Source organism: Gymnogyps californianus, unplaced genomic scaffold, assembly GCF_018139145.2.
Source record: "Gymnogyps californianus isolate 813 unplaced genomic scaffold, ASM1813914v2 HiC_scaffold_110, whole genome shotgun sequence".
NCBI lineage: Eukaryota > Metazoa > Chordata > Aves > Accipitriformes > Cathartidae > Gymnogyps > Gymnogyps californianus.
Window position 1 is genome coordinate 42527 of NW_026113991.1, and position 143907 is coordinate 186433.

The 143907-nt window shown below is 42.9% G+C and overlaps 1 protein-coding gene across 2 annotated transcripts; it reads right to left on the reverse strand.

Moving 5' to 3' along the window:
- Positions 1-29545: 29545 nt before the first annotated feature.
- Positions 29546-120916, reverse strand: LOC127027961 (protein patched homolog 1-like). Of its 2 annotated transcripts, none has more exons than XM_050913805.1 (23): positions 120716-120916; positions 118880-119072; positions 88837-89026; positions 87520-87589; positions 87314-87405; positions 85705-85903; positions 84999-85120; positions 82860-83007; positions 82136-82267; positions 81704-81859; positions 80959-81057; positions 79922-80047; positions 71331-71449; positions 69592-69997; positions 68798-69107; positions 57608-57750; positions 55301-55484; positions 54044-54324; positions 52350-52487; positions 44030-44172; positions 40916-41015; positions 31185-31439; positions 29546-30073 (listed from the first exon to the last, which is right to left on the reverse strand). In XM_050913805.1, the coding sequence occupies exons 1-23, from the start codon at positions 120914-120916 to the stop codon at positions 29546-29548; spliced, it is 4335 nt and encodes a 1444-aa protein (XP_050769762.1). The 2 variants fall into 2 exon arrangements, with proteins under 2 accessions (XP_050769762.1, XP_050769761.1); XM_050913804.1 differs by having other exon boundaries at positions 29546-30100.
- Between the last annotated feature and the right edge of the window lie 22991 nt (positions 120917-143907).

The following is a 143907-nucleotide window of genomic DNA, read 5'->3' on the forward strand; positions in this document are numbered from 1 at the left end:
GATAAAGCAGGATCTATGCTGCACCGTTCCTAAGACAGTTGCTCCTAAAATGTGATCCAGGGATAAAAATTATCCTGACAGGAATAATTTAGCAGGATACAGAAAGAGGGATGAATACTGTCAGAGTGTCCTGGTTTCGGCTGGGACAGAGTTAACTCTCTTCTTAGTAGCTGGTACAGTGCTGGGTTTTGGATTTAGTGTGAGAATAATGTTGATAACACGCTGATGTTTTAGTTGTTGCTAAGTAGCACCTATCTTAAGCCAAGGACTTTTCAGTTTCCCATGCTCTGCCAGCAAGCAGGTATGCAAGAAGCTGGGAGGGAGCATAGCCAGGACAGCTGACCTGAACTAGCCAAAGGGGTATTCCATACCATAGGACGTCATGCCCAGTATATAAACAGGGGGGAGCTGGCCGGGAGGTGCGGATCGCGGCTCTGGCATCGGTCAACGGGTGGTGAGCAATTGCATTGTGCATCACTTGTCTTTTCTTGGGTGTTATTTATCTCTTTTTTTTTTGTTATATTCCTTTTCATCATCATTATTATTATTATTATATTTTTTATTATTATTGTTAGTATTATATTTTATTTTACTTTAGTTATTAAACTGTTCTTATCTCAACCCACGAATTTTACTTTTTTTCGATTCTCCTCCCTATCCCACTGGGAGGGGGAGGAGTGAGGGAGCTGTTGCATGGTGTTTAGTTGCTGACTGGGGTTAAACCATGACAGTCCTTTTTGGCGCCCAACGTGGGGCTCGAAGGGTTGAGATAACAACAGATCTGACCAGTGCATGTTAAAACAAATTTGTTATAAGCATTCATTATATTAGTTTAATAGTCGCTGGTCACAATGTTGGTTTATTGGCTCTTAGAGTTGTGGCGTTCGTTCTTAGAGTTGTGTTATATATCGCCTCACTTGCCGTATATAGTCCCTGTGCTGCTGCTTATCACCCATAAGGTGAGGTGGATTAAGGTTTTTGCTTTGCTGTACTATGTAACACTGGTTTATGGTACAATAAAATTATCGGTCGTGGGACTAATCCGGTATTTGTACTCAGCATTGCCGTTATCTCCGTACTTCGGGAGCTATCTAGCGGAAACTATTAATAATTACACCCTTTACCTTTTCTCCTCGGAGAGCCAATCTATGGGGGAGACACCTTCCTTCACCTTCCCCTCCTCCTCCAGGCTAATTCCAGTAGTGTTTGAGAATTTTGAAAATTTTGAATATCCTTGGAATGTTGAAACCAGCATGGTCCTATTGCTAGGAACTAGCTTGTTCCTGAATGTGGCTAAGGTCTTGTTCAGGGTTAAACAACTATTTCAGAGGATCACCCAGAGATCTGCCCCAAGGTTGGAGAGTTATGAGTGGCGGGGTGTGTGGGGTAGCATGAGTAAATGCCTAGGACGGTGGGCACCTCCAGTGTTTTGGAACTTCACCCTTGAACAAGTGCAGAATCCTGAAAAACAAGTAGAACATTTGGAAAAAGTATGCTGTCACCCCGACAATTCCAGGGAGACACAAATCACTGCAATGTGCTGGGGCCTGGCCCATGCCTACTGAGCCCTGTTCAACACTATTCAGTACCCTCATGGGGAAGCGAAGGTCTCTGGATGTGACAACAAAAGGACAGGCACTGCAGCAACTCTGACCCCCATGACAGGCACTGAAGCAACTCCGACCCCAGCAACAGGGACTGCAGCCACTCCAACCCCAGCGACAGACACTGCAGTCATTCCAATCCCCACAACAGGCACTGCAGCTGAACCAGAGAACCAACCAATGCCGGTATCAGCCGCCCCTATACAGAAGAAGAAATACTCAAAAAAACCAGCTCACTTAGCGAAGGATGAAGGTGAAGCAGGGTCATCATGAGAACAGGAGGAAGAGGCAGAACAGACGATAACACCTGAACCCTATCCCCGAGAGAGCTGCGAGAGATGCGAAAAGACTTCAGCCGTCATCCAGGCAATCACATTATCACCTGGCTGCTCCGATGCTGGGATAATGGAGCCAGTAGCTTGGAATTAGAGGGTAGGAAAGCCAAGCAGCTGGGATCCCTTTCTAGGGAAGGAGGCATTGACAAGGCAATTGGAAAAAAGACACAAGCCCTCAGCCTCCGGAGGTGACTTCTGTCAGGCGTGAGGGCAGGGTATCCCTTCAAGGAAGATGTTGTATGTCATCCAAGCAAGTGGACTACCATGGAGAGAGGTATCCAGTACCTGAGGGAATTAGCCGTGCAGAAGACGGTTTATTATGACCCAGACAATGCACAATTACCCACAGATCCAGATGAAGTCCAATGCACATGACCCATGTGGTGGAAGTTTGTAGGGAGCACACCATCGTCCTATGCCAATGCATTGGAAGTAATGGACTGGAAAGATGAAGAGGGATCAATGGTGGACGAATTGGCTGGCCAACTCTGGCAACATGAAGAAAAAGTCTCACTTCCTCCCTCATCTCGGCTGTGGAGAAACTGCCAGATATACTAGCCGAGAAACTGCCCCGAGAGTTCCAACGATTTGAGGATAAGTTCTGCCTCCCACCTGTACGGACCAATATCTCAGCTATTAGGAATAAGTGTCCCTCTGCTCAAGAGAGAGGAGATAGAAGGTACACACTACGGGGTACCCTGTGGTCTTGCCTGCGTGAACACAGAGAGGACATGAGGAAGTGGGATGGAAAACCTACCTCGGTCCTAGATGCACGGGTGCGGGAATTGCAAGGAAAAACAATCAATCACAAATGAGGGTTCTTCCAGGAAAATTCCTGCTCCAGTCTCTGGTGAGCAGTGTGAGTGGTGTGGCCGACAGAGTGGAAGGGCTGATCTTACTCCTGATCCTATGAGAAGGAATTCTAATCCATTTTTGCAACAAGTGAGTGGAGAATCCTATGACCGGGACTAGAGGGGCCCTGCCTCCAGCCAGGCGGAGGAGAGGGACAACCGGGTTTACTGGACTGTGTGGATTCGATGGCCTGGCACATCAGATCCACAGGAGTATAAGGCTCTAGTAGACACCGGTGCACAGTGTACCCTAATGCCATCAAGCTATAAAGGGGCAGAACCCATTTGTATTTCTGGGGTGACAGGGGGATCTCAACAGCTAACTGTATTGGAGGCTGAAATAAGCCTAACTAGGAATGAGTGGCAGAAACACCCCATTGTGACTGGCCCAGAGGAGAGGGTATTTCAAGGACACAAAGGGGTACAGGTGGGCCTTTGGTATAGCTGCCTTGGAGATGGAGGAAATGGAACAGTTGTCCACCTTGCCCGGTCTCTCAGAGGACCCTTCTGTTGTGGGGTTGCTGAGGGTTGAAGAACAACAGGGGCTGATCGCTACAACAAGGGTGCACCGGCAGCAATATCGCACCAACCGAGACTCCCTGATTCCCATCCATATGCTGATTCGTCGACTGGAGAGCCAAGGGGTGATCAGCAGGACTCGCTCACCCTTTCACAGCCCCATTTGGCCAGTGCAAAAGTCTAATGGAGAATGGAGACTAACAGTAGACTATCGTGGCCTGAATGAAGTCACACCACCGCTGAGTGCTGCCGTGCCAGACATGCTAGAACTTCAATATGAACTGGAGTCAAAGGCAGCCAAGTGGTACGCCACAATTGATATTGCCAATGCATTTTTCTCAATCCCTTTGGCAGCAGAGTGCCGGCCACAGTTTGCTTTCACTTGGAGGGGCGTCCAGTACACCTGGAATCGACTGCCCCAGGGGTGGAAACACAGCCCCACCATTTGCCATGGACTGATCCAAAATGCACTGGAAAAAGGTGAAGCTCCAGAACACCTGCAGTACATTGATGACATCATCGTATGGGGCAACACAGCAGAAGAAGTTTTTGAGAAAGGGGAGAAAATAATCCAAATCCTTCTGAAAGCCGGTTTTGCCATAAAACAGAGTAAGGTGAAGGGACCTGCACAGAAGATTCAGTTTTTAGGAATAAAATGGCAAGATGGATGTCATCACATCCCAATGGATGTGATCAACAAAATAGCAGCTATGTCTCCACCAACTAGTAAACAGGAAACACAAGCTTTCTTAGGTGTTGTAGGTTTTTGGAGAATGCATATTCCAAATTAGAGTCTGATTGTAAGCCCTCTCTATCAAGTGACCCAGAAGAAGAATGATTATTACATGGGGCCCTGAGCAACAACAAGCCTTTGAACAGATTAAACGGGAGATAGTTCATGCAGTAGCCCTTGGGCCAGTCCGGGCAGGACAAGATGTTAAAAATGTGCTCTATACTGCAGCCGGGGAGAATGGCCCTACGTGGAGTCTCTGGCAGAAAGAAACAGGGGAGACCCGAGGTCGACCCCTAGGGTTTTGGAGTCGGGGATACAGAGGATCCGAGGCCCGCTATACTCCACCTGAAAAGGAGATATTAGCAGCATATGAAGGAGTCTGAGCTGCTTCAGAAGTGGTTGGTACTGAAACACAGCTCCTATTAGCACCCTGACTGCCGGTGCTGGGCTGGATGTTCAAAGGGAAGGTCCCTTCTACACATCATGCAACTGATGCTACGTGGAGTAAGTGGGTTGCACTGATCACACAACGAAGTCGAGTAGGAAACCCCAGTCGCCCAGGAATTTTGGAAGTGATCACAGACTGGCCAGAAGGCAAAGATGTTGGAATATCACCGCCAGAGGAGGAGGTGACGGGTGCTGAAGAGGCCCCACTGTATAATAAACTGCCAGAAAATGAGAGGCAATATGCCCTGTTCACTGATGGGTCCTGCCGCATTGTAGGAAAGCATCAAAGGTGGAAGGCAGCTGTATGGAGTCCTATATGACAAGTTGCAAAAACTGCAGAAGGAGAAGGTGAATCGAGTCAGTTTGCAGAGGTGAAAGCCATCCAGCTGGCTTTAGACATTGCTGAACGAGAAAAATGGCCAATACTTTATCTCTCTACTGACTCATGGATGGTGGCAAATGCTCTGTGGGGGTGGGTGCAGCAATGGAAGCAGAGTAACTGGCAACGCAGAGGTAAACCCATCTGGGCTGCCCCATTGTGGCAAGATATTGCTGCCCGGCTAGAGAACCTGGTTGTGAAAGTACATCACGTAGATGCCCACGTACCTAAGAGTTGGGCCACTGAAGAACATCAAAACAACCAGCAGGTGGATCAGGCTGCTGTGATGTGAAGTGGCTCAGGTAGATCTGGACTGGCAGCATAAGGGTGAATTATTCATGGCTTGGTGGGCCCATGACACCTCAGGCCATCAGGGAAGAGATGCAACATATAGATGGGCTCATGATTGAGGGGTGGACCTGACCGTGGACACTATCGCACAGGTCATCCATGAATGTGAAACATGCACTGCAATTAAGCAAGCCAAGCAGTTAAAGCCTCTTTGGTATGGAGGACGATGGCTGAAATACAAATATGGGGAGGCCTGGCAGATTGACTATATCACACTCCCACAAACCCATCAAGGTAAGCACCATGTGCTTACAATGGTGGAAGCAACCACCGGCTGGCTGGAAACATATCCCATGCCCCATGCCACTGCCCGGAACACTATCCTGGGCCTTGAGAAGCAAGTCTTATGGCGACATGGAACCCCAGAAAGAATGGAGTCAGACAATGGGACTCATTTCCGGAACAATCTCATAGACACCTGGGCCAAAGAGCATGGCATTGAGTGGGTGTATCACATCCCCTATCATGCACCAGCCTCTGGGAAAATCGAGCGATACAATGGATTGTTAAAGACTACACTGAGAGCAATGGGTGGTGGGACCTTCAGACATTGGGATACACATCTAGCAAAGGCCACCTGGTTAGTCAACACTAGAGGATCTGTCCATCGAGCTGGCCCTGCCCAATCAGAACTTTTACATACTGTAGAAGGGGATAAAGTTCCTGTGGTGCACATAAAAAATATGCTAGGGAAAACAGTCTGGGTTACTCCTGCCTCAGGCAAAGGCAAATCCTTTGTGGGATTGCTTTTGCTCAAGGGCCTGAGTGCACTTGGTGGGTGATGCGGAAGGACGGGGAAGTCCGATGTGTGCCTCAAGGGGATTTGATTTTAGGTGAGAATAGCCAATGATTTGAATTGTATAATGTTAATTGCTATATAATACTGTATGTCATCACTTTTATGGTGGCTGTATGTCATAGCAAGGGTATTACAGTAAAAATTACTTAGATTAATGAAGAATGAACTTTGATGAAACCAAGCAAAGTGCAGCGATGATAGAACCGGGCAAGCGCAGCAGTGATGGAGCCAGAACTGGCTTCAGCATGGAACAATCTGACACCACACACCATCTCTCCTGCCCTGAAGGACTACTATGACAGATGGAGCCCAAAATCATGGACTAAATGAACTCAACAGACATTTATAGGGATGGGCCATAGACTAAGGGAATGATATCTGTGTGTATATATCAAAAGACAGGAAAGGTGATGGCGATTGTTTGGGATGTATTGGAAAGTGTGGGACCTGGGCATGATGTAGATGGTATAGTTTAAGGGGTGGATACTGTCCTGGTTTCAGCTAGGATAGAGTTAATTTTCTTCCTAGTAGCTGGTATAATGCTGTGTTTTGGATTTAGTATGAGAATAATGTTGATAACACACTGATGTTTTTAGTTGTTGCTAAGTAGTGTTTATACTAAGTCAAGGATTTTTCAGCTTCTCTTGGCCAGCCAGCAAGAAGGCTGGAGGGGCACAAGAAGCTGGGAGGGGACACAGCCAGGACAACTGACCCAAACTGGCCAAAGGGCTATTCCATACCATATGAAATCATGCCCAGTATATAAACTGGGGGGAAAGCTGGCCAGGGACCGCTGCTCAGGAACTGACTGGGCATCAGTTGGCAAGTGGTGAGCAATTGCATTGTGCATCACTTGCTTTGTATATTCTAATTCTTTTATTATTATTATTATTATTTTTATTATCATTATTATTATTTTCTTCCTTTTCTGTCCTATGAAACTGTCTTTATCTCAACCCATGAGTTTTACTTTTTTTTTCCCAATTCTCTCTCCCATCCCACTGGGTGGGGGGGTATGAGCGAGTGGCTGTGTGGTGCTTAGTTGCCAGCTGGGTTTAAACCACGACATTCTTTTGGAAATGAATGAATTCAAAGTTTAATAAATTGAGGGCTAAGTATTCACACATAGGAAAATTGAACCAGATGTTCAAGAGCAATTACCATAACATAAACACTTAAAACATAATTAAATGCAAAGAAATCTTAAGAAGGATAGTAAATCTTTATCAAATTCATCAAGAACTATAGACCATTTCCTAGCTGCCTTCCTGTGAAGATAAATTTTCTTACCACAGACTGTACTAAACTACTTGGTTTTAGTCTGCCAAAACAGAAGCATGCAGTCTTTGACTCTAACTTTTCCACGAAGAAATGTATTTTCTAACTTCTGATCTATTTAGTCTTTATCTCATGAGCTGGCTACCTCCTTTCCTGGTGTATGTCCTCATAAATCTCCCCACCCCAGAAAAATGCCAGGTCTACATTTATTCCAGGAATTCAGGCTTAACAATACCTTCTACTACTGTCCCCTTAGCTATAACCATAAACAGAGAAAGTAAGGTCTGCAGGTTTTTGGTACATCTTATTTGTATCAATTTTTCTAGTTGGTGAATAAAACTAGGGAACAATTTTTTACAAGCCTCTATTCAGAAGTTATGAATATAACTTCCTATATTCTATTCTATGATATCTGACAGTGTAAGGAATGATTATGTGAAGCAGCCAGCTTGACAAGCAATAATATTTCAAACTGTCATTTTATAAAGCAGTAAATCTAGAAAGGATTAGTGTGGCTCAGTATTACTGCTTCCCTTGTTAATTTTAGGATAGTACTTTAAAATTTTTATTCTAGGGAACCTTGACCTACCATGGTAAAAGTCTTGTTTTAATTTTGCTTCACAGACTGGACTTCCTTAGAGATAAGACATTTCACTTGTGTTGCAAATTCCATAAATCCCTGATTCCCTAATTTCATTCAGAAGTGCAATAGTTTTGAATCAGCTTTTTAGACATAGTTTGCATCCAGCATAAATCTGGTTAGCACCACTGTGGGAAGAGAATTATTTTTAAGTTCCATCACAAGCAGAGCAAAACCAAACCTGAAATATATAAAGGCTCATCGGGTGTCCTCATTTTAATTAGATCTATAAGCTGTTTGACAAAAGTGTGACTTAAGGGAGTTGTTCCATTTGTAATTCAACTCTTTTCCCTGTACTCTCAAAGTTACTTGAAGAATGGGTGGATAATTACTGGATTCATCCTCCCTAATGTTAAGCATTTTGCTTGGGTGGGCTGAATCACTCATTGGTGTGCCTCTTTCTCACTACTTATTAGAGGAAGCACCTTAATTAAATGGCTAAAATTAGGCTACTCCAAGTATAAAAGTCCTCTGAATGCCAAGGACTTGAACAAATATCCATTCTGCTCTCTTTTCTTTTCTGGATAGATATTTTAATGTGGCCCTGTATTGGGTTTGCATGGCAAGGTTTTGGTAGCGGGGGGGCTACAGGAGTGGATTCTGTGAGAAGATGCCAGAAGCTTCCCCTATGTCCGATAGAGCCAATGCCAGCCGGCTCCAAGACGGACCCGCTGCTGGCCAAGGCCAAGCCAATCAGTGACGGTGGTAGTGCCTGTGTGATAACATATTTAAGAAGGGGAAAAAAACTGCGCAACAAACTGCAGCCAGAGAGAGGAGTGAGAATATGTGAGAGGAACAACTCTGCAGACACCAAGGTCAGTGAAGAAGGAGGGGGAGGAGGTGCTCCAGGTGCTGGAGCAGAGATTCCCCTGCAGCCCATGGTGAAGACCATGGTGAGGCAGGCTGTCCCCCTGCAGCCCATGGAGGTCCACGGTGGAGCAGATATCCACCTGCAGCCTGTGGAGGACCCCACGCCAGAGCAGGTGGATGCCCGAAGGACACTGTGATCCCATGGGAAGCCCATGCTGGAGCAGGCTCCTGGCAGGACCTGTGGACCCATGGAGAGAGAGGAGCCCACACTGGAGCAGGTTTGCTGGCAGGACTTGTGACCCCATGGGGGACCCACACTGGAGCAGTCTGTTCCTGAAGGACTGCACCCTATGGAAGGGACCCATGCTGGAGCAGTTCATGAAGAACTGCAGCCCATGGGAAGGACTCACATTGGAGAAGTTCGTGGAGGACTGTCTCCCGTGGGAGGGACCCCACGCTGGAGCAGGGGAAGAGTGTGAGGAGTCCTCCCCCTGAGGAGGAAGGAGCAGCAGAAACAACATGTGATGAACTGACAGCAACCCCCATTCCCCGTCCCCCTGTGCCACTTGGGGGGAGGAGATAGAGAACTGAGGAGTAAAGTTAAGTCTGGGAAGAAGGGAGGGGTGGGGGGAAGGTGTTTTAAGATTTGGTTTATTTCTCATTATCCTACTCTGATTTGACTAGTAATAAATTATTTTTTTTTTCCCCAAGTTGAGTCTGTTTTGCCCGTGATGATAATTGATGAGTGATCTCTCCCTGTCCTTATCTCGACCCATGAGCCTTTTGTTATATTTTCTCTCCCCTGTCCAGCTGAGGAGGGGGAGTGATAGAGCGGCTTTGGTGGGCACCTGGCATCCAGCCAGGGTCAACCCACCACAGGCCCTTATAGCAGTGCTACTATTAATGAAATGGGAGTCAAATAGAAATAAGATGCCAAGCTCTTCTTGTCCCAGTGAAAGCTTGGTGATGAACTGCTATTTGTTTACTTTGGAAACTCCCCTACGTAATCTTCACTTATACTAGAAAGATGAATTTAAGAATATTTTTATTTTAACATATATTTTTTTCACAAATTAATGCAAGAGAAATGGTAGGGAATGGAAGTTTCAAATCTTTTTTGACCTTCATTAGGATTTGTCTTGAGTTTTGGGTGAAGGTTTGGGTCACTTGTTGCTTCATTTCAGCTCTCTCTTTGAGTTCTTTTAATCACTTTATGCTGTTGTGGTCTTGTAGGTTGCTAGAGTAAAACTCCTGGAAGTCCATTTCTAAATATCAGTGAGCCACATAATTCTTAGAAGAACATTTAAGACTATTAATTTTAATGCTGCCCTTCTTGTAAAGCATAAAAAAAGACTCAAAAATGGCTGAAATGCTTAGAGAAAATTACCACGCAACTAAGCTATGCATGTTACTGCATATTATGCCTCAGCTTAGATAGCATAGTGTCAGGTTCCCTAAAACGGAAATAGATAGATGTCATTCAGGCTTGACGGAACATGAGTGTAGTAAATGATAATGAGCTTGGCCAGCAGCACCAATGAAGAGATATTACTGTTAAGATGAATGTGGTACTACTAAAGATGTGGTGGGTGTGACCTGTAATAGAAGGACTTTGTGTATGGAAAAGTGAAGAGAGGTTTTGTAAGATCTTTTAGCACAATATGAAGGTGGCTACACTTGCCTTTTACAAGTTTAAACATTGCACAAAATTACTTTACTGTTTGACAACAAAAAACTACCTCTTAGAATTTCCTGATATTTCTCTATAGTTATATTTATCAAGTTATATTTTATAACTTATAAAATATATACCTATGTGTTTATTAAGTTATAGTCCCATAACAGCATCTTTTATTCTGGGCAATATTTGTCCCAAATGTACTTGTATTATACCTTCTTCAGTATTTGCCTGTCTTTTGTGAATTTTGAATGAGAAAACTTCCAGAGCTGATTATGTCTCCAAAACTTTAGCTTTCTAGTGAGTTGCAACACACAGTCCTAGCTTGAATAACAACATAATGTAAATGCCATAACATAGATACCATATATTTAATATTAGTAAATTTTAATGGATTTTGTTCCCAAAAAAGCAAGGGTTAAGAAAATTCATGTTAGGAACAAAAAGAGCCTTTGTTAAAAGGCTCTCAAAAATGCAGTAGATTTTTCTTATTTCCCTATAAACATCTCTGTTGTTCCTAGGTATTTTCCATACAATAGATTAGACTGTGGAAGGTTCATTTAGTAAAGGAGTTTCTCTTCTGATATGCTTGCTGTTCAGACCTTAATTCTGTTCATCACTATATTTAGCCAATGTAAAACATGGGTACTGCATTTTCATGTATATTTTACATTTATTTTTGTAGTGTGTTCAGTGTAACAGAACATAGGAAGGAGCTATTTCGTTTACTAGAGCTCATCACATCTCAGTGGTATTGCAGATGTTATCCTGCCAATTGCTGTTATAAAATGTAAAATATGCCACCACAGAGCACAACAACAACATGACTATTGCCAATTAATGATGCAGCTGTTTTTCTTTAACCTATCTTCAGGAAGGACTATGTCCAGTCAAAGTTGGAACAGGGAAAGATGTAATCAGTTATGTCACCCCATACCTGCACTGTTGTTGGAGCAATTTCTATCTAAATAAAGTAGATTAGTAATAAGTAGAGTTGCTTCTGATGTTTCCGTGAGCATGATCAGCATTGGGTGTTTGTTATATCATTTCCCCAAGTGAAGCCTTAGAGAAACTATGACTCTAAAAGAAGGTAATGCAAATTTCTGTGAATAAGAAACTGATGTTTGCACTGCAGCAGCATTTTCATTTAAGAGTCCATATGGCATTCCATAACCAAAATTAGACAATATCAGGTGCATAATCTTTTAGAAATGTTAAGTGAAATTCACAATATTGCATGCCAAAGGTAATTCATTAACTCATTTAAAAACTTTCAAGTTTCTAAAGACTTATTTTGATAGTAAGAAGCCAGACATATCAGAAATGCCCTACATCTCCTCTCTATTTCGGACTGTTGTGAGTTAACCCCGGTCAGCAGCAAAACACCACACAGCCACTCGCTCACTCCCAACCACCACCCCAGCGGGACAGGGGATATAATAGGAAGAGCTAAAGAAAGAAAACTCATGGGTCGAGATAAAGATAGTTTAATAAGTTGTTGTGGTTTAACCCCAGCTCACAACTAAGCACCACACAGCTGCTCACTCACTTCCCTCACCCAGTGGGATGGGGGAGAGAATTGGAAGGGTAAAAGTGAGAAAACTCGTGGGTTGAGATTGTCCTGGTTTCAGCTAGGACAGAGTTAATTTTCTTCCTAGTAGCTGGTATAGTGCAGTGGTTTGGATTTAGTAGGAAAATAATGTTGATAACACACTGATGTTTTTAGTTGTTGCTAAGTAGTGTTTATACTAAGTCAAGGATTTTTCAGCTTCTCATGCCCAGCCAGCAAGAAGGCTGGAGGGGCACAAGAAGCTGGGAGGGGACACAGTCAGGACAGCTGACCCAAACTGGCCAAAGGGCTATTCCATACCATATGACATCATGCCCAGTATATAAACTGGGGGAGCTGGCTGGGAGGGGTGGATCGCGGCTCGGGAACTAACTGGGCATCGGTCAACGAGTGGTGAGCAATTGCATTGTGCACCACTTGCTTTGTATAGTTTAATTCTTTTAGTATTGCTATTGTCATATTATTATTATCATTATCATTGTTTTTCCTTCCTTTCTGTCCTATTAAACTGTCTTTATCTGAACTCACGAGGTTTTTTTCCTGATTCTCTCCCCCATCCCAGGGGTGGGGGGCAGTGAGCGAGCGGCTGCGTGGTGCTTAGCTGCCGGCTGGGGTTAAACCACGACAGTCCTTTTTGGCGACCAACGTGGGGCAGTACGGGTTGAGATAACGACAAATCTGACTGGAATGTGTTAGAACAAATTTGTTATAAACATACATTATATTAGTTCAATAGTTGCTGGTCACAATGTTGATGTATTTGCTCTCAAAGTTGGTGCACTTGTTCTTAAAGGTGCGTTATGTAATACCTTACTTGCAGTATATGCTCCCTGTTGTGCTGTTTATCACCCGTGGGAACTGGGCCAGAGTTATCATGTTGTTGTACTTTGTAACACTGGCTTATGATACGATAGAGTTGCTGGTCATGAAACTAATCTGGTATTTGTACTCAGCATTGCCGTCACCTCCGTACTTCGGGAGCCGTCTATCAGAAACTCTTAATAATTACACCTTGTACCTTTTCTCCTCGGAGAGCCACTCCATGGGGGAGACACATTTCTTCACCTTCCCCTTCTCCTCCAGGCAAATTACAGTGGCTCTTGAGAATTTTGAATATCCTTGGGATGTTCAAACCAGCATGTTCCTATTGCTATGTCTCCTGAATGTGTTCCAGGTCTTGTTTAAGGTGAAACAACTGTTTAAGAATACCTTTTGGAAATCTGCCCCGAGGCTTAATAGCCATGGGTGGCATGGCATGTGGGAGAATATGGGCAGGTATCTAGAGAACTTCTCACCTCCAATGGTTTGGAACTTCACTCCCGAACAACTACAGGACCCTGATAAAGTGACAGAATATGTGAAAGGAAAATGCTGTGGCTATTCCAAAGAGGCACAACTTATCGCACTGTGCTGGGCCCTGGCTAGTATCTACCAAACACTGCTCGATACTGTGCAGCACCCTCAGGGGAAGGGAGGGAAAACAGACTGACAGATACTGCAGCTACTCCAACCCCTGCAACAGACACAGCGGTTACTCCAACCCCTGTGACAGGCACTGCGGCTACTCCAACCCCTGCGACAGGCACTGCAGCTAAACCAGAGAACCAACCTGTGCTGGTATCAGTCGCCCCTATACAGAAGAAGAAATATACAAAAAAATCAGTTCGCTTAGTGAAGGATGAAGATGAACCAGGGTCATCATGAGAACAGGAGGAAGAGGCAGAACCAGAGGTAATAACCCAATCTCTATCCCTGAGTGAGCTGCAGGATATGCGAAAAGATTTCAGCCGCCGTCCAGGTGAGCACATTATCACCTGGCTGCTCCGATGCTGGGACAATGGGGCTAGTAGCCTGGAATTAGAGGGTAGGGAAGCCAAGCAGCTGGGATCACTTGCTAGGGAAGGGGGCATTGACAAGGCAATTGGAAAAGGGACACAAGCCCTCAGCCTCTGGAGGCGACTCCTGTCAAGTGTGAAGGAAAGGTATCCCTTCAAGGAAGATGTTGTATGTCACCCAGGCAAGTGGACCACCATGGAAAGAGGTATTCAGTACCTGAGGGAATTAGCCATGCTAGAGATGATTTAGTATGACCCGGATGGTGCACAATTACCCAGAGATCCAGATGAAGTTCAATGCACAGGACCCATGTGGTGGAAGTTTGTACGGAGCGCATCATCATCGTATGCCAACCCATTGGCAGTAGTTACATGGAAAGATGAAGAGGCACCGACAGTGGATGAAATGGCTCGCCAACTCCGGCAATATGAAGAAAATCTCTCTTCATCCCTACGAGCCTGTGTCTCGGCTGTGGAAAAACTGTCCGAGAAGTCCGAAAAACTGATCGAACTGATCAAAAACTACTACTCCCCACCTGTACGGACCAATATCTCAGCTATTAGGAGTGAGCGTTCCTCTGATCAAGAGAGAGAATACAGAAGGTATACACCACGGGGTACCCTGTGGTCTTACCTGCGTGACCACGGAGAGGACATGAGGAAGTGGGATGGAAAACCTACCTTGGTCTTAGATGCACGGGTCCGCGAAATGAAAGGAAAAACAACCAGAAAAGGGGATTCGTCCAGGAAAGATGCCGCTCCGGTTTCCAGCAGACAATTCCCCAGACAGAGTAGAAGGGCTTCTGACCCTCTTGAAGGCACCTCTAAGTCATTTTTACAAGAAGTGAGTAACAAATACTCTGACCAGGATTAGAGGGGCCCTGCCTCCAGCCAGGTGGAGGAAAGGGACAACCGGGTTTATTGGACTGTGTGGATTCAACGGCCTGGCACATCAGACCCACAGGAGTATAAGGCTCTAGTAGACACTGGTGCACAGTGTACTCTAATGCCATCAAGTTAGAAAGGGGCAGAACCCATTTGTATTTCTGGGGTGACAGGGGGATCCCAACAGCTAGCTGTATTGGAGGCTGAAGTAAGCCTAACTGGGAATGAGTGGCAGAAACACCCCATTGTGACTGGCCCAGAGGAGAGGGTATTTCAAGGACCCAAAGGGGTACCGGTGGACCTTTGGTATAGCTGCCTTGGAGATGGAGGAAATTGAACAGTTGTCCACCTTGCCCAGACTCTCTGAGGACCCTTCTGTTGTGGGGTTGCTGAGGGTCGAAGAACAACAGGTGCCAATCGCTACCACAAGGGTGCACCGGCGGCAATATCGCACCAACCGAGACTCCCTGATTCCCATCCATATGCTGATTCATCGACTGGAGAGCCAAGGGGTGATCAGCAGGACTCGCTCACCCTTTAACAGCCCCATATGGCCAGTGCAAAAGTCTAATGGAGAATGGAGACTAACAGTAGAACTGGAGTCAAAAGCAGCCAAGTGGTAGGCCTCTTGGTACGCCACTATTAATAATAATAATAATAAAAAAATGACAATAATAATACTAAAAGAATTAGACTATAGAAAAAAAGTGATGCACAATGCAATTGCTCACCTCTCGCCAACCGATGCCAATAAAATGGCAAGATGGACGTCGTCACATCCCAATGGATGTGATCAACAAAATAGCAGCTATGTCTCCACCGACTAGTAAACAGGAAACGCAAGCTTTCTTAGGTGTTGTAGGTTTTTGGAGAATGCATATTCCAAATTACAGTCTCATTGTAAGCCCTCTCTATCAAGTGACCCAGAAGAAGAATGATTATTACATGGGGCCCTGAGCAACAACAAGCCTTTGAACAGATTAAACGGGAGATAGTTCATGCAGTAGCCCTTGGGCCAGTCTGGGCAGGACCAGATGTTAAAAATGTGCTCTACACCGCAGCCGGGGAGAATGGCCCTACGTGGAGTCTCTGGCAGAAAGCACCTGGGGAGACCCGAGGTCGACCTCTAGGGTTTTGGAGTCGGGGATATCGAGGATCCAAGGCCCACTATACTCCAACTGAAAAGGAGATATTGGCAGCATATGAAGGAGTTCGAGCTGCTTCAGAAGTGGTTGGTACTGAAACACAGCTCCTATTAGCACCCCGACTGCCGGTGCTGGGCTGGATGTTCAAAGGGAAGGTCCCTTCTACACATCATGCAACTGATGCTACATGGAGTAAGTGGGTTGCACTGATCACACAATGAAGTCGAATAGGAAATCCCAGTCGCCCAGGAATTTTGGAAGTGATCACGGACTGGCCAGAAGGCAAAGATTTTGGAATATCGCCAGAGCAGGTGGTGACAGGTGCTGAAGAGGCCCCACTGTATAATAAACTGCCAGAAAATGAGAGGCAATATGCCCTGTTCACTGATGGGTCCTGTCGCATTGTAGGAAAGCATCGAAGGTGGAAGGCGGCTGTATGGAGTCCTATACGACAAGTTGCAGAAACTGCAGAAGGAGAAGGTGAATCGAGTCAGTTTGCAGAGGTGAAAGCCATCCAGCTGGCTTTAGACATTGCTGAACGAGAAAAATGGCCAATACTTTATCTCTATACTGACTCATGGATGGTGGCAAATGCTCTGTGGGGGTGGGTGCAGCAATGGAAGCGGAGTAACTGGCAACACAGAGGTAAACCCCTCCTTTTTTTTTGTTTTATTGCTTTTCATTACTTTTATCATTATTATTATATTTCATTATTACTATTGTTAGTATTATATTTTACTTTAGTTATTAAACTGTTCTTATCTCAACCCACGAGTTCTGCCTTCTTTCCCAATTCTCCTCCCCATCCCACCTGGAGCGGGGGGGCAGGGGGGGCAGGGAGTGAGGGAGTGGCTGTGTGGTGCTTGGCTGCTGACTGGGGTTAAACCACGACAATGATACAAGTGACTTCTGATAGAAGTTTTGCTACTTACAACACTGGTACCTGCAATAGTCCCTCCTCTTTCCCAAACATGGGGGAACTGCATGCTGGCTTGCAGTTGCTGGCACATTTCCTGGAAGAGGTTTTGTCAAGACCCTCCCTTCTTAGACTCTATAGTTTTCAGAAGTCAGTTTTTTTTTTTGTTCTACAAAGTAGGAACAAATAGGCTATTTCTCTAATCCAATTTAAGGAACAACCACAGAGAAGGAAACAGGCAAAAAATTTCTACCCACCTCTAAGCAGAAGTAACCTGTATGATAAACTGCCTTACCCAAGTGCTAAATGTTTACACAAAATGCTTCATTCAGAAAGGGAATGAAATGTATAATCCAGCCCTATACCTATCCCCCAGAGACATAAAAAGGGTAATAGAATGAACAGACAAGCACCTATATTTTACAATTTATCTATGATTTTAGAATTTGCTCCTTCTCCAAAATAGTTCAAATCTCAATGTTCCAAAAATCTCCAATTCATGCTCCAAATTATGGAAGTTCCAGATTTGGGGTTGAGTTTACTGAACTAAGAAATAAGACTTTATGTTTCCAGTTGGATTTAGGCTCAACTCCGACTATGAAAGTGCAAACTGACATATGATACAACAGCTATTTGACTATAGCATGTAGCAGACTTACCAATAATATAGCATGAGCCCTGAAGGATGATTGCTACTCCATAGCAATCAGTATAATTGCATGATTGTATCTGTACAGTTGAGCAGTACATAAAAAACCCCATTCTATAAACAACAAAATCCATAACCAATAAGTTATAATATTTTTATTCATATTAGAATTTCTATCAGTGTTTGAACATTAATATTTAGAGTTTGTACAATTTCTTTTTAAGGTTTAAAATGAGAACCACACTAGATCACAAATGGTAACTAAAACACAGTCCAGAATTGTATGAATATTCACACTCTCTTTCACTCTTAACACTGTTTAACACTTTCTTTTCTGTCATGGGGTTTTCAAGGAAAAGTATGCACCATAATCACATTTCAGCAGTGTTCTAAAACATAATGCTATCATCATTGCATATAAACTCTTTAAAAATATACTTCTGTCAAAAGACTTAATGACTACTATGTACACTACAAAAATAAATTTTCACATAAATAAATTATATGGCATAATTTTATCTTTGTAACTGAAATGACACAAACCCACTCCTACCAAAATAGACAGGTGATGAGACCCAGTTTGAATGTTTTTTCCTTTTAACTCCTTATGCTAAAAGCTATGATGAGTCTTTAATGTGTTATATACTCTTTCCTATTTAACATTAGTAAGCACTCTATACAAATAAAAATACATTAAAAAGGAAAAACATAGCTGTAATAGTGTTTCCAATAGAAATACAATCCCTGCATTTTGTTTGGTATAAACTGGCATGACAAATACTGTAAGAAAACAGTCTTATGATACAAAAATATAAATATCACCCACAATTAAAAAAGGTTTTAAAAAACCCCAAACCAAACCAAAATAAATGTTGCCAGCCACCGAGTTCTCCCTTTGCCAGTGTGACTATTCAAGTGTGAAGCAGCAGACAGGTCACCTGCGCATAACATGCAGAACAAGGAATCAGGCAGGGGCAGATGGGAGACATCACAGCTCTTCCTTGTCCCCTTCCCTCCTGTTGTCACCTCAGAGGAAGAGGAGGGAGAAAGGGAGCACATGCCTGTGGGCTGCACCAGCTGTGTCAGCGGGAGGTCTGCCGACCTCTGACACAGGAGCACACACCCTTGGCAGTTGAAGGTAGCTTCCAATTAGTATCATACAGTTTTGTTGCAGAGTTTTTATGACCTGAGGTCACTATGCTGCTAGTACTAAATTGGGGCCCCTCATCTTTTTGTCATTAAGAGTTTTCATGTTAGACAGTGAACTGGACCAGTAGGCAATTACAACATTATTCCCTAGTGTACATCGAAACAGTAGCTTATGTATCACGGGAACGTCAGGCTCTCACCGTCTCTTCAAATGTTCACATTGGAGATCTGTAAACAAGTGCCTCATATCAAAGTGTTTTCAAGTGAGTGAAAAAGGCATGAAAATTTGTGCGTTCTAGTTATCCCCGTTCACTGTGCTGGGAAGGTCTGTGGGCAAAGATAGACTCCCTGAAGCCACTGGAGAAATACACCTTCCCATCAAAGAATTTGCAGCTGCTGTTCAGGCACTGTATTTAAAGAAAAGCCCCACCATCACTGTGTTGAAAAATTGAATGTTGATTGTGTGTGTTTGGCTCTGAATACATATTTGATCATCTACCTGCTCTAAAAAACAGCTTGGAGAAGGGCAGAAAAAAGATGGAGAAAGATGAAGAGAGAGAGAATGAGAACTTTTGTTCTAGTATTTTAAATTAAGGTTCTTCATTCTTAGGGTTTGGTTTCAACCAGAACACAGAGATTGTAGCATTTTTCCAGGCCCTTCACCTGCAGCAATCCATCTTTAGTTTAAAAATAACAAAAAAAAAGCTAAATTAGTTTCACAAAGAAGAGATCCCAATTTAGCTGTTTTAATTAAAAGTGCCAATGCAGCATGGGAAAAAACGATCAAAACAACAGAGAAAAAACATATCAGGTCTTAAGTGTCATTCATTACAGTTCTGGATCCAACAGAAAGTAATTTATATTTAATAAGTAAAAATATAAGATTTTTTTTTTAATTTCTTCTATTTGATTTTTCTCACTTACTATTAACTTCTTTCCTGCCATTAAAATAAGGTGACAGAGGATACTGCTTTGAATGCTATAAGGACACAGCTGAGCTGTGGCTTACCAACAAAAAACTAGATTATTTAGCTTCTAATGCCACTCATAGTTAACAGTATCAATATCAAAATAAGGCATATGCTCATTGAATTTCTATAACCACCAGCACCTCTCAATATCCAGCACCTTTTGAAGTGAAAAAAGAATGGTTATAGTGTTTGCACTTACTTGGCACTGTTTATGAAAAATGTCAAAACACTTTCGCAAACAGTAATTAAGCCTCACAACTCTCCTGGGAGGTAGATAAGTACAGTTATACCCATTTTACAGATTGAGAAACTGAGGCACAGGGCAGTTACGTGACTTGCCCAAAATCATGTGTATCAAGTCATTAATAGAGTGGGAAACTGAACCACACTCCCAAACTCTGACTTCCTGTCTTCTATTTTATCTTGGCCCTTTGATGATGGTAGTCTATGGTACATGTTGGTAAACACCAATGTGGTTTTCACTAGTGCCTACTAACAGGAGAAGCCAGACTCACATCAGCATCAGTGGGTTCATAAGTCCATTAAGGGCTACCATACAGTAAAAGAGAAACTACAGTACACTGGGAACATACACACACTGACATGCACACTTCCAGATGCACACATCAATACACACAGCAAAACAAAACTTGCACACAGCTAAATCTATTTGTCTCCAAGATTAACATGCTTTTCTTCATATCAGCTTATTTTAAAAAATTATCACGCATAGCGTGTTTGAAAGTTAACAGTAACATTTCATACTACCACAGGGTTGTGATATGCAGATTTAAAATATTTTAAAAAAACATGTACCTTTACAGAAAAAACCCTATTACATAAGCAATATTTGCATAGAACTATACAAGTAAATCATACATTATTTAAGCAGCAGCAACTTATACTGAAATTTAGTAACTAGATTAAGTTTACTTGCGGCAAAGAGATGAATATACAATAAGTACAGAGCAAAACCAATATTGTCCCCACTTTATTAACTGGAGGCAAATGACTCCAGATTATACTACTTTACAATGTTCTTTTGTATATTACATATGTGTACATCTTTAAATATTTATAGAAATATTTAACAAAATAATACAAGTTACAGTAACAGTGAATTGTTGTCCTGATGCAGCATGTCCTTTTCCACAACTTTGAGCAGTTCTACTCTTCAAGCAGTTCTGGAAATACAGTTTTCCATCCTTGGCCTCTTCTTTGCTTCAGTTATTACCCTTTACAAATACAGAGGAAAAAAATACAAACATTAATTAAAGTTCAAGAAAAAGAAACAAATCAAGCTAATCCAACACTCATTTCATGATTCTTGTGGCTACAGTTAGCAGTCAGGCAATGTGGACTGTTTTTCCATCTGTCATGGACTTCTTGGTAAAGAAATCCTGATGCCAATTAAAAAAATGTGGATGCCTTGATTTCTGAATGCCACAAATTCAGTCAAAACCAATGGACACTTCAAAGAGAAAAAAGCTGTATCTGATACTGGACACAATTAAGATTCTCATATTAGCCTGCTGTTCAGCTTGGAAAATCTGAGCCCAAACGTTTCCTTATTCTGAGGATACTATTACTTACTATATTCCTAGACTTTGAGTATAAATGCATTCAGGTTTATTTGCACTTTGAGATGTTTGGAGAGAAGTTTTATAAATCAGAAGGTGATTTTATCAGGAATCATCAAAAAATTTCCATCAAAATTCTGCACATATATGTGTGTGTGTGTGTATGTGCATGTGTGTGTGTGTAAAATATTTCCCCAACCAAAATAAAATGGCTTGCTTTGGTCAAACTAGTGTCTGCCACTGAAAAGCTGTGAAAAGCAGAGCAAGAAAATAGGGACCAAGAGCTAAGTAAGGATTTAACGCTTCTGGTTTTTTCCCCCAAATGAGGAAAAAAAAAGGAGTTAAAATAATTAAATTGGTTTTCAACCACAAGCCCCAAAAAGCTTTAGGAGTAAAAAACTCAATTTATTCCTCCCCTTCAAAGCATTCCCCATAAAATTAATGGATTTTTTTCAAGAAAATAAACAGCTTTAGTCTTCCCCAAACATCTAAAATATCCCATCTGTTCTGAACAGCACTACATCCTGTAACTTTCTATTGCTAGCCTAAGGAGAGATAATGATTTAAGTTTCAAAACGCACAAATTCTTGGATGAACCAACAGAATATTATTTCACAGGAACATCTTAAATGCCCTGTTAAGTCAGCTTTGACCTATATGAATCTGCGATAGCCACTGCAACTGCCCCTGGCAAAACAGAGTGCTTGGCCCAGGGACTCCTCCAATCTGGGAGCTTGCTGGGCAGATCTCCGAATACAGCGCCGCATCCCCAAAGCGCAGGGGACACCCCACAACGCAACACCGCACTAGGCAAGGTGGAGCTTTCCCATCTCTCCCACTCAGTCCATCTCTCAGAGGGATTTAGTCCTCACTATGGACTTCAAATTCTTTTGATGAATTTTATTCGAAAAAGGACAATTCTTGAAGTAACTGGCAATTTTACACTTTCACTGTCATTGCTGTGTGATGTTTTAGAAGATAGCCTGATTCAGTGATCAGAGCACAGGGAAACAACTGAAAGTTCGCTTTCCTAAGGTTTAGAGTCTTGACTATACTTTTCACCTGGCCTATATCCCTCAAGATCATGAATTCCACCAGGGCATGATCACTGCAGCCCAGGCTACCTACCAATCTTGACCTCTCCAATAAGTTCCTCTGCGTTGGTGAGCAACAGGCCCAGTAACGCATCTCCTCTGGTTGGGCTTTCTATCACCTGGATTAGGAAGTTATCCTCAATGCACTCCAAGAGTCTCCTAGATTGCTTGCAGCTTGCTGTGCCACTTTTCCAGCGGATGTCAGGGTGGTTGAAGTCCCCCAGCAGGATCAGAGCCTGCGAGCGTGATGCTTCCTGTAGTTGAAGCAAGAACGCTTCATCAACATCCTCCCCTTGATAAGGCGGCCTGTAGTAAACACCAGCCACGAGGTTTCCTTTGTTGGCTTGGTCTCTAATTTTCACCCATAAGCTCTCAACCTGTGTACTGCTGTTTTTCAAAGACAGCTTTGTGCAATCAATCCATTTTTTTTACATAGAGGGCAACCCACCCTCCCCCACCCCTCCTTCCTTGCCTGGCCCTCCTGAACAGTTTATAGCCATCGATTGCAGCGCTCCAATCATGTGATTCATCCCACCAAGTTTCAGTGACAGCAATCAGATCATAGCTTTCCAGCTGCACAGTGGCTTCCAGCTCCTCCTGTTTGTTACCCATGCTGCGTGCATTGGTATAGCGACACTTCAGTTGGACTGTCGACTGTCTCACCTTTTTGGCGGAACCTTTTTGGAGGGTTGGGGGGCATTCCTCACTACTCCGGTAGGTGCGCTCATCCACCCTGTTGCTTGTGAGTACACAAGTGTCACGGCTTTGGACCCCGCCCCCCAAGTTCCTTAGTTTAAAGCGCGATTCACTAAAAGTCAGCCAATCTGCCAGCGAAGATTCTCCTTCCTCTTCTAGATAGGTGGATCCCATCTCTCCCCAATAGGCTGTATTCATCGAAGAACGTCCCGTGATCATAGAAACCAAAGCCCTGGCAATGACACCGGCCACGAAGCCAGGTGTTGATCTGCATGATGCGTCGACTTCTGCTTGCACCCCTATCCCTGACTCGCAAGATAGAGGAGAAGATCACTTGGGCCCCTGTCCCCTTCACTTGTGCCCCAGGGCTCTGAAGTCCTGCTTGATCTTGTCCAGGTTATGCTTTACAGTGTCATTGGTGCCCACATGGAAAAGAAATAGGGGATAGTAGTCTGTGCTTTTAACCAGTTGTGGCAGTCTCTCTGTGACAACCTGGATCTTGGCTCCTGGCAAGCAGCAAACTTCCCTTGACTGTATATCAGGCTGGCTGATGGGTGTGCCTCGGTGCCTCTCAGCAGAGAGTCGCCTACTACTAGCACTTGCCGCTTCCTTTTGCAGTTTTTAGTGTGTGCAACTGGTGTGGTTTCTCCCTGTGAGTCTTGTTCATTGGCTTCACCCACTGCCAAGACTTTGTATCTGTTGCTGGTTGGTACATACAAGGAAATGGGGGGGAAGTGATATCCTGTTGCCACGAGTCACCAGAGACCATGGCGCCTCCTTCTCCAAGGTGCTGTCTGTTCGCTGTTGACACTCTTTGTCTGGTAGTCCTTGGAGGTCAGTGCCACAGGGCCCTAGTATTTCTTCTTGCAAAGTCTCGAATAATACTCTATCTATTTCTTGTTCACCCTCCCTAATACAGCGTAACCTGCTGACTTCCTCCTGCAGCTCCTCCACCCGCTGCCTGAGTGACTCCACCAGAGCACACCTTGCACAGGTGGAGCTTGCACCCTCCTCCACCCAGAAGCGTGGGGTACAGACTTCACAGCCCTCCACCTGGACAGCAGCTTCCCTGATAGAAGCTCTGTCTGGGTGGCTGCCTCCACTCGTCCCAGGCTAGCCTGGCTAGGTAGATGGTTCCCGGCTGCTGCAGAGCGCAGCCCTCGCCGGGTCTCTGCCACCATGCTTCCGATGATCCCAAGCACTGCCTAATAAGCCCTTCTAATTCCCTGGAGACCTCAAGCTGCTGGGTAGGTTTGCACAGCCAACAGCTAGCTGGAGTGACCGTCGGGGCCGCAGCCAAAGCCTGTGGGTGAGCAGAGCAGGCAGCAGCCTGACAACTGGTAGAGTGCGCCGCCCTTCTCACGTGCCCTTCCACGCAAACTTCCGCACTGCTCCTCTCAGATGACGCTCCCTGTTTGCACGCCCTGTTTGCGGTGCTCCTGGTCGCTGGAGCTCCCTAGGGGCTGGTTATATGCGGCTTCCCAAGGTTTGAACTGGCCGCGGGGACAGCCGGCACCACCCGGCATCTACATGTTGTAGATGAGGTACAGAGTTGGGCATATATAGTGCTGCTAGCTAGTATGCTATATAGTTGGGTGTAGTATAGTGCTGCTAGGTTTGAAGTAGAAAAAGTTGCAAAAACATTCATCTTGAGTGAAATAGGAATGTAAAAAAAGCAGCACACAACTTAGTAGTGTTACTTTATACTGGCCCTGTTGAATACACTGGCAACTTTCCATCAGTTGAGTGCTTACTGTGTATAATATCTGATAGTGTGGATCCTCAGACCTGTGAGGAGAAATGCACTGTATCAGTGGACACTTCTGTGTAAAGTGACAGAAAGACCTGATCCACTAGTAAATGCTACCGTGGATGTGACTGTGTGCGTGAGCAAAAGTTGCAAGTCCTTGGTCTGTTCCAAGCGTATTCAGGAAAACCTGAATCAGTATTGGCTAGTTTTACAGCAAACTTCCCATGACAGTCATGGAAGCTATGCCCTCGTGAGAGTGACAAAGAATAGCCCTATAATTTTTACACCCGAAGTGCTTTTACTATAAAAAGGATTCTTTGCGTGTGGAAACAAGCAAACCGAGAAACAAATGAAAAGCCTACTGGCACAGGCATGCATTGTTTCCAAAATTATTACTATGACTCTGACTCTGTAATCAATGCTTACTCTGGTCATGTGACTTCAGCAGCGGCTATATGGTATGACTGCAGGATCAGACCTTGTCTTGAAGTCTAGCCAGCTATAGAGGTACTTTAATGGACTGTAAATTGAAGTAATTCACTGGTGAAAAACTGCATACTAAGAGAGAGGTTGTTTGAAAGGCTGTACGTCTCTCTCTAATGAAATGGATTTCATTGTTTTACAGGCATTTTTAACTGCCGTAGGAGACAAGAACCGTAGGGCCGTCCTTGCATTGGAACATATGTTTGCACCAGTGTTGGATGGAGCTGTGTCCACTCTGTTTGGAGTGTTAATGCTCGCAGGATCGGAGTTTGATTTTATTGTCAGGTAAAGCATTTGTGTGTCTTGAGGTTTTTTTTTTTAATAAAAATAAGTATGCTTTTAATATTTAGACATTTCAGTGTATCTGTCATTTTATTACTATGTATGGTGCGTCAAGCATGCTTACGTCATGGTCCTGTTTTCCCTATGTTTTATTAACTCCTTGTCACATGCTAGACATAGTAGTATTTTCATTGCTGGTATTAAAATCTGTTCCAGGAAAATCTGACTCCCAGCATGAAAGGAAACAAAAATGGCCCTCTTTAGCAAAGTTTGCTAATTCTGGAATTAAGTCAGTTTGAAGCAGCTAGTATTGTCCAATATTAGCTGGGTTTTACCTTTAACCTTCCAGATATAGGTTTCCAGATTTTTCATATGCACAACGATTTGCCTGGAAAGGACACATGGAGCTACAAACATGCTGCAATTACACTGCAACTGATGCTCTCTGGGCCTTCTCCTGCTATCTTTATATGAGGTTTACAGCAATTTATAAATGGGTGAGGAAAAAAGCCCTGTTTGGGAGCTAGGGAACCATAAGTATGAACACAGAACTTCATATTAAAATTTTGTAAAGCAAAGTCCGAAGGCTCTTCTGTTTAGAACTACAGGCACAGTTTCTTGTGGATTTAATTAAGAGCGTGAATTTTTCAAGTATGAGAGGAGAGCAAGTTTTTCTTTTGAGGGGAATTTGAGAAGTACAATGAAACAGATCCTAATCCATTCCAAACAACCTGTGGAGCTCTGCAAAATCGCTAATCTTAGAAGTAACACAGGTTCTTTGTGGCAAACTGCAGCACAAAAAAAACCCCCAAAAAACTAGCCCTAAACCAGAACTGAGGTAGAATTGGGCCGAATAAAAATGCTCTGAAAGATGACTTAACTGCTTAGGTAAACATAAACTGGATAGGTGATCAGACTTAGCTGATATCCATTTGACAACAACAACAACAACAACAACAAAATGTCGGAGGCAGGAACTGAGAGAATGATTGCTAAATCTCATCAGGATTTTTTGTTTATGTATGTAAGAGATTTGCAGAAAGCAGGGAGTAGGAGGTTTACACTTAGGTCTAAATACATTAAACCTACATGGGGATTATTACTATACAGATATTGCATGCCCTGAAATAGAACTTGTATTTTTTTCAGATCAGTATATTTTTTATTTTATTGGTGGTGAAGAAATAAGGTAGAATTATTCTTTTAGGACCTGATCTTGTAAGGGATGGAACACACTGACATATAGGTTGCTCATAGATTTAGCCTAAATTTACAGGGGTATATTTGCTGTGCTACTTTCCTACTTAACAGACAAAAGATTTGGCAAGCATATTTTTTGTATCGTGGCAAATGGAAGACTGTAGCAGCCCTTCATTCAAAATTTGGAGTGGATATTCTCTTAGTATATAAAGTGAGCATTTCAACTTTTCAGCTTCTTTTATTTTACCTTTTTTATCCATCAGTTTCTTGTTTTCTAGCACAATCTGACTTTAGTTCACCTTGTTTAAAAAATAAAAATAAAATAAAATAAAATAAAATAAAATAAAATAAACTATCAGAGCCTGAGCATTGTTATAGTGGGTGAAGATGACCCCAAACTTCCAGAAAGGGATAGATTAGTCCAACAGTGTGGAATATTAAGTAAATTAACAGACATTGTATACACCAAGTGGTCAGAGCTATAATCTTCTTGTTTATCCTAATGTTAGATGGATGAGATGCAAATGTTTTAATGCCTGTTGTTGATCTCTGTCCCAGTATAAAGTTCTGGTGGTTTATCTTAGTGGAGTAGATTGGTTCACTGATTTTTGCTAATGCAGATCAGGAATTCCAAAATGTTTACAGTAGCAGGATATATGTAGTTTTACAGGAGTCTGATATATTTGATCAGATGTAGAAACATGGAGGCAGTAAGGTTTGTTGCCAGCTAATGTCAGCAGAGCCATTAGTAGCAAACTTGTCCTCAGTTCTTCTCCTACCCCTTCTCCTCCAGGAATTTACCCAAGACTGAGTTCTTGAAATCATTAGTTATAATGCAGCCTTAAATTTAGTCTGAGCTCCAGCTGTGCTGAATACCAACTAGCAAGGCTTTCCTTTTACTGACAGGTTTACCTTGGTATTCATGAAGGATCCCAGACCTTAGCCCTCAGTGGTGGGAAAGGACAAACACTTGTGCGCTTTCCCCTTCTTCCATAGTACTTCAGCCTTTATGTTTGAATTGGCTGATGCAAAACAACAGTATTCAGAGGTGTTAAATTGTTCAACAAAAGATTAGCCTGCAATGCAATTCTGCTATTGTGGAGTGCTATTACTCAGTAGGATGCTGAAGCTTACTATAGAATGGGCAGCATTTTCTTTGCAGAAAGATGGTTCCTGTGTTGTAAAAAGGCTGCAATTTGAGCTATTTGGTAAAACTGGAACTCACAGAATTCTAGGTGGAAAGTTGTGATTAATGAATGGCAAGGGAAAGCCTTAACTTACGCTGGAGATTTAATTAGAGATTCCACTGTAAGATGCAGAAGTATTTCACGCTGGATTAGCTGCTGGGAGAAGTGGGCTTCTTTCCCTTCTAGGCTAAATTGTTTAACTTCTACACCCTTCACTTCATTTGTTTGCCAGCTGTTTCTAGCTGGAAGCTATGTCAAGGCATATGGATGACAGGGAGGTGATTCGAGACAGCCAACATGGCTTCACCAAGGGCAAATCGTGCCTGACTAATCTGGTGGCCTTCTATGATGGAGTGACTGCCTTGGTGGATAAGGGAAGAGCAACTGATGTCATCTATCTTGACTTCTGTAAGGCCTTTGACATGGTCCCCCCACAACATCCTTGTCGCTAACTTGGAGACATATGGGTTTGATGGATGGACTGTTCAATCAATAAGGAATTGGCTGGATGGCCATGTCCAAAGAGTTACAGTCAATGGCTCAATGTTCAAATGGAGATCAGTAACAAGCGGTGTCCCTCAAGGGTCTGTATTGGGACCAGTACTGTTCAATATCTTTATTACTGACATAGACAGTGGGATTGAGTGCACCCTCAGCAAGTTTGCAGATGACACCAAGCTGAGTGGTGCAGCTGATGATACGCTTGAGGGAAGGGATGGCATCCAGAGGGACCTTGAGAGGCTTGAGAAGTGGGCCCATGGGAACCTCATGAAGTTCCACAAGGCCAAGTGCAAGGTCCTGCACCTGGGTTGGGGCAACCCCCAGTATCAATACAGGCTGGGGGATGAAATGATTGAGAGCAGTCCTGCTGGAGTCCCCAGTACAAGAAAGACATGGACCTGTTAGAGTGGGTCCAGAGGAGGACCACGAAAATGATCAGAGAGCTGGAACACCTCTCCTCTGAAGAAAGGCTGAGAGTTGGGGTTATTCAGCCTGGAGAAGAGAAGGCTCCAGGGAGACCTTATTGTGGCCTTTCAATATATAAAGAGGGCTTATAAGAAACACGGAGAGAGACTTTTTACCAAGGCCTGTAGTGACAGGACAAGGGGTAATGGTTTTAAACTGAAAGAGGGTAGATTTGGATTGGATATAAGGAAGAAACTTTTTACGATGAGGATGGTGAGACACTGGAACGGGTTGCCCAGCGAAGTTGTGGATGCCCCATCCCTGGAAGTGTTCAAGGCCAGGTTGGATGGGGCTTTGAGCAACCTTATCTAGTGGAAGATGTCCCTGCTCATGGCAGGGGGGTTGGACTAGATGATCTTTAAAGGTCCCTTCCAACCCAAACCATTCTGTAATTCTATGATTCTATGATCTATCAACAGGAAATGCAATCACACAGCTTTGAATGTGCTACATAACATCTCTGCTTCATTTTCCTCTTCTGTTAAACTGGGATCACAATATGTACTCACCCACTTTGCAAGGCTCTTGGAGTAGTTTATGTTTGGATCATTGTAACTTCTTAGCACTGGATAGCACTATCTTATCCAACCTAACTTCTAGTACAAAATGTACTATATTCGTGGTCAGCTGATTCCAGATGATCAGGGACTAAGAAGTAAACCTACCTGAAGGTACTTCAGAGAATTCTTATCTTTCCCTTTTCTTCTGATCACAGCATTACTCAAGACAGGCAAATCTACTGGCTACAGGAGACAGATCTACCTTATTCTGAGTTGTTGCCAGGTATCCTTTCTTCACATTCAACATCTTGCAGTTCTATAACTTCTACTTTAGAATTTCTTCTTTCATACCACATATCAAAAGGCACGTGGGGGTCCTCAAATGGCCCATGGTCAGCTTCATAGTATCCCTTGTAGGACGGAATGCTCCCTCCCCAAGAGTTGTGGTTGTGCATGACAGGGTGGACAGCAACAGTCACTGAAGCTGAGGCAGTCACAGTAGTGATAGGCTGGCAGTAGGCTGGTCCTGAGGCACTCATGGCACCAAACACTGGGCTTCTCATGTTATAAGAATGAGCCTTGTGGCCCAAGCAACCTCTATTGCTAGGTCCTGAATGCCGTTCAGCAGAAATTTCAAAAGCATCCCTCCGAGGGCAGTAAGGAGGTGGTCGCAGCCCTTCCCTTGTTTCCCATTTTGGTTGTCTGCCCTGATGCCGTGCCTGCTGAGTGCCAGCCTCTGGATTTGATTGCAATCTGGGACTCGACTGATACCTTGTCTCTGGCTGAACCACCTGAAAGGGAGACACATGGTTATGCCTCTGACAAAGCGGGGCAAACAAATACTACACTTTTATATTTTATCCCAGGAACAACGTTTATAATGGTATTGTCCTGGTTCTAACTCTATAAAGGTAGTGTTCTGGAGTTTTAGAACTGTTGATTTTTCCAGACATTTTTTGTCTGAAGTTGTTAAAACCTGGAAAGCATAACTTCAGATAAACACAGGACTACAGCTGAAAATATATGCACTTCCTACATACTGCTCCATCTTTTCAAAGGGATGGATAGCAAGCACTTGATCTTAACTGGTTCAACAAGCAGAACTGCAGGCATTTGGAAAAGGCTCTACCCAGGGTACATACACAGGATGTTAGTGAGGTAGTTTGTACAGACTGTAGGAATCTGTTTCTGGATTTCTTTAAAAAGCATGAAGCACAGCGGCCACATCAGTCAATAAACCATGACCAATTTCAAATGTGGCTGTGCTTGTACCTATTTTTAGGCCTCTGCTGAACAAAAAGAGATCCACATTGCAGCTCAGCATGCAGCATCATGGGGAGCAGGAGACAGAGCTTTTTCACTTTCCTTTGAAATCGCAGTTATGCCAACCCAGTAGCAAGATGGAACAGACCCAAGATTTGATACAACCCTGAAACTTCTTTTTTTCTGGGCTCTATCACTCTTTCTCCCCAAGTGAGCTGTCCAGAGAAGAGCTATATGAGATGGTGACCCACAGGGAGCTGTGTGGAAGAGGTTTGGATCTTTTAAACCTCTCCCCACTTTCTTTCCTGGAGGTCACCCAGAACAGTCATTGAACAGACTGAGAGCTCTCTCTTGTGGCTGGTGCTAATATGATATAACAGCACTTACACATGCTGAAGACCTCAGCTTTGGTACCATAATTTTACCCCCAACTTGATTCTAAAGGAAAGCCTTCATGTCCTGTCTACAAGTGCTCCAAATTTTGGCACAGTCACAAAGCATAATCAGCCAGACACATGAAAGAAATATTACAGCCTTCCCACAGAAATAGATTTAAATTAAAAAAACTCAACCAAACAAAAAACAAAACAAAACAAAAATATTCTTGCTCTCCCTCCAGTCAATATGTGAACTACTTACAATGGATCTTGCAAAGACAGGATTCTCAGTGGCTTCCACTATTACTTGATGGACTGGTGCCCCAGAGCCTTGAGTAGCCTCATATTGATGGAGCTCTTCACTGATGCCTGAAACTGCAGTTTGAGAGCTGTACTCAGAATCAGAGGAATCCGACCCATTATTTGTGTGCCCGGGTGGCAGTGCACACCTCATGATGCTGGGGGGTGGCTCAGAAGATGGAGTAGGTAATCTGTTTCGTCCACTGGCTGGAGAAACCTGATAATGACAATGACAATTATAAATACAAGCATTCAGTATCATTCAATTAGCATTACACTTATGTCGTGGTTTAACTCCAGCCGGCAACTAAGCACCACGCAGCCGCTCGCTCACTTCCCCTCCACCCTATGGGACGGGGGAGAGAATCAGGAAAAAAAAACCCTCGTGGGTTGAGATAAAGACAGTTTAATAGGACAGAAAGGAAGGAAAAATAATGATAATGATAATAATAATAATAATATTAAAATGACAATAATAATACTAAAAGAATTAGAATATACAGAACAAGTGATGCACAATGCAATTGCTCACCGCTCGCCGACCGATGCCCAGTTAGTTCCCAAGCAGCAATCTGCCCCTCCCAGCCAACTCCCCCCAATTTATATACTGGTCATGATGTCATATGGTATGGAATAGCTCTTTGGCCAGTTTGGGTCAGCTGTCCTGGCGGTGTCCCCTCCCAGCTTCTTGTGCCCCTCCAGCCTTCTTGCTGGCTGGGCAGGAGAAGCTGAAAAATCCTTGACTTAGTATAAACACTACTTAGCAACAACTAAAACCATCAGTGTGTTATCAACGTTATTTTCCTACTAAATCCAAAACATAACACTACACCAGCTACTAGGAAGAAAATTAACTCTGTCCTAGCTGAAACCAGGACAGTATCCACCCCTTATTCTATATCATCTACATCATGTCCAGGTCCCACACTTTCCAATGCATTTTCAATTAATCACCACCACTTTTCCTGTCTTTTGATACATATACACACAGATATCATTCCCTTAATCTATAGGCCTTTAAAATGTCCATTTAAATGTCCCTTTAAAATGTTTGTTGAGTTCATTCAGTCCATGACTTTGGGCTCCATCTGTCATAACAGTCTCTCTGGACAGGAGGGATGGTGTAAAGTCCACTCAGTCAGAAGAACAGGATCAGGCTTTGGTGCGGTGCGGCGGGCGGGTGACATTGGGCGCAGCAGGAGGATGGTGTGTGGTGTCGGATTGTTGCATGCTGCAGTCAGTCCTGGTTCCATCACTACTGCACTTCACTCAGTTTTGTCAAAGTTCATTCTTCATTAATTTGGTTCATTCTTACAGTAATACCATTGATATAGCACATAACAAATATTGTAGCGATGACATACAGTGTCAGGGTTATATAGCAGTTAAAAACATACAATTTAATTCACTGGCTATTCTCACCTAAAATCAAATCCCCTTGAGGCACACATCGGACTTCCCCATCCTTCCGCATCACCCACCAAGTGCACCCAGGCCCTTGAGCAAAAGCAATCCCACAAAGGATTTGCCTTTGCCTGAGGCAGGAGTAACCCAGACTGTTTTTCCTAGCATATTTTTTATGTGCACCACAGGAACTTTATCCCCTTCTACAGTACGTAAAAGTTCTGATTGGGCAGGGCCAGCTTGATGGACAGATCCTCTAGTGTTGACTAACCAGGTGGCCTTTGCTAGATGTGTATCCCAATGTTTGAAGGTCCCACCACCCATTGCTCTCAATGTAGTCTTTAACAATCCATTGTATTGCTCAATTTTCCCAGAGGCTGGTGCATGATAGGGGATGTGATACACCCACTCAATGCCATGCTCTTTGGCCCAGGTGTCTATGAGATTGTTCCGGAAATGAGTCCCGTTGTCTGACTCAATTCTTTCTGGGGTTCCGTGTTGCCATAAGATTTGCTTCTCAAGGCCCAGGATAGTGTTCCGGGCAGTGGCATGGGGCATGGGATATGTTTCCAGCCAGCGGTGGTTGCTTCCACCATTGTAAGCCCATGGCGCTTGCCTTGGCGGGTTTGTGGGAGTGTGATATAGTCAATCTGCCAGGCCTCCCCATATTTATATTTCAGCCATCGTCCTCCATACCAAAGAGGCTTTAACCACTTGGCTTGCTTAATTGCAGCGCATGTTTCATATTCATGGATAACCTGTGTGATAGTGTCCATGGTCAAGTCCACCCCTCGATCATGAGCCCATCTATATGTTGCATCTCTTCCCTGATGGCCTGAGGTGTCATGGGCTCACCAAGCCATGAATAATTCACCCTTATATTGCCAGTTCAAATCCACCTGAGCCACTTCAATCCTAGCAACCTGATCCACCTGCTGCTCGTTTTGATGTTCTTCAGTGGCCCAACTCTTAGGTACATGAGCATCTACATGATGTACTTTCACAACCAGGTTCTCTAGCCGGGCAGCAATATCTTGCCACAATGGGGCAGCCCAGATGGGTTTACCTCTGCGTTGCCAGTTACTCTGCTTCCATTGCTGCACCCACCCCCACAGAGCATTTGCCACCATCCATGAGTCAGTACAGAGATAAAGTATTGGCCATTTTTCTCGTTCAGCCATGTCTAAAGCCAGCTGGATGGCTTTCACCTCTGCAAATTGAATCAATTCACCTTCTCCTTCTGCAGTTTTTGCAACTTGTCGTATAGGACTCCATACAGCTGCCTTCCACCTCCGATGCTTTCCTACAATGCGACAGGACCCATCAGTGAACAGGGCATATTGCCTCTCATTTTCTGGCAGTTTATTATACAGTGGGGCCTCTTCAGCACCTGTCACCACCTGCTCTGGCGATATTCCAAAATCTTTGCCTTCTGGCCAGTCCGTGATCACTTCCAAAATTCCTGGGCGACTGGGATTTCCTATTCGACTTCATTGTGTGATCAGTGTGACCCACTTACTCCATGTAGCATCAGTTGCATGATACGTAGAAAGGGACCTTCCCTTTGAACATCCAGCCCAGCACCGCCAGTCGGGGTGCTAATAGGAGCTGTGTTTCAGTACCAACCACTTCTGAGGCAGCTCAGACTCCTTCATATGCTGCTAATATCTCCTTTTCAGTTGGAGTATAGCGGGCCTCGGATCCTCGATATCCCCGACTCCAAAACCCTAGGGGTCGACCTCGGGTCTCCCCGGGTGCTTTCTGCCAGAGACTCCAGGTCGGGCCATTCTCCCCGACTGCGGTTGTCGTGGTTTAACCCCAGCAGCAACTAAGCACCATGCAGCTGCTTCCCCCTCCCCCTTCCCAGTGGGATGGGGAGGAGGAAAAAAAAAAAAAGGTAAAACTCGTGGGTTCAGATAACAACAGTTTAATAACTAAAGTAAAATAAAATATACTATTAAGAATAATAATAATATAATAATAATTGTAATGAAAAGGAATATAACAAAAAAGAGAGAGAAATAAAACCCAAGAAAAGACAAGTGATGCACAATGCAATTGCTCACCACCCGCTGACTGATGCCCGAGCCGCGATCCGCCCCTCCTGGCCAACTCCCCCCTGTTTATATACTGGGCATGATGTTCCATGGTATGGAATACCCCTTTGGCTAGTTCAGGTCAGCTGTCCTGGCCATGCTCCCTCCCAGCTTCTTGCACACCTGCTTGCTGGCAGAGCATGGGAAACTGAAAAGTCCTTGGCTTAAGATAAGCGCTACTTAGCAACAACTCAAACACCAGCATGTTATCAACATTATTCTCACACTAAATCCAAAACACAGCACTGTGCCAGCTACTAAGAAGAAAATTAACTCTGTCCCAGCCGAAACCAGGACAGTGGTATAGAGCATATTTTTAACATCTGGTCCTGCCCAGACTGGCCCAAGGGCTACTGCATGAACTATCTCCCGTTTAATCTATTTAAAGGCTTGTTGTTGCTCAGGGCCCCATGTAATAATCATTCTTCTTCTGGGTCACTTGATAGAGAGGGCTTACAATGAGACTGTAATTTGGAATATGCATTCTCCAAAAACCTACAACACCTAAGAAAGCTTGCGTTTCCTGTTTACTAGTCGGTGGAGACATAGCTGCTATTTTGTTGATCACATCCATTGGGATGTGACGACGTCCATCTTGCCATTTTATTGGCATCGGTTGGCGAGAGGTGAGCAATTGCATTGTGCATCACTTTTTTTCTATAGTCTAATTCTTTTAGTATTATTATTGTCATTTTTTTATTATTATTATTATTAATAGTGGCGTACCAAGAGGCCTACCACTTGGCTGCTTTTGACTCCAGTTCTACTGTTAGTCTCCATTCTCCATTAGACTTTTGCACTGGCCATATGGGGCTGTTAAAGGGTGAGCGAGTCCTGCTGATCACCCCTTGGCTCTCCAGTCGACGAATCAGCATATGGATGGGAATCAGGGAGTCTCGGTTGGTGCGATATTGCCGCCGGTGCACCCTTGTGGTAGCGATTGGCACCTGTTGTTCTTCGACCCTCAGCAACCCCACAACAGAAGGGTCCTCTGAGAGACCGGGCAAGGTGGACAACTGTTCAATTGCCTCCATCTCCAAGGCAGCTATACCAAAGGTCCACCGGTACCCCTTTGGGTCCTTGAAATACCCTCTCCTCTGGGCCAGTCACAATGGGGTGTTTCTGCCACTCATTCCCAGTTAGGCTTACTTCAGCCTCCAATACAGCTAGCTGTTGGGATCCCCCTGTCACCCCAGAAATACAAATGGGTTCTGCCCCTTTCTAACTTGATGGCATTAGAGTACACTGTGCACCAGTGTCTACTAGAGCCTTATACTCCTGTGGATCTGATGTGCCAGGCCGTTGAATCCACACAGTCCAATAAACCCGGTTGTCCCTTTCCTCCACCTGGCTGGAGGCAGGGCCCCTCTAATCCTGGTCAGAGTATTTGTTACTCACTTCTTGTAAAAATGACTTAGAGGTCCCTTCAAGAGGGTCAGAAGCCCTTCTACTCTGTCTGGGGAATTGTCTGCTGGAAACCGGAGCGGCATCTTTCCTGGACGAATCCCCTTTTCTGGTTGTTTTTCCTTTCATTTCGCGGACCCGTGCATCTAAGACCAAGGTAGGTTTTCTATCCCACTTCCTCATGTCCTCTCCGTGGTCACGCAGGTAAAACCACAGGGTACCCCGTGGTGTATACCTTCTGTATTCTCTCTCTTGATCAGAGGAATGCTCACTCCTAATAGCTGAGATATTGGTCCGTACAGGTGGGGAGTAGTAGTTTTTGATCAGTTCGATCAGTTTTTCGGACTTCTCGGACAGTTTTTCCACAGCCGAGACACAGGCTCGTAGGGATGAAGAGAGATTTTCTTCATATTGCCGGAGTTGGCGAGCCATTTCATCCACTGTCGGTGCCTCTTCATCTTTCCATGTAACTACTGCCAATGGGTTGGCATACGATGATGATGCGCTCCGTACAAACTTCCACCACATGGGTCCTGTGCATTGAACTTCATCTGGATCTCTGGGTAATTGTGCACCATCCGGGTCATACTAAATCATCTCTAGCATGGCTAATTCCCTCAGGTACTGAATACCTCTTTCCATGGTGGTCCACTTGCCTGGGTGACATACAACATCTTCCTTGAAGGGATACCTTTCCTTCACACTTGACAGGAGTCGCCTCCAGAGGCTGAGGGCTTGTGTCCCTTTTCCAATTGCCTTGTCAATGCCCCCTTCCCTAGCAAGTGATCCCAGCTGCTTGGCTTCCCTACCCTCTAATTCCAGGCTACTAGCCCCATTGTCCCAGCATCGGAGCAGCCAGGTGATAATGTGCTCACCTGGACGGCGGCTGAAATCTTTTCGCATATCCTGCAGCTCACTCAGGGATAGAGATTGGGTTATTACCTCTGGTTCTGCCTCTTCCTCCTGTTCTCATGATGACCCTGGTTCATCTTCATCCTTCACTAAGCGAACTGATTTTTTTGTATATTTCTTCTTCTGTATAGGGGCGACTGATACCAGCACAGGTTGGTTCTCTGGTTTAGCTGCAGTGCCTGTCGCAGGGGTTGGAGTAGCCGCAGTGCCTGTCACAGGGGTTGGAGTAACCGCTGTGTCTGTTGCAGGGGTTGGAGTAGCTGCAGTATCTGTCAGTCTGTTTTCCCTCCCTTCCCCTGAGGGTGCTGCACAGTATCGAGCAGTGTTTGGTAGATACTAGCCAGGGCCCAGCACAGTGCGATAAGTTGTGCCTCTTTGGAATAGCCACAGCATTTTCCTTTCACATATTCTGTCACTTTATCAGGGTCCTGTAGTTGTTCGGGAGTGAAGTTCCAAACCATTGGAGGTGAGAAGTTCTCTAGATACCTGCCCATATTCTCCCACATGCCATGCCACCCATGGCTATTAAGCCTCGGGGCAGATTTCCAAAAGGTATTCTTAAACAGTTGTTTCACCTTAAACAAGACCTGGAACACATTCAGGAGACATAGCAATAGGAACATGCTGGTTTGAACATCCCAAGGATATTCAAAATTCTCAAGAGCCACTGTAATTTGCCTGGAGGAGAAGGGGAAGGTGAAGAAATGTGTCTCCCCCATGGAGTGGCTCTCCGAGGAGAAAAGGTACAAGGTGTAATTATTAAGAGTTTCTGATAGACGGCTCCCGAAGTACGGAGGTGACGGCAATGCTGAGTACAAATACCAGATTAGTTTCATGACCAGCAACTCTATCGTATCATAAGCCAGTGTTACAAAGTACAACAACATGATAACTCTGGCCCAGTTCCCACGGGTGATAAACAGCACAACAGGGAGCATATACTGCAAGTAAGGTATTACATAACGCACCTTTAAGAACAAGTGCACCAACTTTGAGAGCAAATACATCAACATTGTGACCAGCAACTATTGAACTAATATAATGAATGTTTATAACAAATTTGTTCTAACACATTCCAGTCAGATTTGTCGTTATCTCAACCCGTACTGCCCCACGTTGGTCGCCAAAAAGGACTGTCGTGGTTTAACCCCAGCCGGCAACTAAGCACCATGCAGCTGCTCACTCACTCCCCCTCCACCCAGTGGGATGGGGGAGAGAATCGAAAAAAACAACCTTGTGGGTTGAGATAAAGACAGTTTAATAGGACAGAAAGGAAGGAAAAATAATGATAATGATAATAATAATAATAATAATATTAAAATGACAATAATAATACTAAAAGAATTAGAATATACAAAACAAGTGATGCACAATGCAATTGCTCACCGCTCGCCGACCCATGCCCAGTTAGTTCCCGAGCAGCGATCCCCCCTCCCAGTTAACTCCCCCCAGTTTATATACTGGGCATGATGTCATATGGTATGGAATAGCCCTTTGGCCAGTTTGGGTCAGCTGTCCTGACTGTGTCCCCTCCCAGCTTCTTGTGCCCCTCCAGCCTTCTTGCTGGCTGGGCACGAGAAGCTGAAAAATCCTTGACTTAGTATAAACACTACTTAGCAACAACTAAAAACATCAGTGTGTTATCAACATTATTTTCCTACTAAATCCAAAACACAGCACTATACCAGCTACTAGGAAGAAAATTAACTCTATCCCAGCCGAAACCAGGACACCTTATTATTATTAGCACTTGATAGAAATATTCTTTAGCCAAATACACCTTTCCATGCCATGAGAACCTTAGCACTAGTTTTCTGATCAACACCTGTATTACACTGCAAAAATGCATGAAAGAAAAAGAGACATGGTCTCCATCTCTGGAGATGTATGCAAATAGGATTATACCTCTTCCTCTATGTATCATTATCTCAGCAAGTGCATATATGTACATGAACATGCACACTTACACTTATAAATATACAAATACTTACACTTATAAATATACAAATAATTCCTGGACTTGCCTCCCCCCTCAGCATACATTAAGTGTGATTTCATAAATCATCTCAAATGTGTATGTATAGTATGGTTCAGTCTCTAGTTGCAAAGAGAGATGGACACACATAATTGCAATATATGCACATATATACATATATATTGTTTGAATAAGGGACAGGCCATGTATACTGTTAGGAATATAAGAGATTATGCACTTATGTCAAAACTGTTTTATTAATACTGTATTGGGTGTATGTGGCAAGGTTTTGGTAGCAGGAGGGGGGGTCTTCAGGGGTGGCCTCTGTGGGAAGAGGTGAGGGGCTGCCCTGTGCTGGACAGAGCCAATTCCAGCTGGCTCCACAACAGCCCCACTGCAGGCCACAGCCGAGCCAATCAATGAAGCTGGTAGTGCCTCTGTGAAAACATATCTAAGAAAGGGCAGAAATCACTAGACAGAGAGGAAAACAGCAGAGGGAACACCAAGGTCAGAGAAGGAAGAGGAGGTGCTCCATGGCACCAGAGCAGATATTCATTGCAGCCTATGGAAGACCTATGCTGGAGCAGTTATTTTTTTCCTGAAGGACTGCAGCCTGTGGGAGAGCCCACACCGGAGCAGGGGAAAAGTGTGAGAGGGGAGAAGCAGCAGAGAGAAACCACTATGTACTGTCAGTAATCCCCATCTCCCATCTTCCCCTGTGCCGCTTGGGTGGGGATAGAGGAGTCGAGTGAAGGAGTGAAGTTGGGCATGGGAAAGGGGGGAGAAAAGGTGCAGTTTTAATGTTTGTTTTTGTTTCTCACTACCTGAATCTATTTTAATTGGCAATAAATTAAATGAATTTTTCCCAAGTTGAGTCTGTTTTGCCCAAAACAGTAATTGGTAAGCAATCTCCCTGTCTTTATCTCAACCCACGAGCTTTTTTATCCCTTGTCCCACTGAGGAGGGGGAGTGAGTGAGTGGCTGAGTGGGCATTTGGCTGTTAGCCAAAGTTAACTCACCACAAATACTAAGACCCAAAATAGATACATCTCAAATATTACTAGCACTGTATACGTACCTTGTGTTTTATTTTTATACACATGCACACACATACACACATATATATAAACATGCAGCATAGCATTACTGATTCTAATAATGCATGATAAAGATATCCATACATAACACAATAATTGTGTTAACTGAAGTGTAGGTAATGAATAATCAAATACAAATTTGATAGCTATGAATCCTTTTTTGCTGGACTTGGGCTTTATACTGTAAAGTCCTCAACATCCAGGTGGAGCCTTCCACCCACCAAGATCTTTGCTTGAGCCAAGAGGGTACCACAGGGAGGGATGACTGGACTGGGGGGTGGGGGCACATTTTGGCAAACTTCTGGCCATGGTTATCAGGGTGTGGTCTATGGACCACCACTGGTGTAATATTGGTCCACACAGGCCTCCTTGGTGGTCTGATGAGTTAAATATTTTGAGGAAAGCAACAGAGGCAGTGGGGTGGGAAAGGAGAAGGTGTGTGTACAAAAGGAACTGTCTTTTGCAAAGTCTTGGGGAAAAGCCTGATTTTATATTTGCATATGACATTCTGCTTTTAAAAGCTTAACTAATACCTACATTTGTATCAAGCTTGTTGATTGCAGCCTCTAAAACAATACTTATTAATGAACATACTTTAAAAGTATAAGTAAGTAGAAGAATATCAAATAAATAACAGACATAACATTTAATACAGATTTAAATTAAAACAAGAGCAAGAAACTTAAAGTAAAAAATTAAAAAATCCAAGAGAATTTTAAAAATAAAGAGTTTCTAGAGAAGGGGGTTGGTTGCAGGAGGAGAAATAATATTATAATTTCTTCTGTTCACCATTAGTTTTACTGACCTCAGGGTACGGTCCAAAGAGTGAAAGAAGAACAGGAAGCAGCACCAATCCATTGAGAACTCCCAAAATGGTTAAGATTGCCAAAACAGCAAAAAAATACCTGAAGCAGGGTTTAAGGGGGTAGGAGGGGGAAGAGAAGAGGCACAAATATTGTTAGAAATAAGGGATTACATACTACTGCTAAATATACTAAAAAATACATATACAAAATTAAATCTCAAATATTACTAATATTGTACTAAATAATTATATCACTTTATATATAGTTTTTTGGTTGTTTTTTTTTTCCCTTTGGATTAGAGAATGTACATCACACAACCCAAAGTATTAGTTGATAAAAGAAAGAAAGAAAATTAAATTTCTTAATTTCCCAGAATCTGGCAGCACGTAATGTTATTTATGAATGTGTAACACATAAAAAAATATGGAATGTGCAGTGAATGGCTGAATGGATTGAAAGCACAAATACAATGAAAAGGGGCCCCCATTAGGGAAAACCCAGCAGAAGCAAACAAATGAAGTGAAGGGTGTAGAAGTTAAACAATTTAGCCTAGAAGGGAAAGAAGCCCACTTCTCCCAGCAGCTAATCCAGCGTGAAATACTTCTGCATCTTACAGTGGAATCTCTAATTAAATCTCCAGCGTAAGTTAAGGCTTTCCCTTGCCATTCATTAATCACAACTTTCCACCTAGAATTCTGTGAGTTCCAGTTTTACCAAATAGCTCAAATTGCAGCCTTTTTACAACACAGGAACCATCTTTCTGCAAAGAAAATGCTGCCCATTCTATAGTAAGCTTCAGCATCCTACTGAGTAATAGCACTCCACAATAGCAGAATTGCATTGCAGGCTAATCTTTTGTTGAACAATTTAACACCTCTGAATACTGTTGTTTTGCATCAGCCAATTCAAACATAAAGGCTGAAGTACTATGGAAGAAGGGGAAAGCGCACAAGTGTTTGTCCTTTCCCACCACTGAGGGCTAAGGTCTGGGATCCTTCATGAATACCAAGGTAAACCTGTCAGTAAAAGGAAAGCCTTGCTAGTTGGTATTCAGCACAGCTGGAGCTCAGACTAAATTTAAGGCTGCATTATAACTAATGATTTCAAGAACTCAGTCTTGGGTAAATTCCTGGAGGAGAAGGGGTAGGAGAAGAACTGAGGACAAGTTTGCTACTAATGGCTCTGCTGACATTAGCTGGCAACAAACCTTACTGCCTCCATGTTTCTACATCTGATCAAATATATCAGACTCCTGTAAAACTACATATATCCTGCTACTGTAAACATTTTGGAATTCCTGATCTGCATTAGCAAAAATCAGTGAACCAATCTACTCCACTAAGATAAACCACCAGAACTTTATACTGGGACAGAGATCAACAACAGGCATTAAAACATTTGCATCTCATCCATCTAACATTAGGATAAACAAGAAGATTATAGCTCTGACCACTTGGTGTATACAATGTCTGTTAATTTACTTAATATTCCACACTGTTGGACTAATCTATCCCTTTCTGGAAGTTTGGGGTCATCTTCACCCACTATAACAATGCTCAGGCTCTGATAGTTTATTTTATTTTATTTTATTTTATTTTATTTTTATTTTTTAAACAAGGTGAACTAAAGTCAGATTGTGCTAGAAAACAAGAAACTGATGGATAAAAAAGGTAAAATAAAAGAAGCTGAAAAGTTGAAATGCTCACTTTATATACTAAGAGAATATCCACTCCAAATTTTGAATGAAGGGCTGCTACAGTCTTCCATTTGCCACGATACAAAAAATATGCTTGCCAAATCTTTTGTCTGTTAAGTAGGAAAGTAGCACAGCAAATATACCCCTGTAAATTTAGGCTAAATCTATGAGCAACCTATATGTCAGTGTGTTCCATCCCTTACAAGATCAGGTCCTAAAAGAATAATTCTACCTTATTTCTTCACCACCAATAAAATAAAAAATATACTGATCTGAAAAAAATACAAGTTCTATTTCAGGGCATGCAATATCTGTATAGTAATAATCCCCATGTAGGTTTAATGTATTTAGACCTAAGTGTAAACCTCCTACTCCCTGCTTTCTGCAAATCTCTTACATACATAAACAAAAAATCCTGATGAGATTTAGCAATCATTCTCTCAGTTCCTGCCTCCGACATTTTGTTGTTGTTGTTGTTGTTGTTGTCAAATGGATATCAGCTAAGTCTGATCACCTATCCAGTTTATGTTTACCTAAGCAGTTAAGTCATCTTTCAGAGCATTTTTATTCGGCCCAATTCTACCTCAGTTCTGGTTTAGGGCTAGTTTTTTGGGGGGTTTTTTTGTGCTGCAGTTTGCCACAAAGAACCTGTGTTACTTCTAAGATTAGCGATTTTGCAGAGCTCCACAGGTTGTTTGGAATGGATTAGGATCTGTTTCATTGTACTTCTCAAATTCCCCTCAAAAGAAAAACTTGCTCTCCTCTCATACTTGAAAAATTCACGCTCTTAATTAAATCCACAAGAAACTGTGCCTGTAGTTCTAAACAGAAGAGCCTTCGGACTTTGCTTTACAAAATTTTAATATGAAGTTCTGTGTTCATACTTATGGTTCCCTAGCTCCCAAACAGGGCTTTTTTCCTCACCCATTTATAAATTGCTGTAAACCTCATATAAAGATAGCAGGAGAAGGCCCAGAGAGCATCAGTTGCAGTGTAATTGCAGCATGTTTGTAGCTCCATGTGTCCTTTCCAGGCAAATCGTTGTGCATATGAAAAATCTGGAAACCTATATCTGGAAGGTTAAAGGTAAAACCCAGCTAATATTGGACAATACTAGCTGCTTCAAACTGACTTAATTCCAGAATTAGCAAACTTTGCTAAAGAGGGCCATTTTTGTTTCCTTTCATGCTGGGAGTCAGATTTTCCTGGAACAGATTTTAATACCAGCAATGAAAATACTACTATGTCTAGCATGTGACAAGGAGTTAATAAAACATAGGGAAAACAGGACCATGACGTAAGCATGCTTGACGCACCATACATAGTAATAAAATGACAGATACACTGAAATGTCTAAATATTAAAAGCATACTTATTTTTATTAAAAAAAAAACCTCAAGACACACAAATGCTTTACCTGACAATAAAATCAAACTCCGATCCTGCGAGCATTAACACTCCAAACAGAGTGGACACAGCTCCATCCAACACTGGTGCAAACATATGTTCCAATGCAAGGACGGCCCTACGGTTCTTGTCTCCTACGGCAGTTAAAAATGCCTGTAAAACAATGAAATCCATTTCATTAGAGAGAGACGTACAGCCTTTCAAACAACCTCTCTCTTAGTATGCAGTTTTTCACCAGTGAATTACTTCAATTTACAGTCCATTAAAGTACCTCTATAGCTGGCTAGACTTCAAGACAAGGTCTGATCCTGCAGTCATACCATATAGCCGCTGCTGAAGTCACATGACCAGAGTAAGCATTGATTACAGAGTCAGAGTCATAGTAATAATTTTGGAAACAATGCATGCCTGTGCCAGTAGGCTTTTCATTTGTTTCTCGGTTTGCTTGTTTCCACACGCAAAGAATCCTTTTTATAGTAAAAGCACTTCGGGTGTAAAAATTATAGGGCTATTCTTTGTCACTCTCACGAGGGCATAGCTTCCATGACTGTCATGGGAAGTTTGCTGTAAAACTAGCCAATACTGATTCAGGTTTTCCTGAATACGCTTGGAACAGACCAAGGACTTGCAACTTTTGCTCACGCACACAGTCACATCCACGGTAGCATTTACTAGTGGATCAGGTCTTTCTGTCACTTTACACAGAAGTGTCCACTGATACAGTGCATTTCTCCTCACAGGTCTGAGGATCCACACTATCAGATATTATACACAGTAAGCACTCAACTGATGGAAAGTTGCCAGTGTATTCAACAGGGCCAGTATAAAGTAACACTACTAAGTTGTGTGCTGCTTTTTTTACATTCCTATTTCACTCAAGATGAATGTTTTTGCAACTTTTTCTACTTCAAACCTAGCAGCACTATACTACACCCAACTATATAGCATACTAGCTAGCAGCACTATATATGCCCAACTCTGTACCTCATCTACAACATGTAGATGCCGGGTGGTGCCGGCTGTCCCCGCGGCCAGTTCAAACCTTGGGAAGCCGCATATAACCAGCCCCTAGGGAGCTCCAGCGACCAGGAGCACCGCAAACAGGGCGTGCAAACAGGGAGCGTCATCTGAGAGGAGCAGTGCGGAAGTTTGCGTGGAAGGGCACGTGAGAAGGGCGGCGCACTCTACCAGTTGTCAGGCTGCTGCCTGCTCTGCTCACCCACAGGCTTTGGCTGCGGCCCCGACGGTCACTCCAGCTAGCTGTTGGCTGTGCAAACCTACCCAGCAGCTTGAGGTCTCCAGGGAATTAGAAGGGCTTATTAGGCAGTGCTTGGGATCATCGGAAGCATGGTGGCAGAGACCCGGCGAGGGCTGCGCTCTGCAGCAGCCGGGAACCATCTACCTAGCCAGGCTAGCCTGGGACGAGTGGAGGCAGCCACCCAGACAGAGCTTCTATCAGGGAAGCTGCTGTCCAGGTGGAGGGCTGTGAAGTCTGTACCCACGCTTCTGGGTGGAGGAGGGTGCAAGCTCCACCTGTGCAAGGTGTGCTCTGGTGGAGTCACTCAGGCAGCGGGTGGAGGAGCTGCAGGAGGAAGTCAGCAGGTTACGCTGTATTAGGGAGGGTGAACAAGAAATAGATAGAGTATTATTCGAGACTTTGCAAGAAGAAATACTAGGGCCCTGTGGCACTGACCTCCAAGGACTACCAGACAAAGAGTGTCAACAGCGAACAGACAGCACCTTGGAGAAGGAGGCGCCATGGTCTCTGGTGACTCGTGGCAACAGGATATCACTTCCCCCCCATTTCCTTGTATGTACCAACCAGCAACAGATACAAAGTCTTGGCAGTGGGTGAAGCCAATGAACAAGACTCACAGGGAGAAACCACACCAGTTGCACACACTAAAAACTGCAAAAGGAAGCGGCAAGTGCTAGTAGTAGGCGACTCTCTGCTGAGAGGCACCGAGGCACACCCATCAGCCAGCCTGATATACAGTCAAGGGAAGTTTGCTGCTTGCCAGGAGCCAAGATCCAGGTTGTCACAGAGAGACTGCCACAACTGGTTAAAAGCACAGACTACTATCCCCTATTTCTTTTCCATGTGGGCACCAATGACACTGTAAAGCATAACCTGGACAAGATCAAGCAGGACTTCAGAGCCCTGGGGGCACAAGTGAAGGGGACAGGGGCCCAAGTGATCTTCTCCTCTATCTTGCGAGTCAGGGATAGGGGTGCAAGCAGAAGTCGACGCATCATGCAGATCAACACCTGGCTTCGTGGCCGGTGTCATTGCCAGGGCTTTGGTTTCTATGATCACGGGACGTTCTTCGATGAATACAGCCTATTGGGGAGAGATGGGATCCACCTATCTAGAAGAGGAAGGAGAATCTTCGCTGGCAGATTGGCTGACTTTTAGTGAATCGCGCTTTAAACTAAGGAACTTGGGGGGCGGGGTCCAAAGCCGTGACACTTGTGTACTCACAAGCAACAGGGTGGATGAGCGCACCTACCGGAGTAGTGAGGAATGCCCCCCAACCCTCCAAAAAGGTTCCGCCAAAAAGGTGAGACAGTCGACAGTCCAACTGAAGTGTCGCTATACCAATGCACGCAGCATGGGTAACAAACAGGAGGAGCTGGAAGCCACTGTGCAGCTGGAAAGCTATGATCTGATTGCTGTCACTGAAACTTGGTGGGATGAATCACATGATTGGAGCGCTGCAATCGATGGCTATAAACTGTTCAGGAGGGCCAGGCAAGGAAGGAGGGGTGGGGGAGGGTGGGTTGCCCTCTATGTAAAAAAAATGGATTGATTGCACAAAGCTGTCTTTGAAAAACAGCAGTACACAGGTTGAGAGCTTATGGGTGAAAATTAGAGACCAAGCCAACAAAGGAAACCTCGTGGCTGGTGTTTACTACAGGCCGCCTTATCAAGGGGAGGATGTTGATGAAGCGTTCTTGCTTCAACTACAGGAAGCATCACGCTCGCAGGCTCTGATCCTGCTGGGGGACTTCAACCACCCTGACATCCGCTGGAAAAGTGGCACAGCAAGCTGCAAGCAATCTAGGAGACTCTTGGAGTGCATTGAGGATAACTTCCTAATCCAGGTGATAGAAAGCCCAACCAGAGGAGATGCGTTACTGGGCCTGTTGCTCACCAACGCAGAGGAACTTATTGGAGAGGTCAAGATTGGTAGGTAGCCTGGGCTGCAGTGATCATGCCCTGGTGGAATTCATGATCTTGAGGGATATAGGCCAGGTGAAAAGTATAGTCAAGACTCTAAACCTTAGGAAAGCGAACTTTCAGTTGTTTCCCTGTGCTCTGATCACTGAATCAGGCTATCTTCTAAAACATCACACAGCAATGACAGTGAAAGTGTAAAATTGCCAGTTACTTCAAGAATTGTCCTTTTTCGAATAAAATTCATCAAAAGAATTTGAAGTCCATAGTGAGGACTAAATCCCTCTGAGAGATGGACTGAGTGGGAGAGATGGGAAAGCTCCACCTTGCCTAGTGCGGTGTTGCGTTGTGGGGTGTCCCTGCGCTTTGGGGATGCGGCGCTGTATTCGGAGATCTGCCCAGCAAGCTCCCAGATTGGAGGAGTCCCTGGGCCAAGCGCTCTGTTTTGCCAGGGGCAGTTGCAGTGGCTATCGCAGATTCATATAGGTCAAAGCTGACTTAACAGGGCATTTAAGATGTTCCTGTGAAATAATATTCTGTTGGTTCATCCAAGAATTTGTGCGTTTTGAAACTTAAATCATTATCTCTCCTTAGGCTAGCAATAGAAAGTTACAGGATGTAGTGCTGTTCAGAACAGATGGGATATTTTAGATGTTTGGGGAAGACTAAAGCTGTTTATTTTCTTGAAAAAAATCCATTAATTTTATGGGGAATGCTTTGAAGGGGAGGAATAAATTGAGTTTTTTACTCCTAAAGCTTTTTGGGGCTTGTGGTTGAAAACCAATTTAATTATTTTAACTCCTTTTTTTTTCCTCATTTGGGGGAAAAAACCAGAAGCGTTAAATCCTTACTTAGCTCTTGGTCCCTATTTTCTTGCTCTGCTTTTCACAGCTTTTCAGTGGCAGACACTAGTTTGACCAAAGCAAGCCATTTTATTTTGGTTGGGGAAATATTTTACACACACACACATGCACATACACACACACACACATATATGTGCAGAATTTTGATGGAAATTTTTTGATGATTCCTGATAAAATCACCTTCTGATTTATAAAACTTCTCTCCAAACATCTCAAAGTGCAAATAAACCTGAATGCATTTATACTCAAAGTCTAGGAATATAGTAAGTAATAGTATCCTCAGAATAAGGAAACGTTTGGGCTCAGATTTTCCAAGCTGAACAGCAGGCTAATATGAGAATCTTAATTGTGTCCAGTATCAGATACAGCTTTTTTCTCTTTGAAGTGTCCATTGGTTTTGACTGAATTTGTGGCATTCAGAAATCAAGGCATCCACATTTTTTTAATTGGCATCAGGATTTCTTTACCAAGAAGTCCATGACAGATGGAAAAACAGTCCACATTGCCTGACTGCTAACTGTAGCCACAAGAATCATGAAATGAGTGTTGGATTAGCTTGATTTGTTTCTTTTTCTTGAACTTTAATTAATGTTTGTATTTTTTTCAGTCGTTCAAGGGACTGGTGGATGGGACCCCCTGGGAAACTGCCCTCAGGGATAAAAGAGCTGAACAGAGCTGGCAGCTATTTAATGACATTTTTCTTAGAGCACAAGAATTATCAATTCCCATGTGCAAGAAATCAGGCAAGGAAGGCAGGAGACCAGCATGGCTGAGTAAGGACCTCCTGGTCAAAATGAAACAGAAGAGGGAAATGCATAGGCAGGGGAAGCAGGGGCACGCATCCTGGGAAGAATATAGGGATACTGTCCATATGTGTAGGGATGGGATCAAGAAAGCTAAGGCACAGCTGGAGCTAAATTTGGCAAGGGATGTGAAGAATAATAAGAAGGGCTTCTACAGGTACGTTAGTCAGAAAAGGAAGGCAAAATAAATTGTATCAATCCCCCTTGATAAATAGGACAGGGGATCTAGTGACAACCTACATGGAGAAGGCTGAGGTACTCAACAGCTTTTTTGCTTCAGTTTTCAATGGTAATCTCTCTTCCCACATCTCTTGAGTCCCTGAATCTCAAGGCAGGGACTGAGGGAATGAAGTCCCACCCATCGTAGGAGAAGATCAGGTTCGAGACCACCTGAGGAACCTGAACATACACAAGTCCATGGGACTCAATGAGATGCATCCCAGGGTCCTGAGGGAATTGGCAGATGTAGTCACTAAGACACTATCCATCATATTTGAAAAGTCATGGCAGTAAAACCCCAGTGACTGGAAAAAGGGAAACATCATGTCCATTTTTAAAAAGGAGGAACCTGGGAACTACTGACCACTCAGACTCACCTCTGTGCCCAGTAAGATCATGGAGCAGGTCCTCCTGGAAGCTATGTCAAGGCATATGGATGACAGGGAGGTGATTCGAGACAGCCAACATGGCTTCACCAAGGGCAAATCGTGCCTGACTAATCTGGTGGCCTTCTATGATGGAGTGACTGCCTTGGTGGATAAGGGAAGAGCAACTGATGTCATCTATCTTGACTTCTGTAAGGCCTTTGACATGGTCCCCCCACAACATCCTTGTCGCTAACTTGGAGACATATGGGTTTGATGGATGGACTGTTCAATCAATAAGGAATTGGCTGGATGGCCATGTCCAAAGAGTTACAGTCAATGGCTCAATGTTCAAATGGAGATCAGTAACAAGCGGTGTCCCTCAAGGGTCTGTATTGGGACCAGTACTGTTCAATATCTTTATTACTGACATAGACAGTGGGATTGAGTGCACCCTCAGCAAGTTTGCAGATGACACCAAGCTGAGTGGTGCAGCTGATGATACACTTGAGGGAAGGGATGGCATCCAGAGGGACCTTGAGAGGCTTGAGAAGTGGGCCCATGGGAACCTCATGAAGTTCCACAAGGCCAAGTGCAAGGTCCTGCACCTGGGTCGGAGCAATCCCCAGTATCAATACAGACTGGGGTATGAATGGATTGAGAGCAGCCCTGCAGAGAAAGACTTGGGGATATTGGTAGATGAAAAATTAGATATGCACTGGCAACGTGCGCTTGCAGCCCCGAAAGCCAACCATATCCTGGGCTGCATCAAAAGAAGTGTGGCCAGCAGGTTGAGGGAGGTGATTCTGCCCCTCTACTCCACTCTTGTGAGACCCCACCTGGAGTACTGCATCCAGTTCTGGAGCCCTCAGCACAGGAAAGACATGGACCTGTTAGAGCGGGTCCAGAGGAGGACCACGAAAATGATCAGAGAGCTGGAACACCTCTCCTATGAGGAAAGGCTGAGAGAGTTGGGGTTGTTCAGCCTGGAGAAGAGAAGGCTCCAGGGAGACCTTATTGTGGCCTTTCAATATATAAAGAGGGCTTACAAGAAAGATGGAGAGAGACTTTTTACCAAGGCCTGTAGTGACAGGACAAGGGGCAATGGTTTTAAACTGAAAGAGGGTAGATTTGGATTGGATATAAGGAAGAAACTTTTTACGATGAGGATGGTGAGACACTGGAACAGGTTTCCCAGAGAAGTTGTGGATGCCCCATCATTGGAAGTGTTCAAGGTCAGGTTGGACAGGGCTTTGAGCAACCTGATCTAGTGGAAGATGTCCCTGCTCATGGCAGGGGGGTTGGACTAGATGATCTTTAAAGGTCCCTTCCAACCAAAACCATCCTATGATTCTATGTTCCCAATATTTGGCCATCTCCAGTGTGCTAGGATCCCCTTTAGTTCTCAGCTCCTTTTCACTGTCACCAGATCCTCTCAATAGTCTACCAGTCCTCCTGTTGAGTCTAAAAGGTCTATTAAATCTGCATCCAATTTCTCTCCATCTCTCGCCCCATTTTCCAGTCCCCTCCTTTAATGTCTTTTTTGATTGCTATGGTACTAATATACTAGAGATTATAGTAGGCTACAAACATCTTTTTCCTGAGATGATATTATATTGGCCAGACTCACCCATTCTTACTTTTTAATACAGTAAGATTCAAATCCATGAAGACAATGATATTCTTAAAATAACGTTCTTCTGAAAAATGGATTAGAATAGTCTTATAGGAAAATGATTTATGCTGAGTGTGTGAAGAGACCTTTCCGTATGTAATGTTGAGAGTTCTGAGATACAACACTACTAAGAACAGGTAAATGGAAAATGTTTTAAAACATGGGTAGCTTTTCATTTGTAGTATATAAACATTTAAATTCTGAAATTCCCCAATTTCTAAGAAAATATCTAAGAACTCCAACTTAGTATCAAAATTGCTTAATTGGCAGAAAGTAGAAATCAGGCCTTTGTCTAAGCTTATCCTTAACATTGCATAGATCAGCACTGCCACTGTCAAATGCGAATACAGAAAAATAGCCCTTTACTCCAGTCTTGGTCACCAAATAAAGCAGGATGAGTTTTGCATAACGAGCATCCACAACTGCTCCCTTGCAAGAGAACTGTCATTTCTCTACTCTTCTGTACATCAGGTTGACTAAGCTGGATGATTAGGTGCACTCTAGATTTGGACACCTAACTTTGAAAATGTTGAAAATGTTTATATAAAACATTCAAACATTTTTTCCTCTCTGCTTCTCTTTATTACATTGGAAAACTCTTTCCCTACAGATTGCACGTTTGAGCCCATTATTAATAGCTGATGGGTTTTGAAAAGAAGGTGGAGATTTTTCACATGAAGAATTCAAATAATTCAAATTTTGGTGGTCCAGAGAGATTAAATGACATTATATGATTTTTAATAACTCCCTTCAATGGTTTCTTTACCACAAGATACAGAATCTACATACAAGAGGGCATAAACAGCTACATAGCACTGAGAGTCAACAACAGCGAGGCTGCAGATAATGAGTGGGAGCGTGGCCTAAAATAATGAATATTAAGAGCTCTGCTTTGTCTATGTATTTGTATGGCTCACACAACCAGATACCACATTTACCCATGATCTTAATCAGAGTCTTCAAAAAGCATTATTAAATACTAAAATACTGTTATGTATTCCCTCTTATCTTCTAGGAGACTGACTTAATAGTTAGGAACTATTTCATCAGATCAGATGTACTCTACCATGACAATCCAAATGGCACACAAAACTTTGTGTGAGGTTCATGACTGATACTCTTCTAAGAATCATGTCACTGACTTAGGAGTCTAAGTAAGGATTTGGAATCATAACAGTCACCATTTTATTTTAAAATACTTTGAAAATGCTTTCTAGTTTTACATACCAAAGCAATATGAACAGTGAATTCCACACCAATGCCAACAGAAGCAACCAGGATAACCACAGGCACTGCACTCAGCTTTATTCCAATTAGACCCATCATGCCAAACAGCTCCACAGTCATCAGAGCCAGCACCACCACCTAGATGATTTCAAACAGCCGTTAGTAACTTCTCATACTCTAGACAAACGAAGAGGAAGGATATTTCAAAACAACATGGGGACTATAAAATATATCCCTCAGATCAGTCCTTCTCTTATCCCCAAAGACAAGCCATTTTTCCTTGTTTCATTGTGCTCAATGGCAATGACCCTCTAAAGAGTCAGTTTAAATTATTATCCCAAGAACCAGTTAACAGATCAAGCATCACTTTTCTATTGGTAACAATTTATCAATGTGATTTGAAAAATAATTTTTTTCTTCCTTCTCATGGATACCCACTGGAAGATAAATTTTCTCTTTTTCACCTGTTTCTCTGACAATCCTTCTAGAAAAACTAACTTTCAAATAACTGCATTGGAATTCTTTTTGTAGTACTCCAAATGTAAGTGAGGATGACTCCAGAGTAGGTTTAAAGCCCAAAAGAAAGTGATTGTCATAATTAGCTGATGAGTCTCAGGTTACAGAGGGCCTTCGAGCTTTAAAGATACTTGGAGGGATTGACATGGACAACGCAAATAGTTAAATCTAAGGGAGAGCTTTTATTTTTCTTTCATCTACCTTGTAAAAAATAATAAGGGAGGGGAGGAAATCCATGGAATTGACTTCAAAGTTTCTAAAGCCAAGCAGGAAAAAAAGAGACAAACTTATAAAAGCAATGGTGGACTCTGAAAATAAACCACCTTTCCAAGGGAAAAAAGTATGCACTATAATAAATGATTTTATAAGCTAATGAATCAAGAAAAATAACATAAATTGCTTAAGTGCTATGAAAAATATTCTAGACTAAACATTTACCTTTTAACATACTTGCCATATAAATGTATATTACAAAAACTAGTAACTGTTTTACACTTTTCTAAACCATACAACATTTATAAAACCATACACATTTTATAAACCATACAACAGTTTATGGAATTTAAAAATAGGAACATCATCATCCAATTTAACTTGAATGTTTAATATGAGGCTTATGGTGCCTTGCAGAAAGCATGGAGGAGTATTCTCTTCAATTTATAATTTTATAACTCTTTCTCCTCAATAGCCCAGTTACACTCTTTTCTCAGTGTGTACTGTACAACCTAACCATTTCAGTCTTTCCAGAAAGACTGCATTCAGAAATCAGTGGGCAAATTTACATGCAAGTTAGTCACAAGCAACTGCCTTGAAAAATAACAGTCTGATAAAAAGGAGGAAGGAAAAACTAAATAGAAATAACTTTAATATTTAATAACATTCCTAATTTTCCTCTGTGTCTTTATTTCTCATGTTAATGTGCATCTGAACAAGGGCAAAAGTTCACGTATCCTTATAAGAAACCTTTAAAGCTGCAAAAAGGTGGCCAAAGGATTAAGGTTATTAAGGTTTGTACCTTTAGCATGAACTCTACCCCCTCAAGTTGAATAAATATATAATGAATGATGCAATATACATACTCCATTAGAGGCCCAGACATAAACAAAACCTTCCTGACTACAGCAAGAGCTATGCTGAAAGGAATTTGACTTCAATGAAGACCCTTATAATAAACTTACAATGATGCCAGACGTCCAAGGGTTCAGGAGGAAGAGGGCACACACCAGAAACGTGCAAGCCAAAACCACACTAATGGATAAGAGGAGCCAGTGACGAAGCTCAATATACTGCTCCCAAAATAGAAATGGGTAACCATTTGGGTAGCTGGTAATCCCCAGGCCAGCATAGTTATTACAGATAGCTCTCACTTTCTTGATAGCTTCCACAAAGTCAGAAGTTTCACGCAATCCATTGAGGTAGAAAGGAAACTGAGCATATTCTATGGGCTCAGCTGCTGGAACTAGGAAAAGGATAGCAATGTTTTAATGTGTTTGGGAAGAAGGAGATACACAGAGAGCATGATTAACAAGACAATTGTTCTCTATAGCAAAATGCTTAAAGGCGTTGAATTTAAATTTTGCATCTTTGGAACAACTGACACTTTAAAAACTCTAAATACAAGAGATTACTATATTTGGGATGAACACAGCCTGTATCAAGTCCCCAAACAATTCTATATAATTTAACAACTACAGATATATTTCAATATATGTATTTAATCTTCACCAGCCTTTTACTGAATACCTGCCCTAGGGTTCGGATACACTGAAGCACAGCTAGCTTGTTACCCAAGCACATTTTCAAGAGCGCCAGTCCTCCCTCACATGTCCTCTCCCATTCCCCACTGGTGTCCAACTAGCAATCCTCCCAATAAATTCAAAGCTGAAGCAAAGCAAGGCTAACCAGCATTACCGCTCAGGATGCAAAACAGTGAACAGCACAGAGTGGGAGGGACAGAAGGAGAACACCCACTCACACAGACTGCTCCCCTAAATAGCTCTTGTACCATATCGGTGTTGGTAGCTTATACATATGAGCTAACTTGATAAAATTTCCTTACATATTAAAAACTGAGGATAAACATGATGTAATCTCAGTGATGAAATTCAGGAATTTCATGCAATCTCCAGGTTTCTCTCACATACGGAACTATCAGGTGACATTAAAAAGCAATGCTTATTATAAGTTTTAGAGCTTTGCTAGAAACTGTTATAAAACTCATTTTTCAACATGATAAAACCCTTCAGTGGTGCCACATTACACTAGATTCCACAACTGCATTTGTCTCCTGAGGCTACAGAGTAACACAATATATTGTTCTGTTTATGCTTCTGAGCCCTATACAGCATCACCCAACTATAGAGTTACTAGGTCTTGAAGGAAGGAGTGAGAGCACCTATATAAACTGTAAGACATTAAGATGAAATGTTACTTACTTCTCAGCCTTGTTTCTGGCATATAGTCTGCTTTGTCATGGACCCATTCTGGGCGGTGAGGCCGGATGTTGGCTTGTGAGGCAGCATAGGCCACAGGGTCATTGCTAACCCAGGCTGTCAGATAGACGTAGAAAGCATTTGGGTTAATGATTCCATCTGCATCCACCAAACGCTGTTTAGTCAACTGCAAAATGGAAAGATTAGAAGCCATTCAGAATGAGTTTTGCTTTCAGGGCTCTTGCTGCAAAGCTTATGACAAAAAGCCTAGAGATGCGACACACACATATAGGAGGGGGGAAAGAAAAAGACAAACAGCATGAACTTTCACTTGAAGTGACTTACCAGCAAACTATTGTTTGACAATGAAGAAAAAACTAAATAACTATAGTGACAGTGGATAGTGGTTATTTATAAACTAATATTTATATAATATTTATAATAACCACTAAATCAGCAGATGGTTCCAGAATAGACTGAACCAATTATATCTGAATTCCAAAAGACTGTCTGTAGTTGGGGGTGAAAACCAACCAAATTGGAGAAACATATTTTAAAGAAAGGGGAAAAAAACTTGGCAAGAGTCCCTATACATGCCTGTGTGCAGTTAACCTCTGTTGTTAACACTGAAGGAAATGCCACCCAGTAAATGGAGGAGAGCTATAAAAATAAAACAACATCTGTATAAATTTTTCCAACACTTGTCTCCTATGACCTATGTATTTCAGAAAATGCCCAGTGCCAAAAAAACCCAGACAAGTACACTGTGTTATTTGGGTCACTGTTGGCAAATGTATCTGTGGGGTAAACAGCAGTGGCACACTTCTAGGGTTCTGCAGCCAAATACTGCGCAGCTAGAGCTCTGACAGAGGACTCTGGATTAAAAGTATTACTGGGGTTTTTTTTGTTTTGCTTCGTTTATTTAAAATTCTGGCTTGGCTCCAGTTTCAGGTCTTTTTAATGAAATGAAGAACAACAGTGACAGCAGTTAAAAAAAAAAAAACAACCCCCCCCCCCCCAAAAACTAGATTCCAAGGATCTGGATTCAATTAATCCACAGGATATGCAACAACTGTATGTCTTCAAGCTGTCTTTGGAATTGCATAGTACAGCACTCAGCCCTTGTGGGTGCACCACACTTTTCTCCCTCCCAGGCACAGGAAATTGTATCAGCAGCTGTAGTCCAATCACATTTGTTCCGCAGTGTATGTGGTACACACTGCTAAACAAAATCTTACTAAAGGTTTTCTCTTTGGCTCCCTACCTTTGCTAAATTCATAGCTGAAGCATCATTCAAACCTGACAGCATGCTGCATGTTGCCATGTAGCAATGTGTTTTACACACTATAATAACTGAACAATGTAATCCATAAATCTGTCACCTTTAATGCCAGCAAAAAAAGAAAATAAGCAGATCTGCCGAGAAGCTCACTAGAGAGACTATTTTCTGCCTGAAAGCACAAGGTCAATGATGATTCTAGGAGAGGAGAAGCTAGGTTACTGCAGAATTTTTTCTTAAGAGGTTTAAAATCAAATTTTGGCATAAGGAGTCAAACCCAGCGTGTTTCACCTACCTATGTGATAATAAAAAGCAGCAAATGCAGTCATATGCTGTGATAACCTTATGAAAGAAGCTCAGATGTATTTTATTTAGGCAGCTCAACCAACTGTCATTCTCAGTTCTACTACAGTATATCTATATTTAGTAATGACAGTACAATAATATTGTACAGCATATAGTTATTTCAGTCCCCTTCCATTCACTATTATTCATAAACATCTTTCTTTAAAATGTGTGTTTTGAATAAATTGGTAGGAACTAACCAAATAATTGCAAATGCTAGATTCAAAGCCATAGCAGAAGACTGAGCAAAGGTCATCCCTATAAACAAATCTGATTCAAATCACGAACTATGCCACTTAGGGCAACAAGGCTAACATTGGCTGTATGTCTGGCATAGGACCAGGCTCCATCTACCTATGGATGCAGAGTAGCATCTTCCACACTAATTGCAGTGGAAACTGCGTATGTGTGTGTATGAGACAGGAACAGCATTTAACACATGCCAGCCAATAATCACCAAGGACAGGCATTCCTGGTGTTGATTTTAAATACTTCTCAACACAGGCCAGACTCTGCAGCTAACATGTAGCTCAAGCAAAGTCAGTGAGGCTATGCAATTAGGTACAACTCAGGAATTTCAATTCATCAAGATGAAAAAAGAGGCTATGGCATGCTCCTTGCATCTCCCCCAACTCCTGACAGATTGTGCGTTCCTGTATAAACCAGTATGGACTCTGATACAGTACCTGGCTGATGTCAATGGGCTTTGCTCGGTTGCCTGTTTGCACCAAGAGTTTGTAAGCCAGAACAGCATCGTCGGATCCATTTCTATAATTGTTGTAAGTGATTTTCCCAGCTTCCCAGTCACTGTCAAATGCATGCTGAAGTCCTAAAGAGTTGAGGAAGGTGTGAGGAAGATAGAATAAGCAGATAAGAAATCGATCTTTGAAACAAATTTCAGTAGGAAGAAAAAATAATAATGATTCTTTTTAATATAAACTGTGACTATAGCTGAAGCAGGAAGAAAATTATCCATCTGCTGCCTCCTAAATTTGGGCTCCCCACCTCACGGTCAGTGTGTGGGAAGGTAAAAGTACCAGCTGCATGTCCAGTACTTCCCCCAAAGAAAGGCAGGAGAAGCAAGAAGGTGCAAGGGAAAAGCCTCAAGACTCTTCCCACACTACTGACCAGCAAAAGTGAGCTAGCAAAAGGGAGATGCAATCTGCACTGGTATAATCACTTTCCCCTCAAGGCAAAAGGGAGAGTGGGGATGGGATTAGGACTCTCAGGTCCACTGGCCTTCTCAGAGCCATTCCTGAGTTCACATAGCCTCATCACTGCCTCAGCGCAAGGCTGGATGTGAGAGTGCAACCTAGCACTCTGTTTGTACACTTATACAGGGAAGAGTCAAAGATGTCTAGAATAAAAAGTGTTTTTCTTCATGAACTACAGTTCCAGAGTCACCCCACTCAAAATCCATAAACATATTTGCATTTATTACTGTGCTGGTTTTGGCTGGGATAGAGTTAATTTTCTTCATAGTAGCTAGTATGGGGCTATGTTTTGGATTTGTGCTGGAAACAGTTTTGATAACACAGGGATGTTTTGGTTATTGCTGAGCAGTGCTTACACAGAGTCAAGGCCTTTTCTGCTTCTCACATCACCCCACCAGCAAGTAGGCTGGGGGTGCACAAGAAGTTGGGAGGGGACACAGCCAGGACAGCTGACCCCAACTGACCAAAGGGATATTCCATACCATATGATGTCATGCTCAGCATATAAAGCTGGGGGGAGAAGAAGGAAGGGGGGGACGTTCGGAGTTTGTCTTCCCAAGTAACCGTTACACATGATGGAGCCCTGCTTTCCTGGAGATGGCTGAACACCTGCCTGCCGATGGGAAGTAGAGAATGAACTCCTTATTTTGCTTTGCTTGCGTGCACAGCTTTTGCTTTCCCTATTAAACTGTCTTTATCTCAACCCACAAGTTTTCTCACTTTTACCCTTCCGATTCTCTCCCCCATCCCATTGTGGGGGGAGTGAGCAAGCGGCTGTGTGGTGCTTAGTTGCTGGCTGGGGTTAAACCACAACAATTACTCTTTCATATACACCCTCCTCAAAACAAAGCTGAAGTCTCACCCTGACATAGATGGTGCCAAAACAGAAGGGGCTGAGTTCAGCCCTGATTTAACCTCATTGGCTACCGTGGAGTTAAAACCAGGGAAAGATTTAGTCCGTTACCCAGAAGAGAAATACACTCTCCATACTCCCCCCTCCCTCACCAAAATCTGGGCCAAGCACATTAAACCACAGAAGGGGACACACCCCACTCATTAACTGTCTGGGGCTACTGCAGAGCACCGAGGCAATAATTTCTATGATACAACCAGAAATTCTACTACAAGGGAAAAAAATCTACCACACTCAAACTTTCAACCTCAAACAGCAACTCAGCTGCTTCTTGAGCACAGTGTGAGTGCTCAATTTGTTCCATCTGTTCAAATTGTGTACCTAATACAAGTCATAGGATCTGCTGCCAGCACATGTAAAGATCACAGCCAACAGCTATTCACTCTCAAATGTTATTTTCCTCTTTGCCACCCTTTAAAGGGGAGGGAATACCTCACAGCACAAATTTGGATCAGATTTAGAACAGGAAGCCACAGCCCAGTACAAGGAGGTTCTGTGAGAAAAGATCACAAACTGCATGTTCAGGGAAGGGAAGGGAAGGGAAGGGAAGGGAAGGGAAGGGAAGGGAAGGGAAGGGAAGGGAAGGGAAGGGGGCGGGGTGGTGGTGGAAATCACCAACCCACCTCACAGCTGCACTGAGGAGCTGTAATGAACACCATCACTACAGATAAGATAGGTTAGCCACAGCTGTAAGGAGATAAGAGTGTTGGAAGAGAAAACACAACCTTACTGACACCACCTCAAGGCCTGAGTATTCATTCCCATTTATAAATTCTTCCCTCCTCCCTTAGAAAACTGCCTCCCAGGTCATCCTACAAAATTGTACCCACTTGTAAAGCCAACAGGTTGAGAACAAAGTGATGAAATAAGCCTGCCAAACCTGCTATGTGCAGCCCTTCAGCACCTGCCCAGAAAGAGGATGATTTAACAGTAGATATTCTGACATCATTGAAGGGACTTCAAAGTCTCCTTTAAGAAAATGCTGTTTGTCGGTGCCCTTGGAGTGAGGAAAATATTATTTAGGAAGTGTGAGGCCACTCTCAATTATCTTTGAATGTTCATGAAGATTGGGAGGAGTGCCTGAGGACTGGAGGAAAGCAAATTTCACTCCTGTCTTCAAGAAAGGCAAGAAGGAGGACCCAGGGAACTACAGGCTAGTCAGCCTCACCTTGATCCCTGGGAAGGTGATGGAACAGCTAATCCTGGGAACCATTCCAGGCATGTGAAGGACAAGAAGGTAATCAGGAGCAGTCAGCATGGATTCACCAAGGGGAAGTCATGCTCGACCAACCTGATAACCTTCTACAATGAAATGACTGGCTTGGTAGATGAGGGGAGATATTGTCTACCTTGACTTGAGAAAGGCTTTCGACACTGTCTCCCATAAGATCGTCATAGAGAAGCTGATGAAGTATGGGCTGGATGAGCAGACAGTAAGGTGGGTTGGAAACCGGCCAAATGGCTGGGCCCAGAGGGTGGTGATCAGTGCCACGAAGTCTAGTTGGAGGCCAGTAACTAGCAGTGTACCCCAGGGGTCAATATACTGGGTCCAGTCCTGTTCAACATCTTCATTAATGATCTGAAGGATGGGGCAGAGTGTACCCTCAGCAAGTTTGCTGATGACACAAAACTGGGAGGAGTGGCTGATAGGCCAGAGGCTTGTGTTGCCATCCAGAGGGACCTCAACAGGCTGGAGAAACGGGCAGGCAGGAGCCTCGTGCAGTTCGACAAAGGGGAAGTGCAAAGTCCTGCCCCTGGGGAGGAACAACCCCAGGCACCAGTATATGCTGGGGGCCACCCAGCTGGAAGGCAGCTTGGCAGAAAAGGACCTGGGGGTCCTGGTGGACACCAAGTTGAACATGAGCCAGCAATGTACCCTTGCAGCAAAGAAGGCTAATGGTATCTTGGGCTGCATTAGGCAAAGTATTGCCAGCAGGTGGAGGGAGGTGATCCTTCCCCTCTACTCAGCACTGGTGAGGCCACACCTGGAATGCCGTGTACAGTTCTGGGCCCCCCAGTACAAGAGAGACATGGAGCTACTTGGAGAGAATCCAGCGCAGGGGCACAAAGATGATTAAGGGACTGGAGCACCTCACATACAAGGAAAGACTGAGAGAGCTGGGACTGTTTAGCCTGGAGAAGAGAAGGCTCAGGGGGCATCTCATCAATGTATTTAAATACCTGAAGGGAGGGTGCAAAGACGACGGAGCCAGGCTCTTTTCAGTGGTGCCCAGTGACAGGACCAGAGGCAATGGGCACAAATGGAATCAGAGGAGGTTCTGTCTGAACATAAAGAAAAACATTTTTACTGTGAGGATGACTGAGCACTGGAACAGGTTGCCCAGAGAGGTTGCGGAGTCTCCATCCTTGGAGATATTTAAAAGCCATCTGGACATAGTCCTGGGCAACTGGCTTGAGGTTGAGCAGGGGGGTTGGACCAGATGACTTCCAGAGGTCCTTTCCAATCTCAACCATACTGTGATTCTGTGAAGTGCAGAAATACAAATCCATCCTTCCTGAATACAGCTCTAACTCCATTTTAGTCTCTTAGAAAGTGGTTATGTGAAAGCATTTGTGCTATCATAATAGTCATGTAAAAGATCACTTTGGGAGTTAAGAGGAGGCTGTTGAAGAAGAATGTAGGAAAAAAGGAGAGACCTTCAAAGGACAGCTTAAGAAGAGCAGACAAGTTGCCATGCTAGACAATATTTGGAGGCAGAACTTTCAGTCTAATATCAAACTCCTGACGCAGGGCTAAGCAGACACACAATACCAAATATATGCATTTGCATGCAACATCACCAATTTGTGGTTGCAAGTTACATTTTACATTACTACAGTGTGTGGAAACTTAGCTCGCTCACTTCTTTTTCCCCTCCAATGTATGCTACAGTTCTTACAAGTTCAATCATCCCTCAAATCCAGCTCTTTTATATCTTTATTTCTCAGCTGGCTTAACCACTTTACACTTTGGGTCATTTTATTACTGGCCTTGTACACTGCTGAAACTGAAAGTCTGCAGAAAGAATACCAAGAAACCACTATCAGTTGTGCTTACTTTCTGAAGGATTTCAAAATTTCAGTAGTAAAAATTCCCTATAACACTTTGAAATTAATAGCAGAGTAACTGATTTAAAAGCAAACAATATTTTTATTATAAACTGTTCATACCAATGATTTTAAAAGCCCTTCAATCTGTTTTAAAGATAGCTGTAATTAATGAAATGTTTCTGGGCAGAAAGATAAAAGTAACTTGTTGACCCCTTTCTGCAGAGAAATTATACAAACTAAGGCAATTTTTAAAATGTTATATAGAAGAATGTAAAATCCTCCAAAAGTATGTTGGATGCTGGAATGGGGTGAGGAAGGAATTCCTACTGACTCATGTGAACAGCTGGCACTGTGAAACACGAGATAAGATTACCCTTTGCAAAAACAAGTCTAATTAAAAGCCATCAGGGAATTTAAGCTACCTCATTTACATTCAGTCACTTACAAAAATAATGTTAACATTTCCAGTTTAAACAAATGATTAATGTTAACTATCTTCTGTTGCATTTTCAGATAACAGAAAATGTTAACATGATTTGATACCAGGAAGCAAAATACAAGTGAGCCTCTAAAAAAAGAGGTGTGTTAGGCTGAAGGCACTCCAAATACTGGCAGTTATGTGCATGTTTTCTAAGAATCATTGGCTGCATTGGCCATCTGTAAACAGTTAAGGTTAAAATTTACAGTCTCAGTAGGTCAGCACACTTTATTTTTCTGTTTGCAAAAGCTTCCTGAAGATTCTTCCAACAGAGAGACAGAGGTAGGACAGAAGTATTTCTGGGCAGGATGTGTTTGCTCACAAGAGAGAACTGTTAAATTTGCTGAGATGTAACATTACTATTTATTTTAAATACAAAAGAATTATTTGCCTCAACATGAATAATTATAATATCATGCCTTTAATAAACCCACTATAATATAATTATCATCATACTATCTATAACACCCCTCTCCCAGTTACAGTTCAGCACAGGAAAAGTAGTACCATAGAAAGAGTGAGGATACTTGATTGGAAGTCTAGAATGTGTAGTAATCTACCCAATCCAATAAAATGCCTAAGCCCCACTGAACTTTCTTCACACGAGCAGTCCCAGCTGAAGCCAACAGGATTACTCATGCTGAAAGTTAAGCCTGTGCCAAAATAAATTGCTGGACCGGTGCTTTTCATAGAATCATAGAATGGTTTGGGTTGGAAGGGACCTTAAAGACCATCTAGTTCCAACCCCCCCTGCCATGGGCAGAGACACCTTCCACTAGACCAGGTTGCTCAAAGCCCCGTCCAACCTGGCCTTGAACACTTCCAGGGATGGGGCATCCACAACCTCTCTGGGCAACCTGTTCCAGTGCCTCACCACCCTCACAGTAAAGAACTTCTTCCTCACATCTAATCTAAATCTACCCTCTTTCAGTTTTAAGCCATTACCCCTTGTCCTATCACTACATGCCCTTGCAAAAAGTCCCTCTCCAGCTTTCTTGTAGGCCCCCTTTAGGTACTGGAAGGCTGCTATAAGGTCTCCCTGGAGCCTTCTCTTCTCCAGGCTGAACAACCCCAACTCTCTCAGCCTGTCTTCATAAGAGAGGTGCTCCAGCCCTCTGATCATCTTTGTCACCCTCCTCTGGACTCGCTCCAACAGGTCCATGTCCTTCTTATGTTGGGGGCCCCAGAGCTGGAAGCAGTACTCCAGGTGGGGTCTCACCAGAGTGGAGGAGAGGGGGAGAATCACCTCCCTGGACCTGCTGGTCACGCTTCTTTTGATGCAGCCCAGGATACGGTTGGCTTTCTGGACTGCAAGCGCACATTGCCGGGTCATGTTGAGCTTCTTGTCAACCAACACCCCCAAGTCCTTCTTCACAGGGCTGCTCTCAATCCATTCTCTGCCCAGCCTGTATTTGTGCTTGGGATTGCCCCGACCCAGGTGCAGGACCTTGCACTTGGCCTTGTCGAACTTCATGAGGTTTGCACGGGCCCACCTCTCAAGCCTGTCAAGGTCCCTCTGGATGGCATCCCTTCCCTCCAGCATGTCGACCGCACCACACAGCTTGGTGTTGTCTGCAAACTTGCTGAGGGTGCACTCAATCCCACTGTCCATGTCCCTGACAAAGATGTTAAACAGCACTGGTCCCAATACTGACCCCTGAGGAACGCCACTCGTCACTGGTCTCCACTTGGACAACAAGCCGCTGACCGCAACTCTTTGAGTGCGACCATCCAGCCAATTCCTTATCCAGCGAGTGGTCCATCTGTCAAACCCATGCCTCTTCAATTTAGAGACAAGGATGTCGTGCAGGACAGTGTCAAATGCTTTGCACAAGTCCAGGTAGATGATGTTAGTTGCTCTTCCCTTATCCACCAATGCTGTCATTCCGTTGTAGAAGGCCACCAAATTTGTCAGGCATGATTTGCCCTTAGTGAAGCCATGTTGGCTGTCACCAATCACCTCCTTATTTTCCATGTGCCTTAGCATAGTTTCCAGGAGGATCTGTTCCATGATCTTGCCGGGCACAGAGGTGAGACTGACTGGCCTGTAGTTCCCCGGGTCTTCCTTTTTTCCCTTTTTTAAAAATGGGGGTTATGTTTCCCCTTTTCCAGTCAGTGGGAACTTCACCGGACTGCCATGACTTCTCAAACATGATGGATAGTGGCTTAGCCACTTCATCTGCCAGTTCCCTCAGGACCCGTGGATGCATCTCATCAGGTCCCATGGACTTATGCACCTTCAGGTTCCTTAGATGGTCTCGAATCTGATCTTCTCCTACTGTGGGCAGTTCTTCATTCTCCCAGTCCCTGCCTTTGCCTTGCCTTGGCCCTTCTGCGACTTGGGTGGTGTGGCTGGAGCACTTGCTGGTGAAGAGTGAGGCAAAAAAGTCGTTGAGTACCTCAGCCTTCTCCATGTCCCGGGTAACCAGGTCTCCCGTTTCCTTCCGGAGAGGGCCCACATTTTCCCTAGTCTTCCTTTTATCACCGTCGTACCTATAGAAGCTTTTCTTGTTGCCCCTGACGTCCCTGGCCAGATTTAATTCTATCAGGGCTTTGGCTTTCCTAACCTGATCCCTGACTGCTCGGACAATTTCTCTGTATTCCTCCCAGGCTACCTGTCCTTGCTTCCACCCTCTGTAGGCTTCCTTTTTGTGTTTGAGTTTGTGCAGGAGCTCCTTGTTCATCCATGCAGGCCTCCTGGTGTTTTTGCCTGACTTCCTCTTTGTTGGGATGCATCCCTCCTGAGCTTGGAGGAGGTGATCCTTGAATATTAACCAGCTTTCTTGGGCCCCTCTTCCCTCCAGGGCTTTATCCCATGGTACTCTACCAAGCAGATCCCTGAAGAGGCCAGAGTCAGCTCTCCTGAAGTCCAGGGTAGCGAGCTTGCTGTGCGCCCTCCTCGCTGCCCTAAGGATCTTGAACTCCACCATTTCATGGTCACTGCAGCCAAGGCTGCCCTTGAGCTTCACATTCCCCACCAGCCCCTCCTTGTTGGTGAGAACAAGGTCCAGCATAGCACCTCTCCTCGTTGGCTCCTCTATCACTTGGAGAAGGAAGTTGTCATCAACGCATTCCAGGAACCTCCTGGATTGCTTATGCCCTGCTGTGTTGTCCCTCCAACAGATATCGGGGTGGTTGAAGTCCCCCATGAGGACCAGGACTTGCGAATGTGAGGCTGCTCCTATCTGTCTATAGAGGGCCTCATCCGCTCAGTCTTCCTGGTCGGGTGGCCTGTAGCAGACCCCCACTATAATGTCACCTGTCCCTGCCCTCCCTTTAATCCTGACCCATAGGCTCTCGGTCGGCTCCTCATCCATCCCCAGGCGGAGCTCCATGCACTCCAGCTGGTCATTGACATAGAGGGCAACACCCCCTCTTCATCTCCCCTGCCTGTCCTTCCTAAAGAGCCTGTATCCTTCCATTCCAACACTCCAGTCATAGGAGCCATCCCACCACATCTCCGTGATGCCAATAAGATCATAGCCCTGCAGGCGTGCGCACGTCTCCAACTCCTCTTGTTTATTCCCCATGCTACATGCGTTTGCACAGAGGCATTTAAGTTGGGCCCCCGATGAAGCTGACTTACTGGCTGGAATTCCTTTGTGCTGCTCTTCAGGTGCTCTCCTGCTGACCTGTGATCCCTCTCCAGGCTCTGGGCATCTATTGCTGGCACTGGCATCAAACTGGTAGGAGTGGGATGGATTGAGGTTCCCCTCCCCCAGCAACTTTAGTTTAAAGCCCTCTTCACCAGCTTGGCAAGCCTATGACTGAAGACGCTCTTCCCCTTCTCTGACAGATGGACCCCATCAGCCCCCAGTAGACCAGGTTTCTCAAAGCGAGTCCCATCGTCTAAGTAGCCAAATCCCTGGCTGTGGCACCAGTCCCGTAACCATTTGTTGATTCGCCAGATTCGACTGGCCCTTTCAAACCCCTTCCCTTTGACCGGGAGGATTGAGGAAAAAACTACCTGTGCTCCAGAGTTCCTTATCGCTGCTCCCAGGGCTCTGTAATCCTTCTTGATACTCCTCAGACTGCTCCTGGCTGTATCACTGGTGCCCACATGAAACAACAGCAGCAGATAATAGTCAGTGGACTGTACGAGGCTTGGCAGTCTCTCGGTGACATCCCTGATACGAGCCCCTGGTAAGCAGCATGCCTCTCTAGAGAGCGTGTCAGGTCGGCAAATGGGTGCCTCCGTACCTCTCAGAAGAGAGTCGCCTACTACTATCACCCGTCGCCTTTTCTTAGTTGCGCTGGTTGTTATACGGGGAGCAGATCGGGCTGCCTTACTCAGCTCCAGTGTCTCTCCTGATGTGACGGGTCTTTCCTCTTCAGTCTGCAGAGCGGTGAAGTAGTTCTGCAAGGGCACCTCAGGCTTCAGGGGAAGTCTCTTCCTCCTGCAGGTCCTTGCCCTTTGTGCTGGTTTTGGCTGGGATAGAGTTAATTTTCTTCATAGTAGCTAGTATGGGGCTATGTTTTGGATTTGTGCTGGAAACAGTTTTGATAATACAGGGATGTTTTTGTTATTGCTGAGCAGTGCTTACACAGAGTCAAGGCCTTTTCTGCTTCTCCCACCACCCCACCAGCGAGTAGGCTGAGGGTGCCCAAGAAGTTGGGAGGGGACACAGCTGGGACAGCTGACCCCAACTGGCCAAAGGGCTATTCCATACCATATGAAGTCATGCTCAGCATATAAAGCTGGGGGAAGAAGAAGGAAGGGGGGGACATTTGGAGTGATGGTGTTTTGTCTTCCCAAGTAACCGTTATGTGTGATGGAGCCCTGCTTTCCTGGAGATGGCTAAACATCTGCCTGCCGATGGGAAGTGGTGAATGAATTCTTTATTTTGCTTTGCTTGCATGCGTGGCTTTTGCTTTCCCTATTAAACTGTCTTTATCTCAACCCACGAGTTTTCCCACTTTTACCCTTCCGATTCTCTCCTCCATCCCACTGGGTGAGGGAAGTGAGCGAGCGGCTGTGTGGTGCTTAGTTGCCAGCTGGGGTTAAACCATGACACCCTTGCAAGCTTCCGTTCTTCTGCATTATTGGCCCCCCTCCCTTCCATGTGTGCCGGTGGGGGAGTTTTTGGCTGTTTGGCTGCGGGTCCACTGCAGACTGCACTTGGAACCAGCTATCTAACTCCTTCTCAGCCTCCCTGATGTTACACAGCCTTCTCACTGCCTCCTGCAGCTCAACCACCTGCTGCAGGAGGTCCTCCACCTGGGCACACCTTTTGCAGGCAGGTCTGCTGCCTGCCCCTGCCCCAGGAGAAAGGTCTAGGCACTTCCTGCAGTCTGAGGTCTGCACTGCAGCCTCTCCCTTCAGCAACTCCGTCTAGGTGGAGGCATCAGCCACCACTGGGGTAGATGGTGCAGACTCCCCAGCCGGAGCTGCAGCCTTTGCTCTCAGATGAGTGCCCACCATTCTGCCTTGAGGGTCAGGTAGGATGAGTGCCCTTGGCCTGTGCAGATGGTCACAGAACGATGTCCGGTTGCTGGGTTATGTGGACTTCAAGCCTCTCCACTCGGCCAGTGGAACGTCCCTCCTTCAAAGAGGCACCTTCCCGCACAAACTGCCGTGCCACACCCTGGCTGATGCACCATGCCCTGTTTGCCCCTCCTGGTCGCTAGTGCTCCCTGGGGCTGCCCTTTGTGGGAGTGGGGGGATGGCCGCCGTTACTCCTGGCCCCGCCCATGCCTCATCAGCTGCTCTCTCTCGTGAGAGCTACCGGCTCCTGGCAGGTCTCCAAGCTCTCCTGGGGTTTCCCCAGCTCAGGAAACCCCCTCTGTACACCTCGATCCCCTGCTTCACGCAGAACGCGCCTGCACCGGAGCTGATCGCCTCGGCAAGTGACTGTTCTCAAAACACTCAGCAAACATTTATCTTCCCAAGAAACTGGGCCATATTTGACCATTAATTATAAAGCAGAACTCCTCATTAGCCACTTAGAAATTAATGACATGAGATGACCTCTCATGGATATAATCTTTTAAAGCTCCAAAACTGCTTTATTGGGGAGTAAACTTAGCCACAAAGAATTTAAGTGAACTGTTGGAGAAACAGCGAATTGATGTCCGAGTTCGAATCAGAACCTAGGCATTTTCCCTCCTGCTAGCATGCTTTAAACCATGTTACCATATTGGAAGAGGAGAGCATTACTACAGTGAATAATTGCTTGCTACTGTAGAATTAAAAAGAAAAGTTCATGCAATTCTCTCTTACCTTGCAGCCAGTCTCGAAAGTAGTGCAACCACATTTTGGGAAGCTGCTTATTCTCTTCCAACAAAACATATGTCACATTACTGAAACTTTTGTGAAGTTCATAAAGTAAGTGCTGGACATTGGGATAGTCTGCTTTCTGTGTCACTATATACATGTTGTAAAAAGAGAAATACTTGAACTGTGCTGCAATAAAGTCATATTCCTGGGTTTCTTGTGGTACAATGTCTGTGAGATTCAGTCCATCTCTAGCCCGGGTAGTTCCATAAAGGCTGAGCCCAAGTAAACCCAGAAAAAGAAAAATAACCACAATCTGCAACAGAAAATGGAAATGCATTTGGTTTTATGTTCCTAAAGAAATGAATAACTCATAATGGCACACAGAACCAAGTTCAAAATTAATACCCATCACTATACTTTTAAGCTTTTATATATTTATGCACACACACACAACAAGGCCAAACTAATTTGTGTTTTAGTGAAGGGGCTCTAGATCATGAACAGGAAATTTATATGGTGATGAAGTTAAAAAGTAGATTTAGTTTCACTGTTCATGAGCTTAGGTTACTGAAAGTCACCAAAACCCTCACTCATAACTTACATTTGAAAAGTATGTCACTACAGCACTACCAAGATAAAAATTTTAAAGTATGAAATTAGGTGTAAAATTATTAAGAATTGTAATTCCAAAATAATTCTATTTATTCCTGATATTTAATACTATTGTCAGGATAATTTTCCTACTGGGCAAGGCAGAAGTCTATTTTTGAAAAACAGGTAAATAGTTTTCTGATTACCTTAGCTTTTGGTTTTAGCAGGAATGGAGCATAATGCTTTTCTGAAAAAGATGAGAGTGTCCATTTAGTACAGGGTGGCTCAAGGCAATGCATACTGGAGTCTGAGAATTGGGAAAGCAAATCTCTTGTCGAGCTTGTGCTTTCTGGGCTCTGGCAGCTGAGATGATTATCTTGCGTCACTGTCACCGGCTGCACAGATATTGCTGAGCAAGGCTCTGCTGTGGTGTAGTACACCTGTGCATGAGGATCGTATTCTGTGCGCAACTGCACTGTAGACTGCATTGTAATCTGAGTTTCATGTGCAAAACTGTGACTGCTGTATGGGGGTGGAGGACTGTAGCAAGTATTATCACTGTTTTCCACATATGCTTGAGGCTCAATCTGAATCACTCTAGTGGCACATGGACTGCAAGAGAAGAGAAAAACATCTGTTCACATTTAGATAGGTCTTTATTTTAATCAGGTTAGATAGGATAATCTGCTTCCATCTGAGACTGCTTCTACTACTATTAAATTGTTTATGTTAATTAAGCATAATGTTTTGATGAGGATTTCCTTCTGCACTTTTAGGAAATATTTCTTAGACATGGTTTAAAGTGTAGGCCTCTGAGCCTGTTTCTGCACGTTTCTTGTGCCCAAGAAAGAAGGAACCAGCATTTGTCTGAAGACACTGGCATCTGCTCACATCACTATTAATTACACATGCTAATCAGGTCAATAACCAGGTAGTTGCACACAGTCTGAATGCATGATATGTGTGTGTGAGTTTACATCTACACAACCATGCTGAGAATTAAAGTATTTAGAAGATCAAAATGTAAATGCATGACATGCTGATTTCTTCTGTTTAGAACTATTAAAGTAACTGTTAAATAATATTTGGGCCTTCTGGATAAGATCTCAGACTTTTGGGAGGCAGGTTGAAACTGCTTGCCATACACTGACTGCATGTTTTAAAATTGAATTAAACATATACAAGGATTAATTCCCAGGAAGGACGGGCAACATGAAGAGACAAAATTACAGAAGCATTTTTTTGAAACATTCCCTTTATTGTAGTCTATGCAAGAACATAACGGATACCTAGTTTATTAAAAAAAAGTCATAAACAAGCCTCCTTCTGTAAATAAAAACAAATTGCTGAGAAAACAGTATCAGATTTTTCACCAAGTGGAAAAATCCTACAAAAAGGAAGAAAATGTTGCCTATGTAAACAAAGCAAGCTCTTATTAACTGAATTTCTTCATATGTACATGGGCCCAAATTCTGATTCACATTTGGTACAACTTTAGATGGGGGAATACATGTAAGCCTTCTGAGTACCACGAGTTATTTACAGTCTTCCATAAGAGACTGGAATTAAGTCTTCCAAGGTTACCCAATATCAGCACTGGACACACTGCAGTACCCCATAAAATTCTAAAAATACAGATATTACTAAAGCATGGCTCTTACATGCTTCCAGAAAGTTGTCCTCCAATGGCTAAAATGGATGTACGTATGAATAAAGGAAAAAAGTGTGTGTGTGTGTGAAATGCCTTTTAACTTTTCCCCTCAGTCAGATAAAAAAACAAGGTAGCAAATGTAATTCAGCAATAAAACCATGACAATAACATACTGACCCTGCTGCTGTTCTGCTGCAATGAAGAACTCCCACTCTTGACAAGGGGTAGTAGCACTGATTGGTGATCACAAAAAGGATGCACCTCATATACTGTAATTCTATCACACATTCTCACCTTGTAAAACAGCAGAATATATCCAGTCTCCTGTCTTCCCGACGATAAAGGTCCATGCTCAGGATAGCAGGAAAAATCAGCAAAACCATAGCAAAGTTGAATACCACCACAACTGCTGCCTAGAGATCAATCATAAGAGAAGCGAAGTCATGACTAAGCTTCATTTAGGGCACTGGCTTTACAATTCTCACCCATCCACCCATTTATCATGTTTACTCATCAGACCCTTTCAAGCTTCTCCCTGAGGGAACTGGGAGGTACATTTTTACATCCCAGTTTCATTATAGTAGGCCTACTGTAGTTAATTAATTTCTTTTAATATTAACCTTCATATTATTTTAATATCTCTATACCTAGAGATGTGGTGGCACCAAGATTTTTAAAGTGGAAAAAACAGAGTCGTCAATAAATTACACTTTTATATGAGATTCTGCCCTATTAGAGTCTCACAGTACAAAAAGATGGAAGCAAAAGCAAACCTGGAACTAGGATTGAAGTTCTCACATTTAAGGGATCTGAAGTAATTTAAGTACCACAATAACATTAAAGCACATTATTAAATCAGTAATGAAATAAAGGTTTAATTAAATTTTAATGAAACTGCTCTATTTAGTAAAACACTATGCATTTGATGTACTTAAAGTCTAGCAAAAAAGAGTAACATTTTGGGATTATCTGTTGAACTCTCCTGCTTGTGTTTAACAGAACTTGATTAATGAGCCAGTCTACCAAAATGAGTCTTAAATTGGAACAAGAATAGTCAAGTTAATTTGCAAAGTGATCACTATTTAAAGAAAAACAACCCCCCCTTCAAACCATAACCCTTTCCTACACAGAGATTCCCAGAGAATCTCTATAAACATATGCGGTGCAGCATTTATCATTGTTAATGGTATTTATTTGCAATAAAACATAGCTAAGATCACTAGCCTTACAAAGGGAAAACTTGGGCACAGATGGGTTTGGAAGATAGTAGTAGAATAGTAGAGATAAGGATAAGACATTGAGGAATTTTATTTTTTTTCCCCAAAAAAACTGGAAAAAAATAGTTGAGCCATCAACAGATAAAAAAAAGGAAACCCTTATATTTTACTCATTATATAATCAGTAGGCATCTCTATAGTAGCCCAGTTTCAGGCTGAGGAAAGCATATAAATTATCAAGTGCCTCCACCTGTAACTTCTGAAGTAAACACCACTTGGGTTCAAACAGTCAAAAAAAGGACTAAAATTGGATTACACAAATTAAGTGCCTAACCTGATGTAAATGAGCCCTCCTTTTTCCAACACAGATCAATGGCTGCTTTTGATGTTGAAAATCAGCCCTTAAAATTGGCAACTGAAAAGATGAGACATCCAAAATTCATGTTTTAAAAATACTCAACTTATGTGACCCTAAATAATGCAATTTTGTATTTTTGTGTCTCTTATCTGTGAAAATCATAATAACCTACTGAATGATTTTTAGGGTTTTGAAGCTGTAAAGTATAATAAAAAGCCTAGTTCTTGCTTTTACTTTTCTGAGAATGACAGAATCAGTTATGTATGTAAACATTTTATAGTTATTTCAATCATAAATATATTGTACAAAAAAGTGGTTCTTACTGATGTTTCTCTTTTGTTGTCTCCAGCCTGCTTAAAGTAAGATTTTGGTCCTGCTGATTGGCTGGAGACATAACTACTAAAATAGAGTTTATCTAGTGTTTAAAGCCTAATTAGCATTTAATCATTACTTTAATCTTCGAGAGAAAAGATCCCATGATCATTTCATGATTTATGAATATCAACACAGAAAGGTATGTAAGGTCATAGACAAAACTTCAAAACTAAGTGATTTCCTTTTGATCCTCTCTAGAATAGACTGAATCTGTCAGGAAAACAAACGGCTTCTGTTGCAAGCAAGGTGTTTGTTGCACCTAGTTCATACAACCGCTCTCTTATTGCTGCTAAACCAGTGAAAATTGAATCACCCATAAATCATGAGTAATTAATTGTGTCTAACCAAGAGCATCCATCAAGGATCAGCTATGAATTGTTGAGATTTGGAAAAATCAGCTGAGACCTGGTCTAAGAATTCTTATACCTCTCATCATGCCTGAAAAACTAACTGAAGTCCTCTACTTCTGCTCACTTCTATAAACACTTCCTGCCTTATCAGTTCTTTGTAGACCCCAGCGACCTTGAATCCCAAATGCCGCTAAACCCAAAAACTAATACTTAAATGCATGGCAGAGATGCCATTAGTTATATCTACATTTGATTTTTAAAGGAGAATCGAAAGTATCCCAGCAACACATAGTAAATCTACCTATTGACATGGCATCTCTTTTTAGAGCAACTAGATTTTCCATTGTGCCATACTGGTGTTGATGTACTGATCCTGGAAGTCAAATATTTCTAAACAAGCCTCTATCCTGACTTGTATTTCGATGGATTCCTATAGCTTAACACCACACTTCCTATATATATTATACTTTCTCTCACTCACCCTCCACCCCAACATCTCAAGGACATAACATTTCACATTCACAATTAAATACAGAAAATATTGTTCAGTATATCAATTCGAATTTGTTATCTCATCCAAAACCAACCCATGAACTGATAAGGTGCAGTGTGCCTTCCAGTTCCTGCTGTACATCCCCAACTCCAGGGGCACTTGGAAGCAAGTGAGACAAGGGAAGGAGAAGTGGTTTGAGATTCAGATTAGCAAGGGGGGAAGGAAGAACTGTTGAGGAGTGACTGAGTCTCTGACCTGATGCATCAGCCACCACCTTCCCTCCCCAATACTATTTAGAAGTCTGGTGGCTGGGAATGGGAACATATGAAAAAATGTGATCTTAATCTTGGCAATATCTGCAATCTGTAATGGTGACATTGATTAGAAAAGCACCAACAAAAGTCTGTGGTAATAGATCTCCCAATGTACAGGCAATCTGCTAGCAGCAGCTGAGCTGAGAGCAAGCAGAGGATTTTTGGGAACAGGCATGGCATCTGCTTTCACCCTTTCAGAGAGGAATAGTCAAATGGGAGAGGAAAGGACCTCAAGCCTTTTCCTTGAAAAATCAATAAAGGTAAGATTAGTACTAGAGCAGGAAAAAACATGGGGCTTACTCAAAGGTGTTAACTGAAGGAGTTCAGTGAAATGAGAACATCAGAGAGAAGTAAAAAAAAAATCCATTAAGCAGACAAAACTTGATCACTTTCTGAGAAACATGCTCTGATTTTGCATTTTTTAATAATGCACAGCCTAAAATATTATTGTTGTTGCTGCAACTGTTAACTGAAACAGAAGAATGACTGTGCTGAAGGCAGCAAGGAAGAAGCAAGCCAGGATGATAGACTGGGGCCCTGACAAAGGTATGTGCTGCTATTTGCCATTCCTGGCAGCCCACCTGTCCTGGTTTTGGCTGGGATAGAGTTAATTTTCTTCTTAGTAGCTGGCACAGTGCTGTGTTTTGGATTTAGTGTGAGAATACTGTTGATAACATGCTGATGTTTTAGTTGTTGCTAAGTAGGGCTTATCTTAAGCCAAGGACTTTTCAGTTTCCCATGCTCTGCCAGCAAGCAGGTGTGCAAGAAGCTGGGAGGGAGCATAGCCAGGGCAGCTGACCCGAACTAGCCAAAGGGATATTCCATACCATGGAACATCATGCCCAGTATATAAACAGGGGGGGAGTTGGCTGGGAGGGGTGGATCGCTGCTCTGGCATCGGTCAGCAGGTGGTGAGCAATTGCATTGTGCATCACTTGTCTTTTCTTGGGTGTTAATACCTTTTTTTGTTATATTCCTTTTCATTACAATTATTATTATATTATTATTATTATTATTCTTAGTTAGTAGTGTATTTTATTTTAATTTAGTTATTAAACTGTTGTTATCTCAACCCACGAGTTTTACTTTTTTTTTTTTCTTTCCTCCTCCTCCCCACCCCACTGGGAGGGGGAAGGGGGAAGCGGCTGCGTGGTGCTCAGTTGCTGGCTGGGGTTAAACCACAACACCACCCAAGGAGAATGGGTGTGCTGTATAGCCAGAGGTGCTGAACAGACGAGGAGGTCTGTCAGGGAAACTTCCACCCTGCGCTGCCTGTCTGCAGCTCCCTCCTGACAACATACAGACTCAGATTTTTCCCACCTCTTCTCCTTAGGCTTTATTTTTGCTTGTTAAATTCTCATATCAGAAGCAGGGAAAGCTAAAAGACTTGGGTAAGAGGAAGGGGACAAACTGCTTCAGCAGAGTAAGATAATGAGTGAGCTTAAAAACTTATATTCCTTCTCCCCCCAAACCTACCACCACCACCTGATAATCACTTTTATATTTAGGAAAAAAAGTTATCATTCCTACTGTGAGGAAAAAAAAGTTACTGCTAAAACTTATTGGGCAAAGTTCCACCCTTATTCATTAGTGAGTCTATACCATTTCTCTGCTGTTAGGGGAGGAAATTTCTGGTGCAAGCAAGAAGTTAAGTGAATTTTTATGAAGCTCTGTCTTCTCTTTCCAGGGCAGAATTTATTCCATAAGGGTGTCTGAATATTCTGTCTGAGGAAAGAATTCAGCCCAGTGGTACTTATACTCTGCCATGCCTCCTTCATTTATGTTCAAAAGAAAATGCTATATTTAAGACATTCCTACAGCAAACTTCAAAAACTTTCAGGGGATTTCTTAGACAACCCCCCTGATTTTAAGAAATGCAACACATCTGAAAACTCAGGACCTACTCCTTCAAAGTCCTGAACACTCTCTTACAGGTGATTCTTGTGACTGAGTACTTGGGATACATTCAGCATCTCAAAACCTAAAGCCCCTTAAATAAGGGGCTAATAAGATCAGCAAAATAAATAAATGCATATTTATTATATTTGCATATTATTATATTTATTGATTAAAAAATGCAAACAGCTAAAAAGTTAAAACAGTCCTTATTCCCATAAGGGAATTAATTAAAAAAAAAAAACCAACTCACTTAAAGAAATGGAAAATGGTGATTTTTAAATTCAGCAAGAGCTAACCCACTTTCTTGAGTTAATCCTAGCAAATTCCTATGACAGCAGCAAACTTGCAGTGTTTAAGTTCCATAAAGTAACTGAACAACTCACAGGTATCAACGAACTGCATTAGCTGACGGAACAGAAGCTGAAATAAGAAAGCACTGATATGCAAAACATTAGTTTCTAAGTAAAAGTTGGGCTTCCACATGCAAGGCTAGTCAGGAAAGCATTTATTCTCCCTAGCAGCTGGGTCATTTTACAGATACTGGTCCTCAAAAGTTATGGAAACTTTGACAGTTATCTTGCAATATCTTAAGGAAAGCAAATGAAGAGCAAAATAAGGTTAAGAACAATTCTTTTTTTAAGCCTATCTGTTAAAAATTCACTATCTAGATGAGAAGGCAGCATCTGTGAAAAGTAAACTGCAGTATTTCATTGCTTTCTAAGTTTTGCTAGAAAGCTATCAAAGATGACAAGGAATTCTTGTTTAAACAAGCCTGAGTAAGAGGGAGAGGGAAGAAGACGACTGTGAATAAAGAAATCCATATATACAGACCACCCACCAAAATCTGCCATGGTTATCTGATTCTGAATGTATGATTAAATGCATTACCTGGTTTTGATTATACCTGGTGAAGCTAGACAATGCAAGTAATAGATGTTCCTTTCTAACAATAAGGGCTGTAATTTCAGTGTTTCCTAACTTATATACACAGATTGCTCTAGTACCAATAAATCCTCAGTACGGGTCTCTGGTTGGCCTTTTTGCACATTTTTCCATCTCTTATATACATATAAGGGATTACTATGTGCAAGGAAAGACAGATTACAGATGCATCTGAGAAAAGATTGAGCCACTCAAACATTCATTTCTGGACACCCAAATGTATCTACACATGGATTCCATGATAATCACTGCCTTAAAAATAACTTTGATCATGATGTCATTCTGAATAATATCAACATGTTCATACATGGATATGTTGAAACCTCATTGGAAACTTTGTCTTTCGTTTTACTTTTTGAAAGCACCATGCATTTGACAACATGGGCTTCCTTTTCTGAACTTCTGCTGATTCAGTTTACAGCAAGTCATAAGACATGGCAGCAGGTAAAAAAAAAAGACTTTTAAAAAAAGATAAATTTAATTTATACTCAAATTACAGTAACAATTACAGCTGTTGTCTCCACAGATATTCCAAAGGCAATCTGCCATGTTCTGATGTGAGAAGTGAGAACAGGCTGAGCAAAATTTGATCAAAAAAAGCAGCACAGCAGTGTGACTAGGATAAAATAACCCATCTCTGTTGGGTTCTTATTAGGAGAGTAGCATTTAGGCTGAAGTAGCTTCTATAAAGCACAGTCACTGCAAAGCCAGACAATGGGAAAATAGGACCTCTCTTCTGATTCCTAGTGAAGATCTCCAGTATCCTTTTTGCTGCTTAAGATATGTTAGATGTTTGAGTTTGGGCCACAGATTATAGAACAGAATCATAGAATCACAGAATTATTTAGATTGGAAAAGACCCTTAAGATCATCAAGTCCAACCATTAACTTAACACTGCCAAGTCCACCACTAAACCATGTCCCTAAGTACCACATCTACACGTCTTTTAAATACCTCCAGGGATGGTGACTCAACCACTTCCCTGGGCAGCCTGTTCCAATGCTTGACAACCCTTTCGGTGAAGACATTTTTCCTAATATCCAATCTAAACCTCCCCTGGCGCAACTTGAGGCCATTTCCTCTCGTCCTATCACTTGCTACTTGGGAAAAGAGACCGACACCCACCTTGCTACAACCTCCTTTCAGGTAGTTGTAGAGAGCGAGAAGGTCTCCCCTGAGCCTCCTTTTCTCCAGACTAAACAACTCCAGTTCCCTCAGCCACTCCTCATAGGACTTGTGCTCTAGACCCTTCACCAGCTTCATTGCTCTTCTTTGGACATGCTCCAGCATCTCAATGTCTTTCTTGTAGTGAGGGGCCCAAAACTGAACGCAGTATTTGAGGTGCAGCCTCACCAGTGCTGAGTACAGGGGGACGATCACTTCCCTAGTCCTGCTGGCCACACTATTTCTGATAGAAGCCAGGATGCTATTGGCCTTCTTGGCCACCTGGGCACACTGCCGGCTCATATTCAGCCGGCTGTCGACCAACACCCCCAGGTCCTTTTCCACCAGGCAGCTTTCCAGCCACTCTTCCCCAAGCCTATAGCATTGCATGGGGTTGTTGTGACCCAAGTGCAGGACCCGGCACTTAGCCTTGTTGAATCTCATATGATTGGCCTCGGCCCATCGATCCAGCCTGTCCAGATCCCTCTGTAGAGTCTTTCTACCCTCAAGCAGATCAACACTCCTGCCCAACTTGGTGTTGTCTGCAAACTTACTGAGGGTGCACTCGATCCCCTCATCCAGATCATTGATAAAGATATTAAACAGAACTGGCCCCAATACTGAGCCCTGGGGAACACCACTTGTGACCGGCCACCAACTGGATTTAACTCCATTCACCACCACTCTTTGGGCCTGGCCATCCAGCCAGTTTTTTACCCAGCAAAGAGTACGCCCATCCAAGCCATGAGCAGCCAGTTTCTCCAGGAGAATGCTGTGGGAAACAGTGTCAAAGGCTTTACTAAAGTCCAGGTAAACAACATCCACAGCCTTTCCCTCATCCACTAAGCGGGTCACCTTGTCATAGAAGGAGATCAGGTTAGTCAAGCAGGACCTGCCTTTCACAAACCCATCCTGACTGGGCCTGATCACCTCGTTGTCCTGTACATGCTGTGTGATGGCACTCAAGATGATCTGCTCCATAACCTTCCCTGGCACCGAGGTCAGGCTGACAGGCCTGTAGTTCCCCGGATCCTTCTTCCGGCCCTTCTTGTAGATGGGCATCACATTTGCTAACCTCCAGTCAACCGGGACCTCCCCGGTTAGCCAGGACTGCTGATAAATGATGGAAAGTGGCTTGGTGAGCACTTCTGCCAGCTCCCTCAGTACCCTTGGGTGGATCCCATCCGGCCCCATAGACTTGTGTGTGTCTAAGAAGTAGTGTAGCAGGTCGTTAACCATTTCCCCTTAGATTATGAGGGCTCCCTGTCTCTGTCTTCCAGCTCAGCAGGCTGGGTACCCCGAGATTTAGATGACATAAATCACTTCTTCCAAAAGAAGTGTTACACTTCAAAAATATTTCACACACTCAAACTGATCTTTGCCATAATATAAAACAATTCACTGTCATATCCCCTGTAAGAAGGGAGATCTAGGTTTTGGCAAGTCAGCAGAACTAAATACTGCTAACTATTCAGGACTAAAGCTCTAGTTTAAGATGCCACAGATATCTGCTCAACTATGCAGCAAACCAATGCCTTTGTTCTCCTTTACTTTCTCTGTTATTCACTACCAAATTGCCTACTGAGAAGAAAATGGTAAACAAGTTACTAATGTTGGTCATGTAGTTGCAATCATGAACACTTTTTACCATTTAATAGCTTAATGCAGGCATGCTTAAATTGCTGAAAACAGCAATAATTGCCTCAGGTATTAAGAAAAAATGCAGCCCTTGCTTCCTCTGGGTAGGTCAGGGGCTCAAGGAGAATACTTACTTGGAGTGAAAATGCTCGTAAAGCAGGTATAGGGATTAAGGCAGCCATAAAGAAAGCAGTAACATTGCTGATAGATGTAAGGGCTATGCTTGCTCCTGTTCGCTTCAAACATTCACCTGTTCTGTCCTGCAAAACAAATGACGTATCGTACAAGTCAAGTGAATAAGGTGATGTCCTGCAAATGAAGGGGTCGTCCTACAGATATAACATGGTAACAGTGAAAACTATTACAAGGAAATTCTGAATACAAGTGTGCATTTGAGAGTATGTAAGAGTAAATAATATACTAAGTACACTGTCCAGGAGAAAATGACATGCTTACATTTTTTGAGGGTAGCAAACATTATCAAAGCTGACACTGGCTTCAAAAGTCAAAGCTAAATGGATACTGACATTATATCAAATACATCAGTTATTAAGTAGGATGTATTTTGTATCAGTGCAGTCACTTGGTGTTCTCAACATTTTTCAGACAAAATAAGCATGCATTAACAGCATAGATGCATAATGTCTTGAAGAAGCATGTAAGAAAAAAAACCCAGGAACCCCAGGAACCCCAGGAACCACACAAAAAACCAGAGAGAATCAAGCACAGGACCCTTTTCCAACGCAGTAGGTTATTTTGAAGCACATGGAGGTTATAGCACAATGAGTTTGTAGCGCCTGCATGCCAAACCAGCTGGAAAGAGCACATGGAAGACATTGCTTGTACAAAACAAAACTGGCAAATATATATTGCTTTTAAATGATTTGTACTTTGGATATGAAACTTTGGACTGAGAATAAAAAGGTCAGTAAAAGGAAAAGATTATAAAAGTGAGGAGGATCTTAGATTGAATAATGTGAATAATGTGAATGGCATGGTTAATTATAAATAAAAGGAAAGAAAACCAGGCCCTAGGACAAAGATCTCTAGAACAAAAGCTTTTTTAAAAAATCACTACTAACTAATTCTAGGTATAATATATTTTCCTATATGAGGCTTTTTCTTTTCTTTTATTCTTTTATTTTCCCCCAACTCCCCATTTTGTCATTACCTCAAATGGAATTCTCTTATTCTGCCCTGTTTCACTAAATGCATGTACCAGAAGGAATATATCATCTACACCAACTCCAAGAGCAAGAAAAGGCAAAACCTTGGGGGAGAAACAAAACAAGCAAAAAACCAAGAACGTTTTTATATTATTCTTATGATCTACCATGCAGCTAGTCATTAGATGGCTAATCAAAATAACCTTTACACTACACTCTGAACACAAATCCAAGGTTAAAATGAAAATCAATAGGATGCAATACAGCTATTAACTTTCATTCTGAAAAACTGCTGAGTAACTTGCAGTATACCATTTACAGGTACAAAACCTCACTAAAAGTAATTCAAGTTTTTGGTAGGCAAAGAATATCAGATAATATTTCAAGTTATTTTCAAAATATTTTCAGGAGTTGAACATCCTGATATATTCAGATGTAAGGACAAAACTTGCAGCTTCTTATGTACAACTAGATGCTTGCACTCATATTGGGACACAGAAAAACAAATATCCTAGAATCTATCTAATTAAACAAACTGCAGGATATCTGCCTTTTTCTTTAAAATCATTTGGCAGCACGTTCTCTTAATTTCTCACAGCACAAGCTACTAGATAGGAGAAAGACACAAGTAAAAATCTAAAAATCAAAATACTTTCTCAGCTTTTGTTTTTCCTCAAAGATTGATTCAGATGTATTCATTTACTAACAAAGTTCTTTTAATTTAGCAGCAGACTTGTGGCTCCTTAATACCTGAGTTGTGGCAGCATTAAAGGAAATTCCAATCAATGAGCACAGACCCAATCCTGCAGCCACTGAGAGAGCAACCAAGAAGACTCCTGCCAGTCCCACAGCACCCTGAGACTTGGCACAGTCCCACCGCAGCATTGTTAAACAGGCGTAGGCAAGCTGAAAGCAGAGCAGGGATTGGATTAGAATGGATCCTTCTCTATCGGCTATCTCCCCCCAACAACATACACAGCTTACAAGCGTTTTTAAACAGAACACACACATCAGAGATGTTACATAGAGGAATAGGTGACAACCCTGAGGCAAATGTTTACAAACTGCAATTTTTAAGTACTCTGAAAATGTTCTGGACTGTTGACTGGTAACAACAAGGCAGCCATTTGAGCCCTGCTATACTACTAGAGTCAATTAAATAAATAGAATTTATTTTCTTACCATTAGTAAGTAGCCACTAGCTACTCTGATAACACTGACATCAGAAAATGACTTTAGAATGTCATCCAGGGTAGTTGTAGTAAAGGAAAGCACCTTCTGAGTAGAGTTTTGTGCAACACTTTGATGAACAACCTATGGAAAGAAAAATAAAACTTAGTGTGGCTAAAAAAAAAAGCCCATTATCATCTTCTACAGCACATATCTGAAATCAACTACTTTTGCCTTAATGTTCCTGTTAAAGCACACACCCTATACAAGAGATTTCACTGATGCTACATGAAATAAATATTTTTGGTAATTATTTCCTGCAAGCTACTGATTATCAAACAAGAATTTGCATCCTTCAGGAAAGGCCACTGCATTCACAGCTCATTCAAAACATTTAACTTAACTCCTGAAATGTAAAGGAGGTTTCTTCTTTCCATAACTCTGCCATTGATTTGCTGTTGTATGAGTTTTGCCTTTAATCCAAGGTCCAGCAAACAGTAAAACCTTCATGGCTTCTCATATGTGAATAAACAAGCAGCTTCTTAATTAAAAAAAAGAAGAAATCAGCCTTTTTAAATAGTCTGTTACAACGCAAGGATAACTTTAAAACCGGGAGACAACACTCAATTCTAGTTTAAGCACCTTCCTTGAGAAAATACTATAAAAAGCCACGACTAAAGGCAGTGGATCTTAGTAAAACTTTATAGCAAGATATTTAGGTTATTTTCAATTTTACCTCAACATACATCCGCTGCCAGGCTTCCAGAATTGCTGCTGCCTTATCCTCACTCCAGTTGATATGTGAAACATATTCATACCCCTTGAAGTGCTCATACATTTGCTTAGGAGTCATTAACTGAAACATGGTTTGCAAAGCCTGGGCACTGTAACAGGGAGAGAAGAGAGAGGAGAAAGAGGCATAAAATAAGCATTTTCAGGAAATGATTTTTCACTGCATAAAGGCTCAAATGAGAGCCTAATAGGAGCTTGCACGAGTTCTTGATTTTATAGGACATATGTTGACATTAAAATTGAACAGAGTATAATTATTCCACTATGTATCTGGTTGTCGTGGTTTAACCCCAGTCAGCAGCCAAGCACCACGCAGCCGCTTCCCCCTTCCCCCTCCCAGTGGGGTGGGGAGGAGGGAAAAAAAAGTAAAACTCGTGGGTTGAGATAAGAACGATTTAATAACTAAAGTAAAATAAAATACACTACTAACTAAGAATAATAATAATAATATAATAATAATAATAATTGTAATGAAAAGGAATATAACAAAAAAAAAAAGAAATAACACCCAAGAAAAGTGATGCACAATGCAATTGCTCACCACCCGCTGACCGATGCCTGAGCAGCAATCCGCCCCTCCTGGCCAACTCCCCCCTGTTTATATACTGGGCATGACGTTCCATGGTATGGAATACCCCTTTGGCTAGTTCGGGTCAGCTATCCTGGCTATGCCCCCTCCCAGCTTCTTGCACACCTGCTTGCTGGCAGAGCATGGGAAACTGAAAAATCCTTGGCTTAAGATAAGAGCTACTTAGCAACAACTAAAACATCAGCATGTTTCTCACACTAAATCCAAAACACAGCACTATATCAGCTACTAAGAAGAAAATTAACTCTATCCCAGCCGAAACCAGGATACTGGTCTATACAGTATTGAGGCTAAGTCTGTTTTCACTGAAGTCAGTGAGAGTTTTGCCATTATTTTCAATAGGATCAGTTTCAGGAGCAAAGAATGTAACCCTACAAATCAGTTATAAAGATCATGACTGACAGACAGATTGCTATGAGGAGGACACAGGAACAGTTATTCCTATGAGATCTTGCAAATGCTGTTGGCAATTTGTCATTTAAAAACTGGTCTTTTTCATCCCTTGGAGAGAAATGCCAGACTAAACTCCTGACACCTGACAAGCAGCCAAGAATACACAAAAGGCAATAATTATCCATCGTAAATTTCCACAGTATATATCTGTATCCAACAATTTTAGAAGCTTAAGGAGCTATTTTATTTTTCACCAAGAATAAAGTCTTTGGCTATTTGTTAGAAGACACTTCTGTGCACTTTTTCCGAATAAATCAAAATTAGTAAGAAATTAGACTTCAATATTTAATGTCAATATAAAAAACATCAAAATCCATATCAAAAGTTCTAGTAAAAATTATCTGTATTAAATATGCAAGAATTATACTTCTTTTAATTTAATATAAATTTGGATTCAGTGTATACATCTAAATAATGTTTTTATATGTCCTATTTTTTTAACACAGTTCTATTTCAAGGGGTTTCCCCCCCGAAGTCCAGTGTTCCATGACTTCTTCAAGAAGTCTGAAACAAAGGGTTTTATTTTGTCAGTCAAAAAAGTATTCAAGATACAGTGACATAAAGAATACACTTTTCTCTGTATTGACCCTAAACAAACAGTTCAATGGAGATTTTGGAATTCTGAGAAAAGTCAAATGAGTGGGCACATTACCAAAGTTATTTTTCCCTCTTTTTTCCTTTGATCATATTTCAAAAACACAATCAAAGTTGTTCAGTGTTTTAAATACTGTTCAATGCTTTATACATACACTCTAAACAACAAAGTTGCCAGGAAAAAAATTATTTCTGAGCAATGTACACTATCATTCTTAGGTTAGAAGCAGGCAGCAATGACACCTCCTTAAATTTAAACAACTGTCTAATCACTCTTTTAAATTCTGTCCTCATCAGGGATGTCCTCCTAGACCAGGGTTCATAATACACATCATTCACAGATTCTGAAAGGCAGTTGATTTTGCATGATCTGGCCCCCTGCCAAAAAAACCCCAAACCCTAAGAAAGAAAAATTTTAAAATTTTCTGTAAACATTTCTTTGCTTACCTGACAAGTTTACCAGAACTATTCTTGACTGTACCACCTATAATCAATTCCTCCTGCCAATGCATGTATTTTCTTGACAGTCCATAGCATCCACCACTCAAAACAAGAGCCACATCAAGAGGCTAGAAAAAAGTTTTAAAGAAGCAATTCATCAGTTGCACAACTTCAGACAAACTCATATCCTAAATCAACACCTAGTGTACTGAAATAACAGATATTGAAGATCATCTAGGAAGTCTACAAAGAGAAATGTGTTCAACAAACAGAGTAGACAAAGTAGCCTGATACTTGTTCACCAGACAGCAACTTCTCCAAAGCCTAGTGAGACTGAGAAAGGGATATATAAAGTTGGGTCAACAAAACTGGCCCTACTTGAAGGAAGACCTTGCTGCATGGTGTCAGTGTACAGTGGCAGTCGTATTCCAGGAGTGACTGTGTCTGCCTGAGGCATGTTGCCTGCTGAAATGGTGTCACCCAGCCAGTAGCTGAGAACTGTAATCTCACTCTAAATATGTGTGATTAATATTGCATCACAGGCTGAGGGAAAGTTAGTGACTCTGGGCTAAGGATATATAATAGGAACCGAATAATTAAATCACTGAAGAACATAAAATATATATTACTTGGAAGGGAATGGTACCCTTTTCTCTCACCACACATACAGAGCCTCCCTTGAAAAGATCTACACAAAGATAAGCAAACTTACTTTGGTGGAATTTTTGTTGGGAGCTGTGATTGGGCAATCAGGATCAGCAGGATTCAGACAAGGTCGATCCATATAACCATGACCAACCTCCGCTTTATTCAGCATTTCTTCCCAGCTTTCCACTTGGTAGTTTATTTTCTTTAACTCTTCTAAGAATTCTAAGGGGTCAAAGTTGATCCACTGCAAAGGAGGTTTCCCTCTGTAAAAGAAATCAGGGAAAAATGACAAAGACAGAGAAAATAGTACTGAAACATAATTTTTTAATTTGTATTTGCACAAATGATGAAGTTGTTTTCTGTTATAAGCTATAACCCTTTCTGGTAAGGTTGTTTCATAAAATGAAATGCATGTTTTAATTATATTTGTTTATGTATACTTGTAGCCCTGTGGTGATTTTAACAAAAATAGGCAGTACTTACATACCAATTTACTGTATAAAAGGGAATATTCACATGTTAAAAATACTTTCATTTACAAACCAAGTAAAACAAACCATCAAGCACCTAAATAACAAAAAAGCAGCCAACTGCTGCTTCAAAGAATTTGGAGGGAGGGAAAGAATGGAGGGGGCTGAGGAAAGAAATCCTTTCACATAGTATCAGATTACTTCTTGCTAGTCTAATAATCATCTTGCAAATGTAATCAATCAATATAGCTGATCTTTGTTTATCTATAACAATTCTGTGCTCCTGCAAATGCCCTGGCTGCTTGACTATCAACCATCAAGCTTTCCTGCTACCATGGCTGTCATCGCTATCACTGTCACGTCTCCCACCCCCCCACTTTTGAATTTGTGATGCTGACAGACTACAGAGGCTTTTGGCTGCCTTATTCTGTGATTCAAACCACACTGTATCTGCTTAACCAGGCTTAATTCTTTATTTGAAATCTCCCAACCAGAAAATGCAACCCCCCTTATTTCCCCATCTAAAACTGTACACTAAACATTAGGAGATAGCCATTGCAAATTGCTTTCACAGAGACATGCAAACCAGGACAGAAACAATAACTCAAATGCTAACTCTTGCATAATTAACAGAAAATGCTTGCACAGATTAACAATTAACTCTTTGAATGATCCAGGGCATATAATATCACACTTGCAAATTGTGAGAAATCACCCATAAAAGATATATTTGGTTTCTTTAATGATCTCATAAGCAAAGGATTTGAGTTTTATTCCTTAGGAAGACTTGAGTTTTTGCGCAAGAGACCTACATTTTCTTAGAAATAAAATTAATTCCCAGCCAATGTTTTTGTAGGTTGGGGGGGGAACAAAAAAAAAAGGAAAAAGTTTATTTCCAAAAAAGCATACAATTTAGAAAGCTTGAATTCAGAATTTATATTTCCTTTTGCATGCTAGCAGAATGAGAAAAGTAATGACACAGGACTTAAATTGATGCATACAAATCATCTTTTAGAAACAGAAAAATCTTTGTTCAATTAAAAAAAAAAATCCATGCGCATTTTCTGCAAAGACACTACAATTTATTTTTTATTTTTTGGTTAAACCAGAATCTGAATAAGCAATGGGATGCAACTCAAAATCATGCATCATTTTACTATTAAAATCAGATGGACTGGAAAGTTATAAAAACAGCATGCTTACAATAGATAGGCAGTTCCTGACTGTAGCTTTGCTCCCTCCCAGAAGCAGTCCAAAGGAGTGATAATTAAACAAGGATAAAGATATTCTATGATCTGTCAAAGTCAGAAAGGGGAAAAAAACACAGTTAGACTACAATATAATCTAAACAACACAAGCTGAATCATGAGAATATAAAATGTTTATAACCAAATGCCTGTTATGCCTACCTGGTCCATGTAACCTGCTTCTGTGATGAGTTCTCCTGATTTATAACATAAGTGTTCCAATTTCCATTGTCTGTAATAAATATAAAGAACAAGTATTTTTTTCTTTCACAATTACTGAAAAGTTATTTTTAAAATGTAACATACATTAAAATTGCAACTCACATAGACATGGTGGCCTCAAGTAGTGAATCACTGAGAAAGAAATTTTATTCAAGGTAGGTATACTACAACCTCACAAAAAAGAAAAGGCCTTTCTTTTTGTAGTTATAACTAGAAATATTTATTTCATTTATGCTAAACAGTCTCTGTAAAAGTCATTAAAAATAATGAAGCTACTTTTGTATTAATAGGCTAGTTGACACAACTAAAAGGGACAGAAATGTGGCTTTATATAAATGAGACCACTTGTGACTTAAGATAGCACTCAGTGACACAAGAAAGAGAAGTCAGCTTCAGGCTCAGACTAGCTCTGACTCATGCATGTAAGAGAAAAGAAACCATTAGAATTTCTGTTTTCCTTGTTCAGCTGTATTACAACTTCCACTGTAGTGACTTATAGCACCTTAGACAAGGCAGGAGCTGGGTAAAAGATAATTGGAGTCTAGGTATTAGTTCATTTAGGCATCAGTTAGATGTGCTGAAAAGATGTGCTGAAAGACAGCAGGCTTCATGCCTTGCAGACAGCATCCCTAAGCACATCATCATGCAAGTAGTAACCCTGGAGGAACCACTTGTCATGGAGAGATCTCACTAGCCCAAAGCTGGTGCCTTGTTAAGGTGCACTTTTAGTATTTTTATTGTTGGACAACTTAACTCCTGCTTTTCAGACAACTCCCAACCCTCAGTATGTACACACAGATGCTCTGAAGGCAAACTCTACTATGACTGCATCTATGTTATTTAATAGCCCAGTAATTCCACCCACTGCCATTTCTCTTCCATTTGCATTTCCCCTTTAAACCCAAATTACTGGAAGGCTTTTCATTGTTAGGAATCCCATCAATAAAGTCTTATTTTTAAGAGCACAGTTATCACTCCTTTACCAAGAAAAATGCTGGACACTGTAGCACTGCTCATAAGGGTACATTTTCAGAATCTCATCCAACACCTCTTACACCATTTTATTTGTTAAAAAGTCAACTGGTCACTGCTATCATGCCACAATTTCAAGCATCAGTAATTAGTGACATTCAAATCAAAACACAGTTCTAAGGGAAAGGTTCTGAAGTGCTATCCATTAAAAATATATGCAAGGAAACATCTGTCCACTTTCTAGCTGTTACAGATGATCAAGAAAAGAAAAGTTTTTCTCCTTACCTGTTGTACATATAAACATCTACCCTGCTGGCCTGAAGTGCAGAGTCAAGGTGCTGTCTGAGTGCTTCTATTGTTAGTACATTAGCACCATCTTCCTGTGGAGTCTGAATCATGAGCTGGGGGTTAAACATGGCCTCTTCTCCAATCTTCTGCCGTGTGTAATTTAATTCCCGACTCACTCGTCCACCAACTGATGGATAAATATTAACAGCTTTGTATTAGCTAATAACAGCTTATTCTGGATTCACATGATGAGCACTCTCTGGTCAGAAAATCTTTACCATGTGCATGAAATATTCTACCTCAAATTGATTACAGCATAGCTCTAAATCTAATATCAAATTTATTTTAGTAACAGTGTAACAAAAAACATATTCCCCATTAAAAAAATGCCATTGTCCCTACTGCACTAAAACACTGATGTGCAAATTGGAGCCTCTTAAACAACATGTTTTTTCTATATTAGAACCAATATTCCATATGTAAAAAAAAACAACAAAACTTTTTCCTTGCAGACCAGACTGAATACTCTTATGTTACAATTTCTTTCACTTGTATAGACAGTCTGCTCCAATAGCACATTTCAAGATAAATGGCTTCAATTTACACTCTTCTAAATAATTTGGCAAAGGCAGAAGGAGGATGTTTCTCTTCAGTTAAAAAAAGGGAAGAGGGAAAGAGTAAGTGAGCATGAGTACTTCTTTCAGCCTTATATAAAGGGAAAAAATATTAAATTCACATAAAGAGGTGCAGTCCTGAGTGCAACAGAGTGTAGCAGAAAGGATCATCTACAAACAATTTGCCCTAGTGGTCCAGTACCTGCATAACATGGTGTGATGCGGGGGATAATTCATACACAACATCTGTTTCTAAACCCACATGAGCTGAGCAGGTGTGCTCCATATCAAAACATGGATTAAAAAAAAAAGAAAAAGGCGGAGAGAGACTGCAAAGGAGACAGGCTCTAGAGGGAGCCATATTCAACTTGCCTTGCCAGAGAAAATTACATAAGAATGGAAAATTATCTTCCCACTTACAAAAAAGCATTCAGCTAGAGTACATATACTTTATATAACCTCCCCTATAGTCTCTCTAGAAAATGCATGTGGGAAGGGATTCAATTAATTCAGCCCATTAGCTGAATCAAGACCACATTCAGATGAGGAGGACAAGAACACCACCAATATAGTTTCCATCCCTTACAATTTATTAATTTTATTGCTCTGCTAGGTCCAAGCTACAGACCTGGTCTAATTTTTTACATTTTCTTCAGTTCTAGTCACCTTGGCACTGGTGATCTGAATTACTGTCAAAGTTCAGTTCTGCAACAGTGGGAATAGAAACTATACATGTAAATCTCTCTCTTCTTAGGCCACATAATGGAAGACTGATCTGTAACCAGTCGGCAGCGTGAGAGACAACATTCTCAAGTCTGAACAAGCCTAGGACATACTTTTTCAATCAGTTGGACCCTCACTCTACCCATAACCCCCCTGGGGCTAATGGGACCATCAGGCAAGAAGCTAGGCCCCAGCATGGATAAAGCTGTCAGAATCAGGCCCTCAACAATTATAGTCATTCTGGCATGAAGCATCACTTACTTAATTTTTAGTTCAAGAATTCTTTGAAGAAATAAGTATTTTACAACACACTCCAACCATTTTGTCAGCCTGTCATATGTGGCACTACCTCCTTCACATCATGTAACAATGATCAGCTCACAGTAACAAAAAATAAAAAGCAAAGTATAAATTTCATACCTAGATTCCCCTTATAACTTATTAACATCCCTCTTATTACAGTGACAGGATATACAATAAATAAGACTGCATATGCATGATAACAAAAAAGCTACTGTTAATTTATATCAATAATTAAACCCTAAAACCACTTAGACTTTGCCTCAAGTGTTTGAGTATATGCACATTAATCACAACTAAAGGCAAATTCAAATCAAATAGCATACTCCATATCAAATGATCATTCTAGATTGAAAGTTACTTTGCAAACCCATATATCAGATTTGTTGTACTGCTGCTATGTTGAAAGAAGTGATTGTCCCACTATGCTCAGCATTGGTGCAGCCTCACCTCGAGTACTGTGTGCAGTTTTGGGCTCCACAATATAAGAAAGATATAAAAATATTAGAATGTGTCCAAAGGAGGGCAACAAAGATGGTGAAAGGACTAGAGGGCATAACTTATGAGGAGCGGCTGAGGATAGTAGGTTTGTTCAGCTTAGAGAAGAGGAGACTGAGGGGTGACCTCATTGCTGTCTACAACTTCCTCGTGAGGGGGAGCAGAGGGGGAGGTGCTGATCTCTTCTCTCTGGTGCCCGGTGACAGGACACGAGGGAATTGCTTAAAGCTGCGTCAGGGGAAGTTCAGATTGGATATTAGGAAAAAGTTCTTCACTGAGAGGGTGGTCAAGCACTGGAACAAGCTCCCCAGGGAAGTGGTCATGGCCCCAAGCCTGTCAGTGTTCAAGAAGCGTTTGGACAACGCTCTTAGATATATGGTTTAACTTTTAGGTTGCCCTGTGTGGAGTCAGGAGTTGGACTCAATGATCCTTGTGGGTCCCTTCCAACTCAGGATATTCTATGATTCTATGATTTATAAAATTCCAATTTCACTCATGAGGCTGATGTTCATGTCCACTGCTGTCTTTCTCCACCAGCCAGTACTCTATGATATGCTAATAAATTTTGCTTTGTCTTACAGGGACAAAGCGGTGGGGATAGGGGAGCACATGTATTCTAATCTATATGTCTTGGAACAAAAGCTTGCTTTTGCAGTCCTTTATATTGCAAGTACTTCAGAACACAAAATGTCTCTTTCTCTTTTTTTTGTTTAAATGCCACCCAAGACAATAAAGACCCAATTGGATGAGGACTTTGGAGTCAACCATAAACATCTACTCCTGCTACTATACTCTCTCCCATTCCACTCACATTTCACTTTTGAATTTAACTAGGACTTGAACCAACAGATCAAACCATGCAAGACAAAGGGCAGCATTCCTATCTGCTGAAAGTGACCAACTGTTTATTATCAAAAGAAATGATTGCTTCCTAATCAAGATCCTGTCAAACTATATTAATTACACTGAACAAAGCAGATTTAGCTAATCTGAATTGCATCAATCACACAAGTCTGTCATCAGAAGCAAAGGTGTTTTTTCTCCTTTTACATTCAAAACAGGAATAACAAAAACATCCGAGAAAGCAGGCACATGTTCCAGAATTCAACAATAGAGCTGCTGCACATTCTTCTTAAGGCATTACACCAATTAATTATTTATTTGATGGGTCCATTATGAACATTTCTTCTCCCAAAAAGAATAAAGATAACTCCACAGGCTAAATGCATATACTTTATACAACATAACACTCATACAAAAAGATTATAAACTTAGATTACAGAGGGAAAAAGATTATGTGAAAACATACAGATGGACCAAAACCAAATATATACATCAGTGGCCTTTCAATATATCAGAAGCAATAAAGAACAAGAAGGAAGACAAAAAAATTACAAAAAGTTTCTACCAGTTAGATGTTTTCACTTCTTTTAACTGAAAGTTTACAAAAATCACTGTAGGCTGCCATGCCCAAAGGTCTTGCATGTAAGCAAGGAAGTGCTTACAAGGCACCATTATGGAGAAATCCCCAAAACCCTTTCTGGAAAACCAGCATGCTGGGGTGCCTCTCTGAAGTACATATACACTAATTCACGCAGCATGGGGAACATGATGAGTTAGAAATCTGTATGCAGTTGCAGGGCTATGATCTAGAGACACATACACACAGCTAGAAGCAGCCTCACGTTCACAGACCCTGGTCCTCATGGGAGACTTCAACCACCCCGATATCTGCTGGAGGGTCAACACAGAAGGGCATAAGCAATCCAGGAGGTTCCTGGACTGCATCAACGACAACTTCCTGACCCAAGTGATAGAGGAGCTGATGAAGAGAGGGCTCTGCTGGACCTCATACTCACCAACAAGGAGAGGCTCATTGGGGATATGAAGGTTAAAGGTAGCCTTGGCTGCAGTGACCATGAGATGATGGAGTTCAGGATCCTGAGGAGAGGGAGAAGAGCAAAAAGCAAGATCACAACCTTGGACTTGAGGAGAGCAGACTTTGGCCTGTTCAGGGATCTGCTTGAAAGAATCTCATGAGATAAGGCCCCGGAAGGAAGAGGGGCCCAAGAAAGCTGGTGAATCTTGGAGGGTCACCTCCTCCAAGCTCAACAGCGGTCCATCCCAACAAGTAGGAAGTCAGGCACAAATGCCAGGAGGCTTCTGTGGATGAACAAGATGCTCCTGGACAAACTCAAACACAAAAAGGAAGCCTACAAAGGGTGGAAGCAGGGACAGGTAACCTGGGAGGAATACAGAGACACTGTCCGAGCATCCAGAGATGAAGTTAGGAAAGCCAAAGAATACCTGGAATTGAATCTGGTGAGGGATGTCAAAGACAACAAGAAGGGTGTCTATAAGTACATAGGTGACAAAAAGAAGACTAAGGAAAATGTGGGCCTGCTGCTGAATGGGGCAGGGGACCAGGTGACACAGGACATGAAAAAGGCTGAGGTAACGAATGTCTCCTTTGCCTCAGTGTTTACTAGCAAGACAAGCCTTCAGGAATCCCAGATACCGGGGAAAAGTGTGGGGCAAGGAATACTTACCCTTGGTGGAAGAGGATCAGGTCAGAGAATACTTAAGCAAACTGGACATACAAGAAAGTTATCAGGAGTAGTCAGCATGGATTCACCAAGGGGAAGTCATGCTCGACCAACCTGATAACCTTCTACAATGAAATGACTGGCTTGGTAGATGAGGGGAGATATTGTCTACCTTGACTTGAGAAAGGCTTTCGACACTGTCTCCCATAAGATCGTCATAGAGAAGCTGATGAAGTATGGGCTGGATGAGCAGACAGTAAGGTGGGTTGGAAACCGGCCAAATGGCTGGGCCCAGAGGGTGGTGATCAGTGCCACGAAGTCTAGTTGGAGGCCAGTAACTAGCAGTGTACCCCAGGGGTCAATATACTGGGTCCAGTCCTGTTCAACATCTTCATTAATGATCTGAAGGATGGGGCAGAGTGTACCCTCAGCAAGTTTGCTGATGACACAAAACTGGGAGGAGTGGCTGATAGGCCAGAGGCTTGTGTTGCCATCCAGAGGGACCTCAACAGGCTGGAGAAACGGGCAGGCAGGAGCCTCGTGCAGTTCGACAAAGGGGAAGTGCAAAGTCCTGCCCCTGGGGAGGAACAACCCCAGGCACCAGTATATGCTGGGGGCCACCCAGCTGGAAGGCAGCTTGGCAGAAAAGGACCTGGGGGTCCTGGTGGACACCAAGTTGAACATGAGCCAGCAATGTACCCTTGCAGCAAAGAAGGCTAATGGTATCTTGGGCTGCATTAGGCAAAGTATTGCCAGCAGGTGGAGGGAGGTGATCCTTCCCCTCTACTCAGCACTGGTGAGGCCACACCTGGAATGCCGTGTACAGTTCTGGGCCACCCAGTACAAGAGAGACATGGAGCTACTTGGAGAGAATCCAGCGCAGGGGCACAAAGATGATTAAGGGACTGGAGCACCTCACATACAAGGAAAGACTGAGAGAGCTGGGACTGTTTAGCCTGGAGAAGAGAAGACTCAGGGGGCATCTCATCAATGTATTTAAATATCTGAAGGGAGAAGAGAAGGTGCAAAGAAGATGGAGCCAGGCTCTTTTCAGTGGTGCCCAGTGACAGGAGAAGAGGCAATGTGCACTGTCCTGGTTTCAGCTGGGACAGAGTTAACTCTCTTCTTAGTAGCTGGTACAGTGCTGTGTTTTGGATTTAGTGTGAGAATGATGTTAATAACACTCTGATGTTTGAGTTGTTGCTAAGTAGGGCTTATCTTAAGCCAAGGACTTTTCAGTTTCCCATGCTCTGCCAGCAAGCAGGTGTGCAAGAAGCTGGGAGGGGGCATAGCTGGGGCAGCTGACCCGAACTAGCCAAAGGGGTATTCCATACCATGGAACGTCATGCCCAGTATATAAACAGGGGGGAGTTGGCCAGGAGGGGCAGATCGCAGCTCTGGCATCGGTCAGCGGGTGGTGAGCAATTGCATTGTGCATCACTTTTTTTTTCCTTCCCGCCCCCTCCTTTTTTTTTTTGTTATATTCCTTTTCATTACTATTATTATTATTATTGTATTTCATTATTATTATTGTTAGTATTATATTTTACTTTAGTTACTAAACTGTTCTTATCTCAACCCACGAGTTCTGCCTTCTTTCCCGATTCTCCTCCCCATCCCACCGGGAGTGGGGGGGGACGGACGGGGAGTGAGGGAGCAGCTGTGTGGTGCTTGGCTGCTGACTGGGGTTAAACCACGACAGACACAAACTGAAACACAGGAGGTTCCATACACAGGAGGTTCCATCTGAACATAAGGACACACTTTTCCACTGTGAAGGTGACTGAGCACTGGAACAGGTTGCCCAGAGCGGTTGTGGAATCTCCATCCTTGGAGATAGTCAAAAGCTGTCTAGACATAGTCCTGAGCAACCGGCTCTAGGTGGCCCTGCTTGAGCAGGGAGGTTGGAGAAGATATCTTTTTTGCTGAATATTAGTTCCTCTTAAAAGCCCCTGAGTGGCTTTTCCAGAGAAGAAGGAAGTCCTGTGTGTCCATGTGTCGTTCGTGTGTGTGTCATCCCCCTCTGGATAACCACAGGCTCCTCTCTTAGTTTTTTGTCAGAACACAGGAGATGCGACTTGAGCAAGTTGGTCTCCTGTACCATTAAGCACATTGCTGCTCCTCCTGAACTTCCCCACTGACTTAAATAGAAGCTGGTTAAAGTACTTTGTCCTTCTCAGGAACCTGCAGAGAGTGGTAATTGTCAATATGGACACCATGTTGCTAAGATCTGAGGACAATCACATCTTCTTCCCCAAGAGCAATGAACAGCTGTCAGGCAGTAAGAAGTTTTAGTCATCCTTAACTTGAGGTAGACCTGAACCAATGAACTAAAGGTGAAGGCTCTACATCCTGTTACCAAGCACTTGCATCACAGTCCCAGTGTCCCAGTGTACTGGTTTTGGTCGGGATGAGCCTCACAAGAAGCAGTGCAACTGCAGCAGTGACGCGACCTGAGCTGGCTCTGGTGCCCAGTAACTCCATGCGACACACCACCTCTCCTGTCCTGAGTGACCACCATAACAGATGAAGCCCAAAATCATGGACTAAACAAACTCAACAGACATTTATGAAAATTTTACGGACATTTTACAGGAGTGGTCCAAAGACTAAGGGAACGATATCTGTGTATATATCAAAGGACAGGAAAGGGGGAGCTGATTAATGAGGATGTATTGGATAGTGCGGGACCTGAGCATGATGCAAATGGTATGTAATAAGGGGTGGAGAATGTGCTGGTTTTGGTCAGGATAGAGTTAAATTTCTTCATAGTAGCTTGTATATGGCTATATTTTGGATTTGTGATGAAAACAGTGTTGATAACACAGGGATGTTTTGGTTATTGCTGAGCAGTGCTTACATAGCATCAAGACCTTTTCTGCTTCTCATACTACCCCACCAGTGAGTAGGCCCAAGGGTGCACAAGAAGTTGGGAGGGGACACAGCTGGGACAGCTGACTCCAACTGACCAAAGGGATATTCCATACCATATGCCATCATGCTCAGCAATAAAACTGGGAGGATGGAGGTTGGCAGGGGCTGCTGTTGTTTGGGGAATGGCTGGGCATTGGTCGGTTGGTGGTGAGCAATTGTTTTCTTTTGCATCACTTGTTTTTCTTGGTTTTGGTTTTTTTTTCCCCTCTCTGTTGTTGGGGTGTTTTTTCTTCTTTTTTTTAAAATTACTAAACTGTCTTTATCTCGACCCATGAGCTTTCTCACTTTAACCCTTCTGATTCTCCCTCCCCCATCCTGCTTGAGAGGAGTGAGCGAGTGGCTGTGTGGTGCTTAGCTGCCTGCCACGGTTAAACCATGACACCCAGTCATCACACAATAAAATGCTTTGGTGCATCTTAAGTGAGAAGCACTCAGAAAACCAAAACTGTTCACCGCCTAGTATACATTTGCACAACACTGATCATAGAATGGTTTTGGTTGGAAGGGACCTTTAAAGATCATCTAGTCCAACTCCCCTGCCATGAGCAGGGACATCTTCCACTAGATCAGGTTGCTCAAAGCCCTGTCCAATCTGACCTTGAACACTTCCAGGGATGGGGCATTCACATCTTCTCTGGGCAACCCGTTCCAGTGTCTCACCACCCTCATCGTAAAGCATTTCTTCCTTATGTCCAATCCAAATCTACCCTCTTTCAGTTTAAAACTGTTGCCCCTTGTCCTGTCACTACGGGCCTTGGTAAAAAGTCTCTCTCCATCTTTCTTAGAAGCCCCCTTTATAAATTGAAAGGCCACAATAAGGTCTCCCTGGAGCCTTCTCTTCTCCAGGCTGAACAACCCCAACTCTCTCAGCCTTTCCTCATAGGAGAGGTGTTCCAGCTCTCTGATCATTTTCGTGGTCCTCCTCTGGACCCACTCTAACAGGTCCATGTCTTGTGCTGGTGTCCCCAGAGCTGGACACAGTACTCCAGGTGGGGTCTCACCAGAGTGGAGTAGAGGGGGAGAATCACCTCCCTCAACCTGCTGGCCATGCTTCTTTTGATGCAGCCCAGGATACGATTGGCTTTCTGGGCTACAAGCACACATTGCTGGCTCACGTCCAATTTTTCATCCACCAGTACCCCCAAGTTCTTCTCTGCAGGAATGCTCTCAATCCAATCATCACCCAGTCTGTATTGAGAATTGCCCCGACTCAGGTGCAGGACCTTGCACTTGGCCTTGTTTAACTTCATGAGGTTCACATGGGCCCACTCCTCAAGCCTCTCAAGGTCCCTCTGGATAGCATCCCTTCCCTCAAGTGAATCAGCTGCACCACTCAGCTTGGTGTCATCTGCAAACTTGCTGAGGGAATAAGTGATGCACCTTCCAAAGACACAAGTGTGAAACTATAATTTTCATTGGCACAATTTCTGACTGACAGATTTCCACTGACTTACTAAGAATTTTGAATTTATTGGGTCATTCAAGTTCATGTACTCATTTCTACCTCAAATGTAATTTTCTTACCTATACTTTTCTCACAATTAATGTTCAACGTTTACATGGTATTATATTAACATGCTTATAAAAAACTCTGGAACCTGCTACTAGAAACTTCCGTCCATTTCATACTGAGTAGTTTTAGGATTAAGTTTGAACTCTGCTACACTAGCAGATCTTGATCCTAAAGGAGGCAATGAGTGACAGCCAAAAGTAATTATTTTTTAATTTGCTGTCTAGTTCTTCACAAGGAATCAACAAGGCTAAGTGCTGGGTCCTGCACTTGGGTCACAACAACCCCATGCAACGCTACAGGCTTGGGGAAGAGTAGCTGGAAAGCTGCCTGGTGGAAAAGGACCTGGGGGTGTTGGTCGACAGCTGGCTGAATATGAGCTGGCAGTGTGCCCAGGTGGCCAAGAAGGCCAACAGCACCCTGGCTTCTATCAGAAATAGTGTGGCCAGCAGGACTAGGGAAGTGATCGTCCCCCTGTACTCGGCACTGGTGAGGCCGCACCTTGAATACTGCGTTCAGTTTTGGGCCCCTCACTACAGGAAAGATATTGAGGTGCTGGAGTGTGTCCAAAGAAGAGCAATGAAGCTGGTGAAGGGTCTAGAGCACAAGCCTTATGAGGAGCGGCTCATGTATGTTCTGATATTCTAAAAATGCTAAGGACAGATCTCACAAGTCCATCAGGGTTATATTCTAACAATGTTTTTGCTACCTGCACTGATTTTTCTGCTCACTTATTTCATTGTGCAAAATAAAGACTTAATAGGGTGTGCCTGAAATTGAGCTATCAAAAAAACTCCACAAACATGTCAGTTAGCAATGATGAGCTACAGGAGCCAGAATGTAATAGTAAGCAATCGGTGTCTTAAAGAGATTACATAATCATTCAATGGGCTGTGCAACAGCTCAATGAAAAAAGATAACCTTTATCATGTAATTAAACATGATCTATGCTAGCACTGGACTAAGGACAGTCAGAAGTCTCATGCTGCATTTAGGTTCTCTTGCATGGCACTTACTCTGCTTAATACACATACGTATAGTTCACCTGTAACGGCAACAGTTGTGCTTGCCCAGGTTAAGTCAGCCTGCACTCTACCATTTCCTTTTCCAGCATCCAGATGGACACTACACTCCCCCCCCGTGATAAGGTCCAACAAAAGGACATCATCTGCCTAGAATGTCATCATATCCCAATATGAAGATTTAGCCGCCTCCAATCTCTCTTTAACACCACTGGCTTCTAGGAAAATCAATGTGACCATCTCAACCATTTCTGTCACACCAAGAATTAGATAATGTCAGATTCTTAATTTCTGCTTTAAAAAAGAGGGGGAAAAAGACTGTCTGCTACAAATAAAATAAAGTTACAGAAAACACCAAAGCACTTCAAAAGACTGCTTTTTATTTCCCAACCCATCATATGATATGTTACATTCCTCACACATGCTGGGGATGACTCCAATGTTGCTGTTACAAATTTCATTAATGCGAACATGGTTACAAATAGCAAAAATAAAAACAGACATCAAAGATCAGTTTTCATCCTGTCACAGTTTGACAAAGTTCAGGGCAGTGACAAGGACACAAAGCTGTCTGCAGACTCAGGAAGACAGTCCAATAACAGCTGCCTCACCTCATTCATATTGAGAAACTTTCTCTGCAACTTTAAGGGTGAAAACCTTTTATTTCTAAAAATCAAATAAAAGCTGATTTTACATGTATGCATCTGTATTACCTAAAGGCAAAAAAATTATATTTCTGATGAGGTAAAATAGATTTATTGCTAAAAAAATAATTATATATTTTGGATGCACTTCCTTGGTGCCTCTCTGGGTTGAGAAACTGGGTTGAGAAAGTGCAGTAAAAACAAAAGAACTGTACAAACTGAATAAAATATATAAGAAGCAAGAAAATGCACAAGAATATAAAACAGACAAAACTTGCACATGTAATTCAAACTTTCCAATTAAACATAAAATTCAGTAGCTGCTTACTGAGCTGGGACACATGTTCTTGGAAACAGGACATGAGCTATTCACCTCTGGGCCACTACTTCTAATCCAACCAGGAACAATAGTGAACACAAGTTGTTTACAATCTGACAGCTACTTAGTAGCTTATGTGAAATGAATTGGTGGTCTCAATCCATTTCCTAGTGGGCAGGTGTCCATATTATAGAAAACCACCATCACAATTGGTATCCTTGTTGACCATTTCAACAAAGAGATTGAGAAATGAATGGATATGGAGAGTGAAGTATCCTTTCTTCCAAAGACATGGTCCATTCAGGTCAGAGCTGAGCCACAGTTTTTGGTGGAGAAGCCTAACTATAGAATTTTCTGGGTGAAGCAGCAAAGAAATAAAGGACTCTAGACTCTGATATTTCCTGGAAATCAAAGAGAAGGTCTACAGCTAGTATAGACTTGTAACTCTCTAATAGTTCATGGTCCTATGACAATTTACACCAGCTGAGGAGCAAAGCCAAATTTTTTACTTTTCAGTAATTTAAGAAAACATTCGTGCATTCTTAATAGCAGGCCAAAATCCTCAATCATACTGAAAATGACTGAATCATAGAATCATTTAGATTGGAAAAGACCATCGAGTCCAACCGTTAACCTAACACTACCAAGTCCACCACTAAACCATGTCCCTAAGCACCACATCTACACGTCTTTTAAATACCTCCAGGGATGGTGACTCAACCACTTCCCTGGGCAGCCTGTTCCAATGCTTGACAACCCTTTCGGTGAAGACATTTTTCCTAATATCCAATCTAAACCTCCCCTGGCGCAACTTGAGGCTGTTTCCTCTTGTCCTATCGCTTGCTACTTGGGAGAAGAGATCGACACCCACCTTGCTACAACCTCCTTTCAGGTAGTTGTAGAGAGCGAGAAGGTCTCCCCTGAGCCTCCTTTTCTCCAGACTAAACAACCCCAGTTCCCTCAGCCGCTCCTCATAAGACTTGTTCTCTAGACCCTTCACCAGCTTCATTGCTCTAAAGTTTCCAGGAGTCCTGCTGAGCAGAGTATGTAATGGGCTTCAAGGTCTAAACCTAATGATTTTAAAACATCTGAATATAATTGTTTTAACTTTAACTTGACTAAGAGCTTCTGCTAGGTAATACATTAAAAACAATTTGTTGTGTTGTTCCATAGATGTCAGTTTTCCTCAAGATCCAACTTTTCATTTAACCTCTCAGTGCCCTTTCCTCAAATATGTAATTGTTTTCCTGTGTGATTAAAAGCAGCATTTTTAAGCCTTTTCATCTGTACTCCTGGGATGGCACAAATTTAATCTGTATATGGAGTAGCACAAAATCTGAATATAAATTTTTAAAGGAACAGAAAACAGTCAAGACAAATTCTTTATCCAGAACCTTTTAGGGGATACCATTTCCTAAATGATGTTTTTAGGAGACAGCAAAACTAACATATAGAAAAATGAAAGGAATGAACATGTTATGAAACAGGGTACAGTTTCTTCCAAGTATTCCCTACCAGCTGTTTGCTGTAGCATCTGTTGTTGCCTAAGCAGCTTCCTTCTGAACGGCTTTGCACTGAAGCAAAACTGCTCTCACTGTTGGACACAATCAGGTCAGGTCACCGCTCCCCCCAGCACTGAACCTGCTGCCTGTCACGGCTTCCCCCATCTCAATATTTCTTACTGGCCACCAGCTCCCAAGACAGTGCTGTATCTGTCAAGAGGCCCATTTCTCTTAGTTTGCTTACTATTCACACCAAGGAAAGAGCACATTTGACTTTGTGTATGAATGTAATTAGAGATTCCTGTCAGATATACTGAGAGTGTGACCATATATCTAAGTTTATTCTAAAACACAAAGAACTGGAAAAGAAAGTTAAACAAATAAATGAACAAATAAACCCCACAAAACAATTTTTACTTTCTACTTTTGGCTAGCCTGATCATTCAGATAATTTTACTTCACTACCAATCCTACCACATTGCAAAAATGATCTATTCTCCCTTTAAACTCAAAATTATTAGAATCTCTAGAAATAGGAGGAAAAATGCCCCTGCTGTAGCAAGTATACATAAAATACCAGAGATTTTATTAAACTGATTTCTGTACAATTGGTTAAGACCTCCTAAAATCCACATAAAGACAGTGTCAGTGCTTGCAATATATGCTCTCTATCAGTGCATTCAGCTTGTTGCATAACATTAACCCCAGCTCCCTTCTCTCAGTTTCTGTGGAGTTGACATCACCTGTCAGCATTGAGCACTTTTCACCATTATACAGCGGGCCCTCCTTTCACTGTCTTTCCACTTGAGGCCGCATGGGGCAGAACACAATGGAAGCTCCCAGCTTCACACACAGGCTCCCCCAGCCTGTGAAGAACATCACTCTGGACTGATTTATTTCTAACACTTCCTTCTCTCTGCATCTGTGCAGGGAAACATACATCACCAGGAACCACTTTCATGATTTTGTTGCGATCAGGATTAGCTGGATTAGGGGTTGATTCATAAGGACTCCCTGCAGCTGTCACAGTTTCATCACAAGGTCAGTGTGGTGGGAACTACATTCTGTCAACACCACCACTCCTTATAGCTGACTACAAAACAATACAAAAGAAAAAAGTTGCAAATGTGAAATATATGAATGAACAGTTTATGGCAACAAAGAAATTTACAGTTCCCCATCAGCTGTTTAAAAAGATGTGTACACTTCAATGCTGTATTACTTTAAAACAAGAAATCTGTATTAGTAATTTTAAATTTATAAAAAATTTAGTGGTTTAGGAGGTGGGAGGAACCTGGGGAATAAGTGTAGCAACCCACACACAAAACCACAGAGGAACTTTTGGCACTTATTCTAAAACCAGTCATGCAACTTGAAGATTGTTGCATTGTTGAGATTTTATTACATATAATGCTGTTACCTTCAAGGCTATTTAATTCCTAGACCCTAAGTGCAATAAGTAACAGAGACAAAAAAAGAAATTGTGGGTTGGAATGCAGAAAGGAGAAGCAGAATTCAATTTTTTTGTTTTTGTTCCTTAAAGCACAATTACCAAACTCTTACCTTTCTCCCCAAAGATACCCCTCCCCCGATCATAAGGGCATCATGCAAAGACAGCAACACATTTTTAGCCTGCATGATGCAAAACAAAATTTATAGTGAAAGAGGGGAACTTTTGTTTTGCATGTGTGTGTGTGTGTAGTTTTGGGGCTTTTTTTTTTTTCTTTAAGAGCAGTCCCTCTTGATTGAACAGCCCAGTTCTGTGCAAAGCCTTATCTGTTTATTTCTGCCTGTCTTTCTCTTCGGTTTAGCACATTCACCAACATGAGAAAAGGAGGTAAAGCAATAGAGGCTTTGACCTGCAGCTGTAACACAATACTTTTGCACAGCCCTGTTGACCCCCTGACATAAATTTTACACCGCAGCTGGCATTTACACACTTAACATTACCATATGTATAGCCTGCTCTGTGCTAATTATGCTAATCACCTGTCTAACCCTCTATTGCAAAAAATGGTTGTATTTAGCAGTCCACTGCCTACCAATACAGCTTACTGTGTGGCTGAAATGTACATTCAGATGGACCTGAATGGCAAGATTTTTCCACGCTGCTGGCTTCATTTAGACCACAGAAAAATTTATTCAAGTCAACTGGTTTCGGTCCTCAACAAAAAAGTTACGAGAAAAAAAGTGAGTGTGTTCCTGCCCTAACATTCTGAGTCTGCTTGCAAGCAAAATGATAAATCAATTGGTGTAGGAAACAAAAAGGGGGAAAGATTTATTTTGCCAGCCATGTGAAACTGTAGCTTATTAAAAAAAAAAAAAGGAATAAAAAAGGTCATCCTGTTTCCCCAAATCTCTAGAAAGAGCTAGTTAGCTAGATGTTTAGGCCTGATCACAATTCTCTCTAGTTGCTAGCTTTTATCTACAGTTGAAAGTCATAATAAACACATTTTAGTTTTGTTTCATGATCTTAACTTGCACTAGAGTATCATATTTTCTATTATTTACCACTTAAACAGTATCAGTTTCTAAACAGCAAGGGCTTCTTTTCTGAGTATGAGGAATAACTTCCCCTCAAGAAGTCAGTAGAATAAGACCAGTGTAAATGAAATCACAATCAGGCCCAAGTGGACAATCAAACAAGAGAAATGCACAAGAAACACCCTCCAGGAAAACTAGTACAGGAAAATATCTCTTTTAAATAACTGTACTCTTTCTGCCATTATAGAAAAGGTAACTTACAAAGAAAAATTTAAATTTGCAATGGGTGGGTTTTTTACATTATCATAGTGTCAGCAGGAAGGGAGAGGTTAAATGAGTTCCTAAAGCTTATTTTTCTTCTGGCTATCTCACTAAGGAGACTACACTCAGATCTGCATTGGGATTACATTCCTGTAGCTATTTAAATATAATTTATCACATACAAATAACTTCCTATAACCCCTTTCCCCTCTGCACACATTCAAGGAAGCTACAGCAACTCAGAGATTTATCCAATAATCCAAACGTAAATCTGATTATTGCATCACCCTTGGCAATTTCCCTTTCAGGTCAGATTTGCGGAATCTCCTTTCAACTAGTTTTTAAGTGTTATGAAATGACATGTTCATATACAAAATGGAAAAATGTGCAAATAAACCTCCTATATTCACTACTGAATCTGAAGAAGATAAGCACACTGGAAGGTAATTAATTGTTAATACACACCAAAGGATATTTAATTAAAAACAAGAACAGCTCTGCAATGTTTATATCCAGAAGGTGCAGTAACACCTCAGTCTTTCCATTACACAGCATGAGGTGAAGAAGAACCCTATGCCTCTGCCTTCCCTACTTTCCATCCTTTGTCCACTCTGCTTCCATGTGCATGAGTACATGGTGAAGGTCTTTACTTTTCTCTAATATTTTACATATTACATCCCTGTTTCACTAAATTAAGCAGACTCAGCCAAGCCATATCTTGATTTCTAGCATCTGTTTCAGTTATTATTATTTGCCAGTTCAAAGCACTAATTTATTTTCACTCTTTCAACTCCAAAATACTGGCTGTGCAGCCAAACACACAAATAACACTACAACTACTGTGCCTATTTCAGTGTGTGTGTATTTTCCCCCTTTCTTTTCTTTTTTTAAATAGATGGATGTCCTGGTTTCAGCTGGAATAAAGTTAATTTTCTTCCTAGTAGCTGGTACAGTGCTGTGTTTTGGATTTAGGATGACAATAATGTTGACAACACACTGATGTTTTAGTTGTTGCTAAGCAGTGTTTATACTCAGTCAAGGACTTTTCAGCTTCTCATACTGCCCTGCCAGCGGAGGCTGGGAGTGCACAAGAAGCTGGGAGGGGACACAGTCAGGACAGCTGACCCAAATGAGCCAAAGGGGTATTCCATACCATATGACATCATGCCCAGTATATAAACTGGGGAAGTTGGCCGGGGGACAGCACAGCTTGGGGATTGGCTGGGCACCGGTCAGCGGGTGGTGAGCAATTGTACTGTGCATCCCTTGTTTTGTATATTCTATTATTATTATTTTCCCTTCCTTTTCTGTCCTATTAAACTGTCTTTATCTCAACCCACGAGTTTTACTTTTTTTTCGATTCTCTCTCCCATCCCACTGGTGGTGGGGGGAGTGAGCGAGTGGCTGTGTGGTGCTTAGTTGCTGGCTGGGGATAAACCACGACAATGGACCACCTTGATCTCGTGGCACAGAACACTACATTGCAATACTTGACTTTGTAATACATCTGGCATTTTTGGGCAGGATTCCTGAGCTAGAGGCCAGAAGCCCTTAAGCAATGATTCTGGGGGGTGAGGGGAATCATACAAGTTGACTTAACAGTGCTCATTTCTACTTTGTTGCACTTAGCTTTTGGTTACTGACTGAAAAGTAGAAATGCATTGGACTAGTAAACAAAAGAAGGCTGTTTCTTTTAATCTATCTTATTTTTAATAAATGAAGACCACATTATAGTTCAAGGGCTCAGTTCCAGCTTCAGGTATATGGGTGCACAAATATGCACATGCGCCTTAAAATATCAGCTTTTTCTTGCACATGAGCAATATACAGATGTTTCAAATATACAACAAAGACTTGTATATTTGAAGCTGGAATGAAGTTCTGTACGATTCTCTAAAGGAACAGCATCTTTGTAGGAGTCAGGTTATGTTTTTCCTCATTCTCTTACCTCATATTTTGCTCAAGGACTGAAACAACTAAGTTTTCAAAAAAACAAGCAGAAGTTAAAGCCAAGACATTCATTCTAAACAACAAAATTAAAATCTTCCCATACATGAAAATATATATATGGTCAGCAGTTTCTATAAAGGGCTTTTTACCTCAGAAAACTGCTATTTCTGCCAAATTCAGGATGTTTACAGCAACTGAGGTGATGCTGAATAAAAATAACAGAAAAAAAAGGCAAGTAAATTGTATTTATGGTTATTAAATCTTCCTGTTAAAGAAAAAAGATAAGTTTATACAGCTAAGAAGAATAAGAATTTTTTTTTTTTTGAAATTCTGAATTCAAAGTTATTCCTTGTAATTCCATTCCACCTACTCCTAGTAAGACCCTGCAATACACAATGTGTCAAAATTATTACAAGTCTACATCACTGGATGAACAACAAGGATGAACATCTGGCATTCATTGTTCATATTTAGCGTACTGTAAATAGAAAAATAAATAGCATAGATCATGCAAAACAGGAGCCAAACATTTTCCTGTTCTCCCTCTTGATTCATGGGCAGAGAAATAAAGCAGCTATTATAAGATACTATGCATTTTCAGTACACAGAAATCACAGAATCGTTTAAGTTGGAAGGGACCTCGTGAGATCATCTAGTCCAACCCCCCTGCTCAAGCAGGGTCAGCTAGAGCGGGTTGTCCAGGACTGTGTCTAGTCAGGTTTTTAATATCTCCAAGGATGGAGACTCCAAATCATACTCCATAGCACTGAGTTTTCTCTTGTGAGGCACCATCTCAGAAATCTGCTCCCTCAGTAAAGCATCAACAGTAGAAACTCATAGTTTCTACCAGTAATAGCAGAAGTTGTGTATCTATATCTTTCTAAACTCTGACAGGAGACTACACTCCTTACTGTAGAACTGTCACTTAGCCATTAAGGAGTTTTACTGGCTTCTTCAGGTTTTCCCAGCTAGAGTTACTAACAATCACAAATAGGGAAAGACTTCCTACATAGTACAAAACTGGAGTGATTAGAGAAGTGAAGCAAAGGCATATTGAAGATAAATAAGGAAGATTAAGAAAATATATACAACTGTAGGGTAGACAAAGAATAATGAACTGCTCAGTAAAATTCTGCGCTTGAGCTCCTACTGAACTCCAAAAAGAGCAGCTAGGACCATGTATAGCCACATCATCATCTTTGGAGAGAAAAAACACTGTGCAAAGGCTGGAAGACTGAACTTAATTCTATACACAGGAGAAAAAGCCTGACAAGGAACAGTACTGCAAGGTCTATAACCAAAACAGTATTTTAACCAATCAGAATATTCTTAAATAGCTAGCTGTGGGGCAGAAAACTTTGCAAGCACAGTTTTACCTGACTGCTAATAGGTTGAAGTGCATAATTCACTGTTATGTTAACAAGAGTCATGCATAAAAATCCATGAGTATCAAGATGAGAACATATTCCATTAGACACCAAAAGGAAAGCAGTTGCAGACATGGTAAAATTAGCATCCCAGTGGACACAACTCCAACAAGTCGTAGGGAGGACAGCTTTGAAGGAGAAATCTAAATGAAATATAAACATGGCATTGTGGAAACCAGACAAATCTCCCATAGCTTTGTCCAGCCAGCACTAATCTAGGCATCTGCTGTGGAGCATAATCTAAACAAAGGAATCAGTCAGTTCATACACCTGGAAGCTGTCATATTTTGGAGCCTCCTAACAGTTATGCATAACTGAAACATTCACTTGCATATAATATCCTTTAAATTTGTTGAGCGGTCAAGAACTGTTACATGCATACACTGTGCGTATTACTACCTTTCTGAGGAGTCACCACAAATACTATTTAGGAACAGTTGTTGGACCATCTCTTCCCACAGAAAAAATAAATTATGAAAAAAGATGGAGTCAGGATGAGTTTTCCTTAATGCATTCTCTGTTGAAAGTAAGTTTGAGTGTCCATGGCTTTTAGAGTTCACTCTTGTCTGAACCCAGCATCTGCTGAGGAATAACGAGAAAGGAAGGCCCATTCTCTACAAAAGAGTCCACTTAACAATAGGAACTAGCAGACCTCAAACCACTCATCAACACCTCCACATGGCACCACAACTCCAGCAGCAGTCTGCCCTACTGCTGAGCCAGCCCTACTGCTTACCTACATTCCCTCTGTTCCTGCTCAACAGCAGTGGCATAGGGAACAAGAAAGTAATGTGGCTTTCAACTGTTCTATTTCACTCCTGGATTTATGCACCAAAATCTCCAAGCTCTCTGGTACTACAAAAATGCCCATCTCAACCTGTTCATAACCAGCAAAATCCCCAGGGTGCAGGAACTCCCTCAAAGCTCAGGAGAGAGGAAGAAAGGAATGGTGCAACCAAGGCAGTGCCCTGTCTAAGCGTACATGTCCCAACAAAAAAGGAAACAGACCTTTCCAAACAAGGATTTATAGTGCACATTCTGGCACAGACATTAGCTACAGCATGATAAGTTTGGAAATAATAATGAAGATTAATTTTCTGCAGCCTCAAGTAAATTAAACTCCTCTGAAGTTTCAAAGGCAAAAGGAACCGTGTTCTTACAACTTAGGGGCGGTGCCAGTTCTACAGAACAAGATCCTCCTCTTGCCCTTCCCGTAACAGGTAGAGTGGGGGCACTTGTCATGTATTAATCTGGTACAGTTTTGTACAAATGCTGGGTGTCGTGGTTTAACCCCAGTCAGCAACTCAGCACCACGCAGCCGTTTCCCCCTCCCAGTGGGGTGGGAAGGAGGAAAGCAAAGGAAAAAAAAAAGTAAAACTCGTGGGTTGAGATAAGAACAGTTTAATAACTAAAGTAAAATATAATACTAACAATAGTAATAATGAAATATAATAATAATAGTAATGAAAAGGAATATAACAAAAACAGGAAGGGGGGAGGAAAGGAAAAAACCAGTGATGCACAATGCAATTGCTCACCACCCGCTGACCGATGCCCAGTTAGTTCCCGAGCCACGATCCGCGTCTCCCGGCCAACTCCCCCCTGTTTATATACTGGGCATGACATTCCATGGTATGGAATACCCCTTTGGCTAGTTCAGGTCAGCTGCCCCAGCTATGCTCCCTCCCAGCTTCTTGCACACCTGCTTGCTGGCAGAGCATGGGAAACTGAAAAGTCCTTGGCTTAAGATAAGCCCTACTTAGCAACAACTCAAACATCAGAGTGTTATCAACATCATTCTCACACTAAATCCAAAACATAGCACTGTACCAGCTACTAAAAAGAAAGTTAACTCCATCCCAGCTGAAACCAGGACAATATCCACCCCTTATTCTATACCATTTACATCATGCCCAGATCCCACACTTTCTGATACATCTCCAATTAATCACCATCACCTTGCCTGTCTTTTAATATATACACACAGATATCATCCCCGCGGTCTATGGGCCATCTCTATCAAATGTCTGTTGAGTTCATTCAGTCCATGACTTTGGGCTCCATCTGTCGTAACAGTCTGTCTGGGCAGGAGGGATGGTGCAAAGTCCGCTCAGTCGGCAGAGGAGGATTGGGCTTTGGTGTGATGTGGCAGGCAGGTGACATTGGGCGCAGCAGGAGGATGGTGTGTGGTGTCGGATTGTTGCATGCTGCAGTCAGTCCTGGTTCCATCACTACTGCACTTCCCTCAGTTTTGTCAAAGTTCATTCTTCATTAATCTAAGTAATTCTTACTGTAATACCATTGATATAGCATATAACAATTATAATAATGATGATATACAATGGCAGGATTATATAGCAATCAATAGCATACATTTTAATCTATTGGCTGTTCTCACCTAAAATCAAATCCCCTTGAGGCACACATCGGACTTCCCCATCCTTCCGCATCACCCACCAAGTGCACCCAGGCCCTTGAGCAAAAGCATTCCCACGAATGGGTTTGCCTTTGCCTGAGGCAGGAGTAACCCAAACTGTTTTTCCCTAGCATATTTTTTATGTGCACTACAGGAACTTTATCCCCTTCTACAGTACGTAAAAGTTCTGATTGGGCAGGGCCAGCTCGATGGACAGATCCTCTAGTGTTGACTAACCAGGTGGCCTTTGCTAGATGTGTATCCCAATGTTTGAAAGTCCCACCACCCATTGCTCTCAATGTAGTCTTTAACAATCCATTGTATCGCTCGATTTTTCCAGATGCTGGTGCATGACAGGGGATGTGATACACCCACTCAATGCCATGCTCTTTGGCTCAGGTGTCTATGAGATTGTTCTGGAAATGAGTCCCATTGTCTGACTCCATTCTTTCTGGGGTACCGTGTCGCCATAAGATTTGCTTCTCAAGGCCCAGGATAGTGTTCCGGGCGGTGGCATGGGGCACGGGATATGTTTCCAGCCATCCGGTGGTTGCTTCCACCATTGTAAGCACATGGCGCTTGCCTTGGCGGGTTTGTGGGAGTGTGATATAGTCAATCTGCCAGGCCTCCCCATATTTGTATTTCAGCCATCGTCCTCCATACCAAAGAGGCTTTAACTGCTTGGCTTGCTTAATTGCAGCGCATGTTTCACATTCATGGATGACCTGTGCGATAGTGTCCATGGTCAGGTCCACCCCTCGATCGCAAGCCCATCTATATGTTGCATCTCTTCCTTGATGACCTGAGGTGTCATGGGCCCACCGAGCCATGAATAATTCACCTTTATGCTGCCAGTCCACATCCACCTGAGCTACTTCAATCCTAGCAGCCTTGTCTACCTGATGGTTGTTTTGATGTTCTTCAGTGGCCTGACTCTTGGGTACGTGGGCATCTACATGACGTACTTTCACAACCAGATTCTCTAGCCGGGCAGCAATATCTTGCCACAATGCGGCAGCCCAGATGGGTTTACCTCTGCGTTGCCAGTTACTCCGCTTCCATTGCTGCACCCACCCCCACAGAGCATTTGCCACCATCCATGAGTCAGTACAGAGATAAAGTATTGGCCATTTTTCTCGTTCAGCAATGTCTAAAGCCAGCTGGATGGCTTTCACCTCTGCAAACTCGATTCACCTTCTCCTTCTGCAGTTTCTGCAACTTGTCATATAGGACTCCATACAGCAGCCTTCCACCTCTGATGCTTTCCTACAATGCGACAGGACCCATCAGTGAACAGGGCATATTGCCTCTCATTTTCTGGCAGTTTATTATACAGTGGGGCCTCTTCAGCACGCGTTACCTCCTCCTCTGGCGATATTCCAAAATCTTTGCCTTCTGGCCAGTCTGTGATCACTTCCAGAATTCCTGGGCGACTGGGATTTCCTATTCGACTTCGTTGTGTGATCAGTGCAACCCACTTACTCCATGTAGCATCAGTTGCATGATGTGTAGAAGGGACCTTCCCTTTGAACATCCAGCCCAGCACCGGCAGTCAGGGTGCTAATAGGAGCTGTGTTTCAGTACCAACCACTTCTGAAGCAGCTCAGACTCCTTCATATGCTGCTAATATCTCCTTTTCAGGTGGAGTATAGCGGGCCTCAGATCCTCGATATCCCCGACTCCAAAACCCTAGAGGTCGACCTCGGGTCTCCCCGGGTGCTTTCTGCCAGAGACTCCAGGTAGGGCCACCCTCCCCAGCTGCGGTGTACAGCACATTTTGAACATCTGGTCCTGCCCGGACTGGCCCAAGGGCTACTGCATGAACTATCTCCTGTTTAATCTGTTCAAAGGCTTGTTGTTGCTCAGGGCCCCATTTAAAATCGTTCCTCTTCCGGGTCACTTGATAGAGAGGGCTTACAATCAGACTATAATTTGGAATATGCATTCTCCAAAAACCTACAACACCTAAGAAAGCTTGCGTTTCCTGTTTACTAGTTGGTGGAGACATAGCTGCTATTTTGTTGATCACAACCATTGGGATGTGACGACGTCCATCTTGCCATTTTATTCCTAAAGACTGAATCTCCTGTGCAGGTCCCTTCACCTTACTCTGTTTTATGGCAAAACCGGCTTTCAGAAGGATTTGGATTATTTTCTCCCCTTTCTCAAAAACTTCTTCTGCTGTGTTGCCCCATACGATGATGTCATCAATGTACTGCAGGTGTTCTGGAGCTCCACCTTTTTCTAGTGCAGTCTGGATTAGTCCATGGCAAATGGTGGGGCTGTGTTTCCACCCCTGGGGCAGTCGATTCCAGGTGTACTGGACGCCCCTCCAAGTGAAAGCAAACTGTGGCTGACACTCTGCTGCCAAAGGGATTGAGAAAAACACATTAGCGATATCAGTTGTGGCATACCACTTGGCTGCTTTTGACTCCAGTTCATATTGAAGTTCTAGCATGTCTGGCACAGCAGCACTCAGCAGTGGTGTGACTTCATTCAGGCCACGATAGTCTACTGTTAGTCTCCATTCTCCATTAGACTTTTGCACTGGCCAAATGGGGCTGTTAAAGGGTGAGCGAGTCCTGCTGATCACTCCTTGGCTTTCCAGTCGACGAATCAGCTTATGGATGGGAATCAGGGAGTCTCGGTTGGTGCGATATTGCCACCGGTGCACCCTTGTGGTAGCGATCGGCACCTGTTGTTCTTCGACCCTCAGCAACCCCACAACCGAAGGGTCCTCAGAGAGACCGGGCAAGGTGGACAACTGTTCAATTCCCTCTGTCTCCAAGGCAGCTATACCAAAAGCCCACCGGTACCCCTTTGGGTCCTTGAAATACCCTCTCCTGAGATAATCTATGCCAAGAATGCATAGAGCCTCTGGGCCAGTCACAATGGGGTGTTTTTGCCACTCATTCCCAGTTAGGCTTATTTCAGCCTCCAATACAGTTAGCTGTTGGGATCCCCCTGTCACCCCAGAAATACAAATGGGTTCTGCCCCTTTATAGCTTGATGGCATTAGGGTACACTGTGCACCGGTGTCCACTAGAGCCTTATACTCCTGTGGATCTGATGAGCCAGGCCATCGAATCCACACAGTCCAGTAAACCCGGTTGTCCCTCTCCTCCACCTGGCTGGAGGCAGGGCCCCTCTAGTCCTGGTCATAGGATTCTCCACTCACTTGTTGCAAAAATGGATTAGAATTCCTTCTCATAGGATCAGGAGTAAGATCAGCCCTTCCACTCTGTCGGCCACACCGCTCGCAGTGCTCACTGGAGGCTGAAGCAACCATTTTCCTGGAAGAACCCTCATTTGTGATTGTTTTTCCTTGCAATTCATGTACCTGTGCATCTAGGACCGAGGTAGGTTTTCCATCCCACTTCCTCATGTCCTCTCCGTGGTCAAGCAGGTAAAACCACAGGGTACCCCATGGCATATACCTTCTCTCTCCTCTCTCTTGCCCAGAAGAATACCTTCTCCTAATAGCTGAGGTATTGGTCCGTACAGGTGGGCAGCCAGACTTATCCTAAAATCGCTGGAACTCTCAGGACCATTTCTCGGCTAGTATGTCTGGCAGTTTCTCCACAGCCACGATGAGGGAGGAAGTGAGACTTTCTTCGTATTGCCAAAGTCGGCGAGCCAATTCATCTACTGTTGGTCCCTCCTCGTCTTTCCAGTCCATTACTGCTAATGCATTGGCATATGATGATGGTGCGCTTCGTACAAACTTCCGCCACATGGGTCGTGCACATTGGACTTCATCTGGATCTGTGGGTAACCGCCCATTGTCTGGGTCATAATAAACCATCTCCCGCACGGCTAATTCCCTCAGGTACTGGATACCTCTCTCCATGGTGGTCCACTTGCCTGGGTGACATACAACATCTTCCTTGAAGGGGTACCTTGCCCTCACGCCCGATAGAAGTCACCTCCAGAGGCTGAGGGCTTGTGTCTTTTTTCCAATCGCCTTGTCAATGCCCCCTTCCCTAGAAAGGGATCCCAATTGCTTGGCTTCCTTACCCTCTAATTCCAAGCTACTTGCCCCATTATCCCAGCATCGGAGCAGCCAGGTGATAATGTGTTCGCTTGGATGATGGCTGAAGTCTTTTTGCATATCTCGCAGCTCCCTCGGGGATAGGGATCGGGTGATTATCTCCGGTTCTGCCTCTTCCTCCTGTTCTCGTGATGACCCTGCTTCACCTTCATCCTTCGCTAAGCGAACTGATTTTTTTTTTATATTTCCTCTTCTGTATAGGGGCAATTGATATTGGCACCGGTTGATCCTCTAGTTCAGCTGCATCATCCATCGCCAAGGTTTGAGTTGCCACAGTGCTTGTCATAGGGATTAGAGTAGCCGCAGTGCTTGTCATAGGGATTAGAGTAGCCGCAGTGCCTGTCGCTGGGGTTTGAGTAGCCGCAGTGCCTGTCGCTGGGGTTTGAGTAGCCGCAGTGCCTGTCGCTGGGGTTTGAGTAGCCGCAGTGCCTGTCGCTGGGGTTTGAGTAGCCGCAGTGCCTGTCGCTGGGTTTGAGTAGCCGCAGTGCCTGTCGCTGGGGTTTGAGTAGCCGCAGTGCCTGTCGCTGGGGTTTGAGTAGCCGCAGTGCCTGTCGCTGGGGTTTGAGTAGCCGCAGTGCCTGTCGCTGGGGTTTGAGTAGCCGCAGTCGTGGGAGCTGATCTCTGGGTGGTATTTTTTAAATAGTTGTTTAACCCTAGGCAAGATCTGAATCACATTCAGGAACAGGCTGATTCCTAGCAATAGGACCATGCTGAGTTCAACATCCCAAGGATATTCAAAATTTACAAACTCCTTCAATGCTATTGCAATTAACCTGGCAGAGAAAGGGAAGATGGGGGAAGATGTCTCCCCAGTAGGTTGGCTCCCCGAGGAGAAAAGGTAGAAAGTGCAGTTATTAATATTCTCTAGGAGATAGCACCCGAAGTACATAGATCTCTCCTCCATAGATTGGTTCCCAGAGGAGAAAAGGTAAAAGGTACAATTATTAATAGTCTCCCATAGGCAGCTCCCAAAGTACAGAGGTGACAACAATGCCGAGTACAAACACCCGATTAGTTTCACGGCCTGCACTTCTATCATATCATAAACCAGTGTTACAAAGTACAACAACAACAACATGATAACTCTAGCCTGGTTCCCACAGATGATAAACAGCACAACAGGGAGCATATACTGCAAGTAGGACATTACATAACGCAACTTCAAGAACCACAACACCAACTTTGAGAGCAAACAAACCCACATTGTAACCAGTAACTATCAAACCATTACAATGAATACTTATAACAAGTTTGTTTTAACACACTCTGATCAGATCCATCGTTATCTCAACCCTTCGTGCCCCACGTTGGGCGCCAAAAAGGCTGTCGTGGTTTAACCCCAGTCAGCAACTCAGCACCACGCAGCCGTTTCCCCCTCCCCCTCCCAGTGGGGTGAGGAGGAGGAAAGCAAAGGGAAAAAAAAGTAAAACTCGTGGGTTGAGATAAGAACAGTTTAATAACTAAAGTAAAATATAATACTAACAATAGTAATAATGAAATATAATAATGATAGTAATGAAAAGGAATATAACAAAAAAAGGAAGGGGGGGGGGAGGAAAAAACCAGTGATGCACAATGCAATTGCTCACCACCCGCTGACCGATGCCCAGTTAGTTCCCGAGCCACGATCCGTGCCTCCCGGCCAACTCCCCCCTGTTTATATACTGGGCATGATGTTCCATGGTATGGAATACCCCTTTGGCTAGTTCAGGTCAGCTGCCCCGGCTATGCTCCCTCCCAGCTTCTTGCACACCTGCTTGCTGGCAGAGCATGGGAAACTGAAAAGTCCTTGGCTTAAGATAAGCCCTACTTAGCAACAACTAAAACCTCAGAGTGTTATCAACATCATTCTCACACTAAATCCAAAACACAGCACTGTACCAGCTACTAAAAAGAAAGTTAACTCCGTCCCAGCCGAAACCAGGACACTGGGTGAAGGCCTGGCTACACTAAAGTAATTCCAAGTTCTGCCACTGCTTTCAATGAGTTCAGGTTTCACCCTTTACCTTCTCAGTGACCGAAGAATAGTCGCACTATTCTAGACTAAACTAGATTTTCACAGAGTTGAAACTCTTAAAGATGAAAGAGGAATTTTAAATACTTAAGTTATTCTTTTGATGCATGAGCTTTTCAGCAATGAGCATCAACCCTGAGCAGTGACATGGATACCTGTCAAGATGAAACTTGACAGAGACCTATCAGTGATTTAGAATGTAATAGCTGCATTGAAATAATTGGCAGGGGTTTGGTGAGGGGGGTGGTGGGGTGTGCTGCAGGGGTGACCTCTGTAGGAGATCATGGACTGCCCTGTGTTGTACACAGCAGGTTCCAACTGCAGGTCAATGGAGGTAACCCTTCCCCTTTATTCAACACTGGTGAGGCCACACCTGGAGTACTGTGTCCAGTTCTGGGCTCCCCAGTACAAGAGACATGGACATACTGGAGAGGGTTCAGTAAAGGGCCATGAAGATGATTAAGGGACTGACTGGATCATCTCACATACAAGGAAAGACTGAGAGAGCTGGGACTATTCAGCCCAGAGAAGAGAAGGCTCAAGGGGGATCTCATCAATGTATATAAATACCTGAAGAGAGGGTGCAAAGACGACAGTCAGGCTCTTTTCAGTGGTGCCCAGTGACAGAACCAGAGGCAATGGGCACAAACTGAAGCACAGGAGGTTCCGTCTGAACATCAGGAAACACTTTTTCACTGTGAGGGTGACTGAGCACCAGAACAGGTTGCCCAGGGAGGTTGTGGAATCTCCCTTCTTGGAGATATTCAAAAGCTGTCTGGACATGGTCATGGGCAACTGGCTCTAGGTGGCCCTGCTTGAGCAGGGGGGGTTGGACCATATGACCTACAGAGATCCCTTCCAACCTCAACCATTCTGTGATTTCTCCTTGAGAATTGCATTTTTACTGCTGGGCCAGTCACACAGGTGTCATCAGCAAGCAGTTTCTTTTATTAAACTGTCAGGAGAAGCAGGTGGCATAAGATGGGACTACCCTTCCTAGTAAGTAAACCCCAGTAATATCAGGATAATAAACCTCAGGGATGAGTGCTAGGTGGGACCGCAATCAAACATTATTTACCAAACACTTATAAAAAGGCAGAGACAAAAAAGTAAGAGCAAAAATTGACAAAAGAAACTTTGCCACAACAATCTCACAAGGAATTAAGAAAAAAATGTTGAGGAGAAAAGAATGTTCACAACTGTTTGCATTAGTAATTAAGGTGCACAGCACCTAATGACCAGAACAGATTCTGAATGTACATCTCTGCCTATGGGTGGGATCCTGCAGTGTCTGCTCTATTTTTCTGGGCTGTGGGGGCTGATTTCATCGTATTTTGGGTTCCTCAACTGCATGTACCAAAAAAGTTCAATTAGTAGCACATTATTTTTCAAAATAGAAAGAACAATACTCACTAATTGATCCATGAACTTCATCCTGACACCAATATGGCTGTCATCTGCAAAGATAAAATCTGGTCCTATATGCTATAACTCATCCACAGGGCAAGACAGACCACCTTGATAATAGCTGGTAACTTTGTTTGCACTCAGCACTAAATTCTCAACACACACACACACAGAGGTATTTACTAATGATTACTTATGCAGTTTTCTGTATTAACTTTTATAAGCCAAATTCTGCTGCAAGCTACTTTGACATAAATCCAGAGTAACTACCACTGTCAACAAAGTCAGTCTGGTTTTACATCAACACAGCTAAAGAGGGAATCTGATGCTAAGTAAATAATATTTTCTCCTTGAAAAGAAAAAATTACAACCTGGAGTCATGCCTCTCAGACTAGAGCAACCCTGAGCAGGCCCGAGGGCAGTGATGCTGACTGCCTCCAGGCCCTCAAGGGAAGCAGCCGCTTCACATTCCCCCACCTGCATGCTGGGGTGGGGCTATTTCTAAAGGAAGCACACAAACCCCCAGCCTCCCAATACAATTTCTTCTCCTTTACCAAAGCAACCTTCCTACACTGGTGCTTACCAACACAAAGGCAACACGGGTGAGCCTTTTGGCTGGTTTTGGAAGACATCTTCCCCTCTGGCCTAGGGCAGTGCCCACGGCCACCCCACACCCGGCTGCCTGGCCACAGCCTCTGGGCAGGCCAGGCCGGGCCGGGCTTCACTTCAGCAGTCTTTTTTTTTTTTTTTTTTTTTTTTTTTAAACCTTGAGACAAATGTTTCTCCCCCACAGTTGAAAGCTGTCCAAAAAAACCAGGACCACACACAGGCACCCACCCCTCTAGGCCGTGCTCCTCATGGCCTACCACGTGCACATGCACTCCCAAAATGGCGAAGGGGGGGCCTCCTTGCAGCGCAGCCTCCCGTCTCTGGCAGCGGGGCCAGAAAGACACCGCTGCCAGCAGCCCTCCTGTCCGGAGAAAGGAGATGGAGGGTGGACAAGCGATACAACTGGGCACAAGGCCAGGCACTCACCCAGAGTGCACAGTCCACTGTCTTGCAGCCCTCCGTGGGTGGTGAAGTGGTATGTGCCGCCCGGAGCCACGTGCCCTGCTGCCCGCCCCTTCCCAACCTATACACTCTCTCGTGTTCACCAGCCTCACAGAGCCCTGCAAAACACCACAGCGCTGGGCACAGCCAACACTTTGTAGGCTTCCTCTGGCCACCAGCCCAGCCCCCAAACAGTCAGCAGGCCCTCCTCAGCATGAAAAAGGTCTATTATATACATATGTATACACACGCATGCATGCACACACTCTTAAAGTCTCAGACACTCAAGCTCTTTTTATCCAGCTCCTGAGGTGGAAGGGGCAACGTGGGGAGGGATGGCATCAGAAAAAAAGGGATCTCAAACTTACCTTCCACCCACAGCTCCTCCACGTTGGTTTCAAGATTTGCTGCCCTTAATCCTACAGCGAAAGCCCCAAATACGAGAAGGCCAACAACCAAAAACTTTCCACAGTTTTTTTGAATGTAACAGCCCAGTTTAAATAATAGTCTCTGAAACTTTGCTCTCAGCCACAGCGGTGCTTTTCTTCCAGTAGCTTTCCCCTACAAGGCAAGGAAAGGTTAGTAGTTAAGAGGCTGGGGCAGACACTGACACAGGCAAGGCACACTTATTCTAAGAGGGCATATGGGGAAAGCCCCTCTCCAAGCACTAACACAAGCAGAACAGTTATTTATACATAAATACTCATATCCTCACAGTGTCCCTTGGAGTAAGGACAGTAATGCTGTCCTTCGTGAAGGGCCTTCACCCCATGGCTCAGCTGAGCAGCTTGCAACCACCATTAAGTATTCCTGTAGGCCAAGATGTGTACCTGCTAGTAAACGTTCTATTGCAAAACCACCACACAGGTTTGGTATTCCATCACTGCTTGAAATCCGTATAAACAAGACAGTGTGCGTGTGCCTGCTCCCTGCCTAAGCTGCCCATCACTGTCTTGCACTCAAGTCACTGCTACCAGTTCAGGTTGCAACACACTCATTCATGCTGGCAAGATTCATGGCTCTAGGGGAGAAATAACCTATGTCAATGAATCTCAACAGGCATGTCAAGAAAAAAAAAAAAGTCCCCTTTCCTGTTCTCATTAGACCTCTAAAGGGCTGATGGCGGGGAGGGTGAGGTGGGGGGGAAGTCGATGGTGAAGAAAAACTACTTTGTAGGAATTTGTTGCCATTTCTCCCATTCCCAGCCCTTAGCACAACTTTGCAGTAAATGCATGATCCACGTGGTGAGCAGTGCTGTAAGATCATAAGAAATTAATTTCCATAGAGTTTGGAGACGCTGTGTGATCTGAATTAGGAAGCAGAGCAGCCATCTGTAAATTACGACAATATTTGTGAACAGAAGAGGGCAGCCACATGGATTATTTTGCCTTTTCCCCTTTTAACAAAGCCTAGAAATCTGCTCCATGAAATTAAATGCTCTTTGCAGAATGGCATTGTCTCTCGAGGTTGTTTATTTTGAACATTTTTTGGTTCGCAGACGTTAGCGGTTGGGACCATTCCCCTTCCCCTCCCCGAGTCGGGCTTCCAGCGCGCTCCTGCACCTCCGGCGTTTCCACGCTAACAATAAAGCCAGTGAGCCGAGAGGACTCAGTACGACCTGCACAGAAAATTTAAGGTAGTAATTTATTTACAACTTTCACTTTTCCTCTGAACACTGGGGTAAACGTTACAAACTTTCTCTGCTATGAGAACCCCTCTCTGAGGGTAGTTGCGTTTTCGGCACTCGGTGGAGAACTTCGCAAAAGCACAACTTTTTGCCAAGAAAGCAGCCGCTCATTTTCTCCCCTTTTCCGGTTAGAGACCGGTGTTAATGAAGTTGCAGAGTGCTACGAGGGAATAGAGAGAAGCAAAGGAAGCGGAGAGGGGAGAGGAAAAGCGAGAGCGGGCCACAAACTACCCGGGGGAGGCCGGGAGGGAGGTGAAACTGCCTCTGGGAAATTTAACTAGAGGAGCACTCCGCAGCACAAACACACACCAGGGAAAGCATATGCAAGAAGGAAGGGAAGGAGAGCACTCTCTCCCGCACTAGTCACAGACGTCCCTCTCTTTTTCCCCAGCATTTTATTGGTGGCTGTTTCATTTCCATCTCCTCCTTCCACCCCCCACGAGAAAACACCTTCCCCATAATAATAGTACTAGCATGTATCTATATCTCTGAAAAAAGTCTGAGAGATTGAATGCACCTTTGAGATCTGCTCCAAGGCGAAAGCCGCATCGCAGTAGCTTGGTCGCTGCAGATACTCCCGGTCGGGCGCCGCGGAGCACTGGTTCCCTCCGGTCCTTCGCCGCCTCCCGCTATCGCTCCTCGCCGCCCGGCCAGGGTGGCCGCCGCCCCCCGCACCGCTGCTCGTCTCCGGCTCCAACACGTTAACGACTGAGGCCATGTTGCCGCCGCTGCCGGCGGGGTGAGGGAGTTGCCTTTGGTGCTGCTGCTGCCGCCGCTGCGGCAGGGCCCGGAGCCTGGTAGTGGCCCGCGGAGTGCGGCGGGGCCCGCGGGGGGCTGGCGGCGCTGCAGACCGCGGGCTGCTGCTGCCGCCGCCGCCGCTGCGCGGCCACTTCACGCGGGGCGTTGGGCGGTGGCTGCCGCCGCGGCCGCTCCTGCCGAGTCGCACCCCGCGCCTCCCATTGCCACATCGCGTGCGGTCCCCGAGGTGCTGGCGGCTGCTCCCCGCACCCAGGGAGGGTGGGTGGGCAGACGCGACCCCCCGCCCCCCCCCCCGGTTGCCGCCGCGCTTTCCTCCGCTCCCGTTGAAAACGCTTCCTCCAGCTGCCGCTGCCTCCGGGAAGCCGCTGTCCGCGGCGGCGCGGCAGCAGCACGGCGGGCTGCGGCTAATGCTGCGCTGTCTCGCCGCGCTGCCTCAGCGCCGGGGTGCTACCCGCAAGCCGCAGGGCCGGCGAGGCTCCGCGCTCTGCCCCGCGGCGGCGGGCGGACGGCTGCCTGGCGCTATTTCCCGGCGTGTGTGCGGCAGGACCGAGCTGGAGCCCCTCGGCTCAAAAGATGAGGTGAAGAAGAAAAAAAGGACTCTCTCCATTTGGATAAAGAGGAGGAGGGGTGGAAGGGGGGGAGTGAGAGAGAGAGGGAGGGAAAAAAAGAGCTGAAAGCCCGCCCCTGGGGCTGTCAGATGGCTTGGGTTTCTACGAGGCGGATTGGCTCGAGGAGGGTAGAAATTACTCAGCAAACATGACTATTATTAGCTGCTTAGCAACAGCTCACCAAAGTAGAGACCACCCAGGCAGGCAACCCTTGTGTGTGCATCGCCAGCTTCAAGGGGAGCCTTAAAGAGATCCAGCCTTCTTTGCATGCAATACTTCCATTAAGGAATGCCTCCCCTCCTTTCTTCATTTTCTTTTCAAGAGTTTTTTTTCGTTCGGGATGCTTTTAGACAAATACATGCCCAGAACTTTCTCGCGATCCATATATAGATTTTTTTTTTCTTTTAAAAAAAGAGAGGGGAAACGGGAGGAAAGCAGCATTAAACGATTTCTAAAGCCCTTAAAAGAAAATCCTTTTAGGGGCACCTTGGCCTCAAGCTGCAACAAATACTGGGAGTGTCACCGAAATCGGGAATAAACCTCTTAACACCGATGTAGCATTAAGAAGCAGGCATTCTCTTTATTACAGCGCTGGATGCACGGGGGATCACTCCACCTAATGTGCATGCCGCATACAAAAATTACAGGGTTTATATCCAGTTATCTAATTAGTAACAATTAGTAAAAACACGCCTAAGTTTATACTCATTGGCTAGTGATAAACATTTCATTCATTACTGGTCAGTCGTATTTAAATTAACTCCGCTTGCGATGTAGATTAGCACGCATGCTCCTTACGGGTGTGGGGGGTCAGGTTTCTTCGGTCTTGAATTGAGTCGGTGGTCGTGCTTCCCCCTGCCACTTTTACCTTTCCCCTAGTTATGAAGGACTTCTCCGGGTTTGGCTCATTTTGTAATTCAGTCAGCGGAGCCAGGGGGTACAATACCGATATTGAGGAACATCTTGCCCTTTTATCACGTATTGTTACTTGCTAATCTTTGGTATGTAGGCCTACTTGTCCTTGGTACGCAGACTTGCTCATCTCTGGTATGCAAGCCTGCTTGCTCTATCTGTACAAAATTTACACAAAGGGGCCCTTCATCAAATTGTCTAAGTCTTTGGTAACAGGAGGTCCAAGCTGAATTCTCAGGCTTGCAAAAATAATGACAGTGGTGAATACCGCGGTAGGAAGTGCCAGATTTTTCTCACTCTGTTTTTTAACTAAAGAGGTGACTTAGTTCCTTGCAATAAAAACACCCTGTCCAGTTAGAAAAACACAGTGGAAGCTTATGACCTGAGGGATTTAAAGCACAGTAGCTAGCCTATTTCAACTTAGGGCTCATTCTTTAAAACTGAAACCGGAGGATAGCCAATTTTAATATGTTTTAGTGTAAAAATTAATGAAACGCAGCCTGCCTGGCCGCGCTAAACACTTCTTAAACTATACGTGATATTGTTTACTTTTTTGGCACCGCTCCTCCCCGTCTCTGTTCATTGCGAATCAGCCATTAATTGCTGCCGTTACAGCTGCGCGCATTCTTGTCCAGCCTCGGGGCTGCGCGCACCGGACCCCAGCGCGGCTCCCCGCGGAGGAGCCGCGGGAAGCGGAGACAGCACAGAGTCCACTCCACTCCGAGTCCCGTCGCGCCCGGCTATGGCCCGGGCAGATCTCCCAGCGCACTCGCGCAGAGGACAGAGAAAAAGTCGCCCGCCGCGGCTCCGCGCCTGGCCCAGGGAGGCTCTTTGGGAGCTGCCTCCGAGCAGGGGAATTGCAGCGAAGGAGCGCGGCTTTAAGGCACGTCCGGTGTGTGTTCATTAAAAAAAAAAAAAAAAACAAAAGGATAAAAAAGTCGAGAGGGGAACGGGACGAGACGGGATCGGACCCAACGTGCGAGCGAGAGCCTGGGACAATCTCGCCGGGCGGCGCGGAGGGGCGCTGCCCCCTCTCTTTCCGCGCTTGCGGGCAGCACTGCCGGAGCTGCCGGGGCGGCCGCGGGACATGCTTGGAGGAGGTCTCCCGGTACTGTGTCCAGTACCACGCCGGGACCGCCAAGCTCGCGGGCACCGGGCACCTTTCCATTCAATCCGTCAAACGCCTGGGGCTGCGGCCGTGAACAAAGCCCCCGAGCCCCGGGGCACTGCCAGCGCCATCCTCTCTTGGGGGGGGGCTCCCCCGGCAGAGCTGCAAGCCACAAAGCCCCAGCGCTAGGAGCAGTCTATGCACCTCACCACCAGTGCAGAGAGTCTTTTTGTGAAATTACATAGTGGCACCCATTGAAAGGGGTTTTCCAGGGTCACTGTCACCAGTGGGGGATCCTCTTTCCTTTCCTCTCCCTTCCCCCACTTCCCCCCACTTTTTCCCACACTTCCCTGTAGTCTTTTGATTGCAAGGGAAATCTGCATCTTTGAAGGCCAGGCCTTGTGCTCTTTACTGAGCTGTCTCCAGGAAAACTGCTGGGAGCAGCACACACGTACATACACAAACATGAGAGAAAGAAACCTAAAGGGAGCCAGAGGCTGGTTTCAGTTAGAGGATGAAATCCACACCTAAGATGCAGTCAACAACCTCTTATTCAAGTTTCAGCTTGGGAAAATAACTGTGCTTCTCATTAGGAACCAATGTGCTGTTGCTCCTGCTCCCATTCAACCTGACCAGGTCTGATGGGGTGGCAGGGCTGAGAGACGGGGAATGAAGGGACTGGTGGACAGGTATTTTGGCTCAGCCTCCAAAACCGTAGAAGACTGTCTATTCAAGTACCATGAGCCTTCAGACCTGCCCTGCCTGCCTCCTGCCTGCTAGGCTGACTTCTCAGGGCTTCACAAAATAGACCAGTGCACTTAAATTCTTGCTCTTGGTTCCAAAACTCGATCTGAAGACTCAATTTAACAAGTGCTATCTTAATTTCCCCTCTCTCCCTGTGGTCTGGAGGGATTTTTTTTTTTTTTTTAGCATACACAAGAGATGAATTACTGCAGGGATTTAATTGGCCTTGTTTATTGGGTGTACGTGGCAAGGGGGTGGGTCAACTCACCACACCTTGTTTTTGTTTTTTGCTTTTTTCCTTAAGGAAGAAGTGTCAGTGTAAAAGTCTCCACTTGGGTGATCAGAGCTGTGGCTGCCCCCAGTTTGTCTCATAGCTGATACCTGGATGCTACATTCCTAGCAATAATGTTTTTCCTAATCAATCTGCCCTTATTTACATTTGTAAGCACTGCTGACTGTGTACCCAGAACTGCTCTTCCACACTAAGGGATTTTTTTTCTAGCTTCAACAACTGGCAAGGATCCCACAGATTTTGTATGTCAGACTTGCTCTGTGGGTGAAAGCCTGTGAAGGTGTCTCCTTGGATAGAGTGGCTACAATCTGAAATCCTTTATACCTGGTCCTCCCAATGCTTGGACAGCCAGAGCTGGCATGCATACAAAAATCTCAGGGATTTGGTCATACACAAATAACTTCATTTTGTAAGGCTCCGCCTCTTCCTTAGGTCACCTTTGTTCTCAAAGGTACTGCATTATAACCCCTAATACTGCAGAGCTTCATACTTCCCCCAGCCAGATGAGGGATCAAATTCAACAGAGGTTAATAATGGGTAGCACTGATTTTATTTTAACACATTTTTCCAGGTTGCCCATTGCCTGTGGCCATGCCACCAAGAAGATTGCACTGCATAAGCATCCAATTACCTTATGTCGTGGTTTAACCCCAGCCAGCAGCTAAGCACCACACAGCCACTCCCTCACTCCCCCTCCCCGCTCCCAGTGGGATGGGGAGGAGAATCGGGAAAGAAGGTAAAACTCGTGGGTTGAGATAAGAACAGTTTAATAACTAAAGTAAAATATAATACTAACAGTAATAATAATGAAATAATAATAATAATAGTAATGAAAAGGAATATAACAAAAAAAAAAGAAGAGGGAAAAAAAGAAAAAAAATAAAAAACCCCCAGTGATGCACAATGCAATTGCTCACCACCCGCTGACCAATGCCCGAGCAGCGATCCGCCCCTCGCGGCCAACTCCCCCAGTTTATATACTGGGCATGACATTCTATGGTATGGAATATCCCTTTGGCTAGTTCGGGTCAGCTGTCCTGGCTATGCTCCCTCCCAGCTTCTTGTACACCTGCTTGCTGGCAGAGCATGGGAAACTGAAAAAAATCCTTAACTTAGGATAAGTGCTACTTAGCAACAACTCAAACACCAGCATGTTATCAACAGTATTCTCACACTAAATCCAAAACACAGCACTGTACCAGCTATTAAGAAGAAAATTAACTCTATCCCAGCTGAAACCAGGACACCTTAATAAAGAACCAACACCGAAATGAAGTGCGTACCCTTCAGTTTACTTGTTAGGGACTAGGAGAGAACTGAGTGGGGCAGAACAGGGAACAAAACCAACTTGCAGGAAAATAAGCTGGTTTTGTGTATCCTTTCAATTTTTTGCCTCTCACGTTTTCATCATGCAAGGGCACAGGTCTGCTTCAGCCCTATGCTCCACATACCTGCCTTACATTGGCTTTGGCATTAAATAAGGTCACAAGGTAGCACCTTCCCTGTGTTTTGCAGAGCAGCGCGCCTACTTAAATCTGCCACCTAAACCTCTCCATTTCTCTAAATAAATGCCCCACCCACCGAGTGCCCTACTTGCTACCTTGCATGTGGGTTTTACAGTCCAGTGGTAGCGGTGTGCAGCACCTTCCTTCTTTCCTTTCCTTTCTTTGTTCCATATTCAATGTCATATGCTGTCCTTCCTTCCTTCCTTCCGTCCTTCCGTCCTTCCTTCCTTCCTCTTTCATCAAGGCACCTGTACTGGTTTTGGCTGGGATAGAGTTAATTTTCTTCATAGTAGCTAGTATGGGGCTATGTTTTGGATTTGTGCTGGAAACAGTGTTGATAATACAGGGATGTTTTTCGTTATTGCTGAGCAGTGCTTACACAGGGTCAAGGCCTTTTCTGGTCCTCATACCGCCCCACCAGCGAGTAGGCTGGAGGTGCACAAGAAGTTGGGAGGGGACACAGCTGGGACAGCTGACCCCAACTGACCAAAGGGATATTCCATGCCATATGATGTCATGCTCAGCAATAAAACTAAGGGGAAGGTTGGCAGGGGGGCCACTGCTTGGGGACTGGCTGGACATCGGTCGGTTGGTAGTGAGCAATTGTTTTCATTTGCATTGCTTGTCTTTCTTGGGTTTTATTTCTCTCTTTGTTATTTTCCTTTTCATTACAATTTTTTATTATTATTATTATTACTATTTTATTTTTTTTCAATTATTAAACTGTTCTTATCTCAACCCACAAGTTTTCTCACTTTTACCCTTCCAATTCTCTTCCCCCCCCATCCTGCTGGGGGGGGGAGGGGGTGAGCGAGCGGCTGTGTGGTGCTTAGTTGCCGGCTGGGGTTAAACCACGACAGCACCACATGTAGATAAGCTGTCTTCCACCTTCAGCTTTTCCAAGAAAATCTTCCTTTCTTATCCCCGCTTACCCTGCATGCCTGCATCTCACCTGTGGAGATACTCTCCTTCCAATTCTTGTAGCTTGAAGAGAATGTGGAGAGTTTTGTTCCCTACTTGCTCCTGCAGGCCAGCCTCTAGTCTGTCTGGAGTTCCCTTTGGACTTGGCCTTTTTCTGCTCAAAAGGAAGGGAACTGTTAGCGTAATCCCCATGCCACCTTTTGGTTCTGTCTTCATGACTATGGTGAGGACATGAGCAATTGGGACGGTGCACCTACCTCGGAACTGGAATCCTGTGTACATGAATTGCAGGAAAAACTGCATCCAAAAAGGGTCTTCCAGGAAGATTACTGCTCCAGTTGCCTTCAAGCATTTCACTAGACACAGTATAAGGCTTAGAATTCCTCTCCTCCTTCTGATACTGATCCATAGACGTATGTTCTTTTGTTTTTAAATTTCACTCCTGGTACCATGTTGAAGAGACTTCAGGTTTGTCTTTACAGGAAGCAGGTAATGAATGCTATCAATTAGCGATCTGGAGGATGGAGCAGAGTGTACCCTCAGTACCATCGCTGAGTACTCCAGTATTGAACATGCTAGAACTCCAAGATGAACTGGAGTCAAAAGAAGCCGAGTGGTATGCCACAACTGATATTGCCAATGCATTTTTCTCTGTCCTTTTGGCAGCAGCATGCAGGCCACAGCTTGCTCTCATGTGGAGGGTTGTCCAGTAAACCTGGAACTGATTGCCCCAGGGATGGAAGTACAGCCTTATGATTTGTCATAGACTGATACAGACTGCACTGGAACAGGGTGAATCCTCTGCACATCTGCAATATATTGACAGCATTGTGTGGGGCAACACAGCAGAGAAAGTGTTTGAGAAATGGAAAAGAATAATCCAAACCCTTCTGAAAGCTGGTTTTGCTATAAAACAAAACAAGGTCAAAGGACCTGGACAAGAGATACAGTTCTTGGGAATAGAATGGCAAGATGGGCATTGTCACATTCCAATTGATGTGATCAATAAGATAACAGCCATGTCCCCACCAGCTAACAAAAAAGAATCCCAAGCTTTCCTAGGCCTTGTGGGTTTATGGAGCATGCATATTTCGGGTTACAACTTGTGAGTTCTCTCTATCAAGCGATCTGAAAGAAGAACTATATTGAGTGGGGCCCTGAGCAGTCACAAGCCTTTGAACAGATCAAACAGGAAATAATTTGTGCAGTAGCCCTTGGTCCAGTCCAGACAGGACCAGATGCAAGAAATGTGCTCTACCCCGCAGCCAGGTAGCATGGCCTCACCTGAAGACTCTGGCAGAAAGTGCCAGGAGAGATCCAAGGTTGACCTCTAGCATTTTGGAGCTGGGGGTATCAGAGGGTCCGAGGCCTGCTATACCGTGACTGAAAAAGAGATGCTAGCAGTGTATGAGGCATCATGTAGATGCTCACATGCTTAAGAGGCATGGCACCGAAGAACATCAAAACAATGAGCAGGTAGACCAGGCTGCCAGAATTAAAGTGGCTCAGGTAGACCTGGACTGGGAATGTAAGGATGAGATATTCATAGGTGGGCCCATGTAACATCAGGACATCTAAGGAGAGATCACAAAATCACAGAATCACAGAATGGTTGAGATTGGAAGGGACCTCTAGTGGTTATCTGGTCCAACCCTCCCAGCTAGTTGTGTTTGAGTGTTGCCAGGAGCCCTTTGTTCATCCATGCAGGCCTCCTGGCATTTTTGCCTTACTTACTGCTCATTGGGATGGACCTCTCTTGAGCTTGCGGGAGGTGATCCTTCAATATTAACCAGCTTTCTTGGGCCCCCCCTTCACTCCAGGGCCTTATCCCACGGGACTCTTCCAAGCAGATCTTTGAAGAGGCCAAAGTCTGCTCTCCTGAAGTCCAGGGTTGTGAGCTTGCTTTTCATCCTGCTCCCTCCTCTCAGGTTCCTGAACTCCACCATCTCATGGTCACTGCAGTCAAGGTTACCTTTGACCATATACCAATGAGTCCCTCCTTGTTTGTGAGTGGGAGGTTCAACAGAGCCCCTCTCCTCATTGGCTTCTCTGTCACTTGCATCAGGAAGTCGTCATCGAAGTTCTCCAAGAACCTCCTGGATTGCTTCTGCCCTGCATAAGACATGCAACGTACAGATGGGCTCATGACTGAGGGTTGGCCCTTACTACTGAAGCTATTGCACAGGTTATCCATGAATGTGAAATATGCACCATAATCAAGTAAGCCAAGCAGATAAAGCCTCTCTGGTATAGAGACTGGTGGCTGGAATATCAATCTGGGGAGGCCTGGCAGATCAATTATATCACACTGCCATGAACCCGTCAAGCTATGTGTCACGTGCTTACCATGGTCGAGGTGACCACCAGAGGGTTGGAAACATACCCTGTAACCCATACAACCACCCAAAAAAACATCACAGGCCTTGAAAAGCAAGTTCTGTGGTGGCATGGCACCCCAGAAAGAATTGAATCAGACCAAAACAACCTCATAGACATCTGGGCCAAGGAACACGGCATTGATTGGCTGTATCACATCCCCTATCATACACCAGCCTCTGGGAAGATTGAACAATACAATGGACTGTTAAAGACAATGCTGAGAGCAAAGGGCACTGGGACATACAAGCACTGGGGTGCAGATTTAGCAGAAGCCACTTGGCTGGTTAATACAAGAGGATCAGATAACTGACCCTGCCCAAATAAAACTCCTACATCCTTTAGAAGGAGATAAGGTCCCCATACTGCGTTTAGGGAACCACCTGGGAAAGACAGCATGGGTTGCTCCTCCCTTGGGAAAAGGCAAATGCATTTGTGGGATTGCTTTCGCTCAAGGACCCTCATGCACTTTGTGGATAATGCAGGAGGATGGGGAAATCCAGTGTGTACCTCAGGGAGATTTAACCTTGGGGGAAAATAACCCATGATTTGAGTTGTATATTTGTCCTGGTTTTGGCTGGGATAGAGTTAATTTTCTTCTTAGTAGCTGGTATAGTGTTATGTTTTGGATTTAGTAGGAGAATAATGTTGATAACACTCTGATGTTTTAGTTGTTGCTAAGTAGTGTTTATACTAAGTCAAGGATTTTTCAGTTTCCCATGCTCTGCCAGAAAGCAGGTGTGCAAGAAGCTGGGAGGGGCACAGCCAGGACAGCTGACCTGAACTAGCCAAAGGGTTATTCCATACCATGGAACGTCATGCCTGGTATATAAACGGGGGGGAGTTGGCCGGGAGGGGCGGATCGCTGCTTGGGCATCGGTCAGTGGGTGGTGAGCAATTGCATTGTGCGTCACTTGTCTTTTCTTGGGTGTTATTTCTTTTTTTTTTGTTATATTCCTTTTCATTACAATTATTATTATTAAATTTTATTATTGTTAGTATTATTTTTTATTTTACTTTAGTTATTAAACTGTTCTTATCTCAACCCACGAGTTTTACTTTTTTTCCCGATTCTCCTCCCCATCCCACTGGGAGGGGTGAGCGGCTGCGTGGTGCTTAGTTGCTGGCTGGGGTTAAACCATGACAATATTATAGGAAGTACTACAGCAGGAATCACAAGAAACAATGGAGAACAAGCCTCACAAGAAGCCAGACAAGTTCAGTGGTGACCTAACCTGAGTTGGTTTTGGTCATTTTATGGACTTTTTAGAGACATTTTACAGGGGTGGCTCATAGACTCAGAGAATGATATCTGTGTATATATCAAAGGACAGGAAGTGGGTTGGTGGTTAATGAGGGTGTGGATAGTGTAGGACCTGAGCATGATGCAAATGGTATGGAATAAGGGGTGGAGATTGTACTGGGTATGGCTGGGATGGAGTTAATTTTCTTTATAGCAGCCTGTATGGTGCTGTGTTTTGGATTTGTGACTAAAACAGTGTTGATAACACACCGATGTTTTAGCTATTGCTGAACAGTGGTTGCACAATGTCAAGGTCATCTCTGTTTCTCACTCTGCCACCCCAGCAAGTAGGTTGAGGGTGCATAAGAAGTTGGGAGGGGACACAACCAGGACATCTGACCCTGTGCTGACCAAAGAGATATTCCATGCTATATAACAACATGCTCAGCATTAAAACTGAGGGGAGGGGGATTTGGGGAAGATAGCCATTGCTCTGGGTAGCCATTGAGACTGACTGACATTGGTCTATTTGTGGGAAGTGGTGATTGCCTTTGCATCACTTGTTTTGTTATTCTTTCTTTCTTCTTCCTCTTTCCTTCGCTTACTAAACCATCCTTATTTCGACCCATGAGTTTTCTTGTTTTTTCTCTTCCTCTTCTCTTCCACATCCCACTGTGGGGGTGGGAGTGAACGAGCAGCTGTGTGGTGCTTAGCTGCCAGCTTGGGTCAACCCACCACAGTGCTTTATGAAAGCTGGAGAGGAGAATGGTGTAGTAATTGAGAGAAAAAAGAATGAAGACCTGAGAGTGTCATTTAGGTTGTGAAAAATGCTGAAGAGAAAAAGAGTAATATGTTGAATGTGTGCTATAATATCTTGCTATAGTTGATGAGAGCCTTCAGGCATATCTGCACAAGCAGTAAAATGTGTCCTATTCTCTGAAGATGAATGGTGCTATGTGAGTATATTTTTTAAGAAGTTCAAGTCTCCTGTGCAAGTAAGTCTAGAGCCAGTGTGTGGTTTTCGCACTTTGGAAGTTCTTCCTTTCAGTAGCAGTGTGCTATGTATTTCTCCCTTTCTGTATAGGGTGTATGGCACATATGAGGAGTCTGGTTCTATGACATAGGGAAATGGAAAACTATTTCAGTGGTTATTCCTTCTGGCTGACTAAACACACATAACATTTCTCTGTTTAAGAAAGACTAAGATATTTCAAGTATCTTAGTATCTTATGTAATTTCAGAAATTATCAATTCCTCCTTAGCATAAAAATTTAATATTTTTAAATTAGGAGCTTGCTTTGTATTTTTCCAACCTGCTGGTTTTAGTACTTCTCTTTTGAGGAGTATGACTGTTGAGCAAGCAGTCATGCTGTAGTATACTAGTCTGCTGCTGTAATCTGTTAAGGAAGACTGAAGGCAAATTCTTGTTTCTTTATAGAAAGCAGCATAAAAGGCTTTTAAAACTATTTGAGTATTCCCTAGTGCAGGGAGGTCATGAGCTGGTGTAGGCCAGAGTATGTCAGTCCAATTTATTTTGGTTGGATCTCAAATAATCTAAAATTTGTCTCCAAAGGAAGTATGGGGTTTTTTGTTTTATTTCTTTTCTAATCCAGTTCTTAGATGTGAGCTTCTTTGGTCTTCATTAAATTCTCTCCATATTAAAATTATATAAAATTTTAACTACTTAAAAGAAAGATTGGCAAAGAGCTGCAATATATTTTTCTTGCAGATTTGTTTGGTCAATGCTATAGGTATCAATGCTATGGGTATCATAGTTATCTGTATGTTACAATTGCTGAAGATGAATTTGTAACCATCCTCTCACAGTGCAGTCTTTTTTTTTTTACCAACAGCAAAGAGTATGAAAATCCTTCTAACTTTCTAAAACAGAATCAATATCCTGTTAAATAGCGATAAGTCAATTCAATCAGGTAGTAAATGTGCAGTAAAGACAGAAAGAACAAAATGAGCAGTGGGTAGCTACATTCTTGTTTTCCTATGTTTGGCTTCTTAAGAAGCAATGCATGATTTAAATATTACAAGGAGAGTTTGCTGGTTTCAGAATGTTTTAAACAAACAAACAAACAAAACCCCAATTGATGCTATCTATAACTTTTAAAAGCAACATCTGTACTGGCATTCTTTTTGCTTTATTTATCACGATTATAATAAATCTTTGGTATTTCTTTTTCCTTGCTCTTTCATAGTGTTGAATTATGATCTAACATTAGTATAAGCCATGATTTTGTGGCATATGAAAGCTACTTCTGTTAGTTTGCCAGTGGAAGGAAACAGTGTATATTTGGTAAATCTGAGTAATGGAAGATTTCTCATATGGTGACTCCTGCATCATCGATCTAATGCGTGTCTTCCCCTCTATAATCTCCACTTTCTGGAAGAGCTCTCTGGAGCCTTCAAGTCTGTACTTTTATGCAGAACCAGTAAGTGAGCCCTGAAATCAGGGCTTCAAGTGTCTTGTTCCCTTCCCTCCAATCTCCACATCCCTATAAATCCTAATCCTAGATATTATACCAAATAGAGAGCTTCTAAAAATTTGTTTTCTTGCTTCAAGGACTTGTTTTGGACAAGAATGCAAACAGTAGCTGACTTTTTTGCTGATGATGCTTCTTTCCAGTCTAAGACTGTTAAGCAAGATCCTTTTGAATTATGCAAGCTCTCCATGTTTCCCTTCTGGGGCTCTTTCTTCAACCAGAATCTTAGCCTAGTGCATATACAAAGCAGAATGCATTCTATTCTGTGAGGTATGCTAGGAATAGGTTTGTGTTTGGTCACTGCAATTTAGCTGACCAGCAGTAACACATTAATATGTTATTACTGGGATTTGTGTTCAGTTTTCCATACCCATGCCATTGCAAGGGAAAAGAGATGTTAATAGAAATTCAGACTGAAGGTATGAATCATAGAATCATTTAGGTTGGAAAAGACCCTTAAGATCATCGAGTCCAACCGTAAACCTAACACTGCCAAGTCCACCACTAAACCATGTTCCTAAGCGCCACATCTACACGTCTTTTAAATACCTCCAGGGATGGTGACTCAACCACTTCCCTGGGCAGCCTGTTCCAATGCTTGACAACCCTTTCGGTGAAGACATTTTTCCTAATATCCAATCTAAACCTCCCCTGGCGCAACTTGAGGCTGTTTCCTCTCGTCCTATCTCTTGTTACTTAGGAAAAGAGACCGACACCCACCTTGCTACAACCTCCTTTCAGGTAGTTGGAGAGAGTGATAAGGTCTCCCCTGAGCCTCCTTTTCTCCAGACTAAACAACCCCAGTTCCCTCAGCCGCTCCTCATAAGGCTTGTGCTCTGGACACTTCACCAGCTTCATTGCCCTTCTTTGGACGCACTCCAGCACCTCAATGTCTTTCTTGTAGTGAGGGGCCCAAAACTGAACACAGGATTCGAGGTGCGGTCTCACCAGTGCTGAGTACAGGGGGACGATCACTTCCCTAGTCCTGCTGGCCACACTATTTCTGATAGAAGCCAGGATGCTATTGGCCTTCTTGGCCACCTGGGCACACTGCCGGCTCATATTCAGCCAGCTGTCGACCAACACCCCCAGGTCCTTTTCTGCCAGGCAGCTTTCCAGCCACTCTTCCCCAAGCCTGTAGCGTTGCATGGGGTTGTTGTGACCCAAGTGCAGGACCCGGCACTTAGCCTTGTTGAATCTCATATGATTGGCCTCGGCCCATCGATCCAGCCTGTCCAGATCCCTCTGTAGAGTCTTTCTACCCTCAAGCAGATCATCTTGTCGTAGAAGGAGATCAGGTTAGTCAAGCAGGACCTGCCTTTCACAAACCCATGCTGACTGGGCCTGATCACCTCGTTGTCCTGTACATGCTGTGTGATGGCACTCAAGACGATCTGCTCCATAACCTTCCCTGGCACCGAGGTCAGGCTGACAGGCCTGTAGTTCCCCGGATCCTTCTTCTGGCCCTTCTTGTAGATGGGCGTCACATTTGCTAACCTCCAGTCAACCAGGACCTCCCCGGTTAGCCAGGACTGCTGATAAATGATGGAAAGTGGCTTGGTGAGCACTTCTGCCAGTTCCCTCAGTACCCTTGGGTGGATCCCATCCGGCCCCATAGACTCGTGTGTGTCTAAGAAGTGGTGTAGCAGGTCGCTAACCATTTCCCCTTGGATTATGGGGGCTTCATTCTGCTCCCCGTTCCTGTCTTCCAGCTCAGGGGGCTGGGTACCCTGAGAACAATTGGTCTTACTATTAAAGACTGAGGCAAAGAAGGCATTAAGTACCTCAGCCTTTTCCTCAGCCTTTGTCACTATGTTTCCCCCTGCATCCAATAAAGGATGGAGATTCTCCTTATCCTTCCTTTTGTTGTGAATGTATTTGTAGAAACATTTTTTATTGTCTTTTACGGCAGTAGCCAAATTAAGGTATATTTGGGAACTAGAGTGACTTATAGTGAACTAGAGTTGAGTGAGTGACTACTAGTTTGGGTAAGTTAGAATTCATGCCATGGTGTTGTATGTTTGGCTTGGTTTTGGTTTTGGGGGGGATACAATAAAAAAAATTTCTGAAGCATTATAGAAGTTTAAAATTAAATGTCTAGCAAAAATGACTAGCAAATATTAAACCAAACACTAGAAAAACAGGTCTAATCCATTTCTTCACTGTATTATCAAATGACAGAATAAATTGCTGCTGTTGTGTGTGAGTGAATTATGCCACAGTAATTCAAATGCAATTTTTCTTGTGATATACGAAGGATATAGCAAGGTGAGAAATTCTGACGCTTAGGGACATGGTTTAGTGGTGGACTTGGTAGTGTTAGGTTAACGGTTGGACTCAATGATCTTAAAGGTCTTTTCCAACCTAAATGATTCTATGATTCTATAAATCAATGTTCAAATTCTTGCTCATGTTAATACTGTTTAGACAGACTGGAAAAGCTGTAGTAGGAGAACTAAACTACTGTTTTTTTCACTATTTACAAAAAAGGTAAGAAAAGGAGATTGTTTTGAAAGACCAAAAGCTTGGTGATATTTGTGATGTGTGGAATATCTTACTGTCTTGATTTGCCATGTAGTTTTAACAGTACTGACTATGAACTACTCAAGGCTTACAAAACATTTAAATTCTGGGTGCCTTGTGGAAGAATTTTATTCAGCTCTGGGTTCTTTCCCTTACACAACAGAAAAAGCAAAAAGCAGGTTGGTTTCCCTTGCTGGCCTTTGCAAGAAAAAACTATGAAATGAGGCATAACTCTTTTATGAATCGTATCCCTTAATAAATACATCTGTGAGTGTAACTGCATTAGAAGGCATTGCAGTAACTCAGCATGTTCTTGGACAATTTCCTAACTCTTGCTGCATATGAAAGAAGTTGCTGACTGTCCCATAATTCAGGTAATGACACTGTGCCTCGAAGAGAGGAGCTCAGAGACTGTAGTGGTGTAAATATGAGTTGTATTCTGTGGACTGAAGTCACCATTTAGGCAGGCTCTTATTTCAGATTGTTTTGTACCAGAACTTTAAAAAAAGTAATTTTCATGTTTAATTTTTCTTGTTAATATCCCTTAACTAACCACATTCAGCTACTTCTCTTACTGTAAAAGAGGAAACAGTGGAGTTTTTTACATTTATAAATTAACTTTGAACTTCTGTGCAATGGAGAAACTACACATACTTTAAAAAATATTTGATGTAAAACAGTAGCATACAAAGGAAATATGTTCACAAATTTTTGAATTTTAAAGGTTCATTCTCTGAAAGGAACAATTAAGATGTCTTGTGATCAGTGGAGCACTACATTCCTCGAGGAGAGGAGCTACACTTGATAAATCACTGTACAAAAGGAGCAGCACAGGGGTATGGAAAACATTTTCAAAAACAGAAGGTCTGACATTTATGGCAAAAGTTAACCTACACAAGACAGTAAGAATACTGATCTTAATTTTTCCCTCAGTCCCATCCCATCACCAGAATGATGGCTGGTCACTTCCAGCTTCCAATTACCCCCCACCCCCCTTCCCCCATTCCAGCTAATTTTATATTAGCTTTTTAATTCGGCATAGAAGTTGCAAACAAAATACAGGTTCATCTAATTTCAGTGATTCCTATGTTGACCAAAGTGCATAAAATCATTCAAATCAAGAGTCCTTGGCAGCTGCAAATTGGAATGGCTATATCACCAAACAGCAAAGATAAAACCCAAATTGTTTGTACTAAAGAACTACCTTGAGTCACAGTAGTATGTGTGCACGTGTAGTTTTTGTGCACATGAAGTTTGTGTTTGTGTGTCTGTGTGTGTTTTTAAGTGTTCTTGGTTACAGTGAGCCTCTGGAAAACAAATACTGAGAGGTAACCATTTATGTTAGCTGATTGTTTTAGCAGTCACATAATCCTTCCTTTGATATCTTGGGTCGATGAAATCCTAGTACCACCAGGATTTAGTAGGAGAAATATTAAAATAATTTCTCTGTGATCTTTCCTGCAGCAGAAACAGCAGTAAAAATTATTACTCTGCTACAATAAAGGAGTATTTGTGTATTCTTGATTGGCTTTTCTCCAAAAGCTGTTGTGGTAGGTTTAGAAATCTAAAGAGATCTCCCTTCTGGGTACTCAACACTCTTTACCAGATGAAATATAAGGGGAAACAGTGTTTTTAGATATAGTTATAAATTTAGCTCTCTAACTAAGTTCCATAACCACAGTTATGCTCTGCCAGTAACTTAAAAACTAAGTCCATTTGAAAAATTGGGCCAAAGTACAAACACACTCCCATAATTATTAGCAGGTCACTGAAAATGATGCTAGAGGTCAATTACTGGAGTAATAACTGTATAATGTTCTACATATCCACATACCTTCTTGTGTTAAGAACATCATTATGTGTACTAATTTGATTTTAGAGAGAAAACAATAACATTTTTCATAGGCTCTTAGAAAAGGTACATCTTTTTTGCTCTAGGGCTCGACTCCTGTTCCTGCTGAACTGAGCCAGTATGTAAAATCAGAACTGATATCAGCTCAGAAGGCACCAGAGGACGGGTCCATCAAAAGCTTGGAACAACAGCAGCAGCCGTAAATGGCAGCTCCAGTTGGAAACAATAATTTCCTGCAAATGATATACATTGCTAAGCTACAACTGCAGAGAAATCGAGAGCATCCATTAGAAGAGACTACTTTACAAAACAACGCTTTATAGACAATCTCAATTTAAAATCACAAACATTTATTCCCTCTGACCTTTAGAAAAGCACTGTAACCAAATTATCTTAAATTCTCAGTCTGACTGCAAAAGTAAGGAGCACTGTTTATTCTCAGCTAAAAAAGAGAGTCTTTGGTTCTCGCTGAGTCACCTCTGCCTCTTATGCTCTGTATACTGTGTTTTACACACAAACATTTATTACAAAACTATATATTAAGCAGCAATGTATCTCAGCCAGCAAATGCACTCTACCCGATGTAGGCTGGCACTTAAGAAATTTTCTCATCTCCTCTTCTCTTCAGGTTCAGAACTTAGCCACTGTGAACAAAGAGGAAAACAATCACTGTTCACCAATCAGCTAAGCTCTGTACCTCATCAGAGAGGTCTTCATCTAACTAATTATCATATGAGGTTCTTCCATGATGTGCGTTCCTTTTCTGTTTGGACTTTTTTAATGGATGGAGAAGGTTCCGAGGTGTATATCAGATAGTCATGATGATTTTCATAGTAGCAGCTGGGGTTATGACTATGTGGTAATCCCTGGCAATGTGATTTTAATCTCAAATCTTAAATCATCATGCCAGGAACCCAAACAGCCACAACATTAAAAGAAAGCTGTGCAGTCACTCTTTCTTCACAAGCTCGATATTTCTTAAGAGTGTTATTCTCATAACAAAATCTTCAGATTTTATTTATTTAGCTCAGCATGCATTTCTAGTCTGAGAAGTCAAACAAGTAATTCTAGACTATTGCTAACACATATCTTATGTAATTTTCCTATGCTAGATACTTACCACCAGAAATTTGTAGAAATTTCGATTTTCATTTTAATATTTAAGGAACTATAGGAAGACAGCACCAAGTAAAGAAGAACAAACTGCATCTGCATCTTTATGGCCTTCATTGCACTTCAGACACTTAAAAGGCATTTACCAGATTACAGAAATGTTGAATGTAACTCTCAAATTTGGGTGGGTTCTTGATAACTGGGAGTGCATAAGCAAGTGTCTTGTTATAGCCCTGCCTGTTTTTAGAATGTGACCCTTTCCCCCCCAACCGACATCCTGTCACTCTACAATCTAATCCACATTGACCACATTTTCCTGGCAGGCACAGTTCTTGTCTATACAGAACAGGACTATTAATAAACAAACTTGTTTTCATGGTATCTGCCATAGTCCATATAAATAAAGTAAATGCCACAAATTCACGTTGAACTTAATATCAAGCACTGCCTACATGTTGAGGCTTGAATGGGAGAGAATTAAGATTCCTGCTCAGTACTGATTACAAAATGATGATTTTGCTAAATTAGATGTCTGAATTTTGATATCACAAATCAACTATAAAGGTATGTGAACATCCAAGGCAATCAGTCTGTCAGATGAATTATATCATTAGGCAAAAATCTGAGGTATGCTGTACTGGAAGAGATCTTCATACCAATCCTAACTGGCTGTGTGTTAAACATACATGTACAAATAATGTAAGGTTATCTCAAGCTATTCAAATAGACTGAAAGATGGAGAATATCTTTGCAAATGACCAGTTTATAACCTGCAGCAATCTCTATTTTGTGAATATTACTTGCAATTTTGCATTTTCTCTGTTGTCTCATCCCCATTAATTTCAGAAACAAGCTAGATTGTGTATGACATTAAGCAGCTTCTTAATGTCAAGGCTTCTCTTCTTACCTCAGATTCAGTCTTCAAAGACTTAGCACAAAATCATTTAAATTATCAAATTGTTCTCACACGATTCAGATTTGCACAATTTCATAATTCCATTATGGATGCAGATTCTTTTCAAAGATTGTGCTACCTATCAAGTCAATATGCAACTTTGGTAAACAAACAGGACTGTTTCTCACACAACTGCGATTTTGTTTAAGATGTGTTATAAACAGAATTAAGAATACAGAATGGAAAACAACTGCATGTGGAGCCTGGCCTTTTCTGGCTGTTCTGACTTACAGTTGCCTATTGTACAGGCCATTACAAAGCCTAGAACAAAGCCCCTCTGTGCTCTTCAGCTAGTGCCTACATGCATCTAACTCAGTGCTCCAGCAGCTGGGTTTAAAAACAAACAAGATATTTAACAAGAGTTATTTCTTGAGCTAAGCATCCACAAATTCTATGGTATGCCAAAGTTTACTGTTTAGTGAGCTATGCATATTCATTCTGTATGAGGTAAACTCAGGGTTTTAAATGAAAAAAAAATCACCTTTTCAGAATGACATCTCTGCCACTGCTCTGGCTAAGGACACAGCATTTATAGGCAAGTTCTTGTTATTTTGCATCTTCATTCACCATTAACTCGCCATAGAGATACATGCCCATTGCCTGAAAGAATAAAACACACATTCATCCTATCACCACTTATGACCAGCTAGCTAGTTTTTGTTCCATTTACCTCCTAGCACTCATTTAATTAAAAACAAACAAACAAACAAACAAACAAACAAAAAATGCACACAGAGAAAAGACCATATACTCTATAACACATATTCCCCCCCTCCTCCGAAGTTTTCTCTGGCTTTCTTTAGCCTAAAGAAGATTGCCTATATGTTGTATTGAGTGTGTAAAAAAAAAAGAACATTAATATAAGAGATATATGTTATGTCATAACAAGAAAATGCTTTCTTGCTCAGCCCATTCTAAAATGCCCATTTGGCAATTCTGTAACTGGAAATCAATTGAAAGTGGTCAGGTCTGTGTTTCAGAATCTTCTCTTTACATATGAGATATGCTTAAACATGCACACAATTCTGGTTTGGTAGGAAGTCAGGCTTTTCCTTACTACCGATTTTGGAAATAGCAGCAATCAAGAAAGATAATTGAGCATTTTGGTGCAAAATCTGTCCCCCTTTGATGGCAGGTAACAAAGCACTGGCTAACTTAAAAGGAAACAAAATTTCATCATGGATTGCCATTTTTTTTTTGATGATACAAATATTTTTATCTAATTACAGGAATTCAGTGTTAAGTTGCACTTATCAAAATAGGATTATACATATGTCTTAAAATATTAGCAGTTTAGCACATTAACTTTTAAAGTTGTACTCAATGTTTGGACAGTTTAAGGAGAGGAAAAAATATGGATATCATTGAAAAACACATTTTTAAAATATTATTCCTCACAATTTCTGGGGTTGGCTGGTAAGCCTTAAAAAAAATTTAGTTTCATCAAGAAAGGAAATTTAAAGTTTAACAAAGACTGAAATTAAAGGTAAAAGTCTCAGACAGACAGAAATCTGCCAGACTCCTCGCCAGTTCCCTAACCATGCTCTCTTGCATTCAGAGACCCAAGAGCTCAGATTTCCAGGATCTGCAGCTGCAGGGCAGTCATATCAGGCACACTGTCTTGGAGCTGAGGTCCAGTTGCTTTCATAGAGAATTTAAAAATGTAGAGATTTTGTTCCAAATAGGAATTACGTTCTCTACCCAGTGTTAATAAATTTTCCCCAAACCCAAACATTAAAATGTAGTAAACACACTCAGTTTTTGTAATCCTGAAAAGGATTAAATAGTCACTTTTGCATTTTTCCCAGACTTTTAAAAAAGCCAAGTCTTTCATGATCCATTAAGACATGCAACTACTCTCATTTCAGTTGTAATTATTCCAGAACCTGGTTGTGCCATAAACTGCATGCATTGCTGGAGTAAATTAAATGAAGGATATTGAAGATGATATTAAAAAATAGTTGCAAAAATTCTTTCCCTGCACTGTAGAAAATGTTAGTCTTTATTTGGCATAATATCTGTTCCAAACATAATGCAGTTCAACATGTTTGTTTGTTTGTATAAACTTGAGGAAATTTCTTCCCCTTCTGCTGGTGGATATCTGCATCCTTCCACATGATTAAAATATACATAATATATGTAACTCCTTGTTTTCATAAATAATGTTGTTTTACATTTATATTTAAAATAAAGAGCTTGCCAGGAATTCTGGGGCCTGTTTATTGGCTGAGATATAAATAGGAGGCATACTCTAGAGCTGGAAGAAAGAGTATGGAAGACTAATAACTTTATTGTGCTGTTGTGACAAAATATATTTGTTTGAAAGCATAAAAACTTCATAGGCTGTAAGCGACTGTTCATTGTCAATATAAAAGGCAAAGGCATGAATATTTTGCAGATTTTGATATATCTTGCAAAGTTTTTTGCATAAATTTTAAATATATAAGTCATCCTAGGCAGTGAATGTCTTGATTTTATAAAGTTCATAGTGACTAAAAATACATGAAAGTGAAACTGAAAGAACAAGCAGCAATACAATTACAACTGTAAGTTCATAATTGCTTAAATAATAAGCCATAGTAAAGACACTGAGTATGGCCAGTCTTAGACCTTCAAAATCTTCTCCTAGCATTTCCCTTACCCTAGAGATCCCTATATTTCTCTTTCTGGACATGGTCCTGAAAACTTAAGTCTCTACAGCACTGACTATTTTGCACCTAACACTCATCTACATGCATTAATATTCACAACTAGACTTGCCTTTGTCATCCTGCAAATGGAACCAATGCTGGGAAGCATTTTTCCAGCATCACTACCACCTGTGGCTTGCATAAAATGAAAGCAAAGGAGATGATATATCCTGTTTAACCACTTACCAGAAGATGAGCATGCTTAGGTGGGGCTAAGTACACCTAGGTAGCTTTCTTAACCCACAGTGTTTAAGGAAAGGGAAAGAAATAAATAAAAATTCAAGTTTTTGACAATCCACAGCAAGAAAAGATATTAAAACCAGTTTTTAGTTTGACACAGTAAAAGGTGATTATTTTGAAAATGTTAATTAAGTGGAACTGACCTGATCTTCTCTGAGAAATTTCTCAACATCTCCATATCCAGGCACATATTTGTGTTTAACAAGTTCTCATCACCGACGTTGAACCTTTGGGAAGAGAAAAAAAAAAAGAAAAAAAAGAAACTATTATATCTGTGCAAGTGCTAGTAAACAATACATTTCTAACCAGTTTTGGTGGTTTTTTTAAAGACAACTTGGCAAAAGAGGTGGCCTGGGAAACATAACATAAAATGTACTTTAATATGTTAGGCGCACGTGAAATCCTACATGCCTTAAAATAAGACCACAGAAGTTTCTGCTTTTAAGGGTGGATACCATTTTCAGCAACCTGTCAAATGCCTCAAAACACCACTAGGTAGGTTGTGCTAGTGTGTCTGTGTGTCCGACCTTTGGAACCCCAAAGTATCCAAAGACAGGCAGAGATTTGCAGTATCTTCACCTCAAACTTTTCCAGTCTACACTTTTTTTTCTTTAAGTTAGGTTAGAGGTTATTTATTTTAAAATGTTAAAAAGGGGGAAGGGGGAGATTATCACTACAAGCATCTGGAAGAGCCACAAGATAATTTCCTCTACATAAGTGTATAATCCAGGAGATAAGGCTTAAATATAATTCTGTACCAATACTACATTCATGCTGAAAGGATAAAAGTTAGATATAAAACCATGGAACAGGGAGCCTTCAGTTAAATAAAACAGTTTTGCCACCATAGCACTGACAGGTAGTAGATTTTAAGCTGGGCTGTTCTAACAAATACAAGTAGAATCATAGAATCATAGAACCATAGAATCACAGAATGGCTGAGGTTGGAAAGGACCTCTGGAGTTCATCTAGACCAACCACCCCTGCTCAAGCAGGGCCACCTACAGCCAATTGCCCATGACCATGTCCAGATGGCTTTTGAATATCCCCAAGGATGGAGACTCCACCACCTCTCTGGGCAATCTGTTTTAGTGCTCAGTCACCCTTACGGTGCCCATTGCTTCTTGTCCTGTCACTGGGCACCACTGAAAAGAGCCTGGCTCCGTCTTTTTTGCACCCTCCCTTCAGGTATTTAAATACATTGATGAGATGCCCCCTGAGCCTTCTCTTCTCCAGGCTAAACAGTCCCAGCTCTCTCAGTCTTTCCTTGTATGTGAGGTGCTCCAGTCCCTTAATCATCTTTGTGCCCCTGCGCTGGATTCTCTCCAAGTAGCTCCATGTCTCTCTTGTACTGGGGGCCCAGAACTGTACACGGC

Excerpts from the sequence above, each read along its gene's own strand:
- LOC127027961 (XM_050913804.1), bottom strand. The coding sequence starts at position 120,916 with ATGGCCTCAGTCGTTAACGTGTTGGAGCCGGAGACGAGCAGCGGTGCG. Across the intron at positions 83,008-84,998 it reads AGTTCTGGTAAACTTGTCAG|TGCCCAGGCTTTGCAAACCA; the intron begins GTAAGCAAAGAA and ends TCCCTGTTACAG. Across the intron at positions 69,998-71,330 it reads ATATTCTGCTGTTTTACAAG|TCCATGTGCCACTAGAGTGA; the intron begins GTGAGAATGTGT and ends CTTCTCTTGCAG.